This window comes from Aotus nancymaae, unplaced genomic scaffold (assembly GCF_030222135.1).
Source record: "Aotus nancymaae isolate 86718 unplaced genomic scaffold, 86718_ANA_hifiasm-v0.15.2.pri h1tg000040l, whole genome shotgun sequence".
In the NCBI taxonomy this organism is placed as follows: Eukaryota; Metazoa; Chordata; class Mammalia; order Primates; family Aotidae; genus Aotus; species Aotus nancymaae.
The window spans coordinates 51,997,038-52,141,216 of record NW_026988454.1 but is presented as its reverse complement, the minus strand read 5'-3'; positions in this window follow the sequence as shown (position 1 = coordinate 52,141,216).

The following is a 144,179-nucleotide window of genomic DNA, read 5'->3' as shown; positions in this document are numbered from 1 at the left end:
GACATAAAGTAGCAAGATGTCAATGTTATGACTCCGCAGAGCCTGCTAGACATATGGTTCTCTTAGCATCCCAGAACGCACACATGTGTGCACACACTAGCACATTGTTTCCATGGGACCTCATTATTTCACAGGGTTTTCCATCTATGTGTGTGTAATGACACAATCTACAGTTTTCCAAAACCTATCAAATTTATCAAATGTATTATAGAAACTGTTGAGAAATCTTAATTATAGAATCTAGTGCTTATTTGTTTTTGTTTTAAAAATTGTGGCTAAGTAGCAACAAAAAGTTATAAGTAGGTAACTCAAGTGAATCAGAATAGAAGACCATGAAGAGAGGACTGGGATCATGGAAACTTTGATGGTTAGAGCTAAAAAGGAGTTAAATATTATCTCAGCAATGTTACCTTTTTATGGCCAAAACCCATGAAGTTTAAAGAAGCCAAAAGATTTGCCCAAGATACTCAGGACCATGAGGAGTAGTATGGATGAGACTAGAACTTACACCATGTTACTTCAGTTTCATTTCTAACCTACGGCAAACATATGAGTACTAAAGGCAAATGTTACTTTAAAGGAAGAAATAGCAGGCAATAACATTGCAAAGGCTGGGGTTATAGTATGTATCTCACGGTTATGCCATATGTACATGATCTTTCTCCATGGCATAGGAAGTAGACTTAAGTCTTCTAACATTAATGTTTCAACAAAGCCATATTCATTTTAACTAACGTTAAGTACAGTTAAGTATTCTGAGAGTATTAGGAAATTTTAAAAATATCAATAATTATAAACAAAACCCATACTTGTGTAGTGCTTAGTTCCTTCAGCAACATTTTCCATGTAATATATATATATATGTTTGAGAAAATTATTCCAGTTTGATGCTTTTACCTTATTACTCTTTTATAAAGGAAATAAGGATATATAAGCACACGTAACGATATTAGATAATATATAAAGATTACAAGAAATCCAATGTTCCATATCTAATTTCATACATTTGGATTAAATAACAATCATATCCGATTCGCAAAAGAAGATCCTATACCCTTTAACTGCCTCTTTAAGTTTCCAGAATTCATACTGATATAAAGTTCCTTTGAACATCAATATGATAGATACATTTATATAGAATAAATGGAGTTTCTTCCAGCTTTACTGAGGTATGGTTGACACATTACAATCACATCTACTTAAGATATACAATGCAATGTGGTAATTTGATATGCATGTACATTTGAAATAATTACTACAATTAAGCCAATTAATACATTTATCACCCAGATAGTTATTTGTGTGTGTGTGTGTGTGTGTGTGTATGATGAGAAGATTTAAGATCTATTTTGAGCAAATTTAAATTATATATTAACTATGGTTAATCATTTAAATGTATCATGCTGTACGTTAGCTCTCCAGAACTTATTCATTTGGCATAACTGATAGTTTGTACTCTTTGACCAAGATCTTCCCTTTTCCCTTAAGCCTCAACCCCTGATAACCATGATTCTACTGTCTGTTTCTGAGTTGGACTATTTTAGATTCCACATATAAATGACTTTATGCAGTATTTGTCTTTCTGTGTCTGGTTTATTCTGTTTAGCATGATGTCTTCCAAGTTTATTGTTAATGTCACAAATGCCAGGGTTTACTATAACGACAAGTCTTAAATGTATAAATCCTACTTTATTAAGGCTTCCAAATGTTGGAACTTGGTATATAACATATATTAAATTTTTGATATACCTTGGTTTCCACATTCTCCAAAGGGCTGCATTTTCATAATTCAAAATAATGCGATTTGGAAGTTTCCATACATTTTAATATTATTTGTTCAACAATAACTACCAACCTTCAGTTTCAGAGGTCGGCATTTCTTTTCTTATTTCTATTCTATAAAACCTTAAGAACAAATCTCCACTTACATTTACTACCAGTCATACTCCTTGTTCATCTGGGAGGCATGGAACATAACAGAACATATGCTCAATTTCACGGGAGAGAGAAAATTGTAAATATGGCAATCGCACTATAAAAATGCAGCTAAAAAATCTTTTTCTGTAGTTTAACTTTACAAAAAGACTAGCTATTTGGTGGTGTTAAGGAGATTATTTTATTTTGTGTCTTCTAAAGAAAAAACCTAGTAATTTGTTCTGAGTAATTATTTTCCTCTTCTTCTACCCAGCTAAAACACAAGATACAGAGTTTTCTTTTGCAATATATATCTCTCCAATTTTTTATGATAAAAATTATTTTGGATTATGTGAATGTGTATCTGTATTTGTTTATTTTTAATGCCTCAGTTAAACAAGCTGAAGTTGATTTAGGAAAACAAATGCTGAATAAGGATAACAACTATTCATTTGACAACATGCACTCAAGAGACACTTCCTGAGTTGGATACACCTCACTAGGCAGGGAATTTTCCAGGCCCTATGAAACAATTGTGTGTGGGCCTCATAATCACTGCAGTATAGCTGTTCAATAAAATCTGACATTTTTTTCCTCCTTGCCTTTTTGTTCTATATTTTCACTAGAAGTTTAAATATTTATAGATCAGACCTCACAAGTTTATTGTCCCTTGATCTGCCCCCACAAACTAACAAGCCTTTAAATTCAGTCACTGATTCTTGCTGGTTTTCTGTCCTTAAAATTTTCCACTTCCCTTTCCTTCATCTCTGTTATAGTAGCTCAGCTAAGACCTGCAAAGAGAACAAGTAGAAGTTGGCATTACCCGCCTCAAACTCATCTGCATCCTATCCATTTTCCCACTGCTACCACAGAATTACATTCCTACAGTGCTAATTAAGGACAAGTCTCCCCTGCTTGAAATTCATCACTTTCTCCTTCTCTTTGTAAATTAAATTCTCACTCTTCAGTGTGGCATTCAGGTTCTTCAGGATCCCCACACCACGCCTCCCACCCCTGCCCATCCTATTTCTCCTGCTTTTACTCTTGTCACTTAACTTCCTCCAGATCTCCGGTCCATCTGATCTACTTAGGAGTCCTCAAATGCATCATGCTCTTCCACACGTATTTCTCCCTTCTCAGCTTTTTCTGTGTGCCTTCCTTTTAGCCTGGTTAACAAAATCTAAATTAAGTCTTGTTAATTCTCTAAACTTCAATTGGAGTAAGAAGTCTCAGCTTGTGTCCCCAAACTATTCTGTGATTAACTCATATCTAGTCAATCTTTAGTATTTTTTTTTAAATAGAGTCTCACTCTGTTGCCCAGACTGGAGTGCAATGGTGGGATCTCAGCTCACTGCGATCTCCACCTCCCACATTCAAGCTATTCTCCTGCCTCAGCCTCCTGAGAAGCTGGGATTACAGGCTCCTGACACCATGCCCAGCTAATTTTTGTATTTTTAGTAGAGAAGGGGTTTCACCATATTGGTCAGATTGGTCTCAAATTCTTTACCTCAGGTGATCCACCAGCCTCAGCCTCCCAAAGTGCTGGGATTACAGGCATGAGCCACCATGCCTGGCCTCAGTCTTTAGTATTAAATTATATTTATTTGTTCTATGTACTTGTGGTTTCTATTTGTAGACACCAAATTCAGAAACTGAGTCTTTTTTGTTTTTTGACTTTTCATTTCTGAATCCCTAATATTTAGAAAAACGCCTAGTACATAGTAACTATTCAATAAGGGCTTATCGAATGAATGACTGTATAAATAAATAAAAATACTGTTTGTTCTCTTGAATGCCCAAAAATGTCATCAGAAAACCTATTAATAAAGCAAAGCTAGTTTTATCAGAATACACTGCAATTAGCAATAACATCATGTTGGCAGAATCTTGGCAATGTCTCAGGAGAGGGTAATCAGTGGAGAATATGTGAGGTTTTAGAATCTGAGATCAAGAGATTTAATGAGACTCTTTCAATTTGGGAAGGATTGGAATTGAGAATGTTTAGTGATGTTATAGATTAATGCAAATAATAGGCAAGGGTCTTGAAGAAAGTCATGTAAAGTGAACTGCTGTTTGGTAGGTGAGCTGTTGTCCTGTTAACTAGATGGTTTTCTCAAATAAATTTATTTTTGGGAATTAATGGAAACAAAAGGAGAATTGTTTATTGGTTTGCAGAATGGCCTCATGCTTAGTCTTAATAGATATGTCATGTTGATGCGAGTGATCACAATTCTTAGGTCTGTCATCCCTTTACCCCTAAAGCTGCATCTTCCTATTTTATGCTGACTCTTAAATTCTCTCCAGGTAGGAATAGAAATACCACTACTGAGTACCATCCTTTCTGATATGCAAATTTGGTTACTACCAAAAATTTCATACATGCTAGAGAGAAGTGTTTTCCTCCCTCCACAGAGCAGATACAAATGTCAGGTCACAAAGTCAAATGTGCAAGAAGTGCAATTTCTTTTCTTTTTCTCCATTTGAGTTTATTTTTATTGTTTGAACTCCTAGTAAAATTGTTGACAAGAAGTAAATCTCAGCCATTTTAGAAACCACTGCCTTCTTGCTCCTCCTTTAATTATATATTTGTTTTAAGGGCCTTTGTGAGTGCCACAAGAAAGCTATGTGTTGGTGTCAAGTGCATTTAGTCCTGGGTCCAATGGTCATTTGCACTCATTGGCATCCAGTAAGATCTTTTCCTTGTCATCTGGTCTCCAACCATCAGTCTATATAAATGGCAGCTGTTCCCTGTTTATTCCATCTGTAAGGAGAACATTTCAGGGCTGCATATTCTCTGTGCCATACCAGATCCCAAGCTAAGTCTGAAGAAGCAAACCTTCTACTACACTCTTTCTACTCTGGAACTCATGAAACTTCTGTAGCACCATCTCTGCTGTATTCATCCTGAAAACCATACTGACATTTATTTTGCTACATATATTCTGAGAGCTGAATGACTGCTAAGCAAAACAAGCTAGCTCTGATTACCCTTCCAATTCTGCTATTATACTTGCCACACATTGAATGATTTTTTTTCCTGCTGCATCTTCCTTCTGAGATCCAGTAAACCATGATGCCCTCATTGATGCCTGAGGTGTGAAGACTCATTGAGTAATAAGAAATCTTGATGACAAAAAGATCATCTCCTCATGTGTCAAAATATTAACCCCCTGAGTTTTGCAATACCTGGTTCTCTTTAAAAGGTCCACAGCCAGGTTAGTTTCTTCCAGCTTCTTCCTCTACCTCATCACTGCGGTCTTGCCCCTTCCTTGCAACCCCTGAAACTTCAGCAAGCTTTCCAGTGAGTTATAAGTGTTATAGCACCATGAAGTTACAGTCCTCTAATTTTTTGTTCCATTGAATTTCAGAATACAACTTCTTAACTTCCAAAAGCTGCAAAAAGCTTTTATACTTAAGTGAAATTGCTTCACTTATTATAGGTTATATCCTAGTTTCATCTTCAGTCTGTATGTCTTCAATAGTTTTAATTTGAGAGGAAAATGAGACATTACGTAAGTTACCTTGAGATTGCTGGGGAAAAATAGCTCTTAAAAAATAGTACAAAAATAGATAAATGTCCAAAACAATGGCTTCTGCTTAGTATACTTAAATGGTTCTTAAAATGTGGTCTGTGATCAGCACCAGTAGCATCAATTAGGAAATTTTTAGAAGTTCAAATTTTGACCACCATCTTGTTATATTGATCAGAAACTTTGGGTCCCAGCAAGTTGTATTTTTTTTAACAATTCTAGATGATTCTAGATGCTAAAGTTTGAGAACCATTGATATAACTACTTAAATACTCTAACATTAGACTCTCTGAATCAGTAATGCAAAAACTAACGAAAGGTTATTTCACCGAAGGATCATTACTGCTTGTAGAACTTTACTTTCAAAGCCAATTCTGTAAACATTTCCTATTTGTGTGCTTTGCAGGTACAGAAAGGAGTTTTTAAAGACTGAATTTATATTTTTGCCTTTCTTAGGTTTGTATTTTTCCGCTCATCTTTTCTTCAGAATGAATAGGATTTTTGCCTAAACTAACCTGATGATATGAGAGAGTAAACTGGGTGCTTAAAGTTCTTCAGTTCTGAGATTAAAATGAGTAAATGGCCTTCTAACAATGGCACAACACATTCTGACAGGGCTAACCTGGGGCTTCTCAGAGAGTAGTTATCAGTCAACAGCTTCATGCATCAGAATCATTTGAGACAACTGATAAACATAGTAATTTCCTTACTCCAGAGGAAGTCTACCAAATCACAGTGTAAAGAGGAAGCTACAGAACCTTTATCGTGAAGAACACTCTCTTATTGTAATTCTTTTATACACTAAAGTTGGAGAATGTTAAGCCAGAGAGGCATTTGAGAATTTAGACGTTTGTAACCACCCTACGAAACAACACTTTAAGGATTATTTGATGCCAATTTTGACAAGTTAATTTGCATTATTGCCTCACACAAAAAATACCTGCACTTCCATGTGACTTAAAATATATATTTTTTTCTTATCCTGATATTTCACCTCAAAGAAATGGCATGCAGTATCTCATTAGAGTCAAGTGTATAAAGGTGAAAAGTATGACTCAAGATAACAAAGATGTAGGAGTTGAAACAACTGCTACCCACAAACTTTTGTTCACAGGTACATAATGTGTGCACACAGGCATCTTAAAATACATCAAACTGTATCTGTTTTTGACATACTCAGCAACAACTGCTTTATAGACCTGTGAATATAGAGGTTAGGTGTTCAGAGTCTTGATTACTTAGATGCACAAATTTAATTAGGTGATAAAAAAGGAAAAAAGGATGTGGTGTTTGAAGATTTTGAAAACTGTAAATGTCTGATGCTTGACCTAATTATACTAAGTCTTAGGATAAAAAATAAATATCTATTAAGTGAGGGTCCCATATAAATAAAAGTGCTTTTATCCTACAGTGCCATCATCAAATTATTGGACACCTAACCCATTCATCGCGTATCAGCCTAGATAGCTCAGTTTTATAAATATCTCTGAAAATACAAATATTAAAAATAAAATGCTTTAGAGTTAAAATATCCAAAATCAATTAACAAGTGCTTCACCATATTTACCAGATAATTCTGAATATAGATATGTAGATGTATATTTTTTGCTTAGTGACTTGCTAACAATTATTATGGGAACAATGGTATTATATATAGAGGGACAGAGATATTTATTCAGGATCTTTTAACTGCCCCAGACCACACAATTGCATTCTGCTGAGGCCCTTATCCTGTCTGTCAATCTATGCTCTTTAACTGTAGTATGGAGTATATTACTAATAAAATTGCTGACAATTTCTGTATTAAACTCACCATTTTCTTTCTGGGGGTATATGTGCCCGTGCATGTGCGTGAGTGTCTGTATGTGACATTGTGAGTGAGTGTGTGTGTGTGTATGTAATTCTATCTCTTGCTTTACTAGATTGACAGTTCTATTGAAAGCAACCCAGGCTTATTGCAGCAACTATCTAAGCTAAAAGTCAAATTTGAACTACATGTAATGTAGAACGATGGTTCTCTCATACTCTTGGCCTTGTGATTTTTAAAAATGTACAGAATAGCAAGAATTAGCTTTTATTTAGAACTTTCTGTGTGCCTGGCACAGTTCTAAGATCTTTCAGATATTGTTCCATTTAAACCTCACACAGGGATCATACAATTCTATTAACTCCTTTATCCAGATGAGGAAATTTAAGTTTTAAGAGCTAATTAGTGCACAGTTGGAAAGTATCCTGAGCTGTCTAACTCAGACTCTGGACTACTTTCACCTCAGGGACTATGTTAACTTCTCTTCCGGGGTCCACAAGGGGCATGGTTTCAAAGGCAAGAACTTCCCAGCACCATACCTCCATCTATCTCCCCATCCGGGAGCCTAGAGTTCTTTGTCTAACTTTCCAGGGCTGAGTAAAATTCCAGGTGAGCTTCCTTCATTCAGAAAGCTGGCCAGAAGCCCTGGAAGAAGGGGCTCTGATGTGGGCTAAAGCAACCAATCTGGGATCAGAGTCAAAGATCAGTCACTCCAGAGGAAGTTTGAAAGAACTCCTTTCATTGGACAAAAACATGAATAGGGCAGGAATAACTTCAAAGTTATAACCCCACTGCCCCTTACCTGTGTGGATTTCCCTCTCTGGGATCCCCTCCCACAACAGCATGGGAGCTCTCTCTACTTCTCTCTCTTTCTCTCTCTCTGCCTAATAAATTGCTCTCTGCAAAACTCTTTGGGTCAGACCCATAAGCTCACTGTGCCACCAGGACCTCTTCCCCATTCCTGGGGCCAGGGAGCCCAAGAACCTCAGGGCACATCACATCGTGGAGGGAGCTGAGTCCTGTGCTGAGACCTGGTTACACACCTACGGGACGTTACTGCCACTCCCCCAGCAGACAGTGGGGTTTTGGATGACAGCATTTCACATATAAGTGATTCTGATATTTAGCAAGTTTTGAAAGCAACTAAAAGCAATTTTAAATGAGCTCTTGAAAGGGTCTCCTCATATGAACATGCCTTCATGGATTTAAAAGAGTTAACATTTTTTTTCACTTTGTTTTTTCTCTTACTTGTACCCAAATAGGTTTGGTCATAAAACAATAACTCTGAGGCTAGAAACCTGTTCACAAGTCCAAAAAAAATGAAAGAGAATATAAAGAGGCCCCAAGGAGGATGTAGTTATGTTTTCTGCTAGAACAGTCTCACAAATGACAGCTACATAATTTAATTATTCTGTCTGAAAATATGTGATAGACCTAATTACAACCTTCCACCTGAGGAGCTGATCAGAAAGAATAGAGATTAATATATACTGTATACTTACATTGTATCAGAAAACACATATCATACTGCTGTTATATAAATTATTTAAGTCTTTCTGAACCAAAGTTTCCTCCTCTATAAATTAAAAATAACATATCCACTTCAAAAATTGTTGTCAAGACTAAATGTATCCTGAGGTACTAGTATATTCAATCTGAGTTATTCATCAATAGATCACTTGAAGTATAAATTATTTTTAAATCTTCCCTATTCATAAATCTTTTCATGGGCTATTGATACTCATGCCACATTGTTTCAGTGAAACAAAATGTATAGAAGGATTTCCAATTGGGGAAGATTCAAAATAAATGTATCTTGGCATATTGTGTGCATTCTACATCAAATCAAGATAAAGCAAGATTTCAGCATACCAGCCTCTTCATTCTAAGTTTTTCCATTTCGGCATTTGGTCAGGTATCTGTTAACATTACAAAACACAATTGTGATTCAAAAGCAGCTAGTGATAATTCATTGTACTTCCTCCACCAGCTCACAGTGGGTCATTTATCATGATGATTAGCCCTTCCAGGTACTTTTTGTAACTATAACACTTGCTGAGCCTCCATTCAGAATTCAAGTTCATTTCACTATCTAATACCACTAAATTTCACTGCATAAGAGAAAACATTATGCTCAGCTATTGCATTGAAAAGCAAGAAAAATGATAAATGTTTCCATAGCTACAAGTTTGAAAGAAACAGAACATGCTAAGATGTAAAACAGCATAAATGTGGCAGACACGTGCATTGAACATTCTAAATTTTTAATTCTAAAAACGAGTTAGCTAAAGTACAAATGGCTAATAGATAGACACCATTCCCTTTACTAATAAATTTGAGGAAGTGTATAAAAGGTGGGCACAGAAGGGTGAAATAATGCACTTGTCCACATACAATATCTATAAAAAAATTATGTTTGCATCAGTAAAATTCTCAAAAGTATTGCCAAAGGATACATTGACAAGAAAGAGACTACCAAAGAGGAGAAGTTAGAGCATCACCCACTTTAGTTTGATTATGAATATTTTGATGCCTCTAGCACTCTAGGGACATCATTAACCTGAGTTGCTTCTCCTTAGCAGAAGCTACCAGATCACTTCTGCCATGTTACTTGCAGAATCTGGTTTTTTCTCTCTAGTATTGACACACTAAAAGCTCACCAAGTACAAAATTAAGACACAGTACCACTATGAGATGGCTTTGCCCACAGAATACCCTACAATAGCTCATACAGTCCTCTAATGATGAGAAGAGATATGATGGATTGTAGGATGTATAGACTGTATGGATGCATTGTAGGCAAGCTTAGAGTAGGTGATAGAGTCCTAGGAACTCAATTTACATTTCTCTATAACATAACTATAATGGGATATGTTAGTTTTTCTTTGAAATCTTTTTTCTTTTTTTATCCCTTTATATATAATAAGGGAAATTTCAGGATTACATTTTGCACCTTTTATTTTTTTAACTGTCCAAAATTGCATATTTCAGGGTCAGCCAACTCTGATGAAGGTTGCAAAACAAGGTACATTTTTACTACCCTATACTTTTGAGTTTTTTTTTTTTTTTTAATTTCACCAATCCCAACAGTCTAAAGAAACTACACAAGAAAATAATAAAATAGCCAGGTGCTATGGCTCACACCTGTAATCCCAGCTCTTAGGGAGGGAGAGGTGGGAGGATAGCTTGAGCCCAGGAGTTCGAGACCTGCCTGGGCAATATAGCGAGACCTCGTTCTCCACAAAAAGGTAAAAAAAAAAAAAACCAAAAGCCAAAAAAAAAAAAAAAAAAAAAAAAAAAGAAAATAATAAAATAATGAAGAAATACCTTTAAAATGAGTATATTTGCTATTTTCAAAAAGACAGAGGATATAATACACATTCAAAACAAGTATAAAGAATTAAGAAGCAAGAGCAAATGCTTCTGAAAAAGAATCAAATGGAAAATTTAGAATATAACTTCTGAAGTAAAATCTCAATGGAGGACATTTATATTTAATAATATTGCAAATTTGATGTTTAGTGAAGTTCTTCCTTATTCAGAGCATAAAAATTCTGGATGATGTTTGTAAAATTAAAAAATAATAAAAATAATAATACCTAAACAATTTGGCAATAAAGAACACAATTCAAAACCAAAATTTGAGAAGCTCAGATTCATAGGAATTGGCAAACCCTGGATTTAGAATTTAATCTGATAAACAGTTAATAGGTAGAGCCTGGGTTTTAACCGAACGTTCAAATCTAGGGAACAGCAGACAAAGCCTGGGATTTAAATAAGATGAAAAGAGATCAGAAATACATGAAATAAAGCCACAAGCTTCATACTACTAAAATCTCTTGGTAAACTTGGGAGAAAATATATGCACTCTAAGAGAGGATTGCATACTAACTTGTTTCAACAATATCATTGGGTTGAGTGGAATAAATTTTTTTAAGTTATCTATTAAAAATGTCTACTCAAAAGACCAACCTCTATGGGATTTGAAAAATGAAAATATAGAGTGGACTGGCATTGCTAATGCTCATGTATGGTGAAGAGAAAGAAAGCAAATTACCTCTAGAGTTAGGCACTTTAAACACAGGCCTCTAATATTTTCTTCAAGATTCTCAGGAAATGAGTACATGCACACAAACACACATACACACAATAAGGGGGGAAATGCTATATTGAGTCTACAAACAGTAAAACTCTAAATGAGAGAAACTCAGACTGAAAATAGCAAAGTTATCTGAGAAGCAATAAGCCTTATAGATAACATACTATGTATAAAATACATATTATGCTTAAAGCTATAAAAGAAAATATTAAATGCACATTTAAAGAAAAAGAGGCCATGTAAAAAAAATCAAATCGAGCTTTTAGATATATAAAATGTGATAATTAACAATTCAACAGGCATATTGTTAAGCATATTTAAAAGAGATATAATCTCTCATGTGATGGGTGAAAAATATTTTTTAAAGGCAATTTATAAAGCTTTGATAAACTAGAACACATATTTGAAGAAATTACCAGAATGAAGACCAGATAGATGGTGTAATAGAAAATATGGAAGTGATATTACAAGCCATGAAACACACAGCAAGAAGGCCTGATGTATGCAAAATGTCAGAGGAAAGTATTACATCCAGAAGAGGCAGTATTTGAAAAATATGGCATAACACTTTATATGAGTGATAAAAGACATAAAGTCCAGTGGATGTCAATACAATAAATAAAAGAAAACCATGCCTAGACATATAACAAAGAATATTTTAAAACCGATCAGAAAGAAAAGGCAGATAACTACAAGTAAATTACAAATAGACCAACAGCCAATTTAGCAGCAGCTAACAACAGGAGTCAGAAGAATGATGAGTAATATTTTCTAAGTGCTAAAGAAAAATAGATGTTAAATAGAAGGATGTACCCAAAACAAAATTATATAGCAAGAGAAAAGTTTCAATGAGAACTTCACAGATAGATGAAATGAATAGAATTTATCCCATACCAACTTCCATTAAAAGGACTTACAAAGTACATGCAGCCACAGACAAATGAAGGAAACTTTCTCCAGGTGGAAAATCTGAGATCCAATAAATAATGGCGAGAAAAACAAAAAAGAAAATATTTGCTATTTTGACAAAAATGCAAAAAATAGTCAGATGCAGTCATACGTTCCTGTAATTACAGCTACTCAGGAGGCCAAGTCATGAGAACTGCTGGAATCCATGAAGCAGAGGTAACAGTGAACCTAGATCCTACCACTGCACTCCAACCTGGGCTAAAGAGTGAGACTGTCTCAAAAATAAAATAAAGTAAAGTAAAATAAAATAAAATTAGGACAGAACCAAAATATAAACTATAATAATGCAAGTTGCTATGGATTGATCTTAGACCAAGTGTTCTAAAGTATTCTTGTTTGTGAGTGTCAGTAGATTGGCTAAGCTATTGATTGATTCATAATTTATGGTATTAAATGTGTACGTTACAATTTTGAGAGTTGAGTTGGAGAGTTCTAATTGAATAGAAATAAATGTTTACTTCTAAACCAGTAGATGGAAGGCAAATGAGAAGAGAAAACAAACAAGTAAATACAATATATAAAATTCAAGTCAGGGAAGAAAAGAGAAAGAAGTGTGGCAAAAGTGAGACACACTGAAAGTACAAAGTATGAAAATGAAAAGAAGACATACGTTAGTGATTGTAACAAGTACAATGTTACAAAAAGATGCCAAACTGTATTTTGAATCTTACTATAGCCTTTTACAAGAGTCACTAATAAAAATTAGGCATATTGGGGAGTTGGGGAGGGATAGCATGGGGAGAAATGCCAGATATAGGTGAAGGGGAGGGAGGCAGCAAATCATACTGCCACGTGTGCACCTGTGCAACAACCTTGCATGTTATTCACATGTACCCCAAAACCTAAAATGCAATTAAAAAAAAAAAAAATTAGGCATAAAATGTTGAAAGAAAAGGTCCTTCACATCTCTCATAAGTTGTATTCCTAGATATTTTATTTTTTTTGTAGCAATTGTGAACAGGAGTTCACTCATGATTTGGCTCTCTGTTTGTCTATTACTGATGTATAGGAATGCTTGTGATTTTTGCACATTGATTTTGTATCTTGAGACTTTGATGAAGGTGCTTATTAGTTTAAGGAAGTTTTGGGCTGAGACGATGGGGTTTTCTAAATATACAATCATGTTGAGGGACTCTTTCTGGGTCTACAATGGGCGTGGTTTCTAAGGCAGGAGTTTACAGGCTGCATCCCTCCATCCAGGAAACAGAGGGGTTTCAAATGTAAAGTTCTTTGTCTAGGATTGTGCAGGCTACATAGAGAAATCCAGATGAACTTCTTTGTCCAAAAAGCCTGCAGAAAGCTCTGAGAGGAGGGGGCTCTGTTGTGGACCAAGCAGCCAATCTGGTATCAGAGTCAAAGATCAATCACTCTAGAGGAAGTTTGAAAGAACTCCTCTCATTGGACAAGAACATGAATGTGGAGGGATAACTCAAGGGTGAGAATCCTGCTGCTCCTTCCCTATACAGACTCCTTCTCTGGTTCCCCTCCCAGGTCAGCATGGGAGCTGTCTCTCTTCCTCTCTTTCTTTATCTCTGCCTAATAAATTGCTTTTCTGCAAAACTCTTTGGGTCCATGATATTTATTCAAATGGTAAGCTCACCACACCTCTGGGACTCCTTTTCCCATTCTTCAGGGTAAAGAGAGGCCAAGGACCTCATCAGAATGGGAAGAGAGCTGAGTATGCAGCCCTGCCTGGGTTAAAATGTCATCTGCAAAAAGAGACTATTTGAATTCCTCTCTTCCTATTTGTGTACGCTATATTTCTTTCTCTTGCCTGATTGCCCTGACCAGAACTTGCAATACTATGTTGGATAGGAGTGGTGAGAGAGGGCATCCTTGTCTTGTGCTGGTTTTCAAAGGGAATGCATCTAGCTTTTACCGATTTAGTATAATATTGGCTGTAGGTTTGTTATAAATAGCTCTTATTATTTTGAGATATGTTCCATCAGTATCTAGTTTATGAGAGTTTTTAGCATGAAGGGGTGTTGAATTTTATCTAAGGCCTTTTCTGCATGTGTTGAGATAATCACATGGTTTTTGTCGTTGGTTCTGTTTATGTGATGGATTGCATTTATTTATTTGTGTATGTTGAACAAGCCTTACATCCCAGGTATGAAGCTGACCTGATAGTGGCAGATATGCTTTGACGTGCTGTTGGATTCGGTTAGCCAATATTTTTCTGAGGATTTTCGCATCAATGTGCATCAGGGACATTGGCCTGAAATGTTCTTTTTCAGTTGTGTCTCTGCCATATTTTGGTATCGGGATGATGCTTGCCTCATAAAATGAGTTAGGGAGGAGTCCCTCTTTTTCTATTGTTCGGAACAGTTTCAGAAGGAATAGTAACCAGCTTCCCTTTGTACCTCTGGTAGAATTCGGCTGTGAATCCATCTGGTCCTCAGCTTTTTTTAGTTGTAGGGTATTAGTTACTGCCTCAACTTTAGAACTTGTTATTGATCTCTTCGGGGATTCAACTTCCTGGTTTAGTCTTGGGAGGGTGTATATGTTCAGGAATTTATCAATTTTTTGCAAATTTTCAAGTTTATTTGCATAGAGGTGTTTATAGTATTCTCTGGTGGTTTGTATTTCGATGGGATCAGTGGTGATATCCCCATTGTCATTTTTTATTGTGTCTATTTGATTCCTCTCTTTTCTTCTTTATTAGTCTGGCTAGTGGTAAACTACTGTTGAAGGAAATAAGAGAGGACACAAACAAATGGAAAAAACATTCCATGCTCATGTATAGGAAAAATCAATGTCATGAAAATGGCCACACTGCCCAAAGTAATTTATAGATTCAATGCTCTCCCGATCAAGCTGCCATGGACTTTCTTCACAAAATTTTTTTTGGAAACTACTTTAAATTTCATATGGAACTAAAGAAGAGCCTGTATAGCCAAGATAATCTTAAGCAAAGAGAACAAAGCTGGAGGCATCACACTATTTGACTTAATATATGCTACAAGGCTACGGTAACCAAAACAGCAGGGCACTGCTACCAAAACAGATATATAGATCAATGGAACAGAACAAGGTCTCAGAAATAATACCACACATCTATAATTAGCTGATCTTTGACAAAACTGACAAAAACAAACAATGGGGAAAGGGTTCCCTGTTTAATAAATGATCTTGGGAAAACTGGCTAGCCATATGCAGAAAACTGAAACTGGATTTCTTCTTTACACCTACAAAAATTAACTCAACATGGATTGAAGACTTAAACATAAGACCTAAAATCATAAAAACCCTAGGAGAAAACCTAGGCAGTACCATTCAGGACATAGGCATAGGCAAGGACTTCATTACTAAAACACCAAAAGCAATGGCAACAAAATCCAAAATTGACAAATGGAATCTAATTAAACTAAGGAGCTTCTGCACAGCAAAAGAAACTGTCATCAAATATGCAACCTACAGAATGAGAGAAAATTTTTGCAATCTTTCCATCTGAAAAAAGGCTAATATTTAGAATCTACAAGGAATTTAAATTTACAAGAAAAAAGCAAACAACCCCATCAAAAAGTGGGTGAAGGATATGAACAGACACTTCTCAAAAGAAGACATTTATGTGAACAAACATATGATAAAAAGCTCATCATCACTGGTCATTAGAGAAATGCAAATAAAACCACAATGAGATACCCTCTCATGCCATTTAGATAGAATTGTGATCATTGAAAATTCAGGAAACAACAGATGCTGAAGAGGATGTGGAGAAATAGGAATGCTTTTACACTGTTGGTGAGAGTGTAAATTAGTTCAACCATTCTGGAAGACAGTGTAGCAATTCCTCATGGATCTAGAATCAGAAATACCTCTTGATTCAGCAATCCCATTACTGGGTATATCCAAAGGATTATAAATCATTCTACTATAAAGACACATGCACATATATGTTTATTGCAGCACTATTCACAATAGCAAAGACTTGGAGCCAACCCAAATGCCCATTAATGATAGATTGGATAAAGAAAATCTGGCACATATATATTGTGGAATACTATGCAGCCATAAAAAGAATGAGTTCATGTCCTTTGCAGGGACATGGATGAAGCTAGAAACCATCATTCTCAGCAAAGTGACACAGGAACAGAGAACCAAACACCATATGTTCTCACTCATAAGTGGGAGTTGAACGATGAAAACACATTGACGCAGGGAGGGAAACATCACACACCCGAGCCTGTTGTGGGGTGAGGGGCTAGAGGAGGTACAGCATTAGGACGTGTTGATGGGTGCAGCAAACCACCATGGCACGTATATACCTATGAAACAAACCTGGGATACGTTCTGCACATGTATCACAGAACTTAGAGTATCAAAAAAAAAAAAAAAAAAATTGAAAGGAAAACTATACCAATAAAAAACTAAAAAAAATAAAGTTAGAGTGGTTATATAAATATTAAGTAAAAGTAAACTTTCAGATAAAATTCACATCACAGATTGATAGCATCAATCTGTCTAATAATAAAAGGTTTAATTTACCAAGAAGATAGAACACATTTAAACTTGTAATTATCTAAAGTATCAAACTATATTTTGTAAAATTCATAGGAATATAGAGAAAAATTTATAAATCCACCATTAATTAGAAATTTTCAATATATTTCTTTCCATTATTATAGATGAAGCAGACCAAAATGGTTAAATATAAAAAACTGAAAACATGACTAACAAACTGGATTTTATTTCTCCAACTTTTATTTCTTGAACTTGTGCTTTATGTCAGGTACTGTTCTAGTTGATGCTTCTTGAGAATATTTAGAACGTATACCATAACTAGAGTAATTACTTTTTTAATGACAACATTTAATTATACATATTTATGGGGTACATACATACCTATGTTGTACAATGATCCAATCAGTGCATTGAGTGTATTTATTACCTCGTGCATTTAATATTTATTTGTGGTGAGAACATTCAAATGCCTTCTTTTGTAAGGTACAATATTTTATTGTTAACCACGGTCAACCTTACTGGGCAATAGAACAGCTGACTCTATTCCTCCTGTATAATTGTAATTTTGTACATGTTAATGAACTTCTTCCCATCATCTCTTCCAACTTTCTTTTTTTCTTTTTTTAAGATTCCATAAATGAGGGAGATATATGCTGTTTGTTTTTCTATGTCTGGCCTATTTCACATAACATGATGTTATCCAGACCCATCCATATTTTTACAAGTAGCAGGATTTTATTTTTATTCTTTTTTGTGACTGAATAGTATTCCATTGTGTATATATGCCACATTTTCTTTCTCTATTTATTCATTGTTAGAACACTTAGGTTAATTCCATGTTGTGGCTATTGTAAAAACTGTTGCAACAAACGGGACTGCAGAAACCTCTGTGACATACTGATTTCATTTCATATACATCGTATATGTGTGTGTGTTTGTGTGTGTGTGTGTGTTTGTGTGTTTCTCCTCAATAGTGGGATTTCTGGATATTTTTAAAATAAATTTCATACTCTCTTCTATAATGACTGGACTAGTTTACAATCCCACCAATAGTGTAAAAATACTGTCTGTTCTTCACATCCTTGACAACACTTGTTTTCTATTTTATAACAGTCATTTTGACTGGGGTAAGATGACATCTCATGGTGGTCTGGTTTGCATTTCCCTGATGATTAGTAATGTTAAATATTTTTTACTATATCTATTGGCCATTTGTATGTCTTCATTTAAAAAATGTCTATTAAGGTCTTTTGCCCTTTTTAAAATTGAGTTATTTCTTTTATTGCTAAGTTTCTTATATATTATGGATATTAATTCCATGTCAGAGGTATAGTTTGCAAATATTTTCTCCATTCTGTAGGTTGTCTCTTCACTCTGTTAATAGTTTGCTTTGCTGTGCAAAAACGTTCTAGTTTGATCTCATTTGTCTATTTTTGATTTTGTTGCCTGTGCTTTTGAAATCTTATTTTAAAAACCCTTTCTTAGCACAATGCCTTGAGGCATTTCCTTGTTTCTTTCTAGTAGTTTTATAGTGTCAGATTTTAAATTTGAGTTTAATCCATTTTAAGTTGATTTTTTGTATATGTTGAGAGGTAGGGGTCTAGCCTTATTCTTCTGCATGTGGATTTCCAATTATTCCAGTGCCATTTATTAAAAAGACTCTTTCCCCCAATATGTGTTCTTGGTATCAAAACCAGTTGGTTTTATACTTATCAAAAATCAGTTGGTTCATAGATTTTTGGGTTCACCATTCTTTTCCGTTGGCCTATCTATCTATGTCAATACTATGGTATTAATATTTAAGTTACTATAGCTTTGTAATACATTTTGAAGTCAGATAGTATGATCTTTCCAACTTTGTACATTTTGTTCAGGATTCTTCATAGATTCTGGATATTATTTTGTCAGATGGGTAGATTGCAAAACTTTTTTCCCATGCTGTTGGGAAAAAATGATAGTTTTTTCTCAGTTCACTCTATTTATAGTTTCTTTTGCCATGCAGAAGCTCTTAATTTTAATTAGACACTATTTGTCTATTTTGGCTTTTGTTACCATTGCTTCTAGTGTTTTAGTCATGAAGTCCTTGCCTATGCCTATGTCCTGAATAGTACTGCTTAGGTTTTCTTCTAGGGTTTTTATGGTGTTAAGACATATGTTTAAATCTTTAATCCATCTGGAATTAATTTTTGTATAAGGTGTAAAGAAGAAAGCCAGTTTCAGTTTTCTGCATATGGCTAGCTGGTTTTCCCAATACCATTTATTAAATAGGGAATCCTTTCTGCATTGCTTGTTTTTGCAGATGGTTGAAGATGTGTGGTATTGTTTCTGAGGCCCCTGTTCTGTTCCATTAGCCTGTATCTCTGTTTTGGTACCAGTATGATGCTGTTTTGATTACTGTAGCCATGTACTATAGTTTGAAGTCAGACAGTGTGATTCCTCCCACTTTGTTTTCTTTTTCTTTTTTCTTTTATTTAGCTTAGGATTGTCTTGGCTATGTGGGCTCTTTTTTTATTCCATATGAAACTTAAGGTGGTTTTTTTCCAATTCTGTGAAGAAAGTCAATGGTACCTTGATGGGGATAGCATTGAATCTATAAATTACTTTGGGCAGTATGGTCGTTTTCACAATACTGATTCTTCTTAACCATGAGCATGGAACATTTTTCCATCTGTTTGTGTCCTCTGTTATTCTTTGAGCAGTGGTTTGTAATTCTCCTTGAAGAGGTCCTTCACATTCCCTGTTAATTGTATTCCTAGGTATTTTGTTCTCCTTGCAGCAATTGTGAATGGGATGTCACTCATGATTTGGCTCTCTGTCTGCTATTGGTGTATAGGAATGCTTGTGATTTTTGCACATTGATTTTGTATCCTGAGACTTTGTTAAAGTTGATTATAAGCTTAAGGATATTTTGGGCTGAGACTATGGGGTCTTCTAAATATACAATCATGTCATCTGCTAATAGAGATAATTTGATTTCTTCTTTTCCTAATTGAATATCCTTTATTTCTTTTTCTTGCCTGATTGCCGTAGCCAGAACTTCCAATACCGTGTTGAATAGGAGTGATGAGAGATGGCATTCTTGTCTTGTGCTGGTTTTCAAAGAGAATGCTTCCATCTTTTTCCAGTTCAGTATGATATTGGCTATGGGTTTGTCAAAAATAGCTCTGATTATTTTGAGATACGTTCCATCAATACCTAGTTTATTGAGAGTTTTTAGCATAAAGGGCTGTTTAATTTTGTTGAAGGCCTTCTCTGCATCTGTTGAGATAATCGTGGTTTTTGTCTTTAGTTCTGTTTATGTGAAGGATTACATTTATAGATATGTGTATGGTGAACCAGCTTTGCATCCCAGGGATGAAGCCAACTTGATCGTGATAGATAAGCTTCTTGATTTGCTGTTGGATTTGGTTTGCCAATATTTTATTGTGGATTTTTTCATCAATGTTCATTATGGATATTGGCGTGAAATGTTCTTTTTCAGTATGTCTCTGCCAGGTTTTGGTGTCAGGATGATGTTGGTCTCATAAAATGAGTTAGAGAGGATTCCCTCTTTTTCTATTGTCTGGAGTAGCTTCAGAAGGAGTGGTACCAGCAACTTTTTGTACCTCTGATAGAATTTGGCTGTGAACCCATCTGGTCCTGGACTTTTTTTGGTTGGTAAGCTATTAATTGCTGCCTCAACTTCAGACCTTGTTATTGGTCTATTCAGGGTTTTGACTTCTTTCTGGTTTAGGCTTGGGAGGGTGTAAGTGTCCAGGAATTTATCCATTTCTTCCAGATTTACTGGTTTATGTGCATAGAGTCGTTTTTAGTAATCTCTGATGGTAGTTTGTATTTCTGTAGATACAGTGGTGATATCCCCTTTATCATTTTTTATTGCATCTATTTGATTCTTCTTTTCTTTTTTATTAGTCTGGCTAGTAGTTTCTCTATTTTGGTGATCTTCCCAAAAAAGCAGCTCCTGGATTTATTGGTTTTTTGAAGATTTCTTTTTGGTGTCTCTATCTCCTTCACTTGTGCTCTGATCTTAGTTTTTTCTTGTCTTCTGCTAGCTTTTGAAGCTGTTTGCTCTAAACATGGAAAGGAACAACCAGTACCAGCCACTGCAAAAACATACCAAATTGTGAAGACCATTTACACTATGAAGACACTGCATCAACTAATGGGCAAAACAACCAGCTGGCATCAAAATGGCAGGATCAAATTCACACATGACATATTAACCTTAAATGTAAATAGGCTAAATACCCCAATCAAAAGACGTAGACTGGAATATTGGATAAAGAGTCAAGACCCATCGTTGTGCTGTATTCAGGAGAACCATCTCAGATGCAAAGAGACACATAGGCTCTTTGGAGAGCAAAAAAAAAATGGCAGGGGTTGCAATACTAGTCTCTGATAAAACAGACATTACACCAACAAAGATCAAAAGAGACAAAGAAGGGTATTACATAATCATAAAGGGATCAATGAAACAAGAAGAGCTAACTATCCCAAATATATATGCACCCAATACAGGAGCACCTAGATACATAGAGCAATTTCTTAATGACCTACAAAGAGACTTAGACTCCCACACAATAATAGTGGGAGACTTTAACACCCCACTGTCAATATTAGACAGATCAATGAGACAGAAAATTAACAAGGATATCCAGAGCTTGAACTTAGATCTGGAACAAGAAAACCTAATAGACATTTACAGAACTCTCCACCCCAAATCCACAGAATATACATTCTTCTCAGCACCACATCACGCTAATTCTAAAATTGACCCCATAATTGGAAGTAAATCACTCCTCAGCAAATGCCAAAGAACGGAAATCATAACAAACAGTCTCTTAGACCACAGTGCAATCAAATTAGATCTCAGGATTAAGCAACTCACCCCAAACCATACAAATACATGGAAACTGAACAACCTGCTCCTGAATGACTACTGGATAAATAATGAAATGGAGGCAGAAATAAACATGTTCTTTGAAACCAGTTAGAATGAAGACACAATATACCAGAATCTCTGGGAACATTTAAACCAGTGTCTAGAGGTAAATTTTTAGCACTAACGCCCCACAAGAGAAATGAGGAAAGATCTAACATCAACACCCTAATGTCATGATTATAAGAAATAGAAGAGCAAGATCAAACAAATTCAAAAGCTGGTAGATAAAAATTTATCCTAGTCTGGTGGTTTTCTTTGTTGCTAAGCTTTATTTCACTTCTTTCTTCCTTCCTTCCTTTCTTTCTTTCCTTCTTTCTTTCTTTTTCTTCTTTCCTTCTTTCTTTCTCTCTCTTTCTTTCTTTCACCTTCCTTCCTTCCCTCCTTCCTTCCTTTCTTCCTTCCTTCTTTCCTTCCTTTCTTTCTCTCTTTTTCTTTTTGAGGCAGTCTTGATCTGTCACCCAAGCTGGAGTGCAATGGCAGAATCTCAACTCACTGCAAACTCCATCTCCTACATTCAAGCAATTCTTGTTCCTCAGCCTCCTGAGCAGCTGAGACCACAAGCATGCACCACCATGCCTAGCTAACTTTATTACTATTATTATTTTTACTAGAGGCAGAGTTTCACCATTTTGGCCAGGCTGGTCTCAAACTCCTGGCCTCAAATGATCTGTCTGCCTTGGCCTCCCAAAGTGCTGGGATTATCACTTATCTTTCTTGTTTGTGTATCTGCTATAATTTATTTCTTTTTGTTTACCATGGGGCTAACATAAAAAGTCTTAGACTCTTTTAAGCAAATAGCAACTTAACTCAGGTTGCATAAAAATACTCTAGATTATATGGAACCAAAAGAGAGCCCACATAGCCAAGACAATCCTAAGCAAAAAGAACAAAGCTGGAGGCATCATGCTATCTGACTTCAAACTATACAACAAAGCTACAGTCATCAAAACAGCATGGTACTGATACCAAAACAGAGATATAGACCAATGGGACAGAATAGGGGCCTCAGAAGCAACACCACATATCTACAACAAACTGATCTTTGACAAACTAGACAAAAACAAGCAAAGGAGAAAGGATCCTCTGTTTAATAAATTGTGTTGGGAAAACTGGCTAGCCATATACAGGAAGCTGAAACTGGACCACTTCCTTACACCTTATACAAAAATTAACTACAGATAGATTACAGATTTAAACATAAGAATTAACACCATAAAAACCCTAGAAGAAAACCTAGGCAACACCATTCAGGACATAGGCACAGACAAGGACTTCATGACTAAAACACCAAAAGCAATGGCAACAAAAGCCAAAATAGATAAATGGGATCTAATTAAGCTCCCTAGCTTCTGTACAGCAAAAAAAAAAAAAAAAAAAAAATCGTTAGAGTGAACTGGCAACCAACAGAATGGGAAATAATTTTTGCAATCTACTCATTTGACAAAGGGCAAATATCCAGAATCTACGAAGAACTAAAGCAGATTTACAAGAAGAAAACAAGCAAGCCCATTCAAATGTGGGCAAAGGATATGAACAGACACTTTTCAAAAGAAGGCATTTATGCAGCCAACAAACATATGAAAAAATGCTCATCATCATCATTGGTCATTAGTGAAATGCAAATCAAAACTACGTTGGGATACCATCTCACACCAGTTAGAATAGTGATCATTAAAAAATCTGGAGACAACAGATGCTGGAAATGATGCTGAGGAAAAGGAACACTTCTACACTGTTGGTGGGAGTGTAAATTAGTTCAACCATTATGGAAGACAGTGTGGCGATTCCTCAAGGAACTAGAAATAGAAATACCATTTGACCCAGCAATCCTATTACTGGATATATGCCCAAAGGATTATGAATTGTTCTATTATAAAGACACATGCACATTTATGTTTGTTGTGGCGCTGTTTACAATAGCAAAGACCTGGAAACAACCCAAATGCCCATCAATCATAAACTGAACAAAGAAAATATAGCACATATACACCATGGAATACTATGCAGCAATAAGAAATGACGAGTTCATGTCCTTTGTAGAGACATGGATGAATCTAGAAACCATCATTCTCAGCAAACTGAGACAAGAACAGGAAACAAAACACTGCATGTTTTCACTCACAGGCAGGTGATGAACAATGAGAACACTTGGGCACAGGGAAGGGAATAACATTCACAGGGCTAGGTGGGGTGTGGAGGGGCGGGGAAGGGAGGGACAGCAGGGGGGCGGGGAGGATGGGGAGGGATAACACTGGGAGAAATGCCTGATACAGGTGACAGTGGTTGGGGGGGGATGTAGACAGCAAACCACGATGGCATGTATGTACCTATGTAACAATCCTGCAGGATGCAGGATGTGTACATGTACCCCAGAGCCCAAAGTACAATTAAAAAAAAAATCTAAATTTCCCTTCTCCCACTTATATTTTTTTGCCTTAATCTACTGTGTGTTCCTTAGCCACTTGTGTACCCATTGTTCTTGACTTGTTTTAACTTTAAACCTTCATACTAGAGGATTGAGGGATTTGCTTAGCACCAATGTATTGTAGGGGTATTTTGAGTCTGATATATAAATTTACCTCTACTCATGAGTTCTATACTTTCACACATTTTCATGGTGGTATTACCTTTTAGTTTCCAGTTGTACTATTTCATAATCATTTCTTGTAAGGAAGGCCTAATGCATAAATTTCTTCAGCTTTTTCTTATCTTCAAAAGTTTTTGTTTATCCTTCATTTCTGAAAGATAGATTTGTTGAAGGTAGTATTCTTGGATGCCAGGTTTTTTTTTTTTCAGCATTTTGAATATATTTTCCATTCTCTCCTGACTTGCAAGGTTTCTATTGAAAAATATACTAATAATCTAATGGGAATTATTTTATATGTGACTTGATACTTTTCTCTTACATCTTTTGGAATTTTATCTTTGTTATTGACTTTTGACAATCTGATTAAATTGTGATTCACAGAGGATCTTCTTGGATTCAATCTAATTAAAGACTTTAGAACTTCCAAAATCTGGATATCCATATCTCTCCCAATACTTTGGACATTTTAAGCTATATTTTGTTAAATAGGTTTTCTGATGTGCCACATGGGTCTAAAAACCAAGGCTAGTTGTTCCATCTCACCTAAGCCCTGGCAGCTGGGGTAATGATGCTGCTGGCAACTACTCGTGTGAATATGGTGGAATGACAGTGTGGCCTCACGTGTGGAGAGAGTCGGTTGCTATTGGCTACTGCCTCTCCCCACAGCAGGACACACTCTAATAGTGGGTCCAGTTTCAAAATAATATTGAGCCATAGCAGCTTAGATCATGGGGATGGGATGTGTTCAAAGTAGGTTCCTACTCTAGGCAGTGCAGCTTTGCTGACTCTTGGCTACTCTCCAAACTCGATTCAGAACCCAAGAGGATTTCAAAGGCTCTTCTGTAGCAAGGATTGCTGGTGTTTGTGGCAGTGATGGGAACCATTGGGGATTTCCAGTTTATTCTCTCTTCATAAAAAGAAGTTACCTATGTATGACTCTGAGCTCATTCCAATGGGAGAAAGAGTGTGGCAGCGGCAGAATGCCTCACTCCCTTCCCTATGGTGCTATTCTGCTCTTCTGTGTTCCACAGGGATTTTATCATTCTTCTGGTGCTATCCAGCATACTTCCTCAGTCACTCTAGTTGAAATATCATTGTTTAGTCATTGTTCTGATTCCTTGTTGTGGAGGGGCCTAGTACCAGATAACTCCAGTCAGTAATCTTACTGATGTTACTCATAACTACAGTAATCTTAACATATTGTAAAAAAGTGGTATTATATACAAAGATCAGCACAAGAAATACAAATGATAATGGTATATAATTGGAAATTAAGAGAATACTTAATAACTCAAAGACAAAAAAGCCATAATGGAAATGTTAAAATATTTAGAAGTATATATAGAATTTAGAGCTGTATGACAATAAAATGCCATATCAAAGCTAAAAAATGGTTCTTTGGAATGACTAACAATGTAGGCAAACTTCTATCAGGAAGAAAACAAAAGGAAATTAAAAACCCATTGAGAATAAAAATAGGTAGGTATCAACAGATAGAGTGAAAATATAAGACAGTGCTATAGAAAACTTTCAGAAAATTAAACTATCTTATAAATAATAAATCAAATCAGTATTTAAAAATTTTTTGAGAAAAAAATGCAGAATAAAGAGATTTGTGCTGAAAGCTATGAAATCTCAAGGCAGAAGCTTTCCATCCTGTTGAACGTCTTCCTAACCTAAAAGGGAAGGGAAATAAGCCTCACTCATTCTAGAAAGATAGTGTAAACTTAAACAAAAACCAAATACAGATGGTAAATAACAAGAAATTATAGGAAAGCTTCATTTATGGAAAAATTATGCAGAAATCCTAAATGCAATATTCATAAAGTGAATCCACTGAATTGAATTAGAAATAATCAATCATTACCAAACCATGCTTCCCACATTGTAAAATTAAAGAAAAAGTAGTCATTAGAATAGTTACAGGACCATTTCTGAAAATGTTCAGAACCATTTATGATTTAAAAAACCAGTAACAACAATTAGTAACATTCAATTAAAAGGGAATACTCTGATTGTGATAAAGTTTATGTACAAAGGCATACAGCAAAATTCATTATTAAAGGTAATGTGTGAGAAGTATTCTCATGAGCATACCTGCTTTTATTACTTTTATTTAATGTATTTAGGTTCTGGTCTAAGCAATAAGATAGAAAATTGATTAATTCAGGAAAAAGGAATATAAAGGAAAGACATAATTCATGAAACCATATCAATATAAATATACAAATAAGGCACGGAAGTTAGTAAATTTATTCATTTGGGCAAGTTACTCAAGGAAATGAGATACAGGCACTCCCATTCAAATGGGATAAGTTCAACATATTCCCAGGGCATTCCAGAAAGAAAGAAAAGAGTTTGAGAAGAAAAGATGTATGGGTGTGTCTCTTTGTATTCGGAATTGACTGGCATCAAATACATAAGAATCTTATTATGTTTTTAAGAATATTCTATTGCTAAAGCTTGTAGACAGGAAAAATATGCAGTTGTTAGACTTAAAAGATCTTTGGTCCCTAACCATTTATGGATAGGATGCAGCTAGAAAACTTTGCTCAGTCTTTAAGAAATGCATATTCCAGATGCTCAGGTATGACCTAAGACAATGAAAAAGAAAGAATCTCACAGACAGTGATTATGCGATACAGAACAACAGAGAAGGAAACTCCTAGGGAGTGAAATTATGACATAGTCAAGGAATGAGGAACCCTCAAAGTATCTTCTTTGGAGTTTCAGAAATGCCTTACACCAGTGTCTGTTGCACGTCTCAAGTTTCTTTTTTTAAAGAGTGTTTTCGGTGGTTACCATACCTTTATTTAATTATTAAATATTAATAATAGGTTATGGGGGCAAACAATTTTTTTACTTATTGTGGTGACGTATGAAGTAAACAAAACAAAACACATCTAGAACTTCTGTAGTGACTACAGGGCATAACCAAGAGCTCCTGGACTTTCAGCTGATGACGTAACTAGGAAGTACAACTGGATAGTCTATCTTTGAATGTGGATGAGAGTGGTTGTGGAAAGAAGGGTGAGGAATATGTTGATATGCTGTTCATCAAATCTCTACAAATTTCTCCTTCTGGGCATGTGTAGGATTATGTTCAGAAACTTTAAGAAGCACTTTCTTTTTCCTGCTTTGGCAAATTTAGAATAGTGGAGAAGGACATTTTCTCAGCCTGAGTACCTGAATATGAAGCAGACCAGTGCCCCTGTCTCTAATTCACAATGGACACGTAGCATGAAACATAAATCCTGTTTTTGCAGTGATACATAGGGATTGTTTGATAATACAACATAGAAACTTCGAGACTTTTGTGTATTTGGTGATGACAGGATGAAATAGGTACATATTTGATCAATATTACTTACTGAATAATCTATATTTTCCTTTCTGTTTTTTAAAAAAGCCATATTTATCACATGCTATATTCTTGAAATATGTGATTTCTGAATTGTTTACTCCATTGAATTGATCTCTGTTCTTCACTCAAGAGTTTATATTGTTTAAATTACTATATAACTCTATGCATTTTAATATCTAAAATGTTAGCCTATCATCAATACTCTATTTTTAAAACTTCCTTGGTTTTTCTTGTTTTTTTCCAATATGAAGCTTACATGGTTTGTCTTTATTTAAAGGAAGCTATGTGTATTTTTATTTGAATGCATGTTAATAGATGGACTTTTTAACATTCTTGTATTAACTATCATTGTTTTATGATTACTACTTAAGTGTAAAATTATAACTATAAAATAATTTTAAGTATAAAATCATAACTATAAAATAGGTTTGCTATTCCAATTACTTTTTTTTTTTTTGAGATACAGTCTCACTCTGTCACCCAGGCTGGAGTGCAGTGGCATGACCTCAGCTTACTCCAACCTCTGTTTCCAGGTTCTAGTGATTCTCATGTTTCAGCCTCCCGAGTAGCTGGGATTACAGTCATGTACCACCATGCCCGGCTCATTTTTTGTTGTTGTTGTTGTTTTGTATTTTTAGTAGGGACAGGGTTTCACCATTTTGGGCAGGCTGGTCTCAAACTTCTGATCTCAAATGATCCACCCACCTTGGCCTCCCACAGTACTGGGATTATAGGGATGAGTCACCATGCCTGGCCTCCAACTACTTTATTTATTTGCATGTAGGATTTTCCTAGTGGTTACTATGATTTAATCTTTGTGATAACTTAATGAAATGTATGTTGTTTTCAATGAATTTTCATTGTACAGGAGGCCCAATGCACAACCTACTGTGATCAATAAACAGAGAAATATTTTTCCTAAGCTAAATTTTATAAAACCATTTAATTTTTGGTTTAACGGTCAAAAGAAAAGACTCATAAGCTAGACTACCCAAGTTCTAATCTATTTTGTTATTTACTCTCTATGTAACTTTGGGCAAGTTACTGAACCTAGATGTGCCTCAGTTTTTTTACTTGTAAAATGTAAATAATAATAATAAATACTTCAGTAAAATACTGAATGAAACACACGAGCACCACCTACATCAGTGAAAATTTATCAGGAGTGTAAAAATTAAGTTCATTAGGAGTAAAAAAATCAGCATAAAATCTTTCAGAAAAGAAAAAAATGTAGTTCAAATACAAATGATTAGACATCAGAATAATTTTGAGCTTTTCAAAAACAACACTGGAAACTAGAATGCAAATGAAACATTGCCTTAAAAACTCTGAGATAAATAATTTTCAAGTTGGAATTCTAAACCTGCTTCAACTATAAACCGTATGTGGGAGAATAAACAAAGACATTTTCAGAGATGCAAAGTCTCAAAAATTCCATACCAACTACTCCTTTTTGCAGGAAGATACAGAAAGATCTGCTTACCAAAATGAGACCATAAAGCCAGAAAAAGAAAGGAATAAGACTCAGTAAACAAGAGATTTACCTTGGAAGAGAAAGAGAGAACATTTCTAGAAAGAAGGTAAAAGAAAACCCTAAGCAAGTCTCTATGAAGCTATTCTATTACAGAGCAAACAGTCCAGAGTGCTAGAGAATGTCAGGGATATCAAGAGGGTTATTTTTATTTGGTGGTGGGGAAGTGTACCTATAGATTATTTCAGGTGTTTGATCCCATCAAGAAAGCCTTCCTTTCTTCAGGAAGCCATCTATTCAGACAGCTTTTTAACCAATTAGTGATAGTTATAACAAAAACCTCCTCAATTAAAAAATTACGGCCATCAAAAAAATTACAGCTAACTATGAAATAATTTTTTAAGAAACATTGGGATTACAAACATGAGCCACAGTGCCTGGCTGCAAATACTGGGAAATTTTTAAATAATGCTTTGTCCACAATTCTCTTTTCAAGATAATAATTTTTTAAACTGATGCATGAAGACTTCATTAGTGGCCATTAGCACATTAGCACTGTGTTTACTGAACAAGAAAGAAAAATTTTTTGTGCTTCCACTTGTATTTTTATTCCTCAGAATAATTATTGATTTGGGTTGTTATGGTCCTGAGAATAAAAAGTTAAATGATCAGTTTATTATATCAGACTCTACACATTAGTATAGACACAATTATAAAAGCTATTTATGAATAATAATTTAAGAACATATATGTTTAAAATATATATTTATATATTATGCATAATATATTTATATATATCATTATATATATATATATATATATTTGTCTCAATAATGCACTAATCCAATGCCTGCTGAGCATACTTACTTATACAAAGCTGATTTATTGTTTCTTTTTTTTCTGGTTTTAGTAAGATAATTCTTGCTCCTTTTATGGAATAACAAATGGACTGGCTGAAAGTTCAATGCAGAGGAAGAGTAAAGACAGACACAATTAACATTCTTATATATTTCACCATGGAGTACATGGAAAATTGCCTCAGAGTGTCGGTACACAATGATCACAATATATGCAAATGATTGACATTTGGAATATAGTAGTCAACTGAAAACAACAAAACCCAAATAATTCATCAACTGTAGAATTACCTACAATTACCTGCAAGACTCCATGGGATGTGTTTCTAATGAAATACATCTATTTCCCTGAGTAAACAAAACCACCAGAAAAAACAGATTGCTTAATGACATTGGTATTCCAAACAACGGTCCTCTACATGGCTCCTTTTTCTCACATAGCCAAACAGCTGAATTTTAACTAAGCTTGTTTAAATGTTTCTTTGCAAGACAAAAGGAAAAAAGAAAATGTAACTTCAGATTTTAGAAAAAAGGACTCTATTCTTGACACTTTATCATTACTCATCTCAGGTCAGCATTTGACCACCAAATATTATTGATCTAGACAGTGGTTTAAAAAATCCCACAGACAAATAGGGATTTTGTGAGAGGAGAATTTAATTTGGAAATCTACTCTCTTCATTAGAACTGATAGTAGTTCAGACATTTCTACTGGTATCTGACCCTTTATTAGCGCTCTCCTGAGTGAAGAGTGGACCAGTGACTACCCATTGTATGCATAAAACATGTGGAGCCACTCAGACAGTGGAGACCGGAGTTTTTATCCCAGGATTATAGATCAAAAGCTAGATCTAGAGAAATAAATGACTTTACCATTGCACCTGTCTTGACGTGACTCAGAAAATTTTTTAAGCAGTCAGTTGAGTCCAGTGACAGTCATTTCCTGTAAGATTTTATGTATACTTAGAACAGCAGGTCTTGACCCTGGTTGTGCATTAGAATCATATTAACTATAGTGATGCCCTAGGCTCTGGACCAACCTAATCGATCAGAATCCCTGGGGGTGAAGCCCTGGGGCCTTTTTAAAAAATTATATCCCCATGTGAGTCACATGGGCAGCCAGTGTGAGAATGCTGATTTAGAAAAAATGTTTAATTAATAATGACATTTTGAATAGAATGTATTAATTTACGGCAAGATGTTATATTTTCACAGAGTTAGTAAAGAATTTTAATTTTAACTAAATTTATATTTTCACATTTGTTATAGGCGTATTTTTGCAAAATAAAATAGCTTAGATTTGTAAAACTTGCCTTTAAAAAACAGGGGAAGGACATTGAATTTTTAGAATCCTGGCCCTAACCTACCTGTATCCATCAAGATAAACTAGATTTTGCGGAGGTAACAGATAATCCAACATTCCAGCGACTTACGACAGCAGTTTATTTCTTATTCAGGCTACCTGTTTATTGTTGGTTAGCAAGGGGCTTCTTTTCAATAAGTCACTCAGTGACCAGGGTTGACAGAGGATCATTGAGACAAGCATCCTATGATCACAGAAGCTGGGAAAAGAGTGTGGCTTCAGTGGCTCTTAAGTAATTGACAGGAAGTGACCAACATATCTTACATTTCCTTGGACATTCTTACATTTCCTTGGACAAAGCAAGTTACTGGGTTGCACTTGGTTTAAAGCAGATGAAGGATTGAAGTCCTATCATTAATCAGAATGAGATAATTGACATTTACAAACAGTCTTGATGATTACCACACTAGTCTAACTAGTCCTACAACCCCAAGAGGGTAGCTACCGGAAATGGAAAGTACAACTTTCAGAGGGAATACCATTTAAGACATAGTCAGTAAACAGCTCCTGTGCACTAGTCATAGAGGATAGAAATGCATGGGAGCCCAGGGGATATAAAACAGAAGGTATGGTAAGTATAAAAGCCCTTGGAAGATGTACACTATATTGAGGAGTTACCTTATTCATGGGACAATGAATAAGATGGAGAGGTTGTCAGAGGCCCAGGACTTTGTAAGTTCTTTTAGGGATTTATATTTCATAATTATCGTAGTTAATATATATTGAGCACATACCAGGTGCCACTAAGAATTTTATGTGTTTAACTTATATAATTCTAACAATGATCCTATGAGGTGTGTGTAATTGTCATTTCCTTTTTTATAGATAATGATACTGAGATACTGTGGCAAAATATCTTCTCAACATAGTGATCTCATAAATGGCAAAGGTGGGAATGATCCCAAGTGGTCTGGGCCCTGAATCCTAATGTTTAATCATAGACTGTGTGCTAAATAATGGTAGGATGCTAGATATGGAAATGGCCTAAGAGTGAGTTAATTCAAGATTTTATCATCACAAGTTGACACTATTAAGTAAAAACTAAGCTGGACACAGAACCAAAGGCAACTGACATTTAGCCCAATGTTTATCCATCGCATATTCAGCTCCCTTACCGGTGAAGTAATATTACTTTTTTGAAGCTATTGGAAAACAGATATCTGTCTACAATAAATCTAGGGTGCATGAGGGCAATAAGAGTCAGGCTCAGTGCACTTCTTTAAGGCTACCAGTTGTGCCCCATACGGGGTACCTGTGTGGTTAAACATGTGTGTTGAGACAAAACCCAGCTTGGACTCTCCTTGTCAAGATCTGTGGCCTGGGTTATTAAAGCCACAGGAAGGAGTGTTGTTTTTTTTTTTCTAATTTTAACAGAAGAGGTTTTTAAAACTCAGTACTATTAACATTTTAAGCCAGATTATTATTTTATATAGAGGGCTACCCTACATATTAGTAGCGTCTCTGAACTCTATCTACTAGCTGTTAGTAACATTGCCCTCCTCTCGCCCTCTTCCCGGTAGCAACAAGCAAAAATGTCTCCAGGCATTGCCAGATGTCCCTGAAGTGAAGGTGATAGGAAGGCAAAAATAGCCCAGTTGAAACCCACTCTAATAGAGGCTTGTTCCCCGCAAAAATCTGTGTGCCCCTGGAACTATCTCTCTCTGCAGAAATGGTCCCTATTTCTGAATCATGTGAGGTTTAAATGTTAGCAGAGAAATTATATTTCCTTGAATTTCTGTTGGCTTCTTCTGAACCCTAATAGCAGCAGCATTACTAACATTTATTTCCTCAAAGAAAGGTGTTTAGAAGATTAAATAAGTTCAGAGAGAACATTCTCTTAATTCAAACGATGAATGTTAAAAGATGCAGCATATCATTCCTTAAGAATACTAGCACAGACACAGGTGTACGTGCATCAGAGAGCTTCACCAAAGAGTCCTCCCCCATGACAATGCTCCTGCTCATTCCTCTCATTCAACAAGAGCTATTTTGTGAAAGTTTTGATGGCAAATCATTAGCATCCACCTTACAATCCTGGTTGGGCTCCTTCTGACTTCTCTTTGTTTCCTGATCTTAAAAAATGTGTGAAAGGCACCCATTTCTCTTCACTTAATAATGTAAAAAAGACTTCATTAACATGGTTAAATTCTCACAACTCTCAGTTCTTTAGGGATGGACAAAGTGTCTTATATCATGGCTTACAAAAGTGTCTCAAAATTGACATATCTTATGTTAAAAAAAGTTTATATTTTTTATTTTTATCTTTTAATTCCATCTTTCCACATTTTTTGAAGTTCTTTCATATGTAATCTGATTCCATTTACATTTGAAATTTTCTTTATGATAATGAACATTAGAATACAGAGGGAACATTCTGTGAAGGGAAGCGAGATTAGGAGAGAATGAAAGGGGTGTGTGTGTGTGTGTGTGTGTGTGTGTGTGTAGACACATTAGATTGCTCAATTTTATATTTAAAGTAATACAATAACAAACTTCATTAAACATGGTAAATGACATCTTTGTGGGCTAGAATGCAAATGGATCTGTAGGTGATTTAGAAGAGTCCTATTTGGATGTATGGAATTATTATTTAAGTCTAATAAAAGACAAGTATTAAGCTTTTTCCATCTTTTAAAGGAAATGGACATTCAATCACTGCAAATAAGCAAAGGCTGTTTACTAGAGTTCTAGTTTTCAAAAATAATCTCTCACAGTGATACTTCTCTTTTCTTTTGATAATAAAAATGCACTTTTCTTGCCAATATTTTAGAAAATAAGAATTTGTATTGTATTTCATTTCAATTCCAGATGTTTTAAAATATCATTCTGGCAAATAGAGGAGGTTGGGTTTCTCGGTGAAAAGATGACAGAAGTGACTAGTATAGTGTACATGGTCTTCAATACTAGACAAAGAAGATTTGAATTAGGTTTAAAAATGTAATTAAAAATATTTATTAAACAAAATGGATATATAATTTATATTTTAATAAACTATCATTGCCTAGAGCAAGGTATTAATAAACTATAAAAATTTCTTCTAATTCTATTATTATATATAATTTTAAAAGTTTTAGAATAATTGATTCCACAATACTTAGATGAATGAGTATTTTTAAAATAATAAGTGATCTCAATAGTAAAACTCTTTCAATGTTAAATTATTGAAAGCAGAGGAAAAACACTTCTTTTCTTGTGTATGTTTGAGTTTAAACTTGAACAAACCAGCTAATCATTTTCTATTCCAACATATTTACATTGGATGGACACAGAATGGTTTTATTCACCTGGACTTTCTCTGCACTTGGTAGTCTGCTGAGTCATTTCGCTTCTTCCTACTCATGGAAGGCTGGTTTCATCTTGTTAGCTTTATTCACCTTGAAAATGCAGTGCAACTATGGCTACGCCTATGTTGGTCTTCCCAGATAACTCAAGCATACAAAGCATACAATTGGGAAAACCAAAAGTTCACACATTCTATTTCTACTTCAATTAATAACCATATTATAAACTGACAGATAACTAATGAAATCTAATAGTTATGGAAACATAATAGCTCCATTGAATGGATTGCAATTAAAAGCTTATCAACGCCCACTTTTGTTATTCTGTGGTGCTCTGAAACCTCTAGAATGTAATTAATATTTCATACAATTCATAGCTTCTAAATGAATTTTTACATTACATCAATGGGCAAAAATTAATTAACAATCATCAACAGACTGCATAGGAATGTCTTGTTTACACAAAGATTATTGTCCAACTCAACTTTAGACAAATAATTACCTGCTACACACTAGGGAGAATTTGCATTATTATAGAGACCTCCACATGGATGACTTTTTGAGTGAATTATTGTTAAACAAACTGTTAGAGAGTTGAAAACCCTTGTCCTACATGCAATAACAATTAGAAGAGTTAATTAATAGTCTATGTAGAATACTAGTGAGGAATATAGTATGCAAGTTACTACCACTGCAATGAAAGATGTGTAGAAGTATGCCATAGCCCAGTATAATATTATCACTTTCCTTAGTCAAAACTAGTATTTCCTTTTAGAATCTAGAACTATTTAAGATCAAAAAATCATTATTACTATTTATTGCTTTTAAACCTCTTAATCACTCAATATTATGCAATCTGTTGTTTTTTTCTTTTCTTTTTTCTTTTTTTTCTTTACCAGAAGTTATTGCTTCCTTAAGTTGGAACTATTTTCATGATAGGCAGATATAACTCAATGCACATTTATAGGCTGCTGGATTTTGTATAATATTTTTCTAATATGCATCAAAGAACCAACATAAATTCTTTCTGAAATATGGCAGGGAGTAGATAGATGGATAGGAAGATAGATGAATAGCTGATAGATGACAGATAATTAGGATACTGGCTAGGTAGATGATAGCCACTTTCTACTTTTTTCAAGAAAGCATTCCAGACTGGAGAAGCAGAACTGAAAATGCAATCATAGAAAAAAAAATCATAGGTTTCTAATTGTACAATTATATAACTCCTTCTGCTATACATAGAGAAATAAAATTTATTAAGCATTATGACATTGGCATATGCATGAAAAAGGTACTATATGGTACTAAATCCTTTAGTAATTTTAATACTTTTAATCTGTTTCTTAAACATTTGGCAATTGAATCTCTCTGTTTGAATTTATGAACTTAATCTGCTATGGCTAATATCCCCAGTAGAAACTTTAAAACTGAAAAACAATACCTGTATTTTTGTAAACATTGATCTTTGAAATAGTTCAGTGTAAATCTGATCCCCCTGTGAATTTGCTGTATGGTATGCTAGGGACTTACAATAACTCAACAGTGTATGTGCTCTTTTTTGAACATCATTATAGAATCCTCTAAGACTTTACCTTTGAACTTGCAAGATTTGTGTTCAATGTGTATCTCACAAATGACTCCCAGAGTTCTAGTCAGAGTTAGTAAAGTCTATCCCCTGAGCCTTGGCATATGTGAAAATAGTTGTATAGGGCCAATAACAGCATTCAAACCTTGTCTAGACCCTCTGCAGCAGAAACATTAGAAAATAATTCTGACTTTGAGTCCAACCAGCCACAGCTAATTTACATGACAGTGTAATTATAGGCATCTAGAAGAATTAGTTGTTTCAATTACTGTACCATGTAGATGAGTCAAGGCTGACTAGTTTGATCAAAAGATTGAGAAAAATACTGGAAAATTTCTCCTTTAAGCAGAAGACCCAGCTTCAGTCACATAACTACCCTTTAGCTTTTTGTCCTAAACTGAATTATCACAGCTAATATATAATTTTATCACAGATAATATGATTAAGACTTTTGTTGAAACAAACAAACAAAAAATGTAGCTAGCACTTTTCTTTTTTTCTTTTTCTTTATATATATATATTTTTTATTGCATTTTAGGTTTTGGGGTACATGTGAAGAACATGCAAGATTGTTGCATAGGTACATACATGGCAATGTGGTTTGCTGCCTTCCTCCCCAACACTTATATCTGGCATTTCTCCCCATGTTATTCTGCCCCAACTCCCCACCCCCCGCTGTGCCTCTCCTAGATTCCCCTCACAGACCCCAGTGAGTGATGCTCCCCTCCCTGTGTCCATGTGTTCTCATTGTTTAATACTCATCTATGAGTGAGAACATGTGGTGTTTGATTTTCTCTTCTTGTGTCAGTTTGCTGAGAATGATGGTTTCCAGGCTCATCCATGTCCCTACAAAGGACACAAACTAATCGTTTTTTATGACAGCATAGTATTCCATGGTGTATATGTACCACATTTTCCCTGTCCAGTCTATCATCAATGGATCATTTGGGTTGGTTCCAAGTCTTTGCTATTGTAAACAGTGCTGTAATGAACATTCATGTGCATGTGTCCTTATAAAAGAACGATTTATAATTATTTGGGTTTATATCCAGTAATGGGATTTCTGGGTCAAATGGAATTTCTATTTCTAGGTCCTTGAGAAATTGTCACACTGTCTTCCACAGCAGTTGAACTAATTTACACTCCCACCAACAGTGTAAAAGTGTTCCTATTTCTCCACATCCTCTCCAGCATCCATTGTCTCCAGATTTTTTAATGATCACCATTCTAACTGGTGTGAGATGGTAGCTCAATGTACTTTTGATTTGCATTTCTCTAATGACCAGTGATGATGAGCATTTTTTCATATGTTTGTTGGCCTCATATATGTCTTCTTTTGTAAAGTATCTGTTCATATCCTTCGCCAACTTTTGAATGGGCTTCTTTGTTTTTTTCTTGTAAATCGGTTTTAGTTCTTTGTAGATTCTGGATATTAGCCCTTTGTCAGATGGGTAGATTGCAAAAACTTTTTCCCATTCTGTTAGTTGCTGGTTTACTCTAATGATTGTTTCTTTTGCTGTGCAGAAGCTCTGGAGTTTGATTAGGTCCCATTTGTCTATTTTGGCTTTTGTTGCCAATGCTTTTGGTGTTTTAGTAATGAAGCCCTTGCCTATGTCTATGTCCTGAATGGTTTTACCTAGATTTTCTTCTAGGGTTTTTATGGTATTAGGTCTTATGTTTAAGTCTTTAATCCATCTGGAGTTAATTTTAGTGTAAGGTGTCAGGAAGGGGTCCAGTTTCTGCTTTTTGCACATGGCTAGCCACTTTTCCCAGTACCATTTATTAAACAGGGAATCCTTTCGCCATTGCTTGTTTTTGTGAGGTTTGTCAAAGATCAGATGGTTGTAGACGTGTGGCAAGATTGACTCTGTTCTCTAAAAAATCATGTTCATTTTAACCAGGAGCTTATGTCTTCAAGATATTAGTAAATGGATTTTATAATGCATTGCTCCCATTTGTTGTTGTTTTCAAGGTTAGTTGAGCCCATAGACCTCTCTGTCTCTCTAGTTGTATCCTTTTCTCTCTCTTAAATTATATCTTTCTGTGTCTTTCAAAATAGGCCATTTAGTCTAACAAATGATGAGTATGGTTAAATCCATTTCTAGGTATATATTTAACTGTAATATATATCAAAGCCTTGTTTATCCCTAATTCACACTAGGAAAATTCTTATTTGGCAAGAATCTAGAGCTTTAACTTTCACCATTAACAACAACCAAGTGTTTATTGAGCATTTACTGTGTGCTCTCATGATTGCATACAAGAAATAGGTTAACAAAGTTTTCTTGAGGAACTTACAATCTAGACAGGAAAATTCTACAAACTTGCTTGGAACAATTAGTACATAATATGGCCATGTTTAAAAGTAATTTGAAAAATAAATTTAAAAAAATCTGTAGGCCACTATAGAAATTTTCTGCTTTCCAGAAAATTAATTTTAACTTTATTTTAATCTGATTCCTGAAGATGGCTGATGATTAGCAGCTCGGGCACGTACCTCCCAGTGAAAGCGCAAAGAACGAGAGGACGCCACACTTTCAGACGAATTATTAGTTGCTCACGGACCACGAGATTCCCAGTGGAGGAGCTCCACGGGTCGCCAGGGCGACTCTTGTGGCCGGCGTGGCGGTTTTGCTGGTGCCTTAGCACGCCAGTTCTTGGTGCAGAGTCCGGATATTCCCGGGCAGAAAAGCACCATCAATCTTAACACTGCTCTTTTGGCCGGCTCAGTGGATTGCTCAGATTTCGGCGCAGGGAATCAACAAGTTGGACGTCAGAGACCCAGTTAGAAAGTCGGTAATTATAAAGACGACAGACGGACAAATATATAATGAAGGGAAGAAACCAGCGTAAAAAGGTAGAGAATACTCAAAATCAGAATGCCTCTCCCTCTACAGGGGATTGCAATTCCTCATCAGTAACGGAACAAGGCTTAATAGATTACACCGGTATTCCAATAACAGAAGCAGGTTTCCAAACGTGGGTGATAAGAAACTTCTATGAATTAAAAGAACTTATTCTAACCCAATGCAAAGAAACTAAGAACCTTGAAAAAAGGTTTAACGAAATGTTAATGAGAATGGACAATTTAGAGAAGAATATAAGTGAATTGATGGAGCTGAAAAACACAACACGAGAACTTCGCGAAGCATGCACAAGTTTAAACAGTCGAATTGATCAAGCGGAAGGAAGGATATCAGAAGTCGAGGACCAACTCAGTGAAATGAAACGAGAAGACAAAAATGCAGAAAAAAGGATGAAAAGGAATGAGCAAAGTCTCCAGGAAATATGGGACTATGTGAAAAGACCTAATTTACGTTTGATAGGTGTACCTGAATGTGATGAAGAGAATGAATCCAAGTTGGAAAATACTCTTCAGGATATCATTCAGGAAAATTTTCCCAACCTGGCAAGGCAGGGTAATATTCAACTCCAGGTAATACAGAGAACACCACAAAGATATTCTTCAAGAAGACCAACCCCAAGGCACATAATTGCCAGATTTATTAGGGTTGAAATGAAGGAGAAAATACTAAGGGCAGCTAGAGAGAAAGTTCAGGTTACCCATAAAGGGAAACCTATCAGACTTACAGCAGATCTCTCAGCAGAAACCCTACAAGCCAGAAAAGAGTGGGGACCAATATTTAACATCCTTAAAGAAAAGAACTTTCAACCCAGAATTTCCTATCCAGCCAAACTAAGCTTTATGTGCGAAGGAAAAATTAAATCTTTTGCGAACAAACAAGTACTTAGAGAGTTCACCACCACCAGGCCTGCTTTACAAGAGCTTCTGAAAGAAGCACTACACATATAAAGGAATAACCAATATCAGCCTTTCCAAAAATATATCAAAAAGCAAAGAACTTTAACACAATAAAAAATTCACATCAACTAATGGGCAAAACAGCCAGCTAGCATCAAATGCTGGTATTAAACTTACATATATTTTAATTGGATAAAAAGCCAAAACCCATCGGTATGCTGCATCCGGGCCCATCTTACATGAAACAATACACAAAGACTCAGAGAGAAGGAGGAAGATTTACCAATTGAACAGAGAGTAAAAATAAACTAATAAACAAAAAGCAGCAGATGCAATTCTCACCTCTGATAAAGTAGACTTTAAAGCAACAAAGATCAAAAGAGGCGAGGAATGACATTACATAATGGCAAAAGGATCAATGCAACAAGAAGAGCTAACGATTCTATAGATCAACGAGATAGAAAATTAACAAGGATATTCAGAACTTGAACTCAGATCCGGAACAAGTAAACTTAATAAATATTTATAGTACTCTCCACTTCAAATACACAAAACATACATTACCACCTCACACCTATTCCAAAGGTGACTATATAATTGGAAGTAAATCACTCCTCAGTAATCGCATAGCATTTCATAGGTTTAAATTAAATATTGGTTGGCTGTTTGTTTGTTATCTTCTTCCCTTACTCCTTCCTGATTACATCATTAAGTATAATTATCAGTATAAAAGAGGTTTTCAATACCCATTACTAAATTGCATTCTAGCCTGGGCAAGAAAGCAATACTCCCATTCTCTCTCCCTCTTTCTTTTCCTTCTCCCTCCTCCCCATTCTCTCTCTCTCTTTCTCTTCCTTTTTTCTCCTTCCTATTCTCTCTCTCTTTCTCTAAAAAAAAAAAAAAAAAAAAAAAAAAAAAAAAAGCATAGCAATGAGAAAAAAAAAAAAAATGAGTGTGTAACTAATGTCTAAAACAGTACAAGATCAAACAAGTAGTAAAACTCAATCTCTAAAAAAGCAAGGAAAAAAAGGGTTAGAAAAAGCAACTCAAATAAAAAGCCAAAAAAAAAAAAAAAAAAATCTGATTCCTCTATGTCATTTGGTATCAACAGTAACAGCCTTCTAGAGGCATCAGATAATGGCTGGGATGATAGAGAACATAGATTTTGTACCTTGTTCATAATTATAAGGAGACCAACAAATCTTTCTCTAGGTACCGTAGCCATGGAACTATAAGAACTATATTTTTTCCTGTGGTTTTTGTAAACAGAAGTTCTATATTGTGACGTTTCTGCCAAGTTGCCCTTTAAGGGACTCATGTTTCATTGGTTGAATTCTTATTTTTTGATGTGGAGATTTTCAAACTTCAGAGTTTACACACATCCTTGAACAGTTTGTTAAATGTGGTAATTGACAACCTTTACCCATAAAGATTGAACTATAAGTTGAGGGAGTAGGAATCTGCATTTTGAACAAGTAGTTCCTATGATTCTTATGTAGGTGACTTTCAGACCATGCTCTGAAATTCAGGGCTTTAGTAACTTTGATACTGCATTTTAAGTGTGATATTTCTAATTAGAGGAGTCACCTTTGACTGATTGCCTCTGCATCCATGGCTTCTACAAGTCATACCTCAAATCCCATTACATGCTTGTGAAACTCCATTTATCTGTGCTCTCAGATTAGCAACTCAAGTGGCACTTAGACTGAATGACCAGGGGTGCTCAGGACCCAAGGATCTACCAGAGATGAGGAGGACAAATCCACAGAGATGAACTCAATGGCAAGTGCTGAGAGATAATGTGGACATTCAAACAGAGTCCAGGAGACTAGAAGGTGAATGCAGCCATCCCCACAGGGAGAGGTCAGCACCTGTCACATTAACATCATTACAAAGAGTGACATGGAGGCTTTCCACCAGTCAATGGGAAAGGAACCTCCTACTTTCTATTTCTTCCTATTATATATTCCTTTTTGTTAATCTGTATTCACCCACTCCTTCCAAACAGGGTAACCTTCAAGGGAGCCTCTACTTTCTTATTTACTGCTGTAGCTCTCAATGCTTAAAAGTGCATGCAGCATCTAGTGTTTGATTAAAAGGAAATTGGTCAATGGAATAATATTTATAAGTAGTAAGGACTTTGGAATGCTTGTCAAAATGACAGGTGCTTAGTATTGTAGTGGACTTTATAACCACTTACTAGAGCTATACACCCACAATTGAGTCATCTTCTGCCAATCCCTTTTCCTACTGACATTTCTCCAAAGACAATGGCTCTAAGAGCCATTATTTGCTGGTGAAGCCTGTTTCATATTTGAAGGTTCTCACTATTAGATAGGTCTTTCTTCTAGTTACTAAAAACCTACCTCCCTGTCCCTTGTGTACTTTGGCCCTAGTTCTGCCTCTCAGATCAGCATTCTCACACCAGACCTCTCTTCTATGTGGTGTCTGCTCATGTCTTGACACCTGGGTCACTCTTATCCAAAAGCTTCTCCTCAAAATTGAAACTCCTCAGTTATTTTGATCATTCTTTTTAAAACATGACTAACATTATGTAATGATTTTTGTAATTTGCCTTTAGAGCTTCTCCTTTGTCAACATTTGTCTAAAATCTAGACCGTTAGAATTTAAATCAATGATGCTGGCATGATCTGAGAAATATGGTGAGAGGAATAGGACTCGCACAACTTACTCCAGCAATTCTTCTGTTAACTCATCTTACAGTAGCATCAGCTTTAGTTACTTATTTTCCTCCATCCAAGTTATAGTATAGAATCATACTGAGCTAATTGTTAATTAAAGGCTATTTACTCTCCCACTGCATTGATGGTTACTCTAAGCACTTGTGAGAAAATACATAATATATATTTAAAATATATAAATCTCTGCAAAAGCTATCAACATTTTTAAGAAAAACAATACTTAAAATATTTTTGTAAAGACTATTCACCCCATCCATTATTTCAGATACTCAAAAGGCTATCCCCAGATTACTGCTGGTCATCAGCAAGCCGCATGCATGAACTGCAATGAATTCGGTGCACATGTAATTTTTTTTCAGGTTTTATGAATTTACATGTGCCTTAAACATGTATTTTTTAAAAGAATGGGGATCAACTCTGGTTGATACTCAGCTATAGGCTCAATATAGCTAAATAGATTGTTGATAGCCAGCATCCTTTCTCCTTGCTCAGTGCCCAGACAGAATCAGCTGAAGTAGTGCCTATATACATTTAGGGCATATAGTAAATTTATACCTGCTTTGTTTGATATAATATGAATTACTGCAACGTTTTGGTCACAGATATAAGAGTAGCACACTTCAGTTTCACATGATGCATTATTTACTTCAGATAGAAAAAATGGTGCTTGCTTTTCTTAACTTTTATTGTAAGCTCAGGGGTACATGTACAGGTTTGTTACATAAGTTAACCTGTGTCATGGGGGTTTATATTACAGATTATTCCATCACTCAAGTATTAAGCCTAGTACCCATTCATTATTTTTCCTAATCCTCTCCCTCCTCCCATGCTCCATCCTCTGATAGGCACCAGTGTGTGATGTTTCCCTCTGTATGTCCATGTGTTCTCATCATTTAGCCCCCACTTATAAGCAAGAACATGGTTCCACATAGACTTCTTATCCTGAGCTGAATATTAGTGCAGTGCCGTTATCTACTGCAAGAAATACTGTATGTAACCTATGAATTGATTTTTAAAAACATTATTGAGAATATCTTTTATTACATCACAGAGCCCTCTTTTTTAGATAGATTTTGAGTTTATTTGGCCACAAGGGCAGGTTAATATATAGAATAGTTATTCTTTTAATTGTCTTTATTTTATCTTATGGTTGATTTCTGGTCATTGTAGAATTGATAATGTTTCCATTTTCCCATTTGTTGTTAAAAAACTTATGATCAAATTTATAGCTTTTAGCAAATGAAGAAAAATTTCATGACATGCATTTGTGATATTGGCCTAATTCCTGGTTTCATTTCCTGTTATTATAAATTTTCCCCAATTCTCTTCTATTATTTAGAAAAACTTTCTCTGAAAGCTCTGTCCCATCACCTCCGCCAACCTCTGATTTTAGCTGCAGCTTCATAGGATCATAGAATCTCTTGGTGCTACACATTTTTCTTGCTGCTTTGGAGCTTTCCTGAGCCTTGGGAAACAGAGATTGATTCAGAGGTATATATACTTGACCCAAAGTCAGTTCAATCAAAGAGAATTTCAGGTGAATCCTAATAAATGTATTGTCTTACAGAGTTCTATAATTTTATCACTACAGTGTGTAGCCCAGAGTAAGTACTCAATAAATGTCAAATATCTAAATTAGTATCAAAGTCTCATTACTTGAAACATTTTGTATAGATTCATAATATTCAAACTGACCTCAGTCCAAGCTTCTTTTCTGAATTGCTGATATACATATTTAACTATTTTATATTTCTACTTAGAGAAAAATTATAAGATGTTAAACTTAAGCTGTCTAAAACTACACCATTAATTGATTCACTAAGTTTCTCCCACCTTTATAATTAGCTATCTCAGTAAAAAAACACCAACATATATCCATTTGACAGAGACAAAACTTTGGTAGGATCATCATTATTTCCTCCATTTACTTCCTTACCAACATCCAAATGTATAGCAGATTCTTATGGTTCTACAACCCAAATCTACCTCAATATTCACTTTTATTCATCTTCCTAGCCATTTCCCTACACCAAGTGACCATAATATTGCACCCAGATTTTGGCAATAGCAACCTATATGGTCTTTTCAAGCAGCTAGAGGGATCTAAGAATGTGATCTCATGGCACCCAACTGCTTAAAATGCCATCAAAAGTTTCCCACAACTGAAAACTCAAACTGTTTACCAGGACAAATGGCCTCCATGATCTGATTCAACTTAGTCTTTCCCCAAAGTTAGCAATGCTCACTAAGACCTATCCGCATTGGCTCACTAGAGAATCCTAGGACAATTCATTTTATTTTCTAGAAAATCTGCATAAAACTTCCTTTTCCAGGCTCCATGAATGCATGCCCTTTACGTTGTATGGATGTATTTAATGTTACCTGCCCCTTCTCTTCTTCTTGTTATATATGCCTTCAGAGCAGTATAAACTTCTTCTATAGCACTTATTTTATTTAATATAATTTTATTTGTTTGTTTTCAAATTGTCAGTCTTCTCACTGTAAATTTAAGGTTCATGGAGGGACCATGATATCCCTAGTGACAAACCTAGTGGCTGTTACATAATAAATCTTCAATAAATTTTACGTGAATAAATAATCTGCTCATTGACCATTTTCCACAAAGATATTTTCACATAAATTGAACATATTTAATTTTACATACTATATACTTTATTCAACTAACCTTGGAGAAGATAGATAACCTGCTTTTCACAGACTTACTAATATCTCAATCATATTATATGGCTTTTGCTTTGTATATGAGAAGGAAAAGTTCATTAGTCCTACAAAGGTCTAGAGATAAACTCCAGTTTGCAATTCCATGTGGCAGATAAAATTCCAAAGCATACGCCTAGCCTTTTTAAGTAATAAATTCTATAAAGTAGATAACATTAATGACATATAAGGAAAAGAAGAGATCATTGTTGCTAAAGATCTCAGAAAAAAACTTCTATTATTAAAAAAAGGTTAAACAGCTTGTAACAGAACTAGTATTTGGATAGTTAGAAGAAAAAATAAAGGTTTTTACAGGCTAGGGAAGCACTATAAAAATAGTTATGATGAGTATTGTATTTTCTATTGAAAATTGATTCCTACTAAATATACATCATAAATAAAAATAAAATACATTTCATATTGATTCATTATGTATATCAAGTAAAATATAGTTTTTGGTTCATATAGTGTTACCTCATCTTTCAAAAGCTGTATGAGCATAGTACATGGTACTATTCAATTTTCCACTTGATGAAAGTTAACTTTATTTTAAAATGTTTCTCCTTATAAGTCATATTCTTACACGCAACAACTGAACTTACCAAGTCTGATAGTTTTCTTCAGTAGAGACTTTAATTATAAGAAAAAATAAAGCAACATGCCAAACAAAGGCATTTCAAAAAAAATAAGAAGAGACTAAGATATGATATTACAAAATTATATAAGAAATCAAAATAAGTGGAAAGAGAAGAAAACTGTTGTTCATTTATTCTATTATGAAATCTCTTGTTTTCGCATTTTCTTATGCGAAATCACATCTCCCTATTAAAGGATGGATAATATTTTATTCTTAGTCATATGTATACTAACATAAGGAAATAAAACATTTTTTACTATTCACAGTAAATCACAGGGGGGAGTATTTTCCTCTTGAATATATTACCTTAAAAACAATTTTTTGCGTATATGTGTGGGGGTGAGTTTGAGTGGGTGGGTATGATTTAGGAAACAGTTTGCTAATTAATTTTAATATTAAGGAGCAAAATGACAATTTTGCATAAGACAAAGTTTCTTCTACTCATCTCATAAGTCTTAAAGTTTAGTTATAGAGTTGTATGTGTATTGAATTGCACTGCATGTGTATATATTCATATATCCCATAATACATCATACCTTATCTGGAGGCAGTGTAACTGAAACACAGGTTCAGTCACACACTGCTTGCAGAGTCCAATTAATAAGAGTGAGGTTTGATATCAAGAAAACGACTTTTCATTTCAAAGCTGTTTAGGGGAAGTACCAGGTTCCTGCCTTAATGGTGCCACTTTGCTTTTGACGCAAAAAGTGAAAGCTATTAAAAGGGGGTCTGGCATGAATGACACACAAGGGAAGAATTGAGTCAATGAGGGTACACATAACTTGCTTCAGTGCCTTAACTATTGGGTGGATCAGTTGGTGACTACGGGTGCTTTTGTAGTCAGGACTAGGTTATAAAAATGGCTGAAAACTCTCCAGGTAGGAAAGAGTTTTGTAGTGGGCATACTTTGTGTTGAGGCAACCTCCTGGTGGGAGACAGTTTTACCCTGGAGCTTCTAAGCACATAGTTAGATGAACACACCCTATAGGTAGTACCCAGTGAATGGGAGGTAAAAAGTTATCATTGCATTTTTACACTTTATTTTAACCAAAAGGCAAAGAAGTGATATAATTGCATTTCTAAAGAGCTAAGTAGAAAGTAGGGAAAAGGAGGAAAGAGAAGAGAGAAAAAAGTAATTAAACCATGTCTTAGAAACATGGATTCAGCAGGGTGCTGAAAGCATAATTAGTTAATATGAGCTCGCACAGGATTGGAGTGGGTGAGTCACAATCCAATAACTAAAGTCTTTATAAGAAGAGAACCCAGAGACACAAGTACACAAAGAGGAGAAGGCCGTGTGTAAACAAAGGTAGAAATTACAGTGATTTGTCTAAAAGTAAACACCAAGGTTTGCCAAAAACCACTGAACAAGATGGCTTTAATATTCCCCTCACCTTGACTAAATGTTAAATTTCTTTCTAAGTATAGGGGCCTGACATCCTTTTTCTTAGAGCATTTACTTTAGAAAACTTGCAATTGAAAGTTATTTCTTTGACCCTTTGAGATATAAATCTTCTTCCAGCTTAAGGCCAGTTTTATGACTCAGGGATATCTTTCTCAAGGAACTGGAAACTCTTCCTTTGAAATGTAATTTGATAATGGCCCTATATACCAGTCTTCCTGGGAGGGTAGGAGCCTAACTTTGATAAGCACCAATTAGCAACATAGATGGGGCCTAATCACATTGACCATCTTCCCACCTAAAGTCCTTTAGAACTATTCTACCACCTCACCCCAGGGCTTAAAAACTCTTAGGCTTTTTGTTTCAGCAGAATTGAGTTCAATCTTTTTTTTCCCATTGCAATTCTTGACTCCTATTCAATAGTACTGAATAAGATATTCCTTGCTTGTTTAACTGGTTCCAGTGCAGTTTTTCTTTGCACACCACCAGAAGGTAGAAAGAGACATAAAAATATCCTCACTTCGTGCCTTTAGAGAGAATGTGGCCCTGATAACATCTTGATTTCAGACTTCTAGTTTCCAGAATCATGGACAGTACATTTCTGTTGTTTTAAGCAATCCATTTTTTGCTACTTTCTTATGACAGCCCTAGGTGACAAATACATGTAAATAAGTAGATCTTTTCTAACAATAAGTTACTTTCAAGTATTTATATGAAGCTTCATACCACCTTATACTGATGAAATAAATATTTCCTGTTTTCATCATTTTCAAATATATAACATTTGAAATTTCAAAGAATTTGTGTTAAGTAAACTTTATGCTTCTATTTGAAATGATACCTAAAAATACATTAAAAATTCAAGAGAACATCTGAATACTTGACAGTTTTGTCTTGGTTTTAGAGATGGGGTTTTGCTCTGGAACCCATGCTATATATGACTCACTGCAACCTTGAACTCCTAGACTCAAATAATCCTCTTGCCTCAGCCTCTGTAAATCTGGGACTACAGGTGTGCACCACTACACCTGACTGCTTTTTAAAAATTATTTATAATAGGTCGGAGATCCAAGATGGCCGCTTAGGAGGAACTCGGGAATGCAGCTCCGAGAGAAAGCACAGAGGGTGAGTGGACGCCGTATTTCCAGACTGATTTTTACTGCCCACAGACCAGGAGATTCACACGCAGAGAAGCCACACGGGTCGCCAGCGCCGCTGGCGCCGCTGGCTTGAACGGCGCAGCCACTGCACCGGCACCCTGAGGCAACGGCTCACTGTATAAAGTGAGAGAGTCTGAGTCCCCTATAAGCCAGCAAGGGGAGCTGAAACGGGGAGCCAGGCCAGCGCCACGAATCTCAGAGCCGCGGCTTTAGCCAACGCAGCGGCTCCGGAGGCAGATCAGATGAGACGGTGTCCCCTCTTACCCAGCAAGAAGACCTGAAACACAACTGAAACCGGGACGGTCCAGCTCTGTGGAGGAGGGGCGTTCTCCATAGGCACCCTGCTGTTCTGTACCAAGGCAATCCGCCACTACAGAGACTCCTTCACTACAGGGGCGGGCCAACATAGCGGAAGCAGTTCTAACTACACCCAGAAGTTCACACGGAAGCTGGGTGGAGCCCACAGCAGCTTAGCGAAGCCTCTGCAACCTGAGTGTGACTAGGCTGCCACCTTGTGGGCAGGGAAAACAGCAACCGCACAGGGGAACATCATAAAACAGTAACTCCCTGGGACAGAACACCTCGGGGGAAGAGCAGGGGGTTTATGAGTTCTGCCACAGCAGACTTAAAATTACCAAAAGCAGAAAGACAACAACTACAAAGTCAGCAGGTGGAAAAATCCACAAAGATGGGAAGAAACCAGCGCAAAAAGGATGAAAACACCCAAAACCAGAACACTTCTCCTCCTACAAGGGATCACAACTCCCCACCAGCAAGGGAACAAGACTGGACGGAGAATGAGTGTGATGAAATGACAGAATCAGCTTTCAGAAAGTGGATAATAAGAAACTTCCGTGAGCTAAAAGAACATGTTCTAACCCAATGCAAAGAAACTAAGAACCTTGAAAAAAGACTTGATGAAATGCTAACAAGAATGGACAACTTAGAGAGGAATATGAGCGAATTGATGGAGCTGAAAAACACAACACGAGAACTTCGTGAAGCATGCACAAGTTTCAACAGCCGAATTGACCAAGCAGAAGAAAGGATATCAGAGGTCGAAGATCAACTCAATGAAATAAAACGAGAAGGCAAGATTAGAGAAAACAGGGTAAAAAGGAATGAACAAAGTCAACAAGAAATATGGGACTATGTGAAAAGACCTAATCTACGTTTGATAGGTGTACCTGAATGTGACGAAGAGAATGCATCCAAGCTGGAAAATACTCTTCAGGATATTATCCAAGAAAACTTCCCCAACCTAACAAGGCAGGCTGAGATTCAAGTCCAGGAAATACAGAGAACACCACAAAGATACTCCTCTAGAAGAGCAACCCCAAGACACATAATCATCAGATTCACCAGGGTTGAAATGAAGGAGAAAATACTAAGGGCAGCCAGAGAGAAAGGTCGGGTTACCCACAAAGGGAAGCCCATCAGACTCACTGCAGATCTCTCAGCAGAAACCCTACAGGCCAGAAGAGAGTGGGGGCCGATATTCAACATCCTTAAGGAAAAGAACTTTCAACCCAGAATTTCGTATCCAGCCAAACTAAGCTTCATAAGTGAAGGAAAAATAAAATCCTTTGTGAACAAGCAAGAACTCAGAGAGTTCATCACCACCAGACCAGCTCTACAAGAGCTCCTGAAGGAGGCACTACACATAGAAAAGAACAACCAGTACCAGCCACTCCAAAAACACACGAAAAGGTAAAGAGCATCAACACAATGAAGAATCTGCATCAACCAAAGGGCAAAACAGCCACCTAGCACCAAAATGACAGGATTGAATTCACACATAACAATATTAACCCTAAATGTAAACGGACTAAATGCCCCAATCAAAAGACACAGACTGGCAAATTGGATAAAAAGCCAAAACCCATCAGTGTGCTGTATCCAGGAAACCCATCTCGCATGCAAGGATACACAAAGGCTCAAAATAAAGGGATGGAGGAAGATTTACCAAGCAAATGGAGAGCAAAAAAAAGCAGGAGTTGCAATTCTCATCTCTGATAAAATAGACTTTAAAGCAACAAAGATCAAAAGAGACAAAGAAGGACATTACATAATGGTAAAAGGATCAATGCAGCAAGAAGAGCTAACGATCCTAAATATATATGCACCTAATACAGGAGCACCCAGATACATAAGGCAAGTTCTTAAAGACTTACAAAGAGACTTAGACTCCCACACAATAATAGTGGGAGACTTCAACACACCACTGTCAATATTAGACAGATCAACGAGACAGAAAATTAACAAGGATATCCAGGACTTGAACTCAGACCTGGAACAAGCAAACCTAATAGACATTTACAGAACTCTCCACCCCAAATCCACAGAATATACATTCTTCTCAGCACCACATCACACCTACTCTAAAATTGACCACATAATTGGAAGTAAATCACTCCTCAGCAAATGCAAAAGAACGGAAACCATAACAAACAGTCTCTCAGACCACAGTGCAATCAAGTTAGAACTCAGAATTCAGAAACCAACCCAGAACCGCACAGCCTCATGGAAAATGAACAACTTTCTCCTGAATGTTGACTGGATAAACAATGAAATGAAGGCAGAAATAAAGACGTTCTTCGAAACCAACGAGAATGAAGACACCACATACCAGAATCTCTGGGACACATTTAAAGCAGTCTCTAGAGGAAAATATATAGCAATAAGTGCCCACATGAGAAGAAAGGAGAGATCTAAAATTGACACCCTATCGTCAAAATTGAAAGAGCTAGAGGAGCAAGATCAAAAAAACTCAAAACCTAGCAGAAGACAAGAAATAACTAAGATCAAAGCAGAATTGAAGGAGATAGAGACACGAAAAACCCTTCAAAAAATCAATAAATCCAGGAGCTGGTTTTTTGAAAAGATCAACAAAATAGACAGACCACTAGCCAGACTAATAAAAAAGAAAAGAGAGAATAACCAAATAGATGCAATAAAAAATGACAAAGGGGATATCACCACAGATTCTACAGAAATTCAAACCATCATCAGAGATTATTACAAACAACTCTATGCACATAAATTAGAAAACCTGGAGGAAATGGATAAATTCCTGGACAGCTGCCTCCTGCCAAGCCTAAACCAGGAAGAAGTCGAAACCCTGAATAGACCAATAACAAGGTCTGAAGTCGAGGCAGCAATTAAGAGCCTACCACCCAAAAAAAGCCCAGGCCCAGATGGGTTCACAGCCGAATTCTACCAGACATACAAAGAGGAACTGATACCATTCCTACTGAAACTATTCCAAATAATCCAAAAAGAGGGAATCCTTCCCAAATCATTTTATGAGACCAACATCATCCTAATACCAAAACCTGGCAGAGACTCAACAAGAAAAGAAAACTACAGGCCAATATCCATGATGAACATAGATGCAAAAATCTTCAATAAAATAATGGCAAGCCGATTACAACAGCACATCAAAAAGCTTATCCACCATGATCAAGTAGGATTCATCCCGGGGATGCAAGGCTGGTTCAATATACGCAAGTCTATAAATGTAATTCACCACATAAACAGAACCAAAGACAAAAACAACATGATTATCTCAATCGATGCAGAGAAGGCCTTCGACAAAATTCAACAGCCCTTTATGCTAAAAACCCTCAATAAACTAGGTATCGATGGAACGTATCTCAAAATAATAAAAGCTATTTACGACAAACCGACAGCCAATATCATACTGAACGGGCAAAAACTGGAAGCATTCCCTTTGAAATCTGGCACTAGACAAGGATGCCCTCTCTCACCACTCCTATTCAATATAGTACTGGAAGTTCTAGCCAGAGCAATCAGGCAAGAAAAAGAAATAAAGGGTATTCAATTAGGAAAGGAGGAAGTCAAATTGTCTCTATTTGCAGACGACATGATTGTATATCTAGAAGACCCCCTCATCTCAGCCCAAAAGCTCCTGAAACTGATAAGCAACTTCAGCAAAGTCTCAGGATACAAAATCAATGTGCAAAAATCACAAGCGTTCCTATACACCAATAACAGACTTAAAGAGAGCCAAATCAAGAACGAACTGCCATTCACAATCGCTACAAAGAGAATAAAATACCTAGGAATACAACTAACAAGGAATGTAAAGGACCTCTTCAAGGAGAACTACAAATCACTGCTCAACGAAATAAGAGAGGACACAAACAGATGGAGAAACATTCCATGTTCATGGTTAGGAAGAATTAATATCGTGAAAATGGCCATACTGCCCAAAGTAATATACAGATTCAATGCTATCCCCATCAAGCTACCAATGACCTTCTTCACAGAACTGGAAAAAACCACCTTAAACTTCATATGGAACCAAAAGAGAGCCCGCATAGCCAAGTCAATTCTAAGCAAAAAGAACAAAGCAGGAGGCATCACACTACCAGACATCAAACTCTACTACAAGGCTACAGTAATCAAAACAGCATGGTACTGGTACCAAAACAGAGATATAGACCAATGGAACAGAACAGAGGCATCGGAGGCAACACAACATATCTACAACCACCTGATCTTTGACAAACCCGATAAAAACAAGCAATGGGGAAAGGATTCCCTGTTCAATAAGTGGTGTTGGGAAAACTGGCTAGCCATATGCAGAAAGCAGAAAATGGACCCCTTCCTGACACCTTACACTAAAATTGACTCCAGATGGATTAAAGACTTAAACGTAAGACCTAACACCATAAAAACACTAGAAGGAAACCTAGGCAAAACCATTCAGGACATAGGAGTAGGCAAGGACTTCATGACCAAAACACCAAAAGCATTGGCAACAAAAGCCAAAATAGACAAATGGGACCTAATCAAACTCCACAGCTTCTGCACAGCAAAAGAAACAGTCAATAGAGTGAATCGGCAACCAACAGAATGGGAAAAAATTTTTGCAGCCTACCCATCTGACAAAGGGCTGATATCCAGAATTTACAACGAGCTAAAAAAGATTTACAAGAAAAAAACAAACAAGCCCATTCAAAAGTGGGCGAAGGACATGAACAGATACTTTACAAAAGAAGACATACATGAGGCCAACAAGCATATGAAAAAATGCTCATCATCACTGGCCATTAGAGAAATGCAAATCAAAACTACATTGAGATACCATCTCACACCAGTTAGAATGGCAATCATTAAAAAATCTGGAGACAACAGATGCTGGAGAGGATGTGGAGAAATAGGAACACTTTTACACTGTTGGTGGGAGTGTAAATTAGTTCAACCATTGTGGAAAACAGTGTGGCGATTCCTCAAGGACCTAGAAATAGAAATTCCATTTGACCCAGCAATCCCATTACTGGGCATATATCCAAAGGATTATAAATCGTTCTACTATAAGGACACATGCACACGAATGTTCATTGCAGCACAGTTTACAATAGCAAAGACCTGGAACCAACCCAAATGCCCATCGATGATAGACTGGACAGGAAAAATGTGGCACATATACACCATGGAATATTATGCAGCCATTAAAAACGAGGAGTTCGCGTCCTTTGTAGGGACATGGATGAACCTGGAAACCATCACTCTCAGCAAACTGACACAAGAACACAAAATCAAACACCACATGTTCTCACTCATAGGCGGGTGTTGAACAAGGAGAACACATGGACACAGGGAGGGGAGCACTATACATGGGGGTCTGTTGTGGGGGAGTGGGGGGGACAGCGGGGGGGTGGGGAATTGGGGAGGGATAGCATGGGGAGAAATGCCAGATATGGGTGAAGGGGAGGAAGGCAGCAAATCACACTGCCACGTATGCACCTAAGCAACAACCTTGCATGTTTTTCACATGTACCCCAAAACCTAAAATGCAATAAAAAAAAAAAAAAAAAAGATTCAAAAAAAAAAAAAAAAAAAAAATTATTTATAGACATAGGGTTTTGCTATGTTGCCCAGGCTGGTCCTGAACTCCTGGCCTCAAGCAATTCTCCTGTGTCAGCCTCCCAAATTGTTGGGATTACAGGCATGAAACACGGCACCCAGAACTGATGCTTTTTAAATTCTGAAATGAGAGTGTCCTCACCAGCTTTCTACAAAAACAAAATTTCTTTAATGAAAACTATTCATTAAAGTTCACTGATGATTAACGGCAGAGGAAAATTTGAATTGTGCATTAATTGAACCCCAAACTGAAGTCCACAAGAAACATCCTACTTGAGGCATTTTTCAATAAATAAGTTATAATCTATTATGCAATCATTGGGGGATATTGTTCATTTATCTTTCTCACAGCCTAGAATCTAAGAGACTATACCCAAAGGATTATAAATCACTCTATTATAAATACACATGCACATGTATGTTTATTGTGGTACTGTTCACAATGGCAAAGACTTGGAACCAACCCAAATGCCCATCAATGATAGACTGGATAAAGAAAATATGGCACATATATACCATGGAATACTATGCAACCATAAAAAAGGATGACTTCATGTCCTTTGCAGAGACATGGATGAAACTGGAAACCATCATTCTCAGCAAACTGACACAAGAACAGAAAACCAAACAGTGCATGTTCTCACTCATAAGTGGGTGTTGAACAATGAGAACACATGGACGCAGCAAGGGAAACATCACACACCGGGGCCTGGTGGGTGGGGACTAGGGAAGGAATAGCAGAGGGTGGGGGGATTAGGGAGGGATAGCATTAGGAGAAATACCTAACGTAGATGACGTGGTGGTGGATGCTGCAAACCACCACCATGGCATGTGTATACCTATGTAACAAACTTGCACGGTCTACACATGTACCCCAGAACTTAAAGCATAATAAATAAATTTAAAAATAAAAATAATAATATAAATAAATAATTTTAAAAAACAGTTGAGATTTCCACTGGAAATGTGGTAAATTGGCCTCTAATTACCAGTACTTCATAGATGACCCTGACATCTTCACGGTACAAGCTTAAAATATTCTCTTCCCCTGTAGTGTTTGTCTACATCTCTGCAACAAATGATATGTCCTCCGCCTTTTCTTTTGATATTATCACAAACTCTTTCATAGGGCATAATATAGTCTCTGACAAGCTTAAGACCTTTTAACCTCTTTCCAGATTCTCAGAATCACTCCTTTCTCATTCTGTTAAAATGTACCCTTCTCTCACTTCCTTTTCTTAAACATTGTAATATTGTATTTTTAGTTTGTTTATGCTTTAGAAAGCAAAAAACCAAGAAAGGAAGGTTTATATACAAATTTTTACTTTGGCCTTACATGGAAGAAAAATTTCCCAAAAGTCCTGGCCACCATCTTAAAGTGGGAGAGGTAATGAGAAAAAAGAGACAGAGAGATAGAAATTATAAATTAATGTCATAATAATTATACTACTTCAAAGTTCCAATGAGGAGTAACACATCCAAGGATAGAATGAAGAAAGGACAACATATGATAAGAGTCTCTGGAAAAGAGAAAACAACGTTACAGTGAAAAAAAAAAAAAAGATTATGGACCAAAACCTCACAATGTTCTCCATATTCTTGATATATGTCATAGATATTTACTGTGTTTAGATATGGTTAGGCTTTGTGTCCCCAACCAAATCCCATCTAGAATTGTAATCTCCGTAATCCTCACATGTCATAAGAGAGACCAGGTGGAGGTAATTCAATCATGGGGACAGTTTCCCCCATGTTGTTATCAAGATAGTCAATGAGTTCTCATGAGATCTAATGGTTTTACAAGGGGATCTTCCCCCTTTGCTCGGCAATCCTCCTTCCTGCTGTCTTGTGAAGGTGCCTTGCTTCCCCTTCCACCGGGATTGTTAGTATCCCGAGGCCTCACAAGCCATGCTGAACTGTGACTCAATTAAACTTCTTTCCTTTATAAATTACCATTCTTGGAAAGTTTTTTATAGCAGTATCAAAACAGACTAATACAGTACATAGGTACTGCAGAGACTGGGGTGCTGCTATAAAGATACCTGAAAATGTGAAAGCAATTTTGGAACTGGGTAATAGGCAAAAGATGGAATAGTTTGGAGGGGTTAGAAGAAGATTATTGTGGGAAAGTTTGGAACTTCCTCAAAACTTGTTGAATGGCTTGAGCAAAATGCCGATAGTTATATGGACAGTGAAGTTCAGGCTGAGGTGGTCTCAGATGGAATGAGGAACTTTTTGGGAACTGGAACAAAGGCAACTCTTGCTATGTTTTAACAAAGAGACTGACAGCATTTTACCCTTGCCCTAGAGATTTGTGGAACTTTGAACTTGAGTGGAATGATGTAGGGTATTGGGCAGAAGAAATTTCTAAGCAGCAAAGCATTCAAGATGTGACAGGTGCTCTCAAAAGCATTCAGTTTTATACATTCACAAATAGATAATTTGGAATTGGAGCTTATGTTTAAAAGGAAAGCAGAGAATAAAAGTTTAGAAAATTTGCAGTTAGACAATGCAATAGAAAAGAAAAACTCATTGTCTGAGAAGAAATTCAAGCTAGCTGCAAAAATTTGCATAAATAAAGAGGAACCAAATGTTAGTTGCTAAGACAATGGGGAAAATGTCTTTAGGGCATATCAGAGGCCTTTAATCACAAGCCTTCCATCACAGGCCCAGAGGCCTAGAAGGTTTTGTGACTGGGCCCAAGGCCTTTCTGCTTTGTGTAGTCTCAGGACTTGGTGCCCTGCTTTGCAGCTATGACTAAAAGGAGCCAACATACAGCTCAGGTCATTGCTTCAGCAGGTGCAAGCTCCAAGGCTTAGTGGCTTACACAGACTGTTGGGCCTCTGGGTGCACAGAAGACAAGAATTGAGGTTTGGGAATCTCTGCATAGATTTCAGAGGATGTATGGAAATACCTGGATGTTCAGGCAGAAGCTTGATGCAGGGTGGGGTCCTCATATAGAATCTCTGCTATGGCAGTGTGGAAGGGAAATGTGGGTTTGGAGTCCCCATGCAGGGTCTCCACTGGGACACCACCATTGAAGCTGTGAGAAGAGGGCTACCATCCTCCAGGCCCCAAAATGATAGATCCACTGACAACTTACACTGACAGCATGTGCCTGGAAAAGCCACAGACTCTCAATGCCAGCCCATGAAGGCAGCGGGACGGGGGCTGTACCCTGCAAAGTAATAGAGGTGGAGCTTTCCAAGGCCATGGGAGTACACCTGTTGTATCAGCACAAGCTGTATATGAGACATGGAGTCAAAGGAGATCATTTTGAAGCTTTAAGATTTGACTGCCCTGCTGGACTTCAGAATTGCATGGGGCCTGTAGGCCCTTCATTCTGGCCAATTTCTCCTATTTGAAATGGGTGTATTTACCCAATGCCTGTACCTTCATTATGTCTAGGAAGTAACTAAATTGCTTTTGATTTTACAGGCCCATAGGTGGAAGGGACTTGCCTTGTCTCAGATGAGACTTTGGATTTGAACTTTTGGGTTAATTCTGGAATACACTAAGACTTTGGAGTATTGTTGGAAAGAAATGATTGGTTTTGAAATGTGAAAGAGACATGAGATTTGGGAGGGGCCAGGGGCAGAATAATACGGTTAGCATTTGTGTCCCCACCCAAATCTCATCTTGAATTATAATACCCATAATGTCCATAATTCCCACATGTCAAGGAAAAGACCAGGTGAAGGTAATTGAATCATAGGTGCAGTTTCTCGCATAGTATTCTCATAATAGTAATTGAGTTTTCATGAGATTTGGTGGCTTTTGCTTGGCAATTCTCATTTCTGCCACCTTATGAAGAAGGTGCCTTGCTTCCCCTTCGCTTTCTGCCATAATTGTAAATTTCCTAAGGCCTCCTAGCCATGCAGGACTGTGAGTCAATTAAATCTCTTTCCTTTACAAATTACACAGTCTTGGGCAGTTCTTTACATCAATGTGAAAATGGACTAATGCAGATGCTTAGAATAGATAGTGTTAAAAGACCTGATAATTGAGACCCCTATATATGTATGCATGAGCATATACACAGAACAGACAGATATGCACATTCCATTAAATCTTATTTTCATTATTTGTATAAATTGGAGAATAATTTTATAATAAACATTTTTAAAAGTTGTGTTTGGCTGGAGATTGTAGATCTGGCTGTTCTAAACTAAAATAGCAAACTTACCCTAAGCTAATTTTCAAACACTCATGTTTTTATTCAACCAATATTCCACTTTGACTATCTTCAAAACACTGTAAGAGTTGTACAGAAATGTTTTCTAATCCAAAGCTTATAGAGAAACAGCATGTTGTTTCATTTGCTCTTACTAAGATGGCAATATTATATTGACTAATTTTATTTGATTTGATAAAGCACATCATCTAATTTTGTCAAAAATTTTACTAGTATAATTACTATGATTAGAAGATTTCTGGAGGTTAGTAACTCTTGAGCACAAAATTTAGAAAGTAGGAAATGAGCTTGACCAGGTCAAGGGTTTTGTAACTCAGAAACTCTATTACTTTATAATGAGCAATGAGACAGTTTGGTTTTATAGATAGAGTATTAGATATGAAGGGAGTCAAGAGTGATATTTCTGGCTGCTATTTTACACGCCATAATAATTTAATCAGTTTACAATTTTATAGTCAGTGCCTTTGAGTGGCAATTTCTTTAAATTCTTTGGGGACTGGGATTTTAACACAAACACACGTAGATAGTAGTTGTTACCTAAGTTTTCTGTAACATGAACATATCAATGAGTATAAAAGTCTACCCCTCAATGGTTTTTTTTTCCCCCTCTTTAACTCCTGCTACTGAATGTGTGTCCATTTAAGCTATCTCTAGAGCAGGATCCTGGAGAACACAGAAGTGTTCCTTTGCTAAGTTAATGGCACTTGATTTTTCCTAAATGAATTTTTTCTCTGAAAGGTAAATGGATAGTAGATTACATCCCAGCTAGCCAATAACTGATGCCTTAGTAGGGATGCCTCCTACCACATCTCAGAGTTTTCCAGAAAAATGCTGCCAGGGCCTTAATGCTCATGTTTTGGAAGTATTGTGAGGCTTTAGATTTAAAAAGCGCAAAATAAAATCAAAATATAAAGATCTTTCTGGTGTGCCAGCCAAATGTGGCAGCTCCATGGCTTTATGTAGGCAATTCTCACCTCTCTAGGGTGTAGGGAAATAATGTCAAGGTAAATCTTTAGGTCACAGTATTTGATATTCATTCTTCCCAAACCAGCAAGGGCTAAATTACAGAGCAATATCCTGCCCTGTGTGCATTTGTGAATTTCCATTTTGCTATATTTTGCTTTTGAGTGTTGTGAAAAAAATCACGGTCTGAATGGAACTCTGAGTTCAAGGTGCCACTTTATGAAGGTTTCTACCAGAATCCATTAAATCCCCCAATGTTCCAGGGTAGAGCAAAATTGTTTTTAAGTTTCCTCTAGTTTTTCCCCGCCACTGGCCCTGTCTTTCAGTCATTCAAGTAACAAAATCTGGGCCATTTCTTATCCCTAAAAATGGTCACTAATTATATACACTCATTTATAATATATAACGCTCTCAACTGTTCAGGGCATTATCAGAAAAAGTTCAGTAATTTCTGAGTTAAGTTTTGATACATTTTGTTATCCTGATCCCATTATCACAAGGTACATCATGAGTCTTGAAATATGCTTTAGAAATTTATTGTTGTCATATAGGCATATTTTTCTGTCTGCATTATCTGTTAAAGGGAAGTCAGGGATACTAGCAAAAACAAGAAATGCAGATTAAGAGAAGTTACAGGACAGAAGTCTATTCTAGTATGTATACAAATTTAATATGATCCAGAAATTACCAATTCATAGGTAGGATTACTGAAGTAGTAATGAGGAAATTAATTTTTAACCAATAAATAAAACAATAGGATTCTCACCTCATATTAAAGAAGGAAACACACACTGTCTAATTAAAAGAGATAAATGTTAGATATCAAATTATGAAGGTATATGGAAATATATACAAACATTAATTGTTAGATGAGAAAAAACTTCTAATACATTTCTGAAGGCAAAATCATTAGCTTAAATTTGTTACAAATTTAAAATTTCTGCATGTGCAAACAACAAAAAGGCAGTCAACATGTTGGAAATATCTATTGTCCCTGACTACGTGATTAGGTGCTAATTAATACTTGGTTTGAACTTTGACTACTTTAATGAAGCTTATTAAATTTTGTCAGTATCTGGATCTTCCTCTGATATTTAAGGAATTCCTAACTCTAATGACTCATGCTATGGAAGCCAAATACTTAATTTTTCCCTCCTTCTACCAGCTAGTTCACAATACTACAACTCAGGCTTGTCCCTTGTCCTATCATTCACACCCATGTGAGATATTGATTTAGGAGTTGATTACCCGGTAAAGTGAGGAAGACTATCACTTAGTGTATTATGGTAACCCCAATCTTGAAAGGGGGTTCCTATTACCATCATGTAGGTGAGTGAGGTTCAACTCAATGAACCATGAGTCATACTTATTTGTCATATCAACAGAGTCTCTTTGGGCTGCTCACTGCTCTCTCAGACAATGACCACACTTCTTTTACTCACCACTGTGAGTCATAATCTAACCTTCTTCCATTTCTAAGATTCAATTTTATTTTACATGGTTCAATATGCACCTTCTGCTTGAGTTTAGTTCCTTTTATTAATATGAATAGACTAAAAATAAAATGCATCTTATCTACCAAGTACCCTTTAATGATTTGTTGGCAGAACCTATCAAGAAGTCAAATGACAAATGAGTCTGAGAAATGTAGTTTTTAGAGTCCCAGCACCATGATCATAGAGTACAGAAGGGATTTTGATAAACAGTGGGAAAAATAACTACATTACCTCATGCATTTGTTTTGATAATTCAGTTAGTTCTTAGAAGATTCTTACAAAATAAGTGCTAAATAGTGCTTTTTTTTTCTTAGGAGTAGCATCTCTGGGGGTGTTATGCATTGAACTGTGTGCCCCTAAACTTACCACATTCATATTTCGAATCTAAACTTCCGGTACCTTCGAATGTGACTTAGTTTGGAAAATGGTTGTTACGGATGAAATTAGTAAAGAGATCATACTACAGTGGGTAGACCAGTAATCCAGTATAGCTGGTGTCTTTATAAAAAGAGGAAACTTGGATGCAGACAGACACACAGAGATAACTGTATGTGAAATTAAAGGTGGAGATTGGGGTGATGTTCTTACAAACCAAAGAATTCCAATGACTGTCAGAAAACTATTAGAAGCTAGAGGAAAGTCATTAAAGAGATCCTTCCTCAAAGCCTTCTTAAGAAATAACCGGCCGGGCGCGGTGGCTCAAGCCTGTAATCCCAGCACTTTGGGAGGCCGAGGCGGGTGGATCACGAGGTCAAGAGATCGAGACCATCCTGGTCAACATGGTGAAACCCCGTCTCTACTAATACAAAAAATTAGCTGGGCACGGTGGCGCGTGCCTGTAATCCCAGCTACTCAGGAGGCTGAGGCAGGAGAATTGCCTGAACCCAGGAGGCGGAGGTTGCGGTGAGCCGAGATCGCGCCATTGCACTCCAGCCTGGGTATCAAGAGCGAAACTCCGCCTCAAAAAAAAAAAAAAAAAAAGAAATAACCACTGACACCTTGATCTTGGACTTCCAGCCTTCGGAGCTGTGAGAAAATACATTTTTGTTGTTTAAGTCACCCAGTTTGTGATACTTTATTAAGAAAGACCTAGCAAAATAATACAAATGGGAGTCACCCTGACTATTGAGCTCAGAGATGTGCACCTGATACGAAATTAGATTGGCTATAATGTCCAATATTCAGTCATTAAGAACCTGAAAACCAGTTCCTATGACAATTGATCACAGGGATTTTTGAATGAAAGACAGAGATATGGAACAATTAATTGGTGGTTAGATCCAAAGCTGAGAGATGCTAATAAAGAAGGCTGTGGACAGAAATTGTGAATAAGTGAAAATCACATATTAGAAGGGAAATTACAAAGTAGTTTGTAGTAAGAACAAAAATAGACTAAAGACAGAGATTTTACAGTAGTAATCAAAATGATAAAGGAATGAAGTTGTATGATGAAGCTAAAGCAGAATTTAGAGGACAATTTATATTCTTAATTCAGGTATTGGAAAAGGAGAAAAGTTGAAAATGAGTCATTTGAGCTTCAATATCAAGAATATAGAAAGAAGACATCTAATTAAACTCAAAATTAATTTGATGTATCTAATCAAATTAGATACATAAATTAGTCAAAATAAAACAAAAATAAGTTAAATAGAAAACATATCTATAAGAGAGAAAAAATCCATAAAGCCAGAGGCTGGTTCTTTACAAAATTAATAAAATATATTATACCTTAGTAAGGCATAGGAAAAAAGAAAACACAAATAATCAATTAACAAAATTTTATTAAAAAAAGGGTTATTAGTTCTGATCTTTCAGACATAAAAATTTTAGCAATTGTATGCCAATACATTTAAAGGCTAAGATCAAACTTGTCCAGCCTGCAGTCCATGACCATCATGTGGCCCAGCTTTGAATGCAGTACAATACAAATTCATAAACTTCCTTAAAACATTATGAGTTTTTACTTTTTTAATCTCATCAGCTATCATTAGTGTTAGTGTATTTTATGTGTGGCCAAGAGAATTCTTCTTCTTCCAAATGTAGCCCAGAGAAGCTGAAAGATTGGACAAAACAGATATATGAAAATACAACATAACTAACACAAGAAATAAAAAAGACTATTATTGTATATATTAGAGAAATTTAATGAACACAAAGTATTTTTTTCTTGAAGCCAATATTGTGCACACGTTTTTAGAGACTAGTAAAAGAATGTTTTTTCAATTTGATTCATGAGACCAAATAACCTTGATACAAAAACCTGACAAGGACATTAGAAGAAAAGAAATTACAGAACAATATGTATTAACTCAATCACAAAAATTCTAAACAAAATGCTAACAAACAGAAATCAATGATATGTGAAAAGTATAATATATTATAACCAAATAAGATCAATTTCAAAAATTTAAATTTGATGTAATATGCAAAATTTATCAATGTAATTCAATACATTAATTAAAATTAAATCATTGTTTTTAATGAAGAATAATAATAATGATTAGAATTAATACCTATTCATGATTAAAGCTATGGGCAAATTAGAAATAGAAAAGAGTTTCTTTACCTGGCATAATATATCTATGAAAAATCCTAAAAGATATATAGCTAATTGTGAAATATTTAACACACACAGAGATGGAGAACAAGTCAAGAATATTCACTGTCAGCACTATATTTGACATTCCATTAGAGGCCCCAAGCAGTGCTGTAGTTAGAAAAAAGTAATAAAAAATACAAATATTTGAAAAATAAGTTTTTACTACACCCTCTTGACATATGGAGAAAATCCAAAATAACTTATAATAAGAATTAATATGTACATTTATTAACACTATGAAATACATAATTTAGTAAAAAAGCCTCCTAATAAAAAGATAAAAATAAATCCATATTACAAATTACCAAAAATCGTTCCATTCTTGAGAGTAAACCTAATGAAAAATGTACCAGAACTCTGCACTGAAAACTGCAAAATATTAAAGAGAGAAATTAAATAAATTGAGAGATGTGACATACTAATGGATTGGAACACTAAATATCACTAAGTCATTAATCCTATCCAAAGTGTTCTAATGATTCAACATGTTGCCTATAAAAATCTTGATAGTTTTTTGTTTGTTTACTGTTTTTGTGTTTTATTTTTTATTATACTTTTTCTGAGGTGCATGTGCAGACCTTGCAGGATTGTTACAGAGGTGTACACATACCATGGTGCTTTGCTGCCTCCATCCCCCCAACACCTACATTAGGTATTTCTCCTAATGTTATCCCTCCCCAATCTCCCCATCCCCTGCTATCCCTCCTCTAGCACCCCACCCACCAACAGACCCCAGTGTGTGATGTTTCTCTCTCTGTATCCATGTGTTCTCATTTTCAACACATACTTCTGAGTGAGAACATGTGGTATCTGGTCTTCTTTTCTTGTGGCACTTTGCTGAGAATGATGGTTTCCAGATTCATCCATGTCCCTGCAAAGGACATGAACTCATCCTTTCTTTATGGCTGCATAGTATTCCATGGTGTACATGTGCCACATTTTCTTTATTCAGTCTATCATTGATGGGCATTTGGGTTGGTTCTAAGTCTTTGCTATTGTAAACAGTGCCACAATGAAACATATGTGTACATGTGTCTTTATAACAGAACAATTTATAATCCTTTGGGTATATACCTAGCAATGGGATAGCTGGGTCAAATGATATTTCTATTCTAGATCCTTGAGGAATTGTCACACTGTCTTCCACAATGGTTGCACCAATTTATACTCCCACCAACAGGGTAAAAACGTTCCTATTTCTCCACATCATCTTCTGCATCTGTTGTCGCCACTCTAACTGGCATGAGATGGTATCTCAATGTGGTTTGATTTGCATTTCTCTAATGATCAGTGATGATGAGCTGTTTTTCATATGTGTGTTGGTCATATAAATGTCTTCTTTTGAAAAGTGTCTGTTCATATCCTTTGCCCACTTTTTGATGGGGTTGTTTGTTTGTTTTTCTTGTAAACTTGTTTTAGTTCTTTGTAGATTCTGGATATTAGCCCTTTGTCAGATGGATAGATTGCTAAAAATTTTCCCATTCTGATAGTTGCTGGTTCATTCTAATGATTGTTTCTTTTGCTGTGCAGAATCTCTTCAGTTTTATTAGATCCCATTTGTCTATTTTGGCTTTTGTTGCCATTGCTTTTGGTGTTTTAGTCATGAAGTCCTTGCCTATGCCTACATCTTGAGTGGTATTGCCTAGGTTTTCTTCTAGGGTTTTTACAATGTTAGGTTTTATGTTTAAATCTTTAATCCATCTGGAGTTAATTTTTGTATAAGGTATAAGGAATGGGTCCAGTTTCAGCTTTCTGCACATGTCTAGCCAGCTTTTCCAACACCTTTTATCACACACGGAATCCTTTCAGCATTGCTTGTCTTTGTCAGGTTTGTCAAAGATCAGATGGTTGCAGATGTGTGGCATTGCTTCTGAGGCCTCTGTTCTGTTCCTTTCGTCTATATAGCTGTTTTGGTACCAGTACCATGCTGTTTTGATTACTGTAGCCTTGTAGTATAGGTTGAAGTCAGGTAGCATGATGCCTTCATCTTTGTTCTTTTTGCTTAGGATTGTATTGGCTATGTGGGCTCTTTTTTGGTTCCATATGAAGTTTAAGGTGGTTTTTTCCAGTTCTGTGAAGAAGGTCAATGGTAGCTTGATGGTGATAGCATTGAATCTATAAATTACTTTGGGCAGTATGGCCATTTTCATGATATTAATTCTTTCTAACCATAAGCATGGAATGTTTTTCCATCTATTTGTGTCATCTCTTACTTTCTTTGCAGTGGTTTATAGTTCTCCTTGAAGAGGTCCTTCACGTCCTTTGTTAGTTGTATTCCTAGGTATTTTATTCTCTTTGTAGCAATTGTGAATGGGAGTTCACTAATGATTTGGCTCTCTGTCTGTTACTGGTGTATAGGAATGCTTATGATTTTTGGATATTGATTTTATATCCTGAGACTTTGCTGAAGTTGTTTATCATCTTAAGGAAATTTGGGGCTGGGATGATGGGGTCTTCTAAATATACAATCATGTCATTTGCAAATAGAGACAATTTGACTTCATCTGCTCCTAAATGAATACCCTTTATTTATTTTTCTTGCCTGATTGCTCTGGCTAGAACTTCCAATACTATGTTGAATAGGAATGGTGAGAGAGGGTACCCTTCTCTAGTGCCAGTTTTCAAAGGGAATCCTTTCAGTTTTTGCCCATTTAGTATGATATTGTCTGTGGGTTTGTTGTAAATAACTTCTATTATTTTGAGATACATTCCAACAATACCTAGTTTATTGAGAGTTTTTAGCATAAAGAGCTGTTGAATTTTTTTTTAAATTGTACTTTAGGTTCTGCGGTACATGTGCAGATCATGCAGGATTGTTGCATAGGTACACACATAGCAATGTGGTTTGCTGCCTCCATCTCCCTGTCACCTACATCTGGCATTTCTCCCCATGTTATCCCTCCCCAACCTCCCCATCCCACCCCGCACTGTCCCTCCCTTGCTACCCCAACAGACCCCAGTATGTGATGTTCCCCTCCCTGTGTCCATGTGTTCTCATTGTTCAACACCCACCTATGAGTGAGAACATGCAGTGTTTCTTTTTCTGTTCTTTTGTCAGTTTGCTGAGAATGATGGCTTCCAGATTCATCCATGTCCCTACAAAGGACACAAACTCATCATTTTTTATGGCTGCGTAGTAATCCATGGTGTATATGTACCACATTTTCCTTGTCCAGTCTATCGTTGATGGGCATTTGGGTTGGTTCCAGGTCTTTGCTATTGTAAACAGTGCCACTATGAACATACGTGTCCATGTGTCTTTATAATTTTTTTGAAGAATTTCTCTGCATCTATTGAAAAAATCATATGGTTTTTGTCTTTGGTTCTGTTTGTGTGATGGATTATGTTTATAGATTTGCATATGTTGAACCAGCCTTGCATCCCCAGGATGAAACCTACTTGATCGTGATGAGTAAGCTTTTTGATGTGCTGTTGCATTTAGTTTGCCAGTATTTTATTGAAGATTTTGCATTGATGTTCATTACAGATATTGGCTGAAAATTTTCTTTATTAGTTGTGTCTCTGCCAGGTTTTGGTATCAGGATGATGTTGGTCTCATAAAATTAGTTAGGGAGGATTCCTTCTTTTTGGATTGTTTAGAATAGTTTCAGAGGAATGGTATCAGTTCCTCTTTGTATGTCTGGTAGAATTCAGCTGTGAACCCATCTGGACCTGGACTATTTTTGGATGGTAGGCTGTCAATTGTTGCCTCAACCTCAGACCTTGTTATTGGTCTATTCAGGGATTCAACTTCTTCCTGGTTTAGTCTTGTCAGGGTGTAAGTGCTCAGGAATTTATCCATTTCTTCTAGATTTACTGGTTTATGTGCATAGAGTTGTTCGTAGTAATCTCTGATGGTAGTTTATATTTCTGTGGAATTGGTGGTGATATCCCCTTTATCATTTTTTATTGCATCTATTTGATTCTTCTCTCTTTTTTTTTTTATCAGTCTGGCTAGTGGTCTATTTATTTTGTTGATCTTTTCAGAAAAAGAGCTCTTGGATTTACTGATTTTTTTTTGAAGAGTTTTTTGTGTGTTTCTATCTCCTTTAGTTCTGCTCTGATCTTAGTTATTTCTTGTCTTCTGCTAGCTTTTAAATTTGTTTGGTCTTGCTCCTCTAGTTATTTTAATTGTGATGATAGGGTATTGATTTTAGATCTTTCTTCACTTCTCATGTGGGCATTTAGTGCTATAAATTTCCCTCTAGAAACTGTTTTAAATGTGTCCCAGAAATTCAGGTACATTGTATCTTCTTTCTTATTGGTTTCAAAGAACATTTTTATTTCTGCCTTCATTTCGTTATTTATCCAGTAGTCATTCAGGAGCAGGTTGTTCAGTTTCCATGTAGTTGTGCAGTTTTGAGTGCGTTTCTTTATCCTGAGATCTAATTTGATTGCTCTGTGGTCTGAGAAACTGTTTGTTATGATTTCCATTCTTTGGCATTTGCTGAGGAGTTATTTACTTCCATTTATGTGATCAGTTTTAGAGTAAGTGTGATGTGGTGCTGAGAAGAATGTATATTCTGTTGATTTGGAGTGGAGAGTTCTGTAGATATCTATTGGGTTCACTTGGTCCAGATCTGAGTTCAAGTCCTGGATATCCTTGTTAATTTTCTGTCTCATTGATCTGTCTAATATTGACAGCAGAGTGTTAAAGTCTCCCAGTATTATTGTGTGGGAGTCTCTTTGTAGGTCATTAAGAACTTGCTTTATGTATCTGGGTGCTTCTGTATTCAGTGCATACATATTTGGGACAGTTTAGCTCTTCTTGTTGCATTGATTCTTTTACCATTATGTAATGCATTTCTTTGTCTTTTTTGATCTTTTTAAATTAAAGTTCATTTTATCAGAGACAAGGGTTGCAACCCCTGCTTTCTGTTTGCTCTCCATTTGCTTGGCGAATCTTCCTCCATCCCTTAATTTTGAGTCTATGTGTGTCTTTGCACATAAGACGGGTCTACTGGAATACAGCAAACTGATGGGTCTTGACTTTTTATCCAATTTGCTAGTCTGTGTCTTTTGACAGGGGTATTTAGCCCATTTACATTTAAGGTTAATATTGTTATGTGTGAATTTGATCCTGCCATTTTGATACTAGGTTCTTCTGGATAATATCCTGAAGAGTGCTTTCCAACTTAGATTCATTCACCACATCACATTAAGGTACACCAATCAAATGTAGATTAGGTCTTTTGACATAATCCTATATTTCTGAAAGGCTTTGTTCATTTCTTTTCACTTTTTCTCTAATCCTGCCTTCTCGTTTTATTTCATTGAGTTGATCTTCAATCTTTGATGTCCTTTCTTCTGCTTGATCGATTCAGCTATTCAAACTTGTGCATGCTTTGCAAAGTTCTCGTGCTGTGTTTTTTAGCTCCATCAAGTTGTTTATGTTCTCTAAGCTGGTTATTGTAGTTAACATTTCATCTAACCTTTTTTCAAGGTCTTAGCTTCTTTGCATTGGTTTAGAACATGTTCCTTTAGCTCAGAGAAGTTTGCTATTACCCACCTTCTGAAGCCTGCTTCTGTCAATTCATCAAAGCCATTCTCCATCCAGCTTTGTTCCTTTCTGGTGAGGAGTTGTGATCCCTTGGAGGAGGAAAAGTGTTCTGGTTTTTGGTGATTTCATCATTTTGTGCTGTTTTTTTCTTTTCTTTGTGGATTTATCTACCTTTGGTCTTTGAAGTTGGTAGCTTTCAGATGGAGTCTCTGAGTGGACATTCTTTCTGTTGATGCTGAAGCTATTTCTTTCTGTTTTTTTAGTTTTCCTTCTAACAGTCAGGCCCCTCTGCTGCAGGACTGCTGGAGGTCCACTCCAGACCCTGCTTGCCTGATTCTAAAATTTATGTGAAAATTCCAAGGAACTAGAATAGCTGAGGCATTAAAAAAAAAAAAATAGCTGTAGGATTTAAAATACTGGCTACAAAGCCTTGATGTAAAGCTACAGTTTTAGCAAAAAGTATTAGATTATGAGAAAAAAAATAGAGATACTGGAAACAAACTTTGACCAATAGTGTCAACCTGGTCTATAACAATGCCATCCCTCTAATTTGTTTTTTACAAAAGTGTTTGGTTTGGGATTATTTTGATTTCCATATTGAAAAATGTACCTTAAATCTTATCTCACCCCACACACAAACATGAAATTCAAGATGGATTGTAACAACAAAATATAAAAGCTGAAACCACAAAACTTCTAAAAGGAAATGAGAGCATATCTTTGTGGCCTTGAGATCGATAAATATTTCTTAAACAGGAAACAAAAAATATTAACCATAGGAGAAAAAATAAAAAATTAAATATCATTTAAATTAAGAATTTCAACTTGTTCTGTCAAAGTAGCCATAGTCAGAATATAAAAGTAATCCTTATAAGTTAAAAAGAAAAATCCATACAACCCAGTAAAGGAATAGCTAAAGACCCAAGCAGGCACACCACAAAAGAAGATATCAAAATAATTGTTAAATATATGGGAAGGTGTTCAGCATTAGTTTTCATCAGAGGAACTCAAACTAAAACCACAACGAGATACCACTACAGACTCAACAGAATAGATAAAATTAAATAGATGTACAATATGGAGAAAGTGTAATAGTTGGAGGGAGGTTTTGGTGGGAGGTTACATTTATACAACCATCTTGGAAAACTAGCAATATCTACTAAAACCAAATAATTGTTAAATTTTTGATCCCCATTTCCATTCCTTGGCATATGTTCAACAGAATTTACAGTTTATGTTTGTCAAGACTTAAATGAGGATGTTCATCATAGCATATCTATAATAAACTAAACTTGGATAGAATCCAAATGATTTTTGATAATAAACGGGATAAACTATGTTATATTTTTGCAATGGAACAGTGTATAGCACTAAAAGGACAAAATAAAATAAAAATATAGGACAGCAGGACAAATCCTACATACATTATGCTGCACAAAACAAACAGACTCTGAAGAGTATATATTGCATGATTGCATTTATATAAACTTTCAGAACATGCAAAGTGGCTTAATTTGGGATATAATGTGGATGAGTATAAATTAGGAGAAACATGATAGAGCTTTGGGTGATGCTGGACATATTCTATAGCCTGATTTGAATAGTGATGTTATAGAAGTGTACATATATAAACATTTACTGAGCTGTACACTTTGAAATTTTTATATTTCAAAAAAATAACATAGCATTGGAGGGAGCAGAGATCCAAAAAATATTCAGCATTGAAGAGGGACAAGTAAACTCTGTCATATGATTCCTACCTGTTCCACTCTCCTTGAATTCTTGTCACTTAGCTGTTACTGCTTTCTCACCAAGTGAGCCTGAGGCTCCACTCTTCCTCCTCTACTCATTCTATGAGTTCTTAGTCTGTAGTTAGGCTTCTTGTCAATTAGTTTTCCTTGTATAATTTTACCAATTCCATGATCACTGAGGGAACCTCTGTGGAGACTAAGCTTACATCTTACCCAATGAAGCTAACCCAGTGAAGCTTACCTAATGAAGCTTACATCTCCCACTATATTTCTCTAGGTTTGTTCTTCTTATCTGAAAAGTTATCTCCTTTCCTCTTCATTTATCTGTCACTTATTACTTGTAGCATCCTCTGAAATATCACTGTTAACAGGGTACTCTTACAACTCTCATATCTGTTGCATCATATTCATACTGTATAATGAATTTGATATCCCAGATATTCCTTTGGCTTTCTTTCATCTTATTCAAATTTTTACTCACTTGTTAGCCCTTTCCTAAAATCTTACTTAAAATTTGTGACACTAAACTTCTGTTCTTACATTGTTTTATTTTTCTCTCTAACATCTTGCACCATGCATTTTCCCAAACAAACAAACAAACAAAAACATTCCTCTAAACCAAAGATAATACCAAGCACATGATTATTCAGAAAACCAAACATTTAATAAATGAATGAATATTAAAAATTCTCAATTTTGTGCACTGCAAAACATAATTTACAATTTTGTATGTTTTCATTGCTAATGTTTTTATTTGTATATGTGTTGTAGCTAAATAAACTATTATTGATTCATTTATTGGGTGTGTTTTCTGTGTTATTTGACTATTTCCACATATTGCTGTTTTTGGTAATCTTTTTCTTCAAAGTATATTTAACAATACATCTATGAATTATAAGCTAGTAATTATATAACCTATAATTTACTTTTTTTCAATTTGTTAAATCCAGTGGAGAGTATAACAATGAAAAGCATTCTTTGCCTACATGGGAATAAAGGTGATTTGAAGAAAATCCAAAAACAATGATATGCTTAAAATCATAAGGGCAAAAGAATTCAGAAAAAGCTAACATTAATGTGATATATAATTATAAAATCAGAGGTGGAATCTTAGAGAACTTACAGATGGTCTACAAGGGAAGATATATGTGATATAATGTTAAAAATAATAAATCATAATCACATAATTTTTTCCATGAGCTATTTTTTAGCCTCATTGTTATTTTTTGTTTCTCCTCCCCAAATTTTGCTGGAAAATTTACTTCTGTTGTTTCACTAAGGGTCTTCTTGATTATATATTTACTGCCTAAAACCATTTAAATAATGCTATTTATGACATAATTAAAATTCCTACTTTTCAATAGAAAGGAAGATTAAACTTTAACAATTCCAAACAGTATAGTTCAGACAACTTGGGATTTGTCTAGTCACACAAAAGCTGGAAAAATATAGTTGAAATTCAAGAATTGCTTAGTTTATTAGATATCTCAAAATCCTTATATAAATAAACAGTTTAGTGTAGAAAAAATAGAGTTAAAATTCTCAGCATGATCGCAAGTATTTCTATAGGCTTCTTGAAAGAAAAGTATGCATTGATATATGCTATCATGGCAAATACTCTTAGTAGCACTGGTATCTTTAAATTGCACTGATAGTTTTAATTTAAATTAAACTCATTGTTATCAGTCCCTGCAGATGTGTGAAAAGTTTACTAAGTGGCATCATAAAGTGAAACTGAATAATACAACAATAAAAATGAAGGCAGGTTAATTAAAATGAAAGCCATGAATGCTTCTCTAGGAAAGACATCTTATTTCATATTGTAAGTCAAATCCTCCCCTTTCCTTCTTTCTTTACATGTCCAAATTCTAACGCTTACAATTTGAAGTAAAATTTTACAATCAATTAAGTAAAGACTTGTATGTCAAAACATACGAATGTATGTGGGAATTAAAAAATATGCTTTCTATCTTTTCTTTGTCTATTTTAAAAAAGTGCATTTAAATCATTTCAAATAGTACATTATGAAGGCAAGCAATCAGCCCAGCCAAGCTGAAAGGAGGAATGAATTTGCCTAAAAACAAAAGGAGAAGAACAGATAAAATAAAATATTTTGTGCTATTTAAATTGCAAATGCTGATGTATTTTATCAACGTCTCCAATGCCATTTTGGCAGCTTCAAATAAGTGATGAACGTAGAATCTTTTTCTCCTCACTGTTATCAACAGTCTAGACAGTACAATTAATTTCTCCTAGGTATATGAAGAATTTTTTTTCTCTTCAAAATTTTGGCAGTTCTTGTTGTTGTTGTTCAGAGTTTCTATATACTTGGCGGTAAATCTGATAACTTCATAAAACCATAATATCCATAGGGGAAAAAAGGCAAGATTAGGATCAGAATAATAATGATTTTTGTAGAGAATTCATAAATATTTTTTCTTTTTCTTTCTACCATTTCCTTCATTTTATGCTGCAAAGTGTGAGCTTGAATTTAGAATTTTAGCTTCTTGAAAAAATGATTTGAAAACACCATTTTTAAAAAATGACCTAAACTGTTTTCAGTTATTCTGAAGCACAATATGCCATAATTATGTCCTGTGTTGTAATTTGAACTTACTAACTGGTATATTCCTGGAGAGCGTTTCGCCAAACCTATTTCTAGATGTCCACTAGTAAATAAAATTATTATTAATGTCTTGGCCACATAAGAGGGTCATACTTTTCATTGTTGCTTCACTGTCTGTCTTCTTGGTAGAGCAAGATACTCCTTGGAGAAAGCCCCTCCACTCCATCCCCTCCACTCCATAGTCCCTTGAGAGAAATCCCAGCAGGCACTTCTCAGTCCCTAGAGCTCTGCTGGCTCTGGTGTCTGGGGAGACGTTTTCAGGGAGAGAAAGACTTCTATTTCCTTCCATAAAATTGCAACGTTACAAACGCATACTAGAAGACAACATTTCTTTCTCCTTGTGACTCCCCATAGAGGAGCAGCTGGAGCTGGATTACTGAGGTCTAAGAAAGCCCACAGCAAGCAGCCTGTGCTGGTTAATCCACAGATGGCAGAATAGATGTTTTCTGTCTGGCTCTGACCAAGGCCTCGGTCCTCTAGCTCTGGAGGACTGTGACTTCCAAGATTTAGGATGGGGCTTCTGAGCAAAAAGCTAGATTTCACTAATAATGAAGTGTCACCTTGTTTTCCTTTGTCTCTGTGTGTGTCCCTAAGAGAACTTCTGGGGTGGCTGGGCGGCAGACCACTACCAAGAATCTAATATGTGTAGGAGCTCCACAGGAAATGCCTCCCAACATTAGACACTCTCTGGAAAAATTACATTTGACTTGTTTTGTGAAAGCTTATCAAGAATATTTGTCTAGGGTGCATTTTCACTACTCTTTTGACATATGCTCCTTTCTACACATGTAATTGTCCCAATATTTTTGGGACAAGGCAAAATATAAGCCAAAATATAATTATAAACAATCAAATGTTTCTCAGAAATTTTTAACTGAAGACAAGATCGGCACTTTTTACTAATTTTGCAAGCCTCAGTCAAAATTTATCATCTTCATGAAAATCTTCTATGACTGCCTTGCCTTGGGTAGGCACTATCCTCTGTTCTCTTATAATAATATTTAAAAGATCAATTCCTTTGGCAACGAATTGTGTGTGCCTTATGACAGTTCTTCATGTTATGTGTTAACTGTGGTTTTGAAATTATCATTTTCCGTGTGTTTCTTTAATTTACCCAAATATATTGTGAGACTTTAGAGGGCACAGATTTTTAAAAGTTTCACGATAGTAATAAGAAAGTATATTACACTCTGACCACATGATAGATACTGCTCTGACTGTTTTACACATGGGTCCTTACCACAAATTTGAGGTTAGTACCATTATTTTCACCTTTTTATGGATGTGAAAGTAACGACTAGTAAATTTTTGAGCTGTATTAGCCTCAGCCTCTAGTATTTTGCCCAGAAAAAATAAACATTTTTATACAAAGGAAATACTAAATTTGAACCCTTTGAAAAAATGATGAATCCCACCATCTCCCCAAAACATGACATTATTTAGTTTGCAATCCAAAGAAAAAGAAAACCATGTGTGTCTAAACCAGACATAAACACAGAACATGAGAGCTGAAAGAGATAGTCATTTTCTAGTTATTAGCTCCTTTTCATTTTCCCCACATCACAGAACCATTGGAAGGAGAGGCAGGATGCTGGTCCAGAACCCTTTCAATTTAGTCTAAGTTGAATTCCCAAGAAATATTTTTATTGTGTTTTCCTACTGGGACAGGTCGCTAGTAAATGAATTTACAGAGAAGTTTCCCTCACAATACACTTAGTAGCAAGGCTTTAACAAGATTTGCTGAGTACTCCCTGTAAAATAGATGTAAGAAGGTCAAAATAACAGACTTTTTATTGCATACTATGTGGTATGCTATTTCATCAATTCTTTGGTCTCCATGTGGCAACCTTTCTAAAACATTTTACGGCAATTTCTTTACACCATTTATTGAATTTAGATACAATCGAATCTCATGGAGCCTTGTATTATTTTTTCTTTATGATGAAATCCAAGATCCTCTCTGATTAGCATGGTTTTCTAAAGCATAATTCAAATAAAGGTAGGGTATGGAGTTCTTGACATTTAAGTACTTTTTTTCTTCATTTTCCTGTTATTTATCAAAAATACTTTCAATTTTACTTATATTCTTTCAATATACATTTGATTTTGTGATTACACCTACTGATGAGTCTAAAAGTAAACTGTTTTCAGGCACTATTGAGCATACACTGAAATCTTTTTCTGACCCTATTACCTCTAACTGGCTATTCATTCATTCATTCATTTAATTGGCAAATATTCATTACAAGAATCTTATAAAATATTATATAATCATAATACCAGGATGTAAAGATAATTTGCTGAGTAAAACAAACAAGTACCTTGCTGTAAGTCTAGTGAGCACGCCAGACATTAATGGAGAAATTACAACAGATAAACCAAATAAACCAAAATATCTGGGTAATTATGAATTCTCATAGAAGGTGTGCATCACCTTTCTGATGGCATATCTAATAGGAATTTAGAAATATCACATTATTCAAGTATTAAAAATGGATATAAAAATAAATTTGATTATTGCCATTTTAGATGTTTGTTCAGATAAATTAATATCAAGGAGCTAATGTCATGTACGACTTTCCTCAGAATTTTGCATGAACATCAATTCATTAATCTGTTTTGGATTTAAAAAATGTCTTTAAAATATCTTTACTGAGTTCACTTATATGAATATACCATAAAAATGCATTTGAATGCTGTTAAATTTCTAAAATAAATGTACCTATTTTAAAATTCAGATGGCAAAAATATCTGAACACTAAATTTCACTATAATATTGTAATGAAATTAAATTTACATAATATTAAATTACATTTATAGAAAGAACACAATGATCAAATAATTTAGAATATTTTCTGTAATATTATATAAAACATTTCTTGAATAGATATTCAAAAATGTGTTTAATATTATCAACAAATTGAGAAATAGTCAATTACAAAAATAAAAGTGAGAAAATTGAAATAATTTATTTTACAAACTCAAATATAAAGGTTACTTATAATATTTATATTTTCAGAATATTTATGAATGTGTAACTGAAAACCAGCCAATAGCCAGGTTAATCATATCACATTGTTTTAGCATATTTTTCTCAAGCAGGAGTGATGTTAAAAGAATGACCAAAAAAATAGTGTGGAGTCCACTGTTCAAACACAAGTAATACAGAGCTGTTCAAATTGTAGGAAATGTTCAATGTAGATTTGAATTAGAAAATTGAAGTGGGTGTCTTTTTACAAATGTCCATTAATGCTAATAAGGAAAGAAGCACAGAGTACTGGGGCATCACTAATCAGACATTGTCAATGTTGGGTCAAAAGAATTAAGTGATAAAGGCAAATTTTATACATTTAGTAATAAGTAGGAGATTATTATGTATGATTTTATCTTAATTGGTTTTGAGAATTAATTGGGTGGTAACAAAAGCTGGCATTTCATTTGCTTTTCATTTGAGTAGAACAATTAAAAATCCCAAAAGTCTTGGAGTTGATGATAACCACTCTACTGGATTAACTCCTAGCTATAAAATCAGAAGAGATTTATTATTTATCTGAAAACTGAGTTAATGTTAATAATTAATGTATATTACTTAGTTGAGTACATTTCAACTTTTTAAAGCATGTTTCTTTGCATAAGGTCAAGTCTGTATAAGTAACTGATATAATAGTAAGAAATTTCTATGACTTCATTTTTCTCATTTAAATAAAAATTGAAAAATACATAATTAAAGTAACAAGACAAAGCATTTATTACCCTCTAAGAGCTAAACTGGTGTTTTTTTGGTTTTTATTTTTGAATTTTTGTTGTTTTTGTTTCTGTTTGGTTTATCGGTCTGATTTCCCATGCTAAAAATAATATTGGGCTCAATTTACAAATAAGGAAAAAAATACCAGCCAGATGCAATAACATGAATGAACCTGGAGGACATTATGTTACATGAAATAAGCCAGGCACAGAAAGACAAATACTGCATAATCTCACTCACATGTGGTATCTAAAAATATAAAACAGAAACGGAGGATAGAATGATGATATCCAAGAACTGGAGAAGTAGCAAAGTAGGGAGGACAAAGGAGATATTAGTCAAAGTATACAAAATTTCAGTTAGGAGGAAAATGTTCAAGAGCGCTAGCATACAATATGGTGACTATTGTTAATAACAATTCATACTTGAAAATTGCTAAAAGATTATGTGTTCTCATTGCAAATAAATATTTGAGGCAATGCATATACTAATTAGCTTTATTTAGCTATTTCCACACTGTGTACATCATGTTGTACACCATAAATATAACTTTTTTTGTCAATAAGAAAGGAAGAAAGAAAGAGAGAAGCAGGGAGGGAGAAAGAGAGGAAGGCAAGGAAAGAAAAGTCATTTCTAGATTTCTGTGTCTTCATAAGGTCAAAATTATCTCAGCCTTTCTCAAGATTAATTTCTTAAAATTTCAACTTATCTTTTAGTGTAGTGGTTCAAACTAAGAAAGATGAATCTAGCTTTGATATTTATTGAAAGTAAAATATTTTGGAATAAACCCTAGTTTGTTAGCAACTAAGGGGATTGAGTTTGCTGTCAAGCAAATATACATTAACACTGATCATTTATTTTTAGAATCCTAGAATGCTAAATTAAATTACAGCTGAAGAAAAATATTTAGTCACAAATGACACACATGTATTTCTAATACTCCTGTGATGATATTATTTCCTAGTGTTATGATTAATTGGTTAATATTCATCAGGAACCATTTATTTTTCTCCTAGTTTTATTAACTAATTTCTTATTAGATATTACAAATTCAATCTGCCTACATTTTATCTTCTCATGTTTAAAAAGGAGTGGCAGTGTTTTTGTATGACACCAGATTGTTAAGCAGATTATTTAGAACAAATGTCAAATACTTTGGGTACTTATGTAAATGAAATGAAAGGATTAGTCCACAATTTTTTGTTAATACCCAATGTGGATTTCATTTCCTTTACAGATATGGAATAAAAGCAACAAGATATTTTAAAGTGAAAAACGTTTGCTTTAAATTGAATGTAGACTTGTCCCCTTTAAAAAACGTTTCCAAAAATTGTTTTATACATGATTAACATCCTTAATTATATTTGTAACAAGGTAATTATGCAGGTAAGTAAACTTATACTCACACTAACAATATATTAAGATCCAACCAAAATTTAGAGTATATCTAACCAGATGGAAATAAAGGCAGAGAAAAAGTGAGTAGAATAAAATGGCAGAAAGTATATTATCTCAATAAGAAATGCTGGGTTTTGTGTTTTGAAACCTGTTCCAAAATGGTTATTTTTCCTTGTATTCACGAAGCATGTTTGTTTTCACATTTTCATAGTTGTTCAGCAGTCTTTGACAAGCTCTTTGTGGCTAAGGAAATTTAAAACTACTGCCTTGAAATTCTCTGAACAACTCACAGATACTATCAAAATATACTGCTTTAGTATCAAGCAATGTTGAAGAATTATGCCTTTAAAGTTTTGCCAAGAAACCTAGCAAGTATCTTTCTTTCTTTCATTATGGAGCAGAGTTCTGTACTGCCTGCCTTTGGGCTAGGCAGTTCCAAAGATATTTTTCACATAACAGCTTACTGCAAAAGTTTTAGACCAGAAAAAGACATTTCTCTCACTCAGGGGAGCAACATGATGTAAACAGAAGAAAACAATATGCAAAAGCAGAAGAACTGTTTCAGCAAATCATGAAAACTTCCTAGAATTTGGTCTTTATATTCAGAAAATTATGGGATGACATTGCTGGTGTCTCACTGATATGGTTTTTCTGTGTCCCCACCCAAAATCTCATCTTGAATTGTAATTTAAATTATAATCCCCACGTGTTGGAGGAGGGGCCTCATAGAAAGTGATTAGATGATGGGGGTGATTCCCTCCCACCCCCATGCTATTCTCATGATAATGACTGAGTTCTCATGAAATATGATGGTTTTGTAAGGGACTTTCCCCTGGCTTCACTCAGCACTTCTCACTTCTGCTGCCATATGGAGGACATGTTTGCTTCCCCTTCCACCATGATTGTAAGTTTCCTGAGGCCTACTCAGCCATGTAGAACTGTGAGTCAACTAAACTCCCTGCCTTTTTATCTTTAATAAATTACCCAGTCTCTGGTAGTTCTTTATAGCAGCATGAGAATGGACTAATATACTCATTTAGCACTCAAATATGAGTTGGCTGTGCTTCCAGTCAGTTAATTGTCCAGCTCTTATTATAATGAGTGTAACCAAAATTGAATTATATTTCACATTACATGACTTTAAGCTGAAGAATCTCCTAAAAATAATACATTATATGGAAATAAGGGAAGGAAGAGAGGAAGGTCAAAGGAGAAAAGAGTGGGAAGAAAGAAGCAGAAAGGTGTTTTCTTTCCTTCGTCTGTTGTTGATGGTGTTGGATTGTTTCTTTAAAGGCAGATGTTGAAATTCTTTTTTTTTTTTTTTTTTTGGCTCTCTTAGAGATTCATTTAAGGGCAGTGGGTAATATCTAGCTGCTTCTTGACATCTCCAGTTGCTCAGGTACCTCAAACAAAGCATTCCTCTACATAGATATGGTCTCATTCCTGTGTTTTTCCTGCTAATGACACCATCACCCAGAAACATTGAAAGCCAAAAACTTCTCCTTTGGTTTGCAAATTTCATCCATCACTAAGTATTGACTGTTTTATCTGCTAAAATCACACAACTCTGTCCACTGCTGTCATTTCCAACTGCTAATAATTTCTTTTTTAGAGTCTATAATGGCCTCTTAAGTGGCATACTTATATAAAGTTTGCCTTTCTTCTACAAACTAGTCTCCATTGTATAGCCATGGAGTTCTTTTTAAAATGCATATCAATCATATCACTCTTCACCTCAACATTGAAAAAACCATGACTTCTCACTGCTCTTAGGATAAAAGCAAATCCCAAACACATTTCATGTGTGCTTGCTTTGGCAGCACATACATGAAACACAATTCACTAGAACTTTCTGCAAGAATGGAAATGTTCTGGAAACTTTCCAATGTGGTGGGCACTAGCCAAATGTGGATCATAAGCACTTGAAATGTGGCTGGTTTAACCAAGGAATTAAATACTTAAATCTGTTTAAATTAAATTCAAATTTAAATAACCACGTGGGCCAGTGGCTGCTTTGTTAGTGTAGTGCAAAATAAGGCCCACTAGATCCCACATTGTCTCTCTCTACTTACTCTCCAGTGCTTTCCTATAAAGCCTCTACCCTTTTTTCTCTCTGATTCACTCCTGTAGGTTTCACAAACTCATTTTTGTCCCAGCTGCCTCAAGAAATCTTTGTATATAATGTGCCCTCTGATGGAATATCTAGTCTAACCCCTTTTCTTTCCTAGTTAACACTCACTCATCCTTCAGAGAGTCCAATAAAAAAAAGTTATTTCCTTAGGGAAGCCTTCCTTGACCACCTGATGATTTACATTTTAAATGTTTTTTTTTTTTTTTTTTTTTTTTTTTGAGACGGAGTTTCGCTCTTGATACCCAGGCTGGAGTGCAATGGCGCGATCTCGGCTCACCGCAACCTCCGCCTCCTGGGTTCAGGCAATTCTCCTGCCTCAGCCTCCTGAGTAGCTGGGATTACAGGCACGCGCCACCGTGCCCAGCTAATTTTTTGTATTTTTAGTAGAGACGGGGTTTCACCATGTTGACCAGGATGGTCTCGATCTCTTGACCTCGTGATCCACCCGCCTCGGCCTCCCAAAGTGCTGGGATTACACATTTTAAATGTTTTTTTAAGTACTATCTACCCATTCTTCATTGTCCTTGCCATAGATACAGTCTTACATTCATGTATGGGCTTATTTGATAAAACTAGATTGTGAGATCAATAAGGGCATAAATGATTTTTGCCTAGCAGTTACTCAAGTGTTTAGCATATAGTAAGTACTCCATAAATATTAACTGTATGAAGGATTCTTTATCTTTTTAAGATTCTTTATCTTTTATTATTCTGCCACTCAGTAGTCTCAATTTACTTTGAATTTATCTGGTAATATATTTTGTCAAATCTTTGTATAAGTATTAAGTATGCAAATAGCAACTAAAGAAAGCTTATCCAATTGCCAGTCTCTTCTCAGATCAACAAGAGAATGGAACTAGAAAGCTTCCTTGGTATTTAGTGATAGGGCAATCATACACTAACATCCAAGCTACAAGCTCAAACAGTGATTATAATATTAGTATCCGAATTGCCCATAACAGCCTAAGCTACATTCAAGCTGACGAATTAGTGAAAAAGTCTTTCATAACTTTCACCAACAACCTGAGGTCCACAAATCCCTCTATGCTTTATATCCTAACCTAAACCCCTGTCAAGTAATTTTCCCTGTAACTGGCATTTTAACCTCCTTTTGTGCTTCTGCTTGTCCCATTTCACACTTGTGATCGGCATATTCTTCTGCAGCTTGATGCCTTCAGAGTCATGCATAGTGTTATTGTAACTTAGATTTTTAAACTTCCTTTTAAGGGTCTTTAAGATTCCATTTTTTTGCCATAGCAACTGGCTCAATCCTAATTCTGTGACTGTATTTTGCAGTTTTAAGGGGACAGATTTAAAGGGCAATCTGTGCATTCATCCAGCTTGCTCTCACATCTTGAAGAGAAGAAAAACTATCTCTTTGAATACGCTGAAGGGCATGTAATACTGAAGAGTATACTCTGCATCTAGATGTCTATCCACACAAAATGACTCAACAATCTATGCATTTTTACTGCACAAAACACTAAACACTGTTCAATTTACTTCACATCAATTCCCTTTAGTCAATGACATGTATGTGAAAGTATTCTGGGAATGTTCACCTTTGATCCCTCTTAATGTAATATGGACTATAGGTGTATCATAGTATGGGGATAGAACTATAGATTTCAAAACCATGGTACACTGAGCCTCACATAATATCTTTGTTACTATCTAACACTATGAATCTCATTCCATCAATTATAGGAAAATAATATTAATACCTATTCACCACTTACAAATATGAAATGAATGAATGTAGCATGAGTGCCTATGGTACATGTGGTAAACATTCTATTCTTTCCCTTCCTATTCTCACTTATTGCAAATATTTGGCAAGTCCTTTCCTCCAGGAATTCTTGAGGCTATCCACACAGACTCAGGTCCATCATGCCCAAGTGAAAACAATTACTTAGTTCTTTAGTATCTTCAGCCCCCAACTCTTATTCATGATTATTATTGCTGGATTAAGTCCAAGTACCCAGCATGGCTGGACCTCTTACTTCAGCTATTCTAGAGTTTGACCATATAGTCTTTAGGGTGTTTATGAAAGATTAACTGTAACTATTCTGCTTTACTTTGTCTATCATTCCAATTCTCTGTTGCTATCAGAGCACCAACACTGATGTGACCAGAACCATGGCCAGCTCTTTCTATCCCTTTGTCTTACTTCTTTATCTCCAAACACGGTCTTATTTCTAGTGGATGAGTAGCTTGGTCCTCACCCCTGCACTCCATTTAATTTGAAGACTGGAGTGCCATTTTTAATTCTTCCACCATATAACATCTTTGTGAATACCAACACAGGATGAACCACACCTAAATTTGCCACTGTGAACTAGAGTATCTGGCCACCATAGCTGGTTCATAAACTTCTTTTTCAGTCTCCTTTTCTCCTCTGTTGCAAAGGCTCATATTTCTAGTGTCAGCGCCTGTTTCTTCAGCCTAATAGAAGTATCCTGTTAGGATACAATATTTTATGCAACCATGACTAAGAGACATTTGGAAAAATAAATTCTAGTTGAAAAAATCTGAGAAACTGTTTTCTAGTAAAATGATAAACATTGGCCATCATTTAGATGAAATCACAATAAAAACAGAAGAAAGATGTTCTAGTAATAATCATTGATATTTAACTTTTAAAACTAAGAAAAATAAATGAACTTGGTTGCTAACCTTTTAAAAGAAACTAAAATTACATGGTCCCCACTCACCTACAAACCTTACACTCCGCTCACTAATTCTCTGGAGTCAGTGGCAAAGTTTCTTATATTCTGTGTTAACCTAATGACATTTGAACAATTGACCTGGAAAATTGAAGAACATAAGTCTAATAGCTTTTTCAGGTAAAATGTCTGTTCTCTGTGGTGGTGGGCAACACACATTTGACAGCAGGTTTCTGTCAGCCTGGTTGACTGCAGAATTCTTGAAGTGCTAAGGGAAAAGCTCAAAATGTAAGATGGAAGCTCCCAATCAGGTCTGTGTTCCCTGGATTTCTTCAGTTCTCCATTTAAATTTTTAATTTTTAAAACAATACGCTTCAAAATCTGTTCTAGCTTCCACCTGCACTCAAATGTTCTGTTTTTCAGACCATCACTTTCAGGGGGTTAAAAAAAAAAAGGAAAAGAATTATTCTCCATTTGTAGACTCCAAGAAGTGCCTAGTATTTTTGGTCCTTTTCAGTCAACTCAGAACCAAAAGATAAATGCCGATGTTTATCTGCTTCTAGTTGATTTGACCAATTCTCATTAGAATCTCAAAACACATGTAATATGCTTATCTTTAGGTCAAGTTTCATGGCAATAATTACAACAATAAGCAATCCAAAGGTAAATATACTATTCAATGTAACAAAACAACCTAATTAGAAATAACAATGCTTCAGAGTTTATAGTAAAATAATTAGCAATTTGGAAGAAAATCATACATAGGATTTTCACTTAATCTTTTTTCTTAGAGTGAAGAGTACATATAAAAAATAACCTAAATATAAATAAGAAGAAATGCATATGGTGTCACCACCATATAAGAAAATATAATTCATTCATTAAAGAGAGTTTTAAAAAATTCTTTACATCATGGAAGATTATTTGCCATGAAATAAAGCAGATAATAATGAAAAAAAGAACTCAACAACACTCTGTGCAATCTGAATTTTGGGGAAAATACATACATACATAGAGGAAAAAATTAATTGGGTTAAAATATTTACCAGAATTGGGTAAAATTAATTGGGCTAAAATTTTACTCTGTATATTTTTCTCATCAAAGTTTAAATTTGAAAAAAAAAAGTCCTAAGAAAAAACATTTTGGGGTAAAATGTCAATCCTATTCATTTTAGGGAAGAAATAAGTCAATGCTAGTTATTATTAAATTTAAGTATCCCATTTATTCTCATAAATTCAACTCCATCTTTGAATAAACAACTATGATTAAATAATTTCAAATAAATAAAAACCCAGAAGTAAATATTTTAACCCAATTAATTTTTTCCTCTATGTATGTATGTATTTTCCCCAAAATTAAGATTGCACAGAGTGTTGTTGAGTTCTTTTTTTTATTATTATCTGCTTTATTTCATGGCAAATAATCTTCCATGATGTAAAGAATTTTTTAAAACTCTCTTTAATGAATGAATTATATTTTCTTATATGGTGGTGACACCATATGCATTTCTTCTTATTTATATTTAGGTTATATTTTATATGTACTCTTCACTCTAAGAAAAAAGATTAAGTGAAAATCCTATGTATAATTTTCTTCCAAATTGCTAATTATTTCCTTGAGGTAGAATTCCCAATTAGAAATACTGATGCAAATGGTGTTAATACTGTCAATTCCTTTTTTATTTTTATTTTTGACACATTTTATTCAAATAGCAATCTAATCACATACTGTCCAAGAACATTCAAATAACAGATCAAGTATAATCAGATGTTAAAGATTTGGCTTCAAGTACTATCGCCAGTAATACCATGTTTGTCTATCAGCTCACTGAGATAAAACTGTATGCACACTTCGGTGGCCCCCAAACCATGCAGCACAGCTTCCTTACCTGTGAGCTGTCTGAAGCTACCAGTTTGAGCATAATTGGCTGTTGGTTTTGTTTTGTTTTCAGGCTCTGAATAACTGTAGGAATCTCAGCAGAGGCTGGAGAAACCAGCTCAACCTTGATGTAGTGCCAGGTGTGTCCAATTGATACTTCAATTGGGAGCTCAGGCTAGAGGAACACATGTGCCTGGGAGGCTGAGGCTGCAGAGCCATGACTGCACCACTCCACTCCACCCGACAAAGACAGATGCTCTCCCTCAAAAAAAAAAAAAAAAAAACGGAGAGAGAAAAAGAAAAAAAAAGGGTATAAAGATAAACTTCATCAGAGTTCACAAGCCTGACACCATACTGAACCAGAAGCTCCAGTGTTGATTTAATATCGTATTCTCAGACTTTTTTTATTCACTTTTTTTAAAAACTAAATGGGCTTTCACACCTCTTAAATACATGTATTGACAATAAACCTAAGAGCTAATGACTGTCATTTATTTAACCTTGTTATGTGTGCAAGACCCTTTCCTAAGCTTTTAAATTATATTTCTAATGGTTTAAATATCATAAAAATATTGTTAAGTGCAAACCCATTTTAATTTACAGAAAATATGGCTCAGAGAGATTTAGTAATTTTCCGCAAGTTACAGTAGTAGTACCTAAAGAAACAAGAATTTGAGACTAACTCTTTTTAACTATGAGATTGTTTTTATTAACAAAAGTGTTTATTCACATATATATGATTTTAAGATGAAATAATAAATACTATAGTATAGTACAGTTTAATTGAAAATTATTTTTAAAAACCATTCTTGTTTACAAGAGAAATAGCAGTAGAAAGTTTTCCATAAGTAAAACACAAAAATAAAACCTTTGGTTTCTTTGTAAACCACAGGTGTACATAAAATCGAAGATTATGTTTTCCTGTACTAGAGTCAAAGATTTTGTTAAGTGACTTGTGATTTTATCACTATTTTGGGAATGCAAAGAGAGAAGAATACTGGGAAATGAAACATATGTTCATAAAACACTTTTTATTCTCTGAATTTTATACCTACTTACTTTGTAATTGGGTAACTGATAGTCAAAGCCTCCAGTGCCAATAAAACTTTCCAGAAGCAAATCTTTTCGTGATACATATTGATCATGTTTCTCATTATGTTGCCTTATTTAAAGTGAACATTTACTCCCCTAATGTTTACATTAATGACTTCCATAAATACTAACAACCACAAACTACAACTGTGTATAATGTCCTATGGACAGTAAAGTTAATTTACACTGGTATCTCATTTTGTTAATCCAAAATCATTTTCCTTAAATAAATTCACTGCATGAAAATCCTTATATCGCCTTGTTAATAAAACATTAAAACTCATTCATAGAATCTTCACATAGAGTTTTCTCAAAGACAACATAAAAGGATTTTTGTCAAAATTGCCAAAAGGGCAATTTGCATTTTGGCATCTAACTGAAATATCTGGAAATATATTTCATTTTAAATGTTTCTATTGCTCTAATTTAAATACATATGAAACTATATTAATATCTTAAAGTTAACATCTGATATTGGATACTGAATTTAAGTAAATTCAATTTAATTATAAAAATTACTCCTAGACATATGTAGACATTTTTCTCTATTTCATGGGGAAAGTATACCAGATATACAGAGTAGAATAAAAGATTCAGGGGGAGAAATAGATGATTTATGATTTAGAAGTAGGTGCTGAGAAGCACCATTCCTACTATACTATAAGCTTCATAATAGCGGGTGCCTTGTTTCCCTTTCCTATGACTTTATCTTCATAATCCTGCTCTCAAGAAATATCTGTTGAATAAGCAACTCACCAAATAAATGACATGTGGCTTAAGTCTACTCCTGATTTAATTTAAACTTAAGTTTAAATTAATGAAAATTTTAAATACATCTTACATTTTCAAAGGATAATTCTTTAATTTGCTTGTTTACTTTCACTTATTTGCTTTTAACCATCACCCATTCCTAATCCCTGCCCCAAGTATGATTCTCTTCTCTATACCCCTCCCTTATCCCTGATACCTGCTTCCTGGTCTTGTGCTTGCTACTTACTAAGATGTGCTCTCCTTGGGTGTCTTGTGGATACCTCTACACTTTGGATTATACTGCAAAGGGTGTTGATCCTTAGCACTTTAGCGGCTGAGATTATCTACTTACACATGCCACACGTGCACACACTCACACACAGATGCACCCCTCAATCTCTATGGAAATAATAAATGTTATTAACAATAATTATTGTTTACTAAGTATCATTTGAAAGGTATATAATAAGTATACCTACTTGCATTACATAGTATGTTTGTAAAGTGAATATAAAAGTGTTATATAGTAAGCATTTACCGAGTGATTAAGACTTGCAAGATGTATAAACTAATAAGTAAGGTCTCACAACCTTATGAGGTAAAAACTATTTACAGACTGCAGTCAACACACCTGAGGTCCAGAGCAGCTGAGTAATTATTTGAGATAACACAGCTGGTGAGTGGTTGAACTGTGCTTGAAACACAGGCAGTGTGATTTCAAAACTAATGTGCTTATCCCTGACTTAGGCAATCTACTGTCAGAAAGAAGAATTTCTGTGCCAAAATTGGACTCTGCTTCTTTGAGAGCTGGTTATCTTTGCATAATAAGCCTTTCGTATTTTCCGTATCAGATTACAATTTTTATAAACATTAAAAATTCTTACAAACATTAAATAATTGTTTAATGTTTGAGTAAATAAATAAATATTAAACTTGTCTCTTTGATATAGACAGATAGCTTTGGATGTGGATTATCTGTTGAGTAAATGTGTGTATTTTGGGAATTGAAAAGAAAGTAAGGAGAGATGAAAAATCTAAAGTTAGATACTTTAAAGTCATTCTTTACTTCTTGAAACATTATTTTAGGTAAGTTATTATTTGTATGGCAGTGAGGAAACTAGGGCTTAAAAACTTAAGTAGCTTACCATATAGCATATCTAGTAAGTGGCAAGGCCAACATTGAAAAGCAAGTCTGCCTGGCTCCAAAATCAGTGCTTTTAATTCAATTTAACATATAAATGTTACCAGGAGACCTGGCATCCTCTCTTCAGGTTTCAACTCTATCCATGAGTAATTAAGATAACGTGGTTTGTGTTCTTGCTGTATTTTCCATGGATTTCATAATTCTGAATGGCCATTTCAAACCATTGCAGTGACTTATTTACTGAGAAAATGAAGAACTTAGCGATAAAGATATCTAAAATCCATACTTAGCTAAAGGACCACTAATCTGAAATTTAACAACTCTTTTGTACAATTATAATTTATTCCAACTGGATTATCTTTAGTTTAGAATGTGTAATATACCATACAAACTGTCTAAAAACATTAGTTGTTGTCACGACTGCATATTCTGTAAAACAGATCAATAAACAAAAGAGATACTGACTTATAGAGAAAGTTACCAACTATTAATAGCTCACTTGGGTATACAAATCAAAACTCAGATTTGCATAATACAACCTTGAAGAAAAACCGAATGTGCTAGTTGAATTATCTCCCTTATGACTATATTTTTCCAATATGTAAATTATTTTATCCTTCAAAGGGATTCTATATCTTCTATTTTTTAGAACCTAACCTCTCAAGCACAGTGGCCAAGAATTGATGCATGGTCCCTTAGAGAATTCCATGGTATTTAGCTCTTCTGAAGAGAGATGACATTTCAGGTTCAGGATGATTCATCTCATGGTTGATATGCCAAGTTTTCCTTTGGGATGTTAGTTGTTGCAAGACAAATGATGGAGTTATCACTGATGAGTCTGGAGCTGGGTTAGAGTCAGCCTGCTCCTTTAGAGTGGCTAAGTGAAAGACTTGGCATGTGTCCAAACACCCTATTAGGCAAAATCTTCTGAATTTTAGATACATGCTGCTTTCAAACATTCTGATAAACTGCTTGTGCAGAGTCAATGATCCCCTGCTGGCATAGAGAGGCTTACCATCCTGGTTATTAGTGAAACCATTAGCAGTTTTATTGATCAACAAACCAATAGGAATACCGAAAACTTGTCCTCAATCCCAGCCCTTTGTCAGGATTCACTCATGCTCTTTGTAGGATACATTGGTCCACTTGTGTGCTGCCCATCTATTTAACTCTTTAACAGAGGTTAATAAATATAAGAAAGGATCTTTGCACTTAAGAATTTATTCACCTACTTGGTGAAGACAGCCACATAGGAGGCCACTAGCAGTGAACTTAGGTAACATGATAGCCATTGCTCAGAAAAAAGATTGGGTTCAGTATTCATTATTATTAGATGCCCTCCACAGCCAGCTGTAGGCAATCAAATTAAGGAACCATAAAATACTAAAAAAAGAGCACAGACTAGATTCTGAATTCTGGTTATGATTAATGAATCATATTAATTTCTCAAAAGTTTGTCTGTGATTTAGGTTCACATAGAATATCTTCCCTTTGTAAAGCTAAAGCTATGGCTTTTCAGGGTTTAAAAAATCCTCCAAGAGGAGATTGTCTAGAAAAAAAAAAAAGCTGCCATTACCCCACTGGCCTTGACACTGCCTTAAGCTTCAGTTCCCCTGTAACCATCTCATTTCCTTTCCAACAGCCGTGCTAGGCCTGGCCCTAGTAAGGATGCCTATACCTCAGGCCCTATTTCCAACCAAATTCCTTAGCAGAGCTGAAACGGCACAATTTTTCAAAAAGGATTTCAATTAGAAACCAGAAGAAACAAAATTCAAATAAGAAAATGTAACAGCATAAAACAGGCCAGTTAATGAAAAACATGATTCTTCAACATTATCACTGTCTCATATTACTTATTTGTTTTGAAACTAAGTACAGGGCTCCTTCCAATAATTCACATTATTTCTGAAGATGTGAGTCTAATAATGAACTATTTTGAGGAGACAGCATTTATTTTTTATGTTATTACTTGAGGCAGCCTACTGATAATTCTAATTTATAATTTGTTCATTGCTATTTCAGTTACGTAGTTATGTTTTTTCTTCTATAGGGTCATTCTGTATATAAGCAGAGTGATTAGAAGCCTGAGACCTACAGTTGAGGAGTACTGCTAACACGATAGATCTCTATCACTGGTTATGTACAGTGCCTAGTATTTCCCGACTTTTTACTTAGCATAAGGTATTTAAGTCTTTTGATGAAATATAATATATAATTTGTTATTGCTCAGTTAGCCCTTAGTGTAAGTGAATATTAGACATGAGATAAATTTTCAAGCATTTAGAAAATGTTCTTGACTGTTAGATACCGATTTAAGCCATTTTAGTTGTACCATAAACTCAAAATGGAAAACCAAATTTAAAAAAAATCTAGAAATACTGAGAAAATAAATTAAAAGTATGTGCTCTAGAAATTTAGATTTCGGAACTGATTGTGTAATTTTAGTACAGAAGGTCATGAATTGTTAGTAATCTCATAGACAGCAAGCTGTAAATGTGTATAGGTTCAGCATGAGTCAACAGTATGAAGCAAGTCTAAGAAAGAAAGAAAATATATCAGGGTAGTAATCGCCCCACTAAGTTCTACACCAGGCAGGCCACACCTAAGTGCTTGATTTTGAAAGCCACATTATTAGAAGGTGAGAATGTTAGATGACACCTGCAGAATGATGACAAAATTTGTGAAGGGTTCAGAAACTCTGCAGTGTTGCAGATTAACGGAACTCCAGAAGTAGAGTCAGAAATATTAGGTTTGAAACCCTGTTATTTTATATTAGAGTTAAGCAGTTTGGGGGAAGTTATTTTGTCCCATACAGGCCCAGTTTCCTCACTTATAAAAAAGACACAATAATACTATATCCTCCATGAGGTCATTGTATTAGTTAAATAAGATCATTTATGCTAATGCATTTATGTAAGTTGTAACATGCTACACAAATTTTATATGAGAAATAGTTGATCTGGTTCTGAACATCTCAAAAGATACTGTGGAAGAGAGAGAAGCTCATTACTATTATTTGATCGGATAGAAGCAGGAGTAAAAGTAAAAGTGGAATAGATTAGGCTTAACGATTAAGAGAACATAATAATGACTATTATGCCAACAACATTGTTGGTTGCCTTAAGAAGTAGTAAGCTTCCTATCTTAGGAGAAATTGAAGAAGAAACTAGACAAACACCTTGATGGGGTAGTTGTAAAAGAATTTGCCAAATGGTTGTTAAGTACTCTTCCTGGTGAAAGACTTCACCAATCCAGGAAGGTTTTGCTGGAATTCCAATATGCATTTCCATATCACTCAGTAGTTGAGGACAACTGTAAATGTTTTTTTTTTTTTTTGAGACAGGGTCTCACTCTTTCACTCAGACTGGAGTGCAGTGGCATAATCTCAACTCGCTGCAACCTCCGCTTCCCAGGTTCAAGCAATTATTGTGCCTTAGCCTCCTGAGTAACTGGAATTAATTACAGGCATGTGCCACCACACCCAGCTAATTTTTGTATTTTTTAGTAGAGATGGGGTTTTACCATGTTGGCCAGGCTTGTTTCAAACTCCTGACCTCAAGTGATCTACCTGTCTTGGCCTACAAAGTGCTGGAGACACCACACCCAGCTGACAACTGTAAATTTAATAACTAATTATAGCTCCACTGATATGGTTTGGATGTGTCCCCATCCAAATCTCATCTGTTGTGGGAGGTACCTGGTGAGAGGCAAGTGAATCATGGGGTCAGGTCTTTCCTGTGCTGTTCTCGTGATTGTGAATAATGAATAAGTCTCAGGAGAGCTAATGGTTTTATAAGGGGAAGTTTCCATGCACAAATGCTTTCTCTTTGCTGCCATCCATGTAAGATGTGACTTGCTGCTGCTTACCTTCTGCCATGATTGTGAGGCCTCCCCATCCACATGGACCTGTAAGCCCATCAAACCTCTTTCTTTTGTAAATTGTCCAGTCTTGGGATCACTGGATCCCAAGTTTGGAGCACTCAAAAGAAGACAGGAAAATGTGGAAAAATGTGAAACTCCCTAGAGACTTGTTGAATGGCTTTGACCAAAATGCTGATAATGATATGAACAATGAAATCCAGGCTGAGCGGGCTCAGATGGAGGTGGGAACCAGATCAAAGGTGACTTTTGTTATGGTTTAGCAAAGAGACTAGCAGCATTTTTCCCCTCCCCTAGAGATTTGAGGAACTTTGAATTTGAGAAAGATGATTTGGGGTATCTGGTAGAAGAAAATTTTAAGTGGCAAAGCATTCAAGATGTGACAAGTGCTGTTAAAGGCATTCAGTTTTATAAGGGAAGCAAAGAAAAGTTCAAAAAATTTGCAGCCTGATGGTGTGATAGAAGAGAAAATCTCATTTTCTGAAAAGAAATTCAAGCCAGCTGCAGAAATTTGCATGAGTAACGAGGAGCCACATGTTAATCCCCAAGACAATGAGGAAATATGTCCAGGGTATATCTGAGGAATTCATGATAGCCCCTCCCATCACAGGCTTGGAGACCTAAGAGGAAAAGTTGGTTATATGGGCCAGGCCCAGGGTGCAGCTTAGGGACTTGGTGCCCAGTGTCTCAGCAGCTCCAGCCATGGCTGAAAGGGACCAATGTAGTGCTCAGGTCATGGCTTCAGACGGTGCAAGCCCCAAGCCTTGGAATCTTCCACGTGGTGTTGAGCCTGTAGGTGCACAGATGTCAAGAATTAAGGTTTGGAAGCCTCCACCTAGATTTCAGAAGATGTATGGAAACTCCTGGATGCCCAGGCAGAAGTTTGCTGCAGGAGTAGTGCCCTCATAGAGAACCTCTGCTAGGGCAGTGTGAAAGGGAAATGTGGGGTCAGAGCCCCCACACAGAGTCCCTACTGGGGCACTGCCTAGTGGAGCTATTAGAAGAGGGCCACTGTCCTCCAGACCCCAGAATGATAGAGCCACTTACAGCTTGTGCCATGTGCCTGGAAAAGCTGCAGACACTCAACACCAGACTGTGAAAGCAGCTGGAAGGGAGGCTATACTCTCCAAAGCTACAGGGGTGGATCTGTTTAACACTATGGGAACCCACCTCTTGCATCAGCATGACCTGAATGTAAGACATGGAATCAAAAAAGATCATTTTGGAGTTTTAAGATTTGACTCCCCCACTGTATTTTAGACTGGCATGGAGCTGTAACCCCTTTGTTTTGGCCAATTTCTTCCATTTTGAATGGCTGCATTTACCAAGTGTCAATATCTCCATTGAATCTAGCAAGTAACTAACTTGCTTTTGATTTTACGGGCTCATAGGCAGAAGGAACTTGCTTTGTCTCAGATAAGACTTTTGACTATGGACTTTTGAGTTAATGCTGAAATGAGTTAAGACTTTGGAAGACATGATTGGTTTTGAAATGTGAAGACATGAAATTTGGAGTGGCCGGGGCTGGAATAATATGGTTTGGCCTTGTGTCCCCACCCAAATCTCATCTTGAATTCTCATACGTTGTGGGAAATACCTGGTGGGCGGTAATTGAATCATGGGGGAAGGCCTTTCTCATGCTGTTCTTGTGATAGTGAGTAAGTCTCACAAGATCTGATGATTTTATAAGGGGGAGTTTCCTTGTGCAAGCTCTTTCTCTTTCCATACTAGTTGCACACTTTTCATGTTAAACCATGATGGGGCAAGAAGAAACAACATTTTTCAAAAGACAGATCTCTCCCACTCCCAACATAATATAGATAATCCTAAAACAACAAGTCCAAAATTGTTGTCTGAAATGTTGCTCTGCATCTTTCACGCATGCACAGCACATTCTAATCTTAGCCCCTGTGATGGTGCTTAGAAAAACAGGAGTACACGAACCCGTACTATAAGAGCAAAGTCAGTCAATATACGCAACAGCAAGCAGAGGAGGTGGGAAGAAAGTTTTATGCCACCCAGCAAATTATTACCCTGGGAAATTCACCGCTTTAAAAATCTGACCTGGCACTTTAAAGATAAAAATAGCCCAATCCCCCTTCTGACAAACTGTATCAGTGATTCTACTTGAAGACAGAAGAGGAATAAAATTTCATACTTTAGAAAATAAAATTAACACTGTAGGGTTTAAGAAGTTTTTTTTTTTTTCCTTTTTGTCATTCAGTAGCACTTGACAGTTGGCTAAAAGCAGAGAAGGCAGGACTTGGGGCTCTTTGCTTTCTTTTTGGTACATCAACCATAGTTTGATAATGGCTGTGATAGACAAGGGACCTAAAGAGAAAGAACAAACACCATCTTCATTAGTCTGAAGGTGTTAAGCAAAATACAAACAGTTTATAGTCCTCGGTTACTGGAATTCTTACTTTTAGAATATGTGAACATAAATAAATGCATTTTCTTATATTCTCTAAATAACAACTGGATCATCATTTGGGGCAAAGAAGGTTATTTCTTTATATGCACACACACTCACACACACAAAACCTATTTATTTTGCTTGCCAGGTTTCTCTTTCTGTCAACTCATTTCTAGTTTGGTTGAACAATGAGAAGAATTTCATAAAGGATAAATCTTTAATCATTTCCAAGTCTATTTAGAAGCCAATCTGTGAGCCCTCTAATAGCAAAATTGTTGAGGTGAGCACAATCTATTCTCTAACTCAGTGATAACTTGTAGTGGATAATGTGCTGAAGGGGAAACCCATGCATCCTTGTGAGTTTGTCTCTGTTTTTAATAGTGCAGGGTAATGAAATAGCAACAGATTCCCATTGTAAATATTTCTGTTTTTGAGATTCAGCTCCCAAAGAGTGAAAATAATCATATAATTTAAAGCTCAAATGAGAGAGGTCACCGTTTTGCAAACCCTATCTTGTACAAGAAAATGGTGATCTTCTAGAAACCCTGGTGAGTAGCCACCAAAACCAAATAGACTGTCACAGAGAGGTAAGTTTTCCAAGTTGCTGATGTAGATCTGCAAGATTATGTGTGCCAGTGTATTTCTTGAGGAAAGCAAGGCTTGTTAAATAGGCATATGTGGACAAATGCATTGAGAATAATTTAGGGGACAAGGAAGGAATGGGTGAAAGGTTTAAAAACATCTTTTCTAATAGCTGCTACAGAGCCAGACATCCCTTAATGATAGGCGTAGTCAGCAAGACTCACATGGGCACAAGTGGAACTGTTTGTGGAAGCTAGAGGATGTATTATGCTTATCTCTGTTTGTATCTGTGTCCCATTCCAAATACTATAAATGGAGGTTGCCCTCCTGACTAGATAAAAGTGGAGAAAGCATTCAGGCAACCTCTCTGTACACTGACTTATTGATGAAAATAAAAAATTATTACACTAGATAAAAGAAATACTCCAAGAATGAAGTAGGTATAGTGAAAAAAAGCTTCTGAGGAGGCAGTGGGTAGTTTAATTAAAAAAAAAAAAGGCATTAGAAGGTAGGCATGAAACAGAGGAGAAATAAAACGAGTAGAAGCAATCTCCCAGATAAATAATAAGGTAAGGACCGTTTCCTAGAGGGTTAAGTAGAGTGTTTTACAAAATAGCATAAACAATAAAAAAATCCATGAGCATCAATAGTTGCACAAACACAGCTACAATTCCAGCAAGAAATGATGGTGTATTTGTGTCTGGAAACTTTCTGCTGGGGCATATGGTGACAGCCATATGTGGAGATGGCCTGGCTAATTGGCTCTTCTGCTGTCTTTCTGGAGTGTGAATCCAAAACATGACAGAAATCCTGCCCAGAGTCATCAACCTCACTCCTCTCTGCTTCTACTGATCCATGTTTGAATGAAGGATCGGGTCACAGACAAAAGCACATTTATCTTTTAAACTTATATTTATTGAGTGACATTATGCTAGTTGAGGCAACAGCACACATAGCACAGCTTTGTTCTCATGGGTCTACACTCTTGTAGTTAGACAAGTATTTAGTCAATAACCACCAGTGCTGTTATTGCTGAGATACAGTAGTAAAGGGTGCCATAAGGAGATGTGTCTTTCCCTGAAAAGGGAATACCATGAACTGAAGTCTGTAGATAACAAATAGGTGATTAAAAATAGTCAGCCATAAATGGTGCATCTCTAATACTTTTGACAACCTTGTCTTAAAAATCACTTTAACATTTCAAGGAAAATATGAAACAGGAGCAAGTCCATCCTCAAAAAAAAGGGGAAACATATATAAAAACAAAACACGATATATAATGATGGAAAACTTTATGATTATAATTGTATAAAAAGAGAAAGTCAAACCGCAGGGTCGACAGATGAAGAATCAAATGAGCTGCCAGATAAGTCACCCTAAAGAACCCTGCCAGAGGTATGAGAGACCTAGGAACGTGAGGTGTAGTAGGGTGATGGAAAATGGGATTCATCCATAGGAATGGGATTCTATATAAGAATCGTTTAAGCCTCCTGAGTACACAAGTTACTCTCTGCCATGGTGCATGTTTTAAAGAAAGCCTACCAGAGAAACTCCCAACTCCCAAGAAGTATAATAAAAACCAGAGAAAGAAAAAATAGAAATAAATAAAATAGAATAAATAAGGAGACTGACAGGAGTTTCATAAAGAAAGCATCAGAGGTTGAAGGTAGTGGTATTATTAAAAAGAAGAGAAAAACTTCCCTGGCCTGGGAAATAGAAGTTTCCTGATTGAATGAACTCACTGAATGTGGCCCAGTACAATGAACAAAAAATAACTCACAGCAAATGATATCTTATGGAAATCTTGACATACCCAGGCTATAGAAACAATCCTAAAACTTTCAGAATAAAATTCATAATTCAGGACATTGCCAAATATTTATTTTAAAGTAATCCTAGAATAAGAGCCTCATAAAAGGAAACATGGCTCAACATGATAGAAAGCATTACATTTTTTATTATGCAATTCACTGTGAGGAAATATATAAAATAGTGTGAATTCACCATAAGTTTACATGAGTTAGGATTATAAAAGGCAATAAATCATATAAAAAAGAAATGCCATAATTAGGGAAAAAATGGAAGCAAGTAACTTCACAAAATATTAAGAACATCAGGAAAGGTTGACCACAAATTAGGTAAGACTTGTTAAAAAGTGTTAAGAAAAAGTGAAAATGCAGAGTAATCTGTGATGGGAGCAAGCAGAAAGGATATGTATATACAGTCCTGATTTTAGAAATAATCCTTGCTGTCTGAAAATAAATAAGCTTTGATAAATGCAAACAAAAAAGTCTAGTTTTCAAAAGGAGAAACCTACTCTGTATGTCAGTTAATATCCTCATTTGTAAAACAAGGGTAGTTCTTATGGTGGTTGTGGGAATTAAATGGATTAATGCATATAAAACATTTATAAAAATATGTGGCATACAGTAAGCAATTAATGAGGTCAGTTATCACTTAATTTTAATTTTGATTATTGCTTTATGTATTTTTCCTGTGAATTCCTAAATATATCCATATATTACATGGAAAAATGCTATAGGATGTAGAGTAGTTTAGTGGTGGCCCAGTAGGAAATGGGAAAATCAGTAGAGTACAGATTAAGGCAAAGTTATTCTGCAGAGAACAGAAAAGTTTGAATGGCAGTATCTCAACTTACCATATCCAGCAGAATCTGAAAAAGGCATTAATTACATGACCAAATCTATGAGTACTTTAGTGATTGTGCCAATGATCCATGGGGCCAAACGAGGACCCTCTTTTTTTATTTAGAGCTGGGTGTCAGGCATGTAGTTGTTGTTGGGAAGTAGGGCAGACTTTCTGTGTGATTTTGGTTATAGTATCTGGCTAAGATCTTCAGGAGCCACTGCAACCAGTAGAAGTAGGAAAGAAAGACACCAAGTCCTGGCACAAGGACCAGATTCACAGTGAAGCATTAGGGGAAAGGAAGGAGTGTGATCAGGTTTTAGTTGCCTGGGTTCTCACTCTGAGCACACAACACATGTTTTAGAAAAGGGAGGTTAATTTTCAAAACCACCTAGGTACATGTGAGGATGGTGTCGTCATTGCATACTGCCAAAATGTAGAATATACTTAGAAATTTGGAGAAGAGAGCTTGTGGGAAACGTGACTCAAGGCCTGAAGTTGAACAAGACAGGGGAAAGATTGTAGCCCTCAAAACACAGCATTGACTCTACCCAGTTATCTCCTGAGCAAACTTTGCCAAAAAATTTATTCACTTCTCATTTAGTAAAAATAGCGTATTTAATATGATGTGGGTTTCAATAAGACATTTAAGGTTGGGTACAGTGGGTCATCCCTGAAATCCTAGCACTTTGGAATGCTGAGGTGGGAGGACCTCTTGAGCAACAAAAATACCTGAAATTAGAAAACATATTTTAAGTTTTTTTTTTTAAATCAAAAGAGAAAATTCAGGGGACTACTAAAAGTATTGGAAATTATTATGAAACTATGAAAGGCAGGTTTATAGAAAATAAATCTATGAGTAATAATCAGCTAAAAATTGAAAAAACTTTTCAATTCACAATAGCAATGAAAATTAAAAAGTTCTTAGGCACAAATTTAACAAGAAAAGCATAGACTGGACAGGAAAAATGTGGCACATATACACCATGGAATATTATGCAGCCATTAAAAATGAGGAGTTCGCGTCCTTTGTAGGGACATGGATGAACCTGGAAACCATCATTCTCAGCAAACTGACACAAGAACACAAAACCAAACACCACATGTTCTCACTCATAGGAGGGTGTTGAACAAGGAGAACACATGGACACAGGGAGGGGAGCACTATACACGGGGGTCTGTTGCGGGGGAGTGGGGGGGACAGCGGGGGGGGAGTTGGGGAGGGATAGCATGGGGAGAAATGCCAGATATGGGTGAGGGGGAGGGAGGCAGCAAATCACACTGCCATGAATGCACCTATGCAACAACTTTGCATGTTTTTCACATGTACCCCAAAACCTAAAATGCAATAAATAAAATAAAATAAAATAAATAAAAAAAAGAAAAAAAAAGAAAAGCATAGAAAGCATATAAAGAAAATCATGGAATCATACTGAAGAACATAAAAGAAAAATTTTATAAATAGAAGCATGTTTCTTTTTGTTAGGTAACACACTTTGTATCAGAAATGTCAATGACCTTAAAACTAATATATAAATTTAGAAGTAATTCCAATTAAAATTCTAGCTGGAACTTTTTAATTATAAAACTATCTTAAAGATTAGGAAAGCATAATTATCTGATAATAACCAAGGCAATTACCTTGGAATGGGGGCATTGTATTACCTTAATGCATACATGATTCCACGTAGTCAAAATATTTTAGAATTGAAATTTAAAAAGACAAATATATAAGCAGATATGGAATCCAGAAGTAGAACTCAGTGTTACAGTAGTTTAATATATGAAAAAGTTATTATTTCAATTCAAAAAGCAAAGAATTTCTTTTAACAATGTGGGTATAAGTTGCTATCCATGAAACAGGATGTTTCTTTGAATCTTTTCTTCACACAACAAACAAAAGAGAATTCAAGCCTTATGAAAGTTTTTTACATAAAAGTATAAAGTAATAGATCTTAAACTTAGGAAAATATATGTATAACCTTGAGTTAGGCAGCTTTTCTTAAAATTGGAAATTCAGAAGCTATAACATGAAAGAGGTCCATGACTGTTTTATTAAAATTAATAATACTATTAGCATAAGGTAAAATATAACAAAAATCAAATAAAGATAAATTATAATCTGAAGGAAATATTTACCAGGCACTTGACAAATTTAAAATGTAATTACAAAAATAACTCAATAAAAATAGCCAGAATGTTTCAATAATCCATAGATGATTAAATTCGAACAGCCAATATATTTATGAAAATGCCCTTTGTCTCTCTAGTATTTAAGGGAAAGTAAATTAAATCCACAATGAAGTACAACTTCTTTAAGATTAAATTGGAAAACATTAAAAGAGTGACAGCAACTATGGCTGGTTGATATGAAAGGACAATAGTATTTTCAAACGCTGCTGCTGGAAATATGAATTATTACTTATGTTTGGAAAGCAATCTGTCAATAGTTATTTAAAGTAAAAGTAGGCATACCATTTGATCCAGCAACTTTACTTTTGAAAGCCAATCCCATGGAAATAAAGGCACTAGTAGGTAAGGATATGAAAAATAATCTAATAATCTTTGTTTATACCACTTGTTATAAGTGGACAAAGGCAGATAACAAAAGAGAAGTCTGTTAATAATGGTACAGTTAAGTAAAATATGTTACATTTATATTATGGAATTACAAGGTGCCTTTTTTTAGAAAATAGATTTTTTGAACACAGTTCAGCCATCGGGATTTCAGGGATAGGATTTTAAGTGAGAAAAGCCAGGTACAGAGAAAGGCATATGATATGACTTCATTTGAGTAAAATCGATAATCATTTGAAAACTCTCCAAATAACCATTCTTGTGACTATTCTGTGTTATTACCATGTGACCTAAAGTCTCAAGACTGGCATCTCATTTCTCCTCTGGGTCTTCAGATACCTTGCTTTTCCTACATTCCTACTACTTATGATGGATGCTCTACTGAAAGATAGTTGTCTAACTCATCATTGGTTTTAATATCTTCCCATAAGAAAGTTACCTCAATGAGATATAAGAAAAAATGATTAAGAACATGACAATATCCTTGATGGGTAAGAATGAGGTGTGTAGCTAAATGAAATCAGTATCTAGACTTAAGCAAATTATATACAATAAAACTATTGAAATATATGATAGTATATCATTGGTAGATAATATTCAAGAACTGCATCTTTTATAAAAATTTTAAATTAGATTTTTAAAAACTCTAAATTTTTGGCCGGGCGCGGTGGCTCAAGCCTGTAATCCCAGCACTTTGGGAGGCCGAGGCGGGTGGATCACGAGGTCAAGAGATCGAGACCATCCTGGTCAACATGGTGAAACCCCGTCTCTACTAATACAAAAAATTAGCTGGGCACGGTGGCGCGTGCCTGTAATCCCAGCTACTCAGGAGGCTGAGGCAGGAGAATTGCCTGAACCCAGGAGGCGGAGATTGCGGTGAGCCGAGATCGCGCCATTGCGCTCCAGCCTGGGTAACAAGAGCGAAACTCCGTCTCAAAAAAAAAAAAAAAAAAAAAAAAAAAAACTCTAAATTTTTAAAAACAAACATAAGCTATATAAATAAATATATCTAAAAAATATAGACAAGTAAATATAACATCCATTCTAGAAAATTTTCAAATGGGTGATTTAAATATGACACAAGAATAAATGTTTATTGCATTGAAATAATTGAAGATAGTAAGGATTCCCTGAGAACAAGTGATGTAAAACTAAGCTAATTTCCTGATATGGGTATGTCAGAAGAATCCTAAAGATAGAGTGTACTCATTTTCTGCAAGAATTGGACAAGGCCTATCATGTTATTCTGTGGTCAAGGTGGAGAAATGTCACAGAATATAAATTCTGTTAAATTAATTTAGAATTACTGAAATAACTATTCCAAAATTGTTAAAGTGGATTCATGAAAACTCAGTTATGTTTTTGTGTTTTCCCATAGAAACATTCTTGTTCCTACATTTCCCTGACACTAATCAATGTTGTACCTGAATATAAAACATGGAATGCATGTTTATCAATTTTCTGAAAAACATAAAACCAGAAGTGATAAATTAATGTATATTAGTTGAAAAGATATGAAAGAAAAATATTTCTCTTGTTCAGTTATGGAAGTCATGAGGGGTAGGTATAAAGCTATATGTATGGGCTGATAGAATTAACTTCATATATCTAAGAGAAAAGAAATCTAGACTAAACACAGTTAATAAGGGGAAAAACAAACTCAGATCTTTAATTGATAGCTGGAATACAAGAACCTTCAAGTCAGAGGGTAAATGGCATGTTAAATATACCATTGTTAAATGTTACTTCATTGGCATGTCATCCAATAAAAATAGTACTAGATAAGGATGAAGTTTCAAATTGTATACTGCTCTCTTGATTCTCAAACAACTCTTATTTGACTGTATTATTCATACCTAACTCGGGTGTTTTAGGTCAACCTCAGTAGCCTTGCATATTTATGGCTTCTTAGTACCTTATTACTTTATTTCCCAAATCTTCCCAGATCCTGAATCTCTATATGTAGGTATGAAGACTGGAAAACTTTATGTGGAAGGCTTGAAAACACAAATCTAGTAAAAATATTGACTCATTTCTTCCATAGGCTAAAACCACCTCAAAAAGTAGGGAATGTCCCACGACCAAAATAATTAATTCATGTGACATTTGGGCGGCCATTTTCCAAAATACAGAATAAACCCTTAGTTCTGAGTGGAAGACTGGACTCTATTCTAGTTCAATATTTCTTCTATTTTCTCTTTGATATGACTACCAAGGACTTGAATTAACTTCTAGTGATTTTCACAGAGTTCTTAATAGTATATTTAATGGGGTGATGATAATTTGTCAAAATGTCTTTCCAAGACTTAAGCCAGGTTATTATATGCCTGGCTGGGTTCTCTTATTATAGGGATTTCTGTTGTAAAAACAAATGTTGCTGAAGCCTTCACTGTGGCCTCTAAAAATGTATGTGTATATCACCCATCACATTGCCTGGCACATAGCAAGTGACAGAAACACAACTCAAACTTGAATTGAAAGAGAGAGAGAAAGTGTGTGTGAAAGAGAATTGTATTACTTGTATTAATAAAAAATTCCAGGGGCATTTTGACTTCATACATATACACACCCAGGTATTCCAAAAGGGCATCATGTTTCTATCTCTTTTTCTTGGCTCTGCTGCAATCTGTTATGGCTTTAATTTCAGGCAGATTTTTTTTTCCATTTGTGGCAAAGAAAGACACAGGCAACTTTAGTACTCTTTTATCAATCTTTTACACTTTTTATCTTTTTTACCTTTTACCAGACTCAGAGAAAGAAGCATCTCTTTTCTAACAGTTTGAGCAAAAGTGCTCTTGTTATTTTTGTTCTTTACATAATTGTATCTCTAAACCATCGCTGTGACTCTTACTAACTGAACATAAGTCAGAGCACACATCTGAAGCCCAGGTACTGATCAGCCTTGCTCACATAAAAAGTGGATAGAGAAGAGCCCATGTTGTGTTTTTAATATGATTATCTTCTGTGTTCTCTTAAGCTACTAGTTGAATCTATAACCTTGATCACATTCAGGCTCATGATATTGTCTGATTGTATCTCTTTCTGATTATTGATTATTAGATTCAAATTTCTGATATGTCTCACATAAAGTTTCCTGACAGCTTTTCACCTAATGGCTTTAACAGCCTATTGATTATCATTTCTTAAATCTTCTATTTCACTGAGTGGCAAAATAGTGCATTTAATTCTGTTATATCCCTTCCTTTATCAGCTGCAATTTTTACATACAGAAAGAATTCTTTCAGTTTTTTGGAAATCCTAAAGGACATTTGTACTGGAAAAGGCAGGATAAATGCTTGATCTTTTATCTCTTTACCAGTTTCTAGAAAAATTTGTTGATTCCTTCCTATCCTATATAAATAGCCAATGAGAGTTTTTTTTTTTTTTTTAGTATTATAAACTCAAGATCTTTAACATATTTTGGTAACGTTCAATCTACTGTAGTTGTTATTTTTATTATGTTTAAACTATTTGTCTCATTTTGCTTTGATGTTTTATAATTATATATGTTGTTTTCTCATCATGTTTTCAAAGTCAAACCTAAAATCAAGACACTTTTCAGTGAAATCTGTATTCAGTTCTTGTCTCCTCCATTTTGAATATCCTTCCCCAGCTATCATTTCCACTTATATTACTGGCCTCAACAACATGGAAATTTTTTCTACTTTTCTATCTCACAGTATAATCATCATCCTCAAGTTTTTTTTTCTTTAATTACTATTTTCTGCTTTTTTCAAGGGAGTTGTTTTAGAGATTGTATCTTATTCTCCTTATTTCCCCTCATGAACCAAATCTTTTGATATTAGCATGTTTACTGATGACTCTTTTTATCCTTCTGTTTTCTCAGTCATCCACAGAGCATTTTTAGCATCTGTTAGTAAAGTAAATGCAAATGCCTGGAAGCTGGTTACATAGCTTGACATGTCATTCAGCCTAACGAATCATCCATAGGGTGGGAGATATGCCTGGCTCAACAGGATTCACCCATCCCAACAAGTAAAGAGAAATTGGTTATCATTTATTTCAAAGAGTGCTATTTCTTCCTTCTACTTTATCAGATATATTCTTTTTACTTCTTTCAGTGTTCATGAGTGCTTTCTATCTTTACAAATACTTCCCATCCTCCCCAGGACCAAACATTTTAAGGTGAAAGAAGTGATTGGATGTGATTTAAAATGATTATTTGGATTTTACTCTGATTGATGTCTCTCTTTGTTTTCTTTATTTTCTTTCCTCTTTCTTACACAGACAGAAGAATTTTATTCAAAATTAAAACAAGTGACATAATAAATCATGTTAAATAGCCATGAAAATCTCAGCAACTTAATACATTTCCTTTTCTAACCTTGTGTATTCTACAATAGTACTATAACATACCCTTATACCCAGCTTAGAAATTCAAATCAGCTGCATTACAAATTGCCATATAAATCCATATAAATGTATGAATATACATAGGCTCATATTATAATAGGTGCTCTACACCCCCCACCACCACACACGCACACATTTAGTCCCTACAAGGTCAATATTATTGTTTCAGTTTTACAGATGATGAGACTGACAATCAGAGAAATTGAATAGTTTGGACAAGTCTGTTAAGATATCAAACAGTAGAATCAGAATTCAAACTAACGTCTCTTAGGCTCTGAAACCAAAGCTATGGACTGAATGTTTGTATCCTCTACCCTGAAATCCATATGTTGAAATCCTAACCCCCAATGTTATGTTATTAGAGGTAGCCTTCAGGAGGTAATTAGGTCATGAGAGTGGAGCCCTCGTGGATGAGATTAGTGCCCTTTAATGAAGAAACACGAGAGCTTGTTCTCACTCTCTGCTCTCAGTCATGTGAGGATACCATAAGAAGATGGCCATCTATAAAGAGGGAAGAGTGCCCTTACCAGATACCAGATCTGCCAGCATTTCAGCCTCCAGAGCTGTGAGAAATAAATGTATGTTGTTTAAGCTAACCAGTCTACGCGATTTGTCATAGCCAGAACTAAGACAGTCAATGACTGTGCCACTTCATCAGGTTTTTCAGCTCAAATTTCTAATCCTCATATTCAGTTTATTTTATTTTAATAATAATTCTATAAAAAACACAACAGAAATGTTTAATCCATTCCCTATTGGAGGTATTTCAGTTCATTGATTAACAATGCATACTCTGGAACCAAGTTGCTAGGTTTCAAATCTCAGCTCTGAAAAATTTATTCGACCTTGATTAAATTACATATTTTCAATTCACTTAGCCTTCCCTTGTACATAAGAAGGTTTTAATAGATATTAATTGTTTTTATTCAAACAATCTTTTTATGTTGGTTTTTTATTTTTCTCATGAATTACATCAAAAATTTTCTTCTGTTGTTTGCCTCTAGTCTCAATCTGACAGCTCGACAGAGTAATCTTTCACAAAACACTGAGACAAAAATGATAGTATTTACCTGGAATTGTATTCAAATCATTTTTGGACTCCTATTAACAGACACTATGGGAAATATATCTTTAATTCTTTACTCAAGGACAGGACAGAGGAATGAGTAATAGTTAAATTTTGGTAAAAAAAAATGTGTGATATGAATTCAACTACTGATCTTTTCATTTTATTCATAGAAGATACACCCTAACAAAGCCCTTGCTCTCTTTTCCAATGGAAGACTCTGACCGTCCTTAGAACATTCTTACATCCTTTTCTTTTCCTATAGAAAGTAAATGAAAAAGACTCTCTTTACAGCATGTGATTTTTAATTACCATTTTTGATTATTCTTAAAATAGATATATTAATATTCTTAATGCTTCTCAGTACTTAAAGCAAACTGCTCCCAGAAACAGAAAACTTACTTTAGATAGGTAAGTAAGTAAAATTTGTTTGGTGACCTAATTTTTTAAAGTGTTTTTATTTTAATGAAAAATACATTTTATATGTCTTTATACGACTATTAAGGGAGACTTATTTCTTCAAAAAAATTTTTTTTAATCCTTTAACTTCTCTACCAAGTCCCTGCGTGCTCTTGTCCGACCTGCCATATTAATTAGCCTCCTATTACTCTACCTGTCTTCAACTCCCCACTCTAAGTTAAGCACTTCAATTCACTTTATCCCAAGATCTTTTTGCTTTCTTGCCATATATGGGCCTAAATTTGAGATGTAACTACTTTTATATATTACCTTGTATTACTGGTATTTATATTGGTTGTCTTAACTGGATTATAAACTCCTTGGCCAACATATGTGGACACACTTTCATATATTCATGGCACTGTGAACATAGTGGGCATGCAATTAATAGTTGTTTAATAATTGAATAAATTGGTAAATATATCATGAATATGTTGAATGTATTCTGTTATCTCATCAGATACTGAGTATTTGTATGTGTAATATAAGCCTTTGAATTCTCTCAAATTTTCTGTGTTCACAGGTATTTCACTGTTGTAGAAGGATAGTTGCATGCTAGAAATATAAGAGCCCCTCTATTGGTATAACACTGATAAAAACCCTCAGTGTGTAGCAAACTACTAAATTTTCTGATAGCTTTCTAGCCTATTATTTTTTATTTGCTTCAAGCTAGCAGAAATACTCCTTCATAATATGTTACTGAAACAGTCTTTTCAGCTTATTTTTTGTGAGTACATGATGTCTATATTCTGCCACTTTTTTCTACTTTCCTCCACACTCCCACGCACAGACAGATATACTTGCTAGTTACAGTACTGCAACAAGTCTGTATCACACACACACACAAAAGGCAACCTGTATGATGTCAGAGGCCCACTGCTAGTTCAATATCTCATTACCCATATCCCCAAAATGCCAACGGCCATTCCAATGCCAAAGAACAAAGGCAAAGGATAGAGAAAAGGATACTCAGTATCCTAACAAATTGCCATTGCATAAATTCATTTGTATGTTTTACAAAAATGGTTGCCTCTAAAATCATATTGCTAGTCTGCTACCCAGATCCCTGAGAGGGATTTATGCAAGTAAGGAGCCAAAGCTTAAGCTTCTTTAGCTTTAAAATAAATGTGTTTCTGTGCCAGAGGTCAAGTGAGAGGTCCCGAGTGGAGATTGAGGGGAGCAAGTACTAAACACAGAGGGAGGGAAGAAGGCTCCAAAATTAAGATATAAGAGATGAGAAGGAGTGGGCCAAGAAAAGTGAGGAGAAAATGAAACCAACCTAGAAGTCAAGTGAAGAAGAATTTTTTTTTTTTTTCTTTAAGTTCTGGATACAGGGAGGGAATGTCACACACCGGGCCTGTTGTGGGAGTGGGGAGGCTAGTGGAGGGATAGCAGGGGATAGGGGATTGGGGAGGGATACCATTCGGAAAAATACCTAATATAGGTGACAGGGGGATTGATGCAGAAAACCACCATGGCATGTGAAGGAGAGGTTTTAAGAAAAAGGGTCAGGTTATGCCAAATGCTGTGGATAGCTCCAGCAAAAGGAGACCTAAGAGCTACCAATAACCCATTGGATTCAGCAAAGCAAAGTCAATAGTTATGAGTGCAGTTTCAGTGGAATGGTTAGAAACCAGAGCCTGCTTGGGGTTTGTTGAGGAAACAATAAAGAGAGAGACACCAGAAAGAATGAATATAGATAACTTTTGAGGACTCTCGTTGCAAAGAAAACAAATCAGGGTGTTTGGTAAAGTGCTTCAAGAAAGGGTGCTGTTTGTAGGCAAGGGGAGAGGAGTAGAGAAATATCAAAAAGCTTTATGCTTCCAAGAATGACTCCATAGAGAGGGAAAAGTGTTAATGTAGAAAAGAGAGGGATGAAAGCTACTAGAATAATGTGTTCTTTGATGTGAGAAGGGATGAGATCTAGTGCCCCTGCAGAAAATTTAGTCCTAGCTAATTCATTGATAAAAGTGGAAGGAATTGCTTAGCACATGGATACAGGTGCTGTAGATGATGTGATATGGTGATATTTTTGTTTTAAAGTGAATTATAAAGCAAGTTTATCATCTGCCAGAGGAGGAGGGTTAGCAGGTATTGGGAATTTGAGAAGAGAAGTTGGTGAATCTGGTAACTAGGAGAGTGGGAGGAATATCAGTAGACTAAGGAAACATAGAGTCGAAGATTCTTGTCATAGATCTCGGCACTTACCTTTATTTTAGCAATTTTCAAGTTGCTTTGCAATTGTGTTTTATTAATCTGTCATCCTCATCAAAATGTGAATTTCATCACGGCAAGAAAAGTCCTTGTGATAATTTTTTTTTGTTGTGACATTTCTCAGCATTTTTCATATCCCCCAAAATAGTATTCACTTGCTCATGTGATTTGTTGAATACTTTATAATCTATGTGTATTGAGCTTCATAAAAGCCATAAAGTAAACTTTGAGTAGAGTAATGTTAGTATACCCATTTATACTCCCTAGAGACATAGAAGTGTTGGTAAACCATCTCATAAGTTGACAGAGCCAGTTAGTGATGTATGCAGCTTCCAAGTTAGGTTTCTCTACTAAGTAAAGTGCTCTTCAAACAAATTTGAACTACATTATTATACCAGGGCTTTAACACTGGCCTGTGGACTCCTGCATAAAGCAAATATGGCTTGAACCCTAACAGCAAACTATAGAACGGCTTTGTCCTAACAACTGGTTGATAGGTAATAGAGATTCTTAAATGCTTAAAATTGGAGTGAAATGGTAGGCAGGGAGCAGTATAACATCCTGCTATCCTGCTATTTTGTGAAACCATGCCTGGAATTCAGCTGCACCTACTAAATTTCCCTATTTTTAACATTGATGGCAATATATATAGATATATAAATATATATTTTTATATAAATGTATACTATTTATATAATATACCATTATATATTATATATAATACTTATATAATACATAGTATACATTATAATACCATAAAATATAGATTTTTCATATATAAAAAACATTTAGCAGAATTGTATTTGTATATTTTTATATATTCTATATGACATATATAACAGAAATGTATATATACATATATGTGTGTGTGTATATATATACACATATATATAAAACATTTTGGCTGAAAACAAATGATAGAACTAAATTTTTACATTTTTCATAAGAATAGGGCAGAAAGTTAAAACCTTTACTTTCAGACCCACTAGGCAGTCCAGAATTAGAAAGAAAAAAAACCTTTTGGCTAAATTCTCATAATAGGGAAAATATCACTACAATCTGTTATTGGATGAGTGGCAGCTATGCAGTGGTTCAGAACACAGATTCTGAAAACAGACTTCCTGAGTTTAAATCCTGGTTCTGCCATTAGGTAGCTAGGAATTTGTCCTGTCAATCTAATGTCTCAGGGTTAAAACTGATACCGATGTTATAGGATGAAATGAGATTTAAATAAATTAGTATATGTAAAATTAATGTATGCAAAGCACTTGAAAGTGCCAAGCATTTAATAAGCACTATATAGGTGTTAAATAATGCTAGCTACCATATTAATTTTCAGTTTTCAAGGATTTAAGGTTGATACCAATAATTCAGCATAAGAAGTTGTTATTTCCTCAAATTGCCAGAATGCCTATAGTTTTGGACAAACATCCTTTTGAAAATGCCTGCAATCTTTTTCTCGGTCAGCCATCCAGGTGACCTGGATCTCCTTCACTATCAAACTTTGTATTTATTTCCTGTCTTTCTTGTGTTGAATTCTCTGTTGGTGGATACTGTGTGTCTTCTTCCTTCTTGGTTTATGCTTCCTTAAAGAGGGCAATCATTCTGCACTGGCTTTCATAAGTAAACTTTTTAAAACATGCATGGTATAAAAAATGATTATTGATCTATTTGGATTAACATATTCTATATTTGGTACTATATTCTATTTGTCATCCTCGTTCTTTGTTCCTATTTTAGTCTTCCATTCTTTTTCTGCCTTTTATGGTTTTAATTGAGCATTTTATATTATTTCAATCTCTTTCCTCTCTGTGATTCAATTAAATGTTAAGAATATTATTTTAGTGGTTGCCCTAGCATTGTCATATATATTTACTAATTCAAGTTCCCTTTCAAATAACACTATACTGCCACACAGGTACTACAAATACCTTATAATAACAAAATATTCCTAATTCCTCCCTCCCATCCCTTGCATCTTTGGTATCATTTAGCCTACATAAGCATATGCATAGAGTAAAATATATTGTTGCAATTATTATTATTTTGAACAAACTGTTGTCTGTTAGATCATTAAGATAAAAAAGCTCTTATTTTAACTTCAATAATCCTGCTATGATGCTCTTCCTTTCTTTACGTATATATGATGCAGATATGTGTTTCTGATCTGTATCATTTTTCTTCTAAGAAATATTTGTGTTATATTTTGATTAGCAATTTTCTCCATCCATTAGCTCCAAAAAGGTATGACTCATGTTATTTTACTATATATTTATTTACTTATTTATCTTATTATTATTTCTCAATACTAAGTATAGGGCCTGCCTGCAACAAGTTAAAATTTAGTACGTGTTTCTTGGAAGTAAACCACAAATGAACCAAATAATTTGTGTGAAGGGAAATGAAAAGAGCAGTAACTTCAAAGTTGGAAGACCTGTGCTCAAATCCTAGCTTTATCCTTTTTAATTGTCACATTGGCAAACTACTTAAGCTCATTGAGTTTCCCCTTCTCATCTGTAAATTGGATACAATATATCTGTCACAACGTATTAGAATGTTGTGAGAATACTTTCTGTGATGATGCTTAGTCTAATGCTCAATTTATCATAAGGTCTTAACAAAACTGGCTGAATCTGTTGAATCATTAAGGGAACCAATTTGTGAAATTTATTGCTGGAATAACTTGGCCCAGGGCATTTTGATCAGATGATTAATAATCCTAAACAACATGATTTATATAAATTCATTAATATACATTCACAGCATAAGCTTAAGGAAGTAATAGGCTGTTAACTGCAAATTTGTTTGCAGACTTCAAGCCTTAAGAGTCTTCACATAGTGGCTTTGTCAAAATATTGTTTGCTATGGAGATCATAGAACTGGGGATTCCTACTATACAGTCTTGACTTTTCCTAGAAAAACAACAACAACAAAAAAAACCAATTTTGGCTCCAAAGCAAGAAATGCATAACATGGAGAGATGTTTACATTAGCAAGCTCAGGATTTATTTTAAGCTTGTCCAAGGAAATACCTGAATAGAGAGTGTTTTGCTTGGACTCATGTTAAGCATCCTGCCTACTAACAGCAAAATTCTGCTGCATAAGTGGAGTAAGAAGGTGGAGATAGAAGAATGATGATTTTTATCAAGTCACAAGATAAATTGGAAAAGGGAGGTGTTTATCTCCAGCGAGAATTATGCTAGAAATTATGGAATTGAAAGTGTATGAGAAAGACAAGAACAGAAATTTCTTTTAGAAAGGGTCAAATATAACAAGTAAAATCTTCAATCTAAGCATAAATCCATACATCTGAATCTGTCCATGTATATAAAATGTTGGTAAAGAAATGTAATATTACTAATGCACTATAGTGCATTAGTAATATTACATTTTATTTTGACCCATAAAATTATTTCCAAAATAGAAATTTATATAGAAGGATGTTGATCAGTGCTATTTTAAGAAGAAAAATGGTGAAAACTCTAAATATTAAACATTGAGATTGGATTCTACACCCAAAGAATATCATACTGTCTAATCACTAAATACCACATTGTACAATAATACTCATTGAGAACAGAAAATGTTCATGGTATTAAAAGGAAAAACAAAAATAACGTATGCCATGTGGTAGTATATAAATGTAATCATAGATATAAAACAAACACGCTCAAAGGAAAAAGGAAGTTTACACACAAACAATAATACACATTTTTAATAAATTGTAAGATTCCTAGTGTTTTTAAATTTAGTAATAACAGTTTTATAATTTTACGTTTTTTACAATGAGGGTAATATGATGTATATACTATACTTATATTTAAAAAATATATTTTCATATATATTTTCATATATATTCAGCAGTATTTATAAAAGAATTTAAGCCTTATATCTGTCACACAAAAATTTGTTACACAAGCTGGAATAACATCGATGGAAATGATAAGCTTGAGTAGAGGTCTCAAAGGCAGACAATAGAAAAGCAGTATCTGCCTGACTTAATAGGACTGGATCAATTTTATCACAAAATTCTGAGGGAGATTCAATTACAGATCAAGGCAATACGGTTCCTACAAGAGAGATTTCTGCTTATCAATTTCAGAATAATCAGAGGTTTGAACCCAAAACTCCTAAGTCCACAGAGAAAGAAAAAGAGAACATAGAAAATATATATAAAAGTAGATCTCAATGTTATCAATATGTAACAAGAATGTCATGATTTTGAGAATGAGACCACAAAAACAATGCAAAGTTTCGCAAGTTACCAACATAGTAATAATAAACTGTGTGTCACTCAACTCAGTTGTGATTTTACATTTAGAAACACAAAATAAATAACTGCAACATGCTTCATTGTATTCTCATTCTAGAATGCAAATTAGAATATTCTAGGATATCCTAGGCTATGAATTAGAAGCATATGCTTCTAAGGCAGGCAATTGATATAGTAAATTATTTAGAAAAGACAAAATAGTTTCCAAAAACTTCCTAAAGATGAGTAATTTCATCAATATATTCATTGATTTATTCACAAATTTTTACTACCAGTGATATTCCAAATACTATATGATATGCAAAGGATAATAATAATACTTAGTTTATAGGATTACTGTTTTACATGAAGTTACACATGTAAATGTCTCAGTGCTCAATAAATGCTAACTATTGGAAGAGATTTTCCATAAAAACAATAAAATCATGAAAATGTAATTCTTATGTAATACCCTCATCACAATACATTGCTTTGCTCATAGGGATTTGTTCTTAGAATGTTATTTCAAATGTTTCTGATCATTTTAAATAACTTATGAAATGGTGATTGACGGGCCTGCCTTCGTTTCTCAGACTAGTAGGCATACCTGATAGAAAAATGTTTCTAGACCTGCTTTGCTTAATTTATTCTAATATATTTATGAGATAATATATAAATAATTAAATACTTCAAAATGATCCCAAGGTTATCTATACAATTTGTCAGATGTTTACAGAGCAATTAAAATTAGGACAAAATAATCCAAATATACCAATATTAGTTATAACGTTCTATGTCTGAAATTTGCCATAATACATTAAAACCTAGAGGAAGAAATAGCTAAAATAAGTATAGTAAAAACTTTATCATTTTTTGAAGCTAGGTAAAAGGTATGTTTTGCTATTATTAATTTGTTTAAGTTCCTTATGGACTCTAGATATTAGACCTTTGTAAAATGGATAGATTGCAAAAATTATCTCCCATTCTGTAGGTTGTCTGTTCACTCTGATCATAGTTTCACTCTGATGATAGTTTCTTTTGCTGTGCAGAAGCTTTTTAGTTTAATTAGACTCCATTTGTTAATTTTTGCTTTTGTTGCAATTGCTTTTGTCATTTTTGTCATGAAAATTTTGCCCATACCTATGCCCTGAATTATAGTACCTAATTTTTCTTCTAGAGTTTTTATAGTTTTAGATTTTAAATATAAAGTCTTTAATCCATCTTCAGTTAATTTTTGTATAAGGTTTAAAAAGGGGTCCAGTTTTAATTTTCTGCATATGGTTAGCCAGTTCTCCCAGCACTATTTATTAAATAGGGGATCTTTTCCCCATTGCTTGTTTTTGTCAGGTTTGCCAAAGATCAGATTACTGTAGACGTGCAGTCTTATTTCTTAGTTCTCTTTTCTGTTCTGTTAAACTATGTGTCTGTTTTAGTATCAGTACCATGCTATTTTGGTTACTGTGACCTGTAATATAGCTTGAAGTTGGGTAGCGTGATGCCTCCAGCTTTATTCTTTGTAGTGTGATGCTTCCAGCTTTATTCTTTCTGCTTGGAATTGCCTTGGCTATATGGGCTCTTTTTGGTTCAATATGAATTTTAAGATTGTTTTTCTAATTCTGTGAAGAATATCAAAGGTAGTTTGATGGAAATAGCATTGAATATATAAGTTACTTTGGCCAGTATGGCCATTTTCATAATATTGATTCTCCTGTCCACGAGCATGGAATGTTTTTGCATTTGTTTCTGTCCTCTCTCATTTCCTTGAGTCATGGTTTGTAGTTTTCCTTGAAGATGTCCTTTACTTCCCTTGTTAGCTGTATTCCTAGGCATTTTATTTTCTTTGTAGCAATTGAGAATGGGAGTTTATTCAGAATTTGGCTCTACTTGTCTGTTGTTGGTGTATAGGGATACTTGTGATTTTTGCACATTGATTTTGTATCCTGAGACTTTGCTGAAGTTGCTTATCAGCTTAAGAAGCTTTTGGGCTTTTTGAGATAGAGAATGTATGTTTATAACATACACATTCAAGTTATCTTTATTTTAAGAAAGTTTCCTGAATTATAGTTATAACTCTTTATTATATTTTATTGCCTTGCATTTCCTCTTTGGAGACACCATTAGTCATACATTGGATATCTTTGTGTGTTTTTTATGTCTATTACTTTTTCTCCAAACCCTCTTGACTCTATTTTTATTTTGTTATTTTTTCCATTTCATCCTTTTAATTCCCTCTCTGTAATTTATTTTATGTCTATTTGTTTTATAGTTCCTATTTAGGATTTGGTTTTGAATTTTGTTCTATCTTCTCTTTTTTTTTCATTCTTCCCTTAGGTACTTTATTCCATGATTCTTACACTTCTGTTATCTAGCCAAATCATTTCAAGCTTTTGTATTTGTGACTTCTAAAATCCACAGAGCTAATTTTCAAATATTAGATTAAAATTACCATCCTCAGGAACAATTTTGGGGAGTGCTTTATTTAATTATTAGAAGATTACTCATTTCATTTTCATCATTTTTTTAACTTTCATTTTAAGTTCAGGGGTATATATGTGCTGGTTTATAACACAGGTAAATGTTTGTCATGGGGATTTGTTGGACAGATTGTGTCATCACCCAGTTATTAGGCCTAGTATTCACTACTTATCTTTCCTGATCCCCTTCCTCTTCCCACCCCCGACCCTCTGGTAGGCCCCCATGTGCACTATTCCCCTATATGTGCCCATGTGTTCTCATCATTTAGCTCCTACTTGTAAGTGAGAACATCCAGTATTTGGTTTTCTGTTTCTGCATTAGTTTGCTTAAGATAATGGCCTCCAGCTCCATCCATATGCATGCATGTACTTTTATAATAGAACGATTTATTTTTCTCTGGGTATATACCCAGTAATGGGATTGTCGGGTCAAATGATATTTCTGTCTCTAGTTCTTTGAGGAATCACCACACTGTTTCCCATAAGTAATTTATATTCCCACCAACAATGTAAAAGCATTCCTTTTTCTCCGCAACCTTGCCAGCATATGTTATTTTAGACTTTAAATTTGCTTATGTTCCTTATAGATGTTGGATATTAGATCTTTGTCAGATGCAGAGTTTGCAAAAATTTTCTCCCATTCTGTAGGTTGTTTATTCTATTGACAGTTTCTTTTGCTATGCAGTAGCCCTTTATTTTTTATTTATTTTTAACCTTTTTATTTTACTTTAGGTGCATACTATATCTGGCATTTCTCCCCATGTTATCCCTCCCCACCCTCCCCTCCCTCCCTACCCCCCACTGCCTCTCCCCTACCACCCCCCACCAATTGCCCCCAGTGTGTGATGCTCCTCTCCCTGAGTCCATGTGTTCTCATTGTTCAACACCCACCTATGAGTGAGAACATACGGTGTTTGGCTTTCTGTTCTTGTGTCAGTCTGCTGAGAATGATGGTTTCCAGATTCACACCATGGAATACTACGCAGCCATAAAAAACAATGAGTTCGTGTCCTTTGTAGGGACTTGGATGAAGCCCTTTACTTTAATTGGATCCCATTTGTCAATTTCCCCTTTTGTTGCAATTGCTTTTGGTGTCTTTGTTATGAAATCTTCATCCATGTCTATGTCTTGAATGGTATTGCCTTGGTTTTCTTCTAGGGTTTTTATAGTTTTGGATTTCACATTTAAGTCTTTAATACATCTTGAGTTGATTTTTGTATATGGTGTAAGAAAAGATTTTTGTATATGATGTATATGGTATCCTGTTTCTATTTTCTGCATATGGCTAGCCAGCTATCCCAGCACCACTTATTAAAAAGGAAATCCTTTCCCCACTGCTTTTGTCAGGTTTGTTGAAGATCAAATAGTTGTAGGTGTGTGATCTTATTTCTGGGTTCTCTATTCTGTTCCATTGGTGTATATGTCTGTTCTTGCACCAGTGCCATGCTATTTTCATCTTTTTTCTTTCACTTTATTAGTTTAGAGTTCAAAGAAAATCCCTTTTCTCTTCGAACAAACAAGCAAGCTAGGCTTCCCCTAAACTCTTATGAAGGGTTTCTGTAGGGGCAAGAATGGGTAAGGGTATCTTTCCTGTTAGACAACTCAAGTCTTCCTTCTCTGTTACAATTATTCAAAAATGTGATGTTTTTGTGTAACTGTTTTTTAGGCATGGAGAGATAAGCTTGTCTCAAGAAAGCCCTCACCTCCATCTCCTTTTCATTCAAAGCTTCATGGCTGCATTCTGTATTATTGGACTTTTTGAGGTTTGAGCTTTATTGTAAATATAACGGTGATCTGGATCTTCAATTTATTCCTATAGTTAATTGTTACTTTACCTCTTGGTCCTTAAAACTCATTACTTCTAGAGCCCATATTTAAATCTAGATGTGACTTCTCCCAAGTCCTTACCTTTTAAGGTTTATTAAATAACCCTATTGCAACCAGCACTACTAACATTTCAGGGTTGCTTCCTACCCAACTAATATGCATCCATTAGATACTCTTCCTTTTTGCAGCATCTAAGGCAAATTGAATGCAAACCACCTTCAAAACAATGTCAGAAAACGAGAGTGGAATTGATTAATTTTCTGACCACTAACTGTAGAACTGTGTCTACCTCAATTTTTGAGCATGTTCTCATATATAGCAAAGTTTAATAAATGCTGATTTTTAGGCACAAGTCAGCATATCTTACTGTATTCCTGATCTTGCTTTTTTCTTTACTTATAATGACAAATATGGGATCTCATTTTTATATTTTGCAAGTTATCAGCACTTCTCTGTGAATTCACAAGCAAGATGTTGGAGAATCTGCTTTTTTTTTTTAATGTTTATTTCTTGATGAATCTATAGTTGTGTAACTAATAAGGATAAGATGTTCATTCATTAATTTCTCTAGTTGCTTCACATCTGGTGTCCTTGTTACTCCACTTCAGTGAGATTCTTTCTAGTCTAAAGAATCTCTTTTTATTACAGCTCATAAGGGTATACTATGATTTATAACCTGAGCCTGATGAGATAAAGAATTTGAAACTTAATTGAGAAATAAAAAGTAGAATTTCCTGGTCTTTCTAATTTGTTGAGTTCTGATGATGTTTTTCTATCCTATTAGTCATATATATGGAATATGTAGAGTATCTTACATAGAAAGAGTGATGGAATACATATACATATATATAAATGAAAGAAATAGAAAACATCATGATTGTGTCTGGTTATTTAATAAAGCATAAAGAGAATTTTAGTCTATCAACATTAAGATTTGAGCCCCAGCTGTAGAAGTAATAAGCTATATGATCTTGAAGTTTACTTAATTTCTTTAATTCTATTTGTTTTTCTGCAAAACTCAGTTTAAAAATATCGATCTTGCAAAATAGTTCTATGAAATGAGATTAATAGTAAACTTCCCAATCCACAGTATAGATGATCCCTGATTTACTATGATTCAACGTACCATTTTTCAACTTTACAATGGTGTGAAAGTAGAAACTATACTTCAAATTTTGAATATTGATTTTTAATTTTTTTCCCAGATAAGCAATATGCAGCATGATCCTCTCTTGTGCTGCTGGGCAACATCAGTGAGCTGTAGCTCCCAGTCAGCTAAGCAATCCTAAGGGGAAAAAAAAAAAAAAAAACCCAATATTCTACAGTGTACTGTGTTGCCAGATAATTTGGCCTAACTGTAGGCTAACATAAGCGTGCTGAGCACATTTAAGGTAATTAGGTTAAGCTATGTTTGGTTGGTTAGGTGTATTAAATGCATTCTCAACTTAATGATATTTTCAATTTATGATGGCTTTATCTGATGTAAACCCACCATAAGTTGAGGAGAATCTAAATTACTGAAGAAATATTTGTTTCATTTCAATTTCTGTAGTCTTCACCATCATAGCATTACTGTCATCATGTACCTTGAGATGGTTCTCAACCACTTCTGCTTGAATATTTGGTCTGTAAAATCCAATGACTCCCTCTATTTTCTAGTATGTGATGGGGCCATAGAAGTGGAGACTGGAGATGGGGACAGTGATTTACTGACTGGAGAAGTTTACTGATCACTACTGCAGTTAAGGCTCTGCTAATAAGAAAGAAAAGGAAAATAAATAATAAGTAAGATGGCAGCAGTCTCTGTAACATATTGTTTACTGATCACTACTCCAGTTAACATTTCACTAATAAGAAAGAAAAGGAAAATAAATAATGAGTGAGATGCCAGAAGTCTCTGTAACATATTGTTTTAGCTTCAATAATCTTATCCTCACTGTCAGGAGGTAGAATAAGAGCAGAATATGAGAAAGTGGTATATGATAGCATGTCCTTTGGTGGGAGCATACCAAGGTCAGGGAGCCACACCTAAAAGAGGTCATAGCTGAGATGGTGCTATCTAGGCACAAGCCACATAACATCCAAACAGATTATAAATCATTCTATTATAAAGACACATGCACATGCATGTTCATTGCGGCACTGTTCACAATAGCAAAGACTTGAAACCAACCCAAATGCCCATCAATGATAGCATGGATAAAGAAAATGTGGAACATATACACCATAGAATACTATGTAGCCATTAAAAAGGATGAGTTCATGTCCTTTGCAAGGACATGGATGAAGCTAGAAACTACCATTCTCAGCAAACTGACGCAAAAACAGAAAAACAAACACCGCATGTTCTCACTCATAAGTGGGAGTTGAACAATGAGAACTCATTAACACAGGGAGGGAACATCACACACTAGGGCCTGTTAGGGGCTGGTGGGCCAAGGGAGGGATAGCATTGGGAGAAATAAATACCATGGCACATGTATAACTATGTAACAAACCTGCACCTGTGCATGTACCTCAGAACTTAAAGTATAATAATTAAAAAAAAAAAAAAGGATGGAGGAAACAATTAGAATCAGGGAGAACCAAACTTGGGGTAAAACTTCAATATTAAATAACAATGTTTAAACTCCAGGAAGCAGAAAACTCATGCTTAAATCTTGCTTTTGTTAAGTTGTACAAAAAAATCTCTAAACTACTAGTAAGGAGATAAGATTTTTTCTTGAAAGTGCATTATAGTACTTTCTTATCGTCTCTTCATTCTCTCTCCTTTGTAATAGTCTAAGTACTGCTGTGCCACTAATTCAGCAGTAGGTCCAAAACACAAAGCCAAATAGAAGACAAGATACTACTAAGAAAAAACTGGGCATGTAAGAAGCATTGAAAAAAGCAGGTTAGGGTTGCAGGGATTTGTGCTAATCTTATTAAACAGTGCAAATATCTTTTAAAAACATTTACTTCAGGCCGGGCGCGGTGGCTCAAGCCTGTAATCCCAGCACTTTGGGAGGCCGAGGCGGGTGGATCACGAGGTCGAGAGATCGAGACCATCCTGGTCAACACTGTGAAACCCCGTCTCTATTAATACAAAAAAAATTAGCTGGGCACGGTGGCGCGTGCCTGTAATCCCAGCTACTCAAGGAGGCTGAGGCAGGAGAATTGCCTGAACCCAGGAGGCGGAGGTTGCGATGAGCCGAGATCGCGCCATTGCACTCCAGCCTGGGTAACAAGAGCGAGACTCCGTCTCAAAAAAAAAAAAAACATTTACTTCAGGAAAAAGACAGTGGAGGTACATGTAATTCAAGGTTATGTGGATAGAAAAATATATTTTCTTAAAAAAATCAATGATGGTTTCATAGGTAATTATAATGAAAATTTTATTACAGCAGACAAGCTATGAACTTTTTAAGGTGCACAAAAACATTGTTTTTAATTTTTCGGAGAGCTCAGTGTCAAGTTTTCAAAGATTTAAGTATTACAGCCCAAATGCCAGGTGGTAAAATTTCATCTGAATTAATACACACAATGATGTTGACTCCATGGTGGTTTATGACTAGGCTTAAAGAGAAGGAAAGAGTCTGTTTCAATTTCTAATACCTATAAACAATAGATGATGTGTCTGCGTTCTAGAGAAATAGCAGAGAAACATTTGATACCATTTCTTAGGAAATGAAAGATAATATATTTAGCGACTACAGCCCAAATGTCTCTTTTATCACTACATATTTTGTCAATTGTGACCCTGGCAAGCATCACTCCAGTTTTTAAGGACATTTAAAACTGTGCTTCAATCATTTTCAGTTAATTATAACACTAACATGTTAAATAATGGCTTCCAACCTGATGCCAAATTATAGATAGAAATTGGAAATGTGGTAGCATGTGTTGAAATACTGAGTGTTAACAAGTATAGCCATTCTGAGGATAACAACTGGATAGGGAACTGCTAGAGTCAAGGGTGTGAGCTTGTACAGAAAGAGAGTACATTAAGTCAGTCATTTTCTAAATATGGGACTTTTACTGGAGACATATTGTTTAAACCATTGGAAATGGAAAATGAAGCACACTACTCAGAAGTCAATGCTAATGACAGGCCATGCAGCTTAGATGCTTCCTAGACTCAGGGCCTTTGCATAAGATGTTCCCTCTCTCTGGAACACTTGATTTTCACCCCTCCTTGCTAACCCTTTTTCATCTTAAAAATGACAAGTAGGATATCCAGTCTTTTGCTCCCACAGCACCTACTCTGACCTTGATCCCACGATTATATTTATTATATTACATGGTATCATATTACATGCCATCTCCAGTAAACTACAGTCCCTTAAGAGTAGTGATAATATGTTGTTATTTTATCTCCACATCTATCCTAATGTCTGGTACCATTGAAGAAACCCTTGATTAATGAATGAATGAAAATAAAATATACATCAGAGACAGTTAAACACAGAAGCCTGTATATTTCAATTCAAGCCCCCTCCCAATTTCATCTCTTCAAAATCCTTATCTGGGAAAGATTGTACCAATTTTGTATTTTATTTGGAAATCATTGTCCCTTGTGACAAAAGATTCATTTTAGAGAAATTTTAGTTTTGATGATAAGAAGTTTTCTATAACTCTTGCCTCAAAAGGATTCAAAATATTTTCTCTAAAGAAAAAAATATGGCCACAAGCCATTTGTTTTTCTTTAGAGGGAAAACCCTGCCAAGTCTTGCACATATGCCACAATTTGAGGATTTTGGTGTATCTGATGGCCTAGAGGATTTGCAAATAGAGGTTCTAGTGTGTTGGCATTTTTTCATTTTGAAGTAAACGCATGGGTGGTACAGGGCAGCTTATGTTCAATCCTGGGGAAGGTGGTCATCTGCATTAGTACATTTAAAGGATGCAACAAGTAGGATGATAAAGAAAAGCACCTTTATTAGAACTGATTACATAGATACCAAAAACTGGAAGACAGTAAGGGAACAAACACTTTTACTGATCACGACTTCTGTCCTGGGCACAGTGTTGGACAATTTATATTGCATAGTGGCTAATAATATAAATTGTACACTCAGCCTGGCAACGTTCAAATTTATCTTTGACACTTATCAGATATATGACTTTGGAAAAACTATTCACCATTACATATCTGGGTCTTTACCTCAATGTATTCATCTATAAAATGGAGAGAATTATAGCTCCCAGTTTATAGAATTCTGGGGAGAATTAATGATACATGATTAATGGTAAAATCTTAGAAAAGTGTGTGACACATAGAAAGTGTTATGTATGGATTTGCTTCAATAATTATCATTATTATTTGAGCCCATATCAATTTTCCCCTAATGTTTATACACTTGAAAGTTTAGATTTTCTGTCTACCAGCCCGAGTAAAATGACAGACAGATATTTTCCTTTTACAAAATCAGCAGAATCCAAAGATGACTGATTTGAAGAAAGAAACCAAAAGCTTTATTACTGTTTCCAAAAACAGGCCATTTGTATAGGCACTTATTACTGACAAAAGAATGTGGGTACTTCCTACATCTTAGCTGATAGTTATATGTGTAAACTGAAAAGCACCAACAACTTTTTGAGTGAGATTTGTATCCAAATTGAGTTTTGAAAAATATTGAATAGAAAATGAAGGTGAAAACTATTGAGGAGTTGCAATATAACTCAATCAATAGTCAAGTAGGAGGACATACAACCAGACATGCCCTTTGTGAAAACTGTAATCAAGGAGATATGCTTCTGCCATCTAAATTTATCCATCCAAGTGTAGAGTACTTTTGACAGTGATGAAAATAAGGATTACTACCTGGAATCAATCTATTTAAGAAGCTACAATAAAAGAATATCAAGACAAGGAAGGCAATTTCTGATGTAATCAAAACAAAATTACTACTGGTGATTGGCAAGAATAATTGAAAAGCCTGCTTTCCTGATATTTTTAGCTAAACAAGTTTTATATCTATACTTCCTGCTCCCTTTTCTTAACAGGCCATAAATTAGAATTGTCCTTTTTGTCACCATCTGGGCACAGATTTACAAGGCACACTGTAAAGTTAGGAAAAATACCTAAACACTGAGTATTTCCAGCCCAAGTTCACAATATTTGAAATTAGATTAATAATTTGTTGTTCTGATAGTTTTAAGATGATCCAGGCACTAAAATTAAAGCCTATGATAACAGCTAAGAAAAATAAATGAAACCCTATAATTGTTTAAGTAGATTACAATAGGAGTTTTTTGCTGTTGTTGTTTCATCTTTGTTAGAGACAAGGTCTCATTATGTCAGCAGGGCAGAGCTGGTCTCAAACTCCTGCCCTCAAGCAATTCTCCTGCCTCAGCCTTTCAAAGTGCTGGGATTAGAGGCATGAGCCACTGTGCCTGGCCAAATATTTTTAAAGGGAAATTTTTACTGATGTAAATGATCTGATTCTAGCCAAATGCAATAAAGTTTCTGGTAGCCCAGTAGGTGTTAATTATCTTTAGTTCATTTTGAAAATTTTAGCATATAAAAACCATTCCACTTCTTTGGTGAACAGAGACTCTGATTTTTTAAAACGAGTTGGATCCTACCTCGAGATACAAAATTTTACCAAAAGAAAAAATAATCAACCTAAAAGTTATGAAGATTTCAGTAAATTATATGAATATTAATACTCAGCAGTACAGTGGACCATGATTCAGTTTTCTGGGTTTCCATCAATGTTAGAGGCAGAGTGAGACAGTGGACCTTCAAGTACAGGGCACAGTGCCTGACACTTAAAAGTTACTGTAAACCAAAAAGTATCTGAGACCAGTCTCAATCAATTTAGAAGTTTATTTTGTCAAGGTTAAGAATCATGACCCCTAACACAGCCTCAGGAGGTCCTGAGAACATATGCTCAAGGCATTTGGGTTACAGCTTTATTTTAGAAATGTGGCACACCTGCGGTGGGGTGGGGGTTGTGATTCCAAGCCATGAGTGGATTTAAAGATGTCCTGATAGGCAATTTGTTGGAAGCATTAAACTCTGCTGAAGAGTTTCAATCAGCTTGAGTTAAGGTAAGGGGGTAGGGGGTGGAAGTCAAGGCTCTTGTGTGGATGAAGCCTACAGATAGCAGGCTTCAGAGGAATAGATGTGATTGTCTCTTATGGATCTTAAAAGGCTTCAGACCTAGTAAGCAGAGATTCTCTACAGAATGCAAATTTCTCCTTCAAGAGACAGCTTTGCAGGGCCATTTTAAAATATATAAAAAATATATATTTTGGAGTAAAATACTTTGATTTCCTTCAGAGCCTGCTATCTGTCAGGTGATGTTATACTAGAGTCAGGTTGGAATTTGGTATCTCGTCGTTACAGGGAGTCTTTTTTGTGAGTCTTAAGATCTACTTTTTAATGTTAATGCCAGTAGCTGTGCCTAAACTCCAAAGGGAAAGTATAATGAGGCATGTCTGATACTCCCTCTTCTCATGATCTGAACCCATTTTTGAGGTTTGTTTGTGCCCCCTTGGCCAAGAGAAGGGTCCATCTCAGTTGAGGGATTGAGAATTTTATTTTTGGTTTACAGTACTAATGTTTTGTTTCTGAATATGTCATCTCTATATGAACATGTCCTCTGAAAAGATATTTATATAGAGCTCTGTGTTCATAATCTATTCATACTTAAAGCATTTTTTGAGCAAGTGTGGCAATTATTTAGGTTTTTAGTTTACAGAGGGGAACTTTTATTATACATTGACGCAAATATAATTTTTTTTTCTAGTGTTTATAGATGAGGGTGGAAGCCTTATTATTGTCAGAGGCGAGTGAACCAGAGCAATTCCATCTGAAATAAGAGCTGGGTAAAATGAGGCTGTGAAACCTACTGGGCTGCAGTCCCAGATAGTTAAGGCATTGTAAGTTACAGGATAAGACAGGAGGTCAGCGCAAAATATAGCTCATAAAGACCTTGCTAATAAAACAGGTTGCAGTAAAGGAGCCAGCCAATACCCACCAAAATCAAAATGGCGATGAGAGTTACCGCTGGTCGTCCTCACTGCTACACTTCCACCAGTGCCATGACAGTTTACAAATGCCATAGCAACATCAGGAAGTTACCCTATATAATCTAAAAAGACAAGCCATGAATAATCCACCCCTTGTTTAGCATATCATCCAGAAATAACCATAAAAATGGGCAACCAGCAGCCCTCAGAGCTACTCTGTCTATGGAGTAGACATTCTTTTATTCCTTTACTTTCTTAATAAACTTGCTTTCACTTTGCCCTGCAGACTTTCCCTGAATTCTTTCTTAACACAAGATCCAAGAACTCTTTCTTGGGGTTTGGATTGGGACCTCTTCCTGTAACACTATGACACTATGAGTTACTCCTCCTTTGATCTACAGATGGCGAAAGAGACTTTCATCTTTTCATTCTAACTTAGTCTATTTTTCAATAGGATCTTTATGCAATAATATAACATAAATTATTATGGTCGTGGTAGTGGCAGCAAATTCATACAGTTTTGCAGCAACCTCAGTTCTTGCCTGATCAGAAGAAAGAATTTGACTGAGGGGGCATAAGGCTTGGTGAGAGACTGAGGCAAATTTTAGAGCAGGAGTAAGTTTATTAAGAAAGTTTTTGAGCAGGAATGAAAGGAAGTAAAGTACACTTGGAAGATGGCCAACAAGATTCAAGTGCATGACTTGAGCTTTGACTTGGGGCTCTAAATGACAGCATGCATCTGGTGGGGTTGCATCCCTTCTTCCCTGATTCTTCCCTTGAAGTCTGCTGTCTGTATACAAAGTGGTCTGCCAGCCCTTGGGAGGGGCCACACGCGCAATGTGTTTACTGAAGTTGTATGAATGCTCACTTGAGGTGTTCTTCCCTTATCAGCTGAGTGTTCCTAGAAAAAGGTCATATACCAGTTAAACTCTGCCATTTTGCCTCTGAGTGTGCATGCTTGAGCCCATGTACCTAACTCTTGAATATGTTATCAGGAACCTATTGATCACTAGTTTCAGGTTTTTTCTATCTGTTGGGAGAGTGCCTTTCTTTGGTGCCAGCTGCGACTAGTTATTGTTTTAGCGAGACAGTTTAACAAACACTGACCATCAACTGATGGTCACTTGTCATTTGTGGCATGGGGTCCTCTCCTGTCCTGCTCATGTCTAACTACTATAACAGTTATACACTTTTGAATTTTGTATGAAAATATATTTGCCTGAAGGAATGTTAAAATAACTTTGCCTTATCACTTAGGACAAGCCCAGGACTGCAAATATGGTATATTTATCATTTTGAGGGAGAACCTTGATCTGAGTTCAGCTGTTTTTATTTAGTGAGAAATTTATAATTTATCTTGTGCAAATTTTTACATTACTGAGTACTGAGGTGATAGCAGAGAAGATAAGTAACAAAAATAAGTAGGAAAACTAAAATAATCATTATATGTTTTCTTTTTAAAACACACAAAAAAATATTTTAATAAAACCCAATAGAGCTATTTTTTCCAAAGTTTCTTCCAAAGTAATATTAATCTTCTGAAAGAATGTGTTTCTCTTTGGGAATCATGATGTTTATTGATGCAACAAATGCTATGAGACATTCTGTATTGAATATGGTTAATTTAATTACACATAATAGCCAAGACATTTTTGTAAATCACAGAACTGTTTTCTTATTCAACAGATAATATCACTTTGGTGGGTACTGATGAATACATTATTTTAATGTTTTTAAATGAAAAGAAAATAATTAACTCCTTTCATGTGTTATTATGAGCACAGACACAGAACCCTGAGATTTAATTCAAAGGAGACCTCACAGATTCTCAAGTCTGTGTGGGTGGGGCATGGGTAAACATGACAAAAGAAAAGAAAGACAAAGGATCACCTCATTTTATCATTAAACTATATTTTAAAAATTGATTAAATGCACCAATTAGAAGATTTCTTACAGCACCAAAAATATGTGCCCTACAAAAATAATACTCTTCATTCCAATTCAGCAATAACTCCACATTTTCTTGGAAATAATTTGTTCACTACAAACTGTGAGTTAATCATTTATCTAAGAGATACTTTTAAATTCTGTCTTTTGCTGAAATAGTTTCCCTAACATGATAGCATTGGCACAGAAACTTTCTATTTTTCTTGTTATATGTTTAGTTATAGTGAAAATTGAAATTATACTAAAATCTCTCTAAACTCTTTGTCTTCTCAGTTGTAAAATGATTTATACTGTAAATCTTACCACCTGTTCAAACTACAAGCAAAATCAGTTATCTCAGTGCCAAAATATGTGTGTATATGTGTGTGTGTGTGTGCGTGTGTATATATATATATATATGTATAAAATTCACTGATTGTGGAGGGGAACAGTATGGGGAGGCAACACCCTTTCAACTATGTATCTTTTATTTTCTTGATAAGTACACATATGATCATCTGAAGAATTTTCTTAATCTGTGCTCATTTTGAAATTGAAATAAATTTTCATTTCTTGGTGACAAAAATATCACATGTGATTTCAAAGAATATTTACCGGCATGCCTCAAGCATAATGCTTGCCAAATATTCTATTTCAAAAATTCAATCAACAAGTTGAGGCTATAAAGTTCCACATATGTGGTTCCCAAAACTCCTGAGTATTTAACTTATACGTGCCTTGACCTGTGTCTAAACTCAGACTGTTAGAAATAATCTGCTTATAAGTTGATGATTCCTACTACTTTAGTCTTTCGACTCTTTCCATATAACTCTTCCATAGACGACAATCTCAGCGTATGAGGCACTTCATATAATTATTATGTGAGATAAAAATTTTATACAGTGAAATGTGCAGATCCAACAGGGTTGAGCGACTCATGCCTCTAATCGCAGTGCTTTGGGAAGCTAAGCTAAGGCAGACAGATTACCTGAGTTCAAGAGTTGGAGACCAGACTGCGCAACATGGCAAAACCTCATCTCCACCAAAAACAAAACAAAACAAAACAAAAAAACTCCAAAATTAGCTGGGCATGGTGGCATGTACTTGTAGTCCTAGCTACCTGGGAGGCTGAGGTGGGAAGATGGGAATATCGCTTGAGCCTGGAAGGCGGAGGCTGCAGTGGGTGGAGATTGTCCCACTGCATGCCAGCCTGGGTGACAGACCTACACACACACACAAACACGAAGAAGAAGAAATGAGCAGATCTTCAATGTATAAAGCTATGTGTTTTGATAAATGACCTATATATCTCCAGTAAAGATAATATTTCATTTCTGTCAATTTAGGTACTTTATTCATGCCTTCTTCCAATCAATCCTCATATTCATCACCAACTGCATCAAACCTGAATTCTATCATCAAAGATTGGTTTTAGGTAATCTCGATGGTCATATAAATAGGATCACAAATTATATATTATTTTCTGTCTAGTTTCTTATGTTCAACAGAGTATTTTTGAGCCTCATCCACATTGACCGTATATTTCAGGAATTCATTCTTTTTGCTGCCAAGTATTCAATTGTATATCTATATCCTAATCTGTTATTCCATTTTCTTGTTGATGGTCACTTGGATCATTTTCAACTTTGGGATTTTACAAAAATAATGCTGCTACAAACCTGTGGAGACATATGTACACATCACTGCAGGTTCTCCTAGATCCTCTTTATCAGTCAAAAGATATTTCTTTCTAATGCTAGTTTTCTCAGAGTGTTTATGATGAATGGGTGTTGAATTGTTTACAAGTGCCTTTTCTACACTATCGATATGATCCTATGGCTTTATCTTTTTTCATAGTAACATGATAAATTTCATTAATATTCAAAATTTAGCTAACTTTGTATTCCTAAGTGAATCTTCTCTTGGCATTATGTATTATCCTTTTCCAAAAAAATACATAATTGGACTTTATTTATTTCCTAATACTTATTTTTTGCATCAATGTTCATGAGTGATATGAATCATTAATATTTATCTTATATTTGTGAGATTATGGTATATAGTTATGCCAGTTCCATAAAACAAGTGTTTCTCCTTTATTTTCTAAAAAAAAAAAAAGTTTCTATAAGGTTTGTATTATTACCTCTTTGAATGTTTAAAAAGAAATTCGGGCCGGGTGCGATGGCTCACGCCTACAATCCCAGCACTTTGGGAGGCCGAGACGGGTGGATCACGAGGTCAAGAGATCGAGACCATCCTGGTAAACAAGGTGAAACCCCGTCTCTACTAAAAATACAAAAAATTAGCTGTGCATGGTGGTGCGTGCCTGTAATCCCAGCTACTCAGGAGGCTGAGGCAGGAGAATTGCCTGAACCCAGGAGGCGGAGGTGGCGGTGAGCCGAGATCCCGCCATTGCACTCCAGCCTGGGTAACGAGAGCGAAACTCCGTCTCCAAAAAAAAAAAAATTCACCAAAAAAGTGCCTTTTTTGTAAAACTACTTCTATAATAAATTTAATCTCTTTAAATGATATTTAGCTACTTAGATTTTCTATATCTGCTTTAGTTATTTTGGTATTTATTTTACTGAATTTGTAAATTTTATCAAAGATACTGAATCTATTACCGTAAATTTATTACATTATCTCATTATCTTTATAATGCCTCCAGGATCTAGAGTGATATCTCCTCCTCTCACTTCTGTTATTACTAATTTGTGTTTTCTTTTTCTTTTTTCTTTGATGTATCCAGCCAGAGCTTTATCAGTTTTATTTTTTTTTTTAATTGGGGATTTTAAGAAATCTTTTTCTACTATGTACCTATGGGATGCTATTGCTTTCTTTTCTCTTTAGCGTTTTCTTCTCATTCCATTTCATTCATTAGTTTTTTTTTTTTTTTTTTTTTTTTTTTTTTTTTTGACATGGTCTTGCTGCATTGCTAAGGCTGGAGTACAGTGGTGCATGATCATGGCTCACTGCAGCTTTGACGTCCTGGGTTCAAGTGATCCTCCCACCTCAGCCTCTCAAGTAGCTGGGACTACAGGTGTGTGCCACCATATCAAGCTAATTTTTTTTTTTTTTTTTGGAAGAGAAAAGATCTCCCTATGTTGTTCAGGCTGGTCTCAAACTCCTGGGCTCAAGTGATCCGCCAGCCTCAGCCTCCCAAAGTGCTGAGATTATGGGCGTGAGCTACCACACCTGGCCTATACTTCCTAACATTAGAAATTAAAGTATAAATTTGTCTTTAAAGGACAGTGCTAGCAGTCTTTCACAAAGTTTGATATAATGTATTTTCATTATTTTTCAGGGATAAATCAAAATATATAGTTTATTTCCCATATAGTTATTTCTTTGACTATGTGTTACTTACAGACTTTTTAATTCCAAAATAGGACTCCTAAATCTTATAATACAATGTTATAATTTTGCTTCAACCAGTCAATTGTCTTTTTAAAATAAGAAGAGAAGTGACAAATGATAATCTTTTGCTTTTAGTTTTTATAGTTAACGTTTCTAATGCTCATAATTTTTCCAAGTCTTATTGGTATAATTTCCTTTTCACCTGAAGCACTTCATTTCCCTTTTACATTTTTCGTAGCACAGGTATGCTAGAGATAAATTCATTTATCTTTTATCTTTCACTTTTCACCTCATATGTATCTGAAGATGTCTGACATTTTGAATTCTAAAAGCTCTTTTGAATCTGCCTGCATCTGTTGATTACCTGATCACTGTCTTTACATGGCCCTCATCCTGTGTTTGTATGTCCTCTCTTCTTATAAAGACAACAGGTATTGGATTTAGGACCCACTTTAATCCAGTATGACCTCATCTTAGTCACAACTGCAAAGGTTCTACTTCCAAGTAAGATCACATTCTGAAATTATAGGTAGACATGTATTTTTGGGAAATACTATTAAATCCATTAAACATATATTTTCTTATTTTGGAATGCAATAATTACTATTTTCCTAGAAACTATATCACATTGTAATGATTTATATATTCTTTTTTTGCAAATTGTACATACACTAAAGAGTTGTGTTGGTCAGTTCATCTCATCCAGTGATCAGTTAATAGAATGAAGTTTTCCTAGCCAACATTTTTATATTATTTATACGTTATCTATTTTTGGTGGTGGCATTTCTATTGTGCTGTTTTATATTCACAAAATGATGCAAAAGACTCAAAATTGTGCCAATGAAGTAAAAGATAGGAAGTTATTAATGGATGTATTGAAACTCAGAGTAGCATCATAGACACAAAAATGTAGTCAAAAAGACTCTGGCCTTTTTATAGAATGTTATTCTATTGGTGTTAGGTCAAGTAAATCTAAAAATGTGATTATTTTTCAACAAAGCCAAAGACAAAATTGCAAATTGAAAATAACGAGATGAATATCTGAAAATTAGATTTCTTGTCCTAGTGATACATTTTTCGCTAGTCCCTCATCAATAAAAGTAACACTGAAAAAGTTTTACTTTCTATAGAAAATATATAAAAAGTTCATAAAACTAATATAATGCTAATGGTACATATTAAAAAAACAGAAAAGCTCTTTTCAAAATTCGTCTATGAAATAGTACTGTAGAATTAGCATCACACAACTGGGGAAGTAATAGCTACTCCTTGTGCTAGTTAGCGTGTTGTTTACTTCTCAGGATCACATGTCTGTAAAGGTAGAATTCTTTCTTGGCATTTTGGCATGGATTCAGAGTATAGATACATGATCATAATGCTTCTGTATGTTACTGAAAAGCTAGTCTACAAGACAGGAAGTGTTTTTATTAACTGTTTTCACTTATAATGTACTCTGACAAAGTATGTTTGCATCAATATAGATGAATTCTTATTCATCTATAAGAATTGGGACTAATTCTTATAGATGAGATTAAAAAATGTATTTTTAAAATTGCAATCTTTATACAGCTTTATTCAGTGAAAACAGTAGCTGGTCAACAATGTGACTTCTGACTTTGATTAAGCATGGAATAAAACAGTGAAAATTGGGAGTCTAATTAAATTGTGGTCACCAAAGATGCATCATTTCTATATACTATGTAAAGAAATGGTAACGAGCATAGATTTTTAAACTCTCTCAGTGTAGAATATAAGCAGTCAAGTGAAAGATGCTCATATGAGTTTTCAAAATAAGGAGTAGATTTTAAAACATATATTTATGATCCTAATAATGTCAAGGAAAGGATAATTTATAAGATTTTGAGTTGCTTTTCTAAGTGATATGTTCCAGTGTTTGGAATAGTATGAAAAAAATGTGTTTTTTAAGGTTGAGTTGAGGAAACCTATTTTTTAAATACCCAATTATGGTGCAACTTGCTGAGACATTGCTTTTTCTCCCCAAAGTTGATGAAATTTTCACTGTCAGAGAAATTAATTAATGATATATTACTCCTGAGAATATTTAAATCATATAGAAGTGATACAGTAGAACAATAGAACACTTTCTACAGCTGAATGAATCAGGGCTTCACTTACTTCTATCATCCAAATCAAACATGGAAATTGCTAGTTATTGCATCTGACATTATTATTCCTGTCCACTTAGTTTCCAGTGGTTTATAGTGTGTAATCTCTTCTTGGTTTCTAGATATTCAGAATAAATATCTAGGACTATCTGTCAGAACCATGAAACCCTGGTCATCAAGTGAATAAATTAGAAGCATAAGGAATTGATCTGTTGAAAAATGTATTTACTTCATTAAAATTTACTTTTGCAGAGTGGCCATGGGAAATCTTCAATTTTTTTTTTTGTCTGTATCCAGAGGTGATTCTTCCCTGATAAGCCTGTTACAAATATAATATATTTTGAACAGTTAAAATGCCTTTGTCAACTCCTCAGATTTCTTAGAGAGGTGTGTCTTCGAGTCCTGCTTTCTTGAATTCCAGATATTGCTGTTCTAGCTGACAGCTCCTTCAGAGGCAAAACTCTGTTCTGTCATAAAAGGGAGGAGCCTTCAATTTTGACCTTATGACACATCTTGTTTTTTGTTTGTTTGTTTCTTAGTACTTTATCTGTATTTTTCAGAGATGTTTGTTTTGTTTTCCTTATATTTTCTATGGAGTTTATCACTCTTTATGGAATTTTTTTTAAATTAATAGTAGAATATCATTGTTTTCATAAAATTATGTTGAACATAAATGAGACTTGCATTTATTACATTCTGGTGCCTCAGTACATCAATTCAGAGAATATATATTCAAATATACTTTAGTATTTTTTAGCTCCATTTTTTAAAATTTATTTTTCAACATCTAGAGAAAGCCTGAAAACAAAATTTACTTAAACTAAAGTACTCATTATTATAGACTGATAAATCAGGAAGCCTATTAGGAAGGATTTGGAGGGATATAAATTCTAAATGTTCTCAAAGAAACTGGATGAAAAAGTGGGAGAGTTGAAGTGAGCATTACAGGTTGGTGAAGAAGCATACAAGAGATTATAGAATAAAACAGAAAAACAATAATGCAAGGGTGAGAACTGTTCTGTGTGGTAGGGGAGGAATATATCAATTTCAACAGACACAGGAGTTGTGATTTGTACTTAAGCCTCTTATTTGATTCTGTCAGACTGATTTCTCTAATTAAAGCTTACATTGTAAATCGAATGGGATACTTTGAGACTACATGTGATATATCCATGATATACAATTAAATTATGAGGAGAAATAATTCTAAATGAGTACTATCACAATTATGGAGGTTCTGTATTTTTGTTTCTATAAATTAGGTGTATTAGTCTGCTGTTATCTTTGCTTGTGGTGTCTTTATCTGATTTTGGTATTAGGGTAATGCTTATCTCTCAGAAAGATTTAGGAAACGGTGACTTCCTCTTTTTTTTTTTTTTTTAAAGAAGATTCTGTGTAAAATTAGTATAATTTCTTCCTTAGATGATTGATAAATACATGAGTTAAACTGTCTGGTCCTGGTGTTTTCTTTATAGAAGGGTATTAATTATTGATGAAATTTCTTTAATAGATACAAGCTGATTCAGATTATCTATTTTTACTTGTGTGAGTTTGGGAACAATGTGGCCTTTAAGAAATTGGTCCAACTTTGGGAGGCCGAGGCGGGTGGATCACGAGGTCAAGAGATCGAGACCATCCTGGTCAACATGGTGAAACCCCGTCTCTACTAATACAAAAAATTAGCTGGGCATGGTGGCACGTGCCTGTAATCCCAGCTACTTAGGAGGCTGAGGCAGGAGAATTGCCTGAACCCAGGAGGCGGAGGTTGCGGTGAGCCGAGATCGCGCCATTGCACTCCAGCCTGGGTAACAAGAGCGAAACTCCGTCTCAAAAAAAAAAAAAAAAAAAAAAAAGGAAGAAATTGGTCCATTTTATTGATTATTTTGATTACGTGTATATCTTGTTATATATATGTATACTTATGCATTATGGTTTTGTTTTGCTCAGTGTTATACTCTCAAAGTCTAGTAATGTGTCTGACATTTACTTATTCTACTTAAGCATTTAATTCACATGCTGACATAATACAGAACCCAACTTAAATTGGCCTATCCTGTGATGATTTTGTGTGTTTTACTGTTGGTGACCACTTTTTAACCTATTAGGGTAAATCCTATGATTAGCTAATAGTAAGTTATTAAGCCACAAGTTTAGTTCAGGTTATGTTGACACTGACAACATGATCTTTGCCTTATGAATCTTAGGACATTTGCATTTTAATAATGCAATCATAAGTATTTAAACATGCAATGGTTATTGATTTTAACCCCAAAATCAGTTAGAAAAAATATGCATGACTATTTCCGATGTGTTATTTACTCTGTTTAATTTTATTGTTGATGTAAGATCGTGAAGAAAGTAACATTTTTCTAAGTGCATTATGTACATAATTTCCTTTAGGAAAGTCATTTGACCAAAAGATAGTTTTTTAATTAAAGGTCATTGTAAAATTATTTCTGAAAATGAAATGTAATAAAATAGACATTTTCCTCAAGAAGACATACAGATGGCCAATGGGTATATGAAAAGCTGTCAAAATCATTAAACATCAGTAAAATGTAAATCAAAACAAAAGTGAGATATCACATCATATCTGTTAGAATGGCTATTATGAAAAAACTGTTAACGTGTTGGCAAAAGTATGGAGAAACAGAAAACCTGTACAATGTTGGTGAAAGTATAAAGTGGTCCAACCATTATGGAAACAACAGGGAGGTTCATTAAAAAATTAAAAATAGAACTACCATAGAATCCAGCAATCCCACTTTAGGGTGTATATCTGAAGGAAATGAAATTAGTATGTTGGAGAGATATCTGCACCCTCATGTTCATTATAGAAATGATTTACAGTAGCCAGGACATAGGAACAACCTAAGTATCTGTTGATGAATGAGTAGATAAAGGAAATGTGATATATGTAGGCATACTTCAGAGATATTGTGGGTTCAGTTCCAGACTACCACAATAAAGTGAGTCACATGACTTTTTTGGTTTTCCAGAGCATATAAAAGATATGTGTACACATTATTGTCTATTAAATGCAACAATATTATGTTTTGAAAAGCAATAAACATATCTTAATTAAAAATACTTCAGAGCTAAAAAATGCTAATAATCATCTGAGCCTCGCTCCAGTCCTAATCTTTTTGCTGGTGATGGATTGTGTCTTGATGTTGATGGCTGCTGAATAATCAGGGTAGTTGCAGCTCCATGTTGAGGTATTTGTGGCAATTTCTTAAAATAAGAAAACAGTGAAGTTTGCCACATGGATTGACTCTTCCTTCATAAACGATTTCTCTGTAGCATATGATGCTGACTTAATAGCATTTGATACACAGTAGAACTTCTTTCAGAATTGGAGTCAATCATCTCAAACCCTGCCACTGCTCTGCCAACTAAGTTTATGTGATATTCTAAATTATTGTTGTCATTTCAACAATGTTCATAGCATCTTCACCAAGTGTAGATTTTATCTCAAGAAACCACTTTTGTTGCTCGTTCACAAGAAGCAACTCCTCATCCATTCAAGCTTTATCATAGATTGCAGCAATTTAGTCACATCTTCAGATTCCAGTTCTATTTGTCTTGCTATTTCCACCACATCTTCAGTTGCTTCTTCCACTGAAATCTCAAACCCCTCAAAGTCATCCATGAGGGTTAAAATAAACTGTTTCTAACCTTCTATTAACACTGATATTTTGACCTCTTTTCATGAATCACAAATGCCCTTAATGGCATCTAGATTTGAATCCTTCCAGGAGGTTTTTAATTTACTTTCCCCAGACCCATCAGAGAAATCAATGTCTATGGCAGCTATAGCCTTATGAAAGATATTTCTTAAATAATAAGACTTTTAAGTCAAAATTATTCCTTGATCCATGGGCTGCAGAATGGATATTGTGTTAGCAGAGAGGGAAGCCACATTAATCTCTTTGTACAACTCCAGCAGAGCTGGGTAACTAGGTACATTGCCAATGAGCAGTAATCTTTTGAAAGAAATCTTTCTGTGTGTGTGTGTGGTGGGGGGTGTGCAGTACCTGTCAACAGTGGGCTTAAATATTCAGTAAATCTTGCTGTAAACAGATGTGCTGTCATCCAAGTTTTGTTATTCTGCTTATGAAGCACAGGCAGAAGAGACTTGACAATTCTTAAGGCCCCAACAGGATTTTTGGAATAGTAAATGAGCATTGGCTGCAACTTAAAGTCAGCAACTACACTATCCTCTAACAGTAGAGTCATCCTGTCATTTGAAGTTTTAAAGCCAAGCATTGACTTCTCTCTAGTTGCGAAAGTTCAAGATGTCATCTGCTTCCAATAGAAGGCTGTTGTGTCTATATTAAAAATCTACTGTTTACTGTAGCCATCTTCATTAGCAATCTTAGCTAGACCTTCTGGATAACTTAAAGCAGTTTCTACAACAGTACTTGCTGTTTCACCTTGTACTTTTATGTTATGGAAAGGTTTTTGTTTGTCCTTAAACCTCATGAATTAACCTCTAGTAGCGTCCAACTTTTCCCCCACAGCTCCTTACCTCTCTCAGCTTTCACAGAATTCTTTGGCCTTGTTTTGGATTAGGCTTTGAGTTCAGGAAGTGTTGTGGCATCTTTCATATTTTACTAAGGTCACGCAAACTTTCTCCATATCAGCAATAAGGCTGCTTTACTTTTTTATCATTTGTGTGTTCACTAGAGTAGTACTTTTAATTTCCTTCAAGAACTTACCTTTGCATTCACAGCTTGGCTGTTTGGTATAAGGGGCCGAGTTTTGGGCCTATGTTTGCTTTTGATATGCCTTCTTCCCTAAGCTTAATCATCTCTAGGCTTTTGATTTAAAGTAAGAGACGTGTAACCCCTCCTTTCACTTAAACACTTAGAGGCCATTGTAGGATTATTAACTGGCCTAATTTCAATATTGCTGTTTCTCGGGGAATACAAAGGCCCAAGGAGAGAAAGTTGTATGGGAGTATGGCCAGTACATGGAGCAAGTCAGAACAAATACAACATTTATTAAGTTCTCCATCTTATATGAGTGCAGCTTGTGGCACCTCAAAGCAATTGCAATAGTAACATCAAAGACTGATGATCACAGATTGCCAAAACAGATGTAATAATAACAAAAATGTTTGAAATATTGCAGGAATTATCAGAAAGTGACACAGAGACACAAAGTGAGTACATCCGGTTTTTAAAATGATTTCGACAGACTTGATGCAAGATTGCCACAAAACTGCAATTTTTAAAAATGCACTATTTGTGAAGCACAATAAATCAAAGTAGTATAAAATGAAGTATGCCTTTATACATACAGTGGAATATTATTGGCCACAAAAAATTGATACTTCCATTTGTGACAACATGGGTGAAACTGGAGGAAATTATGCTAACTGAAATAGTCCAGGCACAGAAAGCCTAATATCATATGATTTCACTTATATGCAGAATTGTAAAGAATTAAACTCATAGAAGCTGATAACAAAATAGTGGTTACCTGGTATTCAGGGATGGGAGAAATGGGGAGAAGTTGGTTAAAGGGTACAAATGTTAAGTTATAACATGAGAAAGTTCAGGAGATCTAATGTACAGCATGGGTGGTGATGAATGTGTCAATTAATTTGTAATAATCATTAAACAATATATACCTATATTAAGTTATCACATTATATACCTTGAATATAAATTGTCTTTGTCAATTAAAGATTTTAAAATATGAAAAAGTAATAAAGTAACGATGGTGGAAAACACTAATGAATAGCCATGTATAACATAGTCACAGAATCAAGAACAAAACCACTACTATTCTGCTATTACAGTGCAATATGCACAGATAACTTTCTCTTTAATCTCAATAGATGCAGAGCTATGTACTTAATGGCTGTCATCAAATTTTAGAAATTGTATATTAGTCTGAATTAGCAAAAGTATTACTACCTTCAGATATGTGTGACCCAGACGGTTGACAACGCCAATGTAATCTACTACCAGATACTATGTATTTTCAGTTTCTATGTTAAGACTTTTTTTCTTAAACAATGTTATTTTCTTTTATTTAGAATCTAAAATAACATGGACTTTCTAAATATTACCTTATTTTCCTGACTTCATTAATTCTGTTGCTGACATCCCCGTATTCCATGTCACCTATGTTTAAAATCTAAAATCTAAAATTTAAAGCTTTATATGTAACTACTCACATCTATTTCTTTTAATCACATACTCTAACTTTTTCTTCTCATTTTGAGTGTAGATTTTGCTTTTTACTATTCTCTTTTCTGTTCTTTTACATTGTAATTACCAATCTGTCACTAACCTTATTAAGACCTTTATTTCTTATGTCTAAACTACAATTACTGCCACAAACTAGTCTTGTGGCCTGTAGATTTTCCCAAATTCAAATCGATCTTTACATTATTTTCAGTTCAGTCTCTAAAAAAAAAAGGATGTTTTGTATTATTTTGATTCACAATGAATCTAAGAAATGCCAGTTAACTTAATTTGGGTGAAACTGATCTTTTTTAGTTGATATCCTACTAATTTTCTTCAAGCCCCTTGTTATTAATTTGTATCAGCCTTACTCACTATCTCCTAACTTACTAACTCAGAAGATATGGAATGGCTTAGCATGGTATGTATGTGTATATCGATCATCCTAAAATTACCAAAGATCCAATACTGAACAGCACTTTATCAGAAATAATTTTTTTCTTGAAAATTTTCTACTAAATTTTGAAAGATTTTTTTGTATTAAATAGTGAATAGATATACGTACATTTTTATATTTGTAAAAGACATAAATAATAGTACTAATCCAGCATTAAAAATGGAATATCACCAGTACTATTCATGAACCCCATCCCTTAATCCATCCCCTTGATTTCCCACCCCTGGAGGCAATCAGTAATGAATATAGTTAGTCATGTTCTTCTTCTCTTTATCGGTTCAACACTTACATATATTTATCTAAAGTTAATACTATTCCAAATGTAGGGTCTGAAAGTAAAACTTACTCTGTCTTTTCTTATTATTTGCTTTTCTTTCCTTTTTGAGATGGAGTCTTGCTCCTGTCGCCCAGGCTGGAGTACAGCGGCACGATCTCTGCCCACTGCAACCTCTGCCTCCTGGGTTGAAACAATTCTCCTGCCTCAGACTCCCGAGTAGCTGGGACTACATGTGTAGGCCACCACACCCAGCTAATTTTTTTCATATTTTTAGTAGAGACGGTGTATCATCGTGTTCCCCAGGCTGGTCTCAAACTCCTGAGCTCAGGCAATCCACCCGCCTCAGCCTTTCAAAGTGCTGGGATTACAGGCATGAGCCACTGCTTCCAGCCATCATTTACTTCTTATGTTCAATGTTATCTTTCTTCATATTCATCTTTATGTATGCCTGTATTTGTGATTTGTTAATTTTACTTCTGTGCAGCATTTTATTGTTTGAATATACTACAATATAATTATACATTGTACTAAGGTTTTCAGATTTTTCACTGCTCTGAACGTTTGTATAAATATTCAGAGAAAGGGAATTGTTATGTTAGAAGTTATATACATTTCCAACTTTTATAATGCCAGATTATTTTCTGAGTGGCTGTAAAAATTTATCTTACTACTATTAGTAGAATATTCTGTATTGGATATTGGTAGGATAAATATAATTAATTATTCTGGTTTCTCCATATTGTCAGTGTTTTATTTTGTGAAATTTAAACATTTTTGCTAGGGTGATACATCTAAATTCTTGTTCTCATTGTAGTTTTAATTAGGTTTTCCTATAAAGAATATTTTTGTAAATTCAGTTTTATTTTAAATATATTTTCTGTAAAAATAGTAGAAAGAACTAAAACCACTGATAGGTATTCAAATACCTGGATGCTATTTTAGGCATGTAGTTGTATTTCTGAGGCAATTCATCTAATCCTAAAGAGCCTCCGTGCATTCTTCCATACAATGAGAATATAGGGGGGGAAAAAACTCTTTTAGCAAGAAAGTTTGAAAAATTTATAAAGATTTTGCCTTAAAGACCGAAACTACTACAATGAATCTATTTCCTAAATTTAAGTAATCATACAACAGCTAGTATACAAAGAAACAATTTTTAAAGGAAGAATGTGTTTGTAAATTAGGAGCATTTTATCTTATGATTGAAATAGTATAGATATACTATTTCCTCTTTAGCAGTTCAAGTAAGCAAATTATAATAAGGAAATAAACAGGATTCCCCTCCAAGTGATGTCAAGGAAATATTAATGGTGGTTGTTCTTTTCAATGCAGAACATACATTTCTTCAAAAAGTGTAGCATGTTTTTGGTCTTGATGCCAAACCTTTTATGCTAGTGGCAGAAAATATTGGACACAGCTCTTTATGCACTACCAACCTGGAGAAATATATTTTAAAAATGGGCTAAATGCCCTGGTTGGCAAAAAAATTGGCATACTTTCTGTTTTTGTCCAATATTTCACCTTAAAATGCTAATATAATACAAAGCGACTAATACAAAACATTTTCAATGGAAGAAAATTGGCCAAGAGAAATTAGAAACCATTTATTTTTCAGTGTATAAATCGAATAGTTGCTATCCTTTCTTTATATCTTTTAATTAATCACTCTCAACTATACCAGTTAATTAAATTATGTTTTAATTGTATGAATATCAAGCATCATTTACTAACCTGTTGTATAATGGACCCCAGATCTAAAACACACAAACAAAGGGCAAAATACTTGCTTCATATCCTAGAGCAGTTGTCCCCAACGATTTTAGCAGCAGGGACTGGTTTCATAGAAGACAATTTTCCACAGACAGCAGGTGTGTGGGGCATGGTTTGGGGATAATCCACATGCATTACAGTTACTGTGCACTTTACTTCTATTATTATTACATTGTAATAGACAATGAAATAATTATTCAACTCACCATAATGTAGAATCAGTGGGAACCCTGAGCGTGTTTTCCTTCAATTGGACGGTCCCATCTGGGGGTGAAGAGAGATTGACAGATCATCAGCCATTAGAGTCTCATAAGAGGCACACAACCTAAATCATTTGCATGTGCATTTCCCCACGGGGTTCGGGCTCCTATGACAATATATTATGGCCACTGATCTGTCAGGAGACAAAACTCAGGCAGTAATGCTCCCTGGCCCACAGCACACCTCCTGCTATGTGGCCTGTTTTTAACAAGCTGAGAACTGGTAGCCGTCTATGGCCAGGGTTTGGGGCCCCTTGTCTGAGATAAATGTAAAACCAACTTTACTGTGGTGGGTCGTAAGGACTCATTTAAACATATCATAACTGGCATCTGAACAAATGGACAAGATGGAGTTTATCAAAGCACACATACTGATTCTGGTATTTGAAGGCCTGTTTCAATACATACAAGTCTATTCTATGGACTTTTAGTTTTCATTTTGAGTTCAATGCTGTTACTTGTTGAGCTACTACTTCAGGAACTTTCTTCTAAATTCCTCCCCAGATCGACTTATTCATCAAACATTTCAAACTTTATTATGTCTTTCACTAGAGGAAGAGAAGAATCTACAAAATGATGAAATGAGATTTCAAAGAACACCCAACCCTGCCCTTTGACATTTAAAAACTTGATGTTAAATCCTTGCCAAACAAATGTGCTTAGTCTTAAGTAATACAAAGCAGAGTTTGGATAAGAAAAGAAAGCTAAAGATATTCCCATATTAGCCACTGTAGCAAGCCACTGAGTATCTTTTAAAAATTCATTTTAAATTCCATATATTTTGGTTCTTCTCATTTGAGTTTTCTGAATACTATAATTTATCCTTATCCTTTTATTCTTTTTCTGTTTTCAGGTTTTGTGCTTACTTTTGTTTCTCTTATGGGCTGTCCTATTTTTACAACAAGGATTGATTTCATATTAACCTTATTCTTTACATGCTCAGGACTAGGCTCTTTTTGTTGTTGGTTTTCTGTTTCTTCCTCATCTGAAGTTGAACAAGTTCTTTACTTAACTTCATTTATCTCAAACCTAATGTAATCATAATTTTCATTCTATGTACCTCGTAAGATTTGTTTTGTACATTATACCAGATAAAATAAAAGGTCTTTTATAAAATGTATGAAGTATTATATAAAAGAAAAGTAATATTCACTTATTTCTAGATTTATCCCATTCTATCAAAAACCTAAGATGAGTAGAGAAGATAATATTGAAAATCTTACAATGAAGTATTGATACAATATCAAGGCCAAGATTAGAGATTTTATCTGGAAATCCATATAAATAGAAATGTTTCCTTTTTACAAAGTTTCTGAGTTATATCACCTAAAATTGATTCAACAATTATGAATGGCACATATTAAAAGCAGAATTTTCTCATTTAAATGGTCCTCAAGATCATGTAATCAAGCTCCTTCATTTTACAAATGAGCAACTGGAAGTCCAGAAGCATTAACTAATGCACTCACAGTCCAGGTCATTGCTAGAACCACTTTTCTTAGTTTTCATTTTAGTACTCCTTTCACTATATCAGCTGGCCATTTGATTGAAAGCCTGAGAAAGCCACATTGAAAGTCAGAAGGCAATAAAACTAGCTCATCCTTACACTTTTGAAAGTCAACATTTAATTCATTGTCAAATTCTTGAGCTAAAATTTCCTAAATGTAATGTATAGATATGCTATCCTAAGACATATAAACAATCAAAATGGGTTGAAACCTTTAAGCAAATTTGAGGTTATGTTAAAATCCTAACATTAATTCCATGCATCTTCATGCTAAATAATTCTTGTCATATAATGCTTTCCTACTAGCATCATTACATGTAGAAAAATATTGAAACATTGTAGGCTAGTAAGTTTTATGAGTAAGAGAATTTTTAAAAATTTATCTATAACATTGACCTGAAGTTACAGAACTCTTCTGAGAAGTTGTATGTGGCCTTTTAAAATCTCCTTGATTATGTTTAAAATTTTATCATGCAAAATTGTGCTGTTCTCTTTTGTTTCAGAAAGTCTCCACCCTTCAAGCACACTACTAGAGATTTATTAATCTGACACTTGGTTTTCAGATATAATGAAAATAAGGAAAACACTACAAAGCTCATGCTACCATTATTGATCTTAGGCTTTTGGGGATAACAACCAAAGCTCAGAGGTAGATAATGTTGCAGTCACTTTTTCCCATGACAGCTAGCCAAGATCCAGACCAGAATTTTCATCAGTAAAGAATGCTGACCTGCAAAGTATATGGAGGGGGACATGGAACACTTAAAATATCAAGGGCCCACTTACCCTTTATTTTAGCAGTAGCTGAACTAATAAAAGTCAAGGGTTATTGAAAATATATCTTTCGATCACTAGTATTTTTCTGTAGCAGTTATCACCACTGGGCCTAAGGGTTTTGACAAAGGAGCTTTTTAACAGGAAAGCAGCAAGAAGCAAGCCCCAGAGCTGAGCTGGTTGGAAGCCCAAATGGTGCTTTTTAAAAGCAAGCTTGGAAAGCATTAAGCATCTCTGAGCAGGCTCCCCCATCCCCTTAGGATCACAGATGCTACGTTTTTAGTCTATTTTCTCATTCCTAAGGATCCGTGGGAAATTTGGCCAAATGAGATAACTCTGCAAACTGCCATTC